This window comes from Giraffa tippelskirchi, chromosome 8 (assembly GCF_054371585.1).
Source record: "Giraffa tippelskirchi isolate mGirTip1 chromosome 8, T2T-mGirTip1v1.2.pri, whole genome shotgun sequence".
Lineage (NCBI taxonomy): Eukaryota > Metazoa > Chordata > Mammalia > Artiodactyla > Giraffidae > Giraffa > Giraffa tippelskirchi.
In genome coordinates, this window is record NC_137282.1 from 141,290,765 (window position 1) to 141,434,943 (window position 144,179).

Consider the following 144,179-nt stretch of genomic DNA (forward strand, 5'->3'; position numbering starts at 1 on the left):
TCTGTCCAAGACTGGTAATCTGAGGCACTTGCATTACTGGGAGTAGGAGACCAAATTAGAAAATGAATTAGTTAGAACATTGAACAGGAATAAAATGCTTGTGGCTATAATAATTTGCCACTATGGATAAGTAGTGGACAGTGGCAGAGAAATTAAGAGAGAATATGATGTGAAGGATAAATTATATGACTTGGTGATACTTGGCAAGGCAAATAAATTGGCAAACTTTTGTCCTGAACAAATTTATTTTGTGGAAAAAATAGTTTTCCACCAGAATAGGATTCCTAAAAAAATAGAAATTTCACATAGGGTCAAGATTTTCAACAGATAAAATATTGTCAGATTTTTAAATGTAATTCTCCACTGAACCATAATCAACAGTGGCTTTTTTTTTTTTCTGAAAACAGATTTTTTTTTTTCAGATTGGTTCATTTACACCAGTTGTGGTCAGTGGGCTCTGCTCCCTCCCTTCCCCCACCTGTTTCCTTCCCTTTCCTACCAGAACCATTGGCAATACCTGGGTCAATTTTTGGCTGTCACATTAGGGGTTTCTTCTGACATCTAGTTGGTAGAGCCAGGGATGATGGTAGACATCCTACAATGTGCAGAACAGCCCTCACTCCCACAGTCACAGATAATTATCTGGTACAAATGTCAGTAGTGTAGAGATTGAAAACGCACTTTACTTATGCTGTGCTGCTTCTAAAAAGTCTAGACTCATACTTTATATGCATACTCATCTTTTAATATGGTTATATATGGTTTGGTTTTGTTTCACTACCCAAACAAAACAAAACAAGACAGTTGCATACATTCACCACTTTCTTGTTGAATCCACTCAATGAACTCAAGTTCAAGATCTTCATTTTCATCTCTTGCCTTATGCAGTGTCTTTCAAAATTTCATGAGTGTTTGATCATCACAACTTCTTAACTTTCAACAATTTGACTTTACAAGTCATAAATAGTGGTGACTGCCACAAACATTTTTCAGGAAAACGCCTCAAATTTATGCAGTAATTCTACTTTTCATTCCTTTGATACTATCAGATGGCTTCATTTAGTTATCACACTTTTAACAAGAGTTGTTTAACTCTTCCTGACATTTTCACAATTCAATTAGACATAAAGACAAAACATAAAATATGTGTATGTATGAATACATATATGTTTATTTAACAAGTATATATTAAACCTGCAGAAGCACATGTAACCTCTAAGAGCTCTGAGACATATTTGACTTCTCCCAGGTGGTGGAAGTGGCAAAGACCCACCTGCCAATGCAGGAGACACAGAGATTCAGGTTCCATCCCTGAGGCAGGAAGATCCCCTGGAGGAGGGCATGGCAGCCCACTCCAGTATTCTTGCCTGGAGAATCCCATGGACAGAGGAGCCTGCAGGGTTATGGTCCATAGAGTTGCAAAGAGCTGGACACGACTGAAGTGACATAGTATGCACCCCAGTAGGTCAGATTTGCTAAACAAATTCTGGCACAAGTACTTTTGTTTTGTTTTAAGAAAAATATGGTTTTCTGGATTTGGAAATGCAGAAAAGGTAGAAGAGCATTGGGATCATGGTTTTAATCTCCTTGAAACTCTTCAAAAGTTTCCCATTACATTTAGCATAAATTCAAATTTGTAACATCACCTACAAGCTTTTAAGCACTCGGTTCCTGTGATTTTTCTAGTGGAATCTTTCAATCTCCATCCTCCATCTCTGTGCTTCAGTGAACTGCTTTTATTTTTATTTTTTCTGGTTTCATGGAGAAGGACATCTCTTTTAAGCTTCTACACATGTTGTTACCTTTACCTAAAATATGCCTCCCTTTGCCCCCAGATGTACACACACCTCCTCTTCCTCTACCTCATATCCACATAACCTTTTAGCTCACATCTTAAATGTCATTCTTCAGGAACTTCTGACACTCTAACATAATTATGCTTTGTTCTAGAACTCCACACTTTTCCTCTGACATTTCTGACTCCAATGTAAAATTACTCCTCTTGTGGTTGGGTTTTGTCCATCACTTTCATTAAATTTTATGCTCTTAGAAGGCAGGAGCTTCTTTGGTTGCTCAGGGGTAAAGAATCGCCTGTCAATCTTTCTGAGACATCTTTTAGGTCTAACTTTCTTCCTTTTTTGGTTTTCTTAGGATGTATTATTTTTACATGGTTGAAATGATTTTGAAATCACCTTCCCAAATTAGAATTTTTTTTTCTTATGGCAGAAAGTGAAGAACTAAAGAGCCTCTTGATAAAAGTGAAAGAGGAGAGTGAAAAATTTGGCTTAAAACTCAACATTCAGAAAACTAAGATCATGGCACCTGGTCCCACCACTTCATGGCAAATAGTTGGGGAAAAAATGGAAACAGTGAGAGACTTTATATTTTTGGGCTCCAAAATCACTGCAGATGGTGACTGCAGCCAGGAAATTAAAAGATGCATGTTCCTTGGAAGAAAAGCCCTGACCAACCTAGACAGCATATTAAAAATCAGAGAGATTACTTTGCAGAAAAAGGGCCATCTAGTCAAAGCTATGGTTTTTCCAGTAGTCATGTATGGATGTGAGAGTTGGACTATAAAGAAAACTGAGCACCAAAGAATTGATGCTTTTGAACTGTGATGTTGGAAAAGACTCTTGAGAGTCCCTTGGACTGCAAGGAGATCAAACCAGTCCATCCTAAAGGAAATCAGTCCTGAATATTCATTGGAAGGACTGATGCTGAAGCTGAAACTCCAATCCTTTGGCCACCTGATTAGAAGAACTGACTCATTTGAAAAGACCCTGATGTTGGGAAAGATTGAAAGCAGGAGGATAAGGGAACAACAGAGAATGAGATGGTTGGATGGCATCACCGACTTGATGGACATGAGTTTGAGCAAGCTCTGGGAGTTAGTGATGGACAGGGAAGCCTGGTGTGCTGCAGTCCATGGGGTCGCAAAGAGTCAGACACGACTGAGTGACTGAAATGACTGACTTAACATACTGATGTTACTATTTTTATAATGCTAGTTGTATTTAAGTAGTTTAATGTTACTTCTTTTTACAGTGGGAACATTTTACCTCACATTTCCCTTTGTTAGATCTTTTTCAGTATTGCCAAATTGTTGACATTTTATATCATTTTGTTTTTATTTTATATGTCTTTAATATCTAAGTTTCCTGAACATTTTCACATATTTATTGGCAAACCTCTGTTACAACTTTAAGAATTATCTAAAGTTTATTATCTCTTAGATCTTTATGTTTTTCTCAGTGTTTTATGGATTCTCTATGCATTATAATAAACACTTTGCTGGTATTAGATTCAGTATTTTATCTTGTTTGTAGTTTATATTTTGATTCTGTTTATTATTTTCCATGTTAGAAATTTAAACATTTATATTTAATAAAATTAATGCAAAATTGTTATTGAAAATTTGCTGTCAATCTTAAATCTGCCATTTTGTGTTATTGTAAAAATGCTTTTCCAACAGTTTTCACCTTTAAAAAAATAATAATAGTATTTACTGTGGCTGGTGGTGTTGGAATTGTCTCAAGCACTAAACACACATATTAATGAATCTCAGACTCTACCCTGAGCTCAAACGTCAGCTTAAAAAAAGAGAGACTGTTATAAAATGATAAGTTCAGTAAAAAGACTGCTTATTTTGCAAAAGGGGTTTCCTTGGTGGCTGATACAGCAAAGAATGCGCCTGCAATGTGGGGGACCCAGATTCAAACTCTGGGTTGGGAAGATCCCCTGGAGAAGGGAATGGCTACCCTCTCCAGTATTCTTGTTTGGAGAATTCCATGGACAGAGCTGCTGTCCTTTAGGTTGCAAAGTGTTGGACACAACTGAGTGACTAACACTTTCACTTTCACTTCATTTTGCAAAGGAGAGAAATTGATCAACTGAGTGTAATTGTAGGTTTTTTTTTTTTTTTAATAAATGACTTTATTTGCTCCTTTCCTTCTCCTTCTTGGGACTCAACTCATAAAGCTTCAGAATCACTTTGTCTATTCCCGTTTCCCAGAGTTGGAACACTTTCTTGGGTGTTCTAAGGTATGAGCGTAGCATTCTCAGGAATTGTTTTCTTCATCTCCCCATCTATCTCAAGCTGTTCCCAAATTATTCACACTGCTCTGAATCACATTTTCTCTCCAAGTAAAAGAAGATAGTAAATATCTAAAGTATTTTGAAGACTAAGTTCCAGCCATTGTTTTAGGTGAGTTAATCCTCACACAACCCTAATACACAAATTAGTATTATTATCCCATTTATAATTGGGCAAAGCAGTGCAAGTATTTGAACTCAGGCACTCTGGCTCCAGAAATCATGCATTTAGCAATATGTTATTGTGAAATGAAATATTTCCTGCCATATGGGTGGGCAAGAAATGTCACAGCTATCTGCAATTCCAGCCCTTCAAATGTGAATTTCTGAGCCATGCTGACAAGCAGTGCCACTCTCTACACAAGAAACTGAAGGATGTCACAGTCATCAGGGATTTCAGCCCTCCAGCGTGAGTGGGAAGGCTCAAAGGGAATTTAAGAAACAGAAAAATATCTCTGTAAATATGCAGGATGCTGGCCCCAGATAGCAGAGATGCATATGAAAGGAATGACTTCAATAATCCCAGACTCTTGCATCTTCCCATACATAGAAGAACACTAAATTCCTTAACTTGATATCTGGTTTTCCTTACTTAACAATAATTTTTGGTGTTTAGACTGCCTCTCCTCTTCGTTGCAAACTTGTATATAGCCTGACTCCCTTTCCCACTTCCTTGGAACAGTTTTCTCAGGGCCACTGAGATGCTGTCTCCCAGGCTCAGAGTCCTTAACATTCCCACCAAATAAAATAACTCTCTACCTACAGGTTGTGACTAATTTTTTAGTCAACCCTATATACTTTGCAAAGATTGGTAAACACATCAGTTCAATAATGAATAATTCTTTTGGGCTATGAAAAAACAAAACAAAATAAATTTCCTCCACATCTCTGAAATCTAACAGTCCCGTGTTGTAAGAATTAAAGTCTAGGCTCATGGTTCTAATTCCTGTTGGGTCACATGGCTAGTTTTCAGAGAGATCTGCCAAGACTGTAGCATGGGACTAGAGACTGGGGGCAGAAAGGCAGCCAGGGAGATTTACTCTGTCTTCCTCACTTATTCCCTCTGCCTTTTCTCTCCTAGGGGCACCAACAGTGACTGTGTATCCTTCAAAGACCCAGCCCCTGCAGCACCATAACCTTCTGATCTGCTCTGAGAATGGTTTCTATCTGGGCCAGGTTGAAGTCAGGTGGTTCTGGAAAGGTCAGGAAGAGGAGGCTGGGGTGATCTCCACAGGCCTGATCCAGAATGGAGACTGGACTTTCCAGACCATGGAGATGTTTGAATCAGTTCCTCAGAGTGGAGAGGTCTACATCTGCCAAGTGGAGCACCCCAGCTGGACGAGCCCTATCACAGTGGAATGGAGCGAGCTTTCTGAGCTCATAAGCTCCTCACCCACCGTGGAGGGGGCTTGCTTACCTCTGAATGTCAGGTGTCTCCTCTCCCTACACCATGTGTTCATTTGCTCCTTGTTCTCCTGTCCTTCAGCTGAGGTTATTGGGGGAGCCGTGTGGTATCCTGTGATAGAAATCCTCTAATAGTTTATCCTGTGATAGTTTCTCCAAGTACCTGTGCTCCTAGGGGAGGCAATTCTGCCTGACAAGGAGAAAAGAGGTGTCACCAATCTGAAGCTCCATGAAATCTCAAGTCATGGTCACTGCATGGCCCTGGGCACCCATCCCTTGCCTTAGATTGGGCTTGTATTCTTTATACTGTTGCTCTGAGTTCATTGTTTGAAGGGCACATCCTCTCTAATGTAGGGATTTTTCCTGACTTGAGAGGAGTCCAACCTTACTCTGTCACCTAAGAGAAGATACTTAATTTCATTCAATCCCTGACTTCTCATCCATCACGACATTGAAGTCATGTGGCCTCATGTCAGGGCTGTGATATTGAGGTGAGTCAGTGCCTGAACCTTGTAGCTACTTAGTGTGATTTTTACATTTTTTCTCTAGCGGTGATCAGTTATTTTAGTTCTTCCAGCTGCCCTCCCTCATTCCTGAAGCTCTCAGTCTCAGAGTCTCAATTAGCAAAGTTGGATTTCAGATAAAAATCACTAAAACTAGCTTCTTTTCTCAGGGGCATAGTCTGACTCTGCTCAGAGTAAGATGATGAGTGGAACTGGGCACTTCATTCTGGGTCTGCTCTTCCTTGCCGTGGGGCTGTTCACCCACTTCAGGAATCAGAAAGGTAAGGAGCCTGTTTGCAGCAGAGACCTCACTCACAGACTTCTTTTTGAAAAGAAGAAAGATGGCTTTGCTCAGTTCTCTGTCTCAATGACACTGTATAAAGCCTTTATTTCCCCTATTGATTTCTGGATTTCCTGGAAATTTCCTTGATTACTTATAGTTGAAACATAAGAGGTTATGACCTGTAGAGATAAGGGGAAGGTTAACATGCTTGGTGATCTGCGGTGGAGATCCTGGGACAAATGCAGGAAGAGACCCAGGGTGATGAAATTATACTGGATTTGTATGACAAAAGCTTCATGGGTCACACGTTCTCAGTGTCACTCTCCTTTCTGCCCTGGCATTATGTGGTGTGCCTTGTGGTGTAGAGAAATTTCAGATGGGGCTCTGGGTCTGAGGACATTGAATCTGGTAACAGAATTGCCTCCATATCTTGTAAACATGTATATCTTCCCTTCTGTTTCCCAGAACACTCTGGACTTCAGCCAACAGGTAATGCCCTTTACTCTTCTTTTAGAGATAGATCTGGTCTCTGGCTCAGTGGTAAAAAATCTGCCTGCCAAAGCAGGAGACGCAAGAGACGCAGGTTTGATCCCTGAGTTGGGAAGATCCCTTGAAATACGAAATGGCAACCCATTCCAGTATTCTTGCCTGGAAAATTTCATGGACAGAAGAGCCTGGGGGCTATAGTCCCTGGGGTTGGAAAGAGTCAGACATGACTGAGCATGTGTGAAGGCACGAGTGCACACGTGTGCATGCCCATGCACACACACACACACACACTTGGTCTCCTAGAATTGATCATAGAGATGACAAGACAGGAGGCAGACATGATAAGAAAGATTTTGAATTCTAAACTTTTTCTTGCCACTTAATAAAAGGTCAACTCTCTCAAGTAGCTTTGGCTCAGGGAGACTTAGGAATTTTTTCCCCTTTCTTACAGTACTGCTTTAACATGAGACCCTTTGGAGGAGGGGGAAAGAAGCTGCTTGTAAAATTAGTAAAGCAATGCTCTCCTTTGTCTCCTGCAGGACTCCTAAACTGAAGTGAATATAAGGACACTCATAAGAAGAAAAACCATCTGTCTCAGCTGCTCTGCAGCATCAAAGCGTTACCTGCACTTTTAATCCACAAGGAGATTCCGCAGGTTTGCTCCTGCAGAAAATACATTTCTTGGTAGCTTCCTCAGCCCCTGCCCCTTGGCCTGGAAATTTCCAGTGCTGAAGGCAATACTTTATCTTCATTCTTTCCTGGTCCCTTTTGTATTCAACCCTAAGAGCCTCCCTTGAATCTGAATACCTTTTACCAACATTTCTTTACATAGTTTTTCTCAAATAAACATAGAATGAGAAGCATCTGCTTTCAAGGAAAAAAAGTAGAAAAAAGTGGGAGTGGGAATTTCCCTCTCTATCCATCTTTAGCTCTTTTTGGGAGAGCTAATAATAAAATTGACCCAAGACAGATTAACAGGAGAAAAAGAAACTAATTTTAACTCATGTGCATGGAGGTCTCACAGAAACGGGATATAAGAAGTGGCCAGAGCAGGTGGCTTTTATGCTTTTTAGACAAAGAAACAAATTTGTGAGTAATTGACAGGACAAACAAACTTAGGGTTGGGGCGCTGCAATAGTGAAGAATCTAATCGGAGTTTGGGCTTGAGGTAGTAAATTAAAGAAGCAATAACGTTTGTTTATACAGACTTCTTGGTCTGAATTCCTGTCTCTGGTGCTAAGTGCGTCTTACCTCCAGAAGTAGGGTGTCCATCTGAACCGATTGTTGTCATTTCAGAGGGCTCTGAAGGGTTCTGGTACCGTAGTCTTTTATGACTCAGTGCAGAGAAGAATTCAGCGAGAGAGCGAAGTGGTAGATAAGAAGAGATCTACTAGAATAGGACACCTGTGAGGTTTACAAGCGGATGAGCCAGACATGCCCAGACCGACCCAAGAACTTCCTGAGCTACAATTTTATAATCAAAGGAAAAGTGGGGAGGAGGAGAAGACCTTCTTTGTCTTTCTTGAGTAGACATGTTGTTTTCATCATTAGCTCCTCCTCCAGAGAGTTTTCTTGTCCCTAGGTGGTCAAGCTGGTCTACAATGGAAAGATTTTTATGTGTGCAGAGAGCATGTCCTAGGGATCATTAACTTCCTGAGCTCACTGGGCAGGTTGTGTGTCTTATGCCACCACTGTTTTATTGTTTGGGAGCATGTCTTAGGCTACTGTTGCATGGTTTTGCTGCTAAGCAAGCCTGCTTGGTTTTGTGGTTAAGCGAACCTGCTTTCTCAAGTCATCATTAACTTACAGGGGTCTCCCATATTTTTTACTTACAATTCCCTAGTGGGGTTAACTATTTAATCATCTATTTTGTCCCCATCACATCTTTTGCATGAGAGATTATTTCCTGCTTTTAGGGAGACAGAAAAAAGTGTCAGAATGTCTCTCTTGTGTTAGCCACTTCATAAGTAACATTAATTCAAAATAATCAATATATCATTGTGCCATATTTGGGGACAGACTTCCCTGAGCCCCAACAAGAGGATTTCATCAAGCTTCAATCATAGTTTTAATTTTTATTCCTGAATTTCAGTCATGTGTGGGTCTGGTAGATTTCTTTGCTTCATTTCTGTTTTATCTTGAGTTTTCTGTATTCTGTAATTAGGAATATTTAGTTGAGATAATAGCCAAGTTTTTGGAAGTGAAGTAATACACTTCTAAATAATCCATAGCTTATCAAAGAATAAATTAAATAGGGAATTACAAAACTATTGAAATCTTAAAATAGACCAACCAAAGCAATCTCCAGAGGGAAAGCTCCAGAGGGAAATTTATAGATTTAAAATATAAATATATATTTATATGAAAATAAAAACATATAAAATTCAGAGATCTCAGCTTTTAACTGAAGAATCTAGGAAAACTAAATTTAACTGAAAAAATAGAAGAAATGAAACAATAAAGAGAAAATTAATGTAATTGAAACTAAATACATGATAAAGAAAATGAACAGAACTAGAAGGTCTCCTTTCTTTCTTTCATTTTTTAAATAAATCACCTATAAGGCTGCTAAAAATAGGGGAAAAATCTAAATTACGAATTATTAATATCCAGAATGCAAAAATATTCCTAAAGAGCCTTCATACACTAAAAAATTACTCAGTTCAGTTCAGTCGCGCAGTCGTGTCCAACTCTCTGCGACCCCATGAACCGCAGCACGCCAGGCCTCCCTGTCCATTACCAACTCCCGGAGTCCACCCAAACCCATGTCAATTGAGTTGGTGATGCCATCCAACCATCTCATCCTCTGTTGTCCCCTTCTCCTCCTGCCCTCAAACTTTCCCAGCATCAGGGTCTGTTCAAATGAGTCAGCTCTTTGTATCAGGTGGCCAAAGGATTGGAGTTTCAACTTCAACATCAGTCCTACCAATGAACACCCAAGACTGGCCTCTTTTAGGATGGACTGGTTGGATCTCCTTGCAGTCCAAGGGACTCTCAAGAGTCTACTCCAACACCACAGTTCAAAAGCATCAATTCTTCTGCGCTCAACTTTCTTTATAGTCCAACTCTCACATCCATTCATGACCACTGGAAAAACCGTAGCCTTGACTAGATGGACCTTTGTTGACAAAGTAACGTTTCTGCTTTAATATGCTGTCTAGATTGGTCATAACTTTCCTTCCAAGAAGCAAGTGTCTTTTAATTTCATGGCTGCAATCACCATCTGCAGTGATTTTGGAGCCCCGAAAAATAAAGTCAGCCACTGTTTGCACCGTTTCCCCATCTATTTGCCATGAAGTGATGGGACCGGATGCCATGATCTTAGTTTTCTGAACGTTGAGCTTTAAGCCAACTTTTTCACTCTCCTCTTTCACTTTCATCAAGAGGCTCTTTAGTTCTTCTTCACTTTCTGCCATAAGGGTGGTGTCATCTGCATATCTGAGGTTATTGATATTTCTCCCAGCAATCTTGATTTCAGCTTGTGCTTCCTCCAGCCCAGCGTTTCTCATGATGTACTCTGCATATAAGTTAAATAAGCAGGGTGACAATACACAGCCTTGACATACTCCTTTTCCTATTTGAAACCAGTCTGTTGTTCCATGTCTGGGACAATATAAAGAATTTTATGCCAGTGGATTTGATATTTTAGGTGAAATTCACTGAAAAACATTACATTTTATGATCTATTTCTGTGTAACAAATAACCCCAAACTTAGTGACTTAAAACTAGAGCTATTTGCTGATTGTTCTCTGTTCAGGGAGTCGACTGGGATTAGTGGGTGGTTTTCACAGAAGGTCTCTCGCATGGCTGCAATCAGACAGTGACTGGGGCTGGGGTCCTCTGGAGGCTCTTCTGGAACACTGGACACACTCTCTCTCTGCATGAAGTCCCATGTGGCCCCATCAGCAATGAAGACAAACGTCTTATCTGATGGCTCAGGAATCCCAAGAAAGGAAAGTCAAACTTAGCCTCAAAATTTGTGTGGAGTCATTTCTATCACATTCTAATGATCTAAGGGAGTACAGGTCGGTCCAGATTTATGGGGAAGGGATATATAATCTATATTTTCATGAGATAAATGCCAAAGAATTTGTAGTCTTCTTTAATCTACCACATGAAAGTGCGTTAGCCACTTAGTTGTGTCTGACTCTTTGTGACCCCATGGACTGTAACCTACCAGGCTCCTTGGTCCATGGGATTCCCCAGGCAAGAATACTGGAGCGGGTTGCCATTTCCTTCTCCAGGGGATCTTCCCAATCCTTTGATCAAATCCAGGTCTCCCACACTGCAGGCAGATTCTTTATCTTCTGAGCCACCAGGAAAGCCCATATGATTTGCCCTATATGATTTACCAAAACTGACTCAAAATAGACAATCTGTGTAGCCGTACGTCTGATATGGAAATTTAGATTATCTAGCAATTGAAATCCAAGGTCCGGTTTGCTTCAATGCTAAATTTTACTAAATTTGTTCAATCCATCTGAAATTGATTTTTATTGACATTTGAGTATGTGTCGCAGTAACTTTTCTTAAATAGACATTCAAATGATCTAGTGGCATTGATTGAAAAGACCCTCTTTCCCCCATTGCTCTGCAGTCTCACCATAGACCAGAGCATTGTGTTTATGAGAGGCTCTGTTTCTAGAATTTCTCTTTTGTTCTGTTGTGCAGTTTGTCTATACTTGAGCCAACACCACCCTAGATTAATATATAACACAACATTAACTCATAAAGCTTTCGTTATCTTGTATTTATTTCTTCCAGCTTTTTCCCTAATTTTTCAAAATTTTATTGGCCAATCTAAGACTATAACATTTACATGTGAACTTTTAATATCAGCTTGGCAGTCCTCCCACACCATCACTACCACCACCAAAACCCCAGAACACCGAAGAATAAAACTAGCAAGGAAGCAAGCAAACAAAATCCCAAAACACCAAAGAAATAAAACTAGCAAGGTATCAAGCAAACAAAATCCCTTGCCATGATGTTAGTGAGATTTTTCATTTCAGTTCAGTCTCTCAGTTGTGTCTGACTCTTTGTGATCCCATGGACTGCAGCATACCAGGCTTTCCTGTCCATCACCAACTCCCAGAACTTGCTCAAACTTGTGTCCATCGAGTTGGTGATGCCATCCAACCATCTCATCCTCTGTCATCCCCTTCTCCTCCTGCCTTCAATTTTTCCCAGCATCAGGGTCTGTTCAAATGAGTTAGTTCTTCACATCAGGTGGCCAAAGGATTGGAGTTTCAGCTTCAGCACCAGTCCTTCCAATGAATATTCAGGACTGATTTCCTTTAGGATGGACTGGTTTGATCTCCTTGCAGTCCAAGGGACTCTCAAGAGTCTGCTCCAACACCACAGTTCAAAAGCATCAATTCTTCGGCACTCAGCTTTCTTTACAGTCCAACTCTCACATCCATACATGACTACTGGAAAAACCATAGCTTTGACTAGACAGACCTTTGTTGGCAAAGTACTGTCTCTGGTTTTTAATATGCTGTCTAGATTGGTCATAGCTTTTCTTCCAAGGAGCAAGAGTTTTGTAATTTCATGGCGGCAGTCACCATCTGCAGTGATTTTGGAGCCCCCCAAAATAAAGTTTCTCACTGTTTCCATTGTTTCCTCATCTATTTCTTACTGAATATAGATTTAGAAACAACTGATCATCTTTAAAATATTTAATCTTACTGTCTCCAAACTTTATATTCTAGTCATTTATGTAGATCCATTAATTTCTCCTAATGATGATTTATAGTTTTAACTATAGAAATCTTACTCATTTTTATCAGATTTATTCCTTGATAATTGTCATCTTTTGGATGCTATCATGAATGGTATCATTTTCTTGATTCCAAGGTATGCTCCCCACCCCCCAAAAACCCTGCTACAAATAACAAGAAAGTTCATCAAGGCTGAAGAATTCAAAATCAACCAAAAAATCTACTTGGCAATGAAGGCATTAAACAAAAATTAAATATACAACGTCATTTATAATCAGATAAGCTGAGGCCCACGAAAATGTTTTCAAGAGTTTGTTTGAGGGAACATGAACTCAAATCCAGCAGTGCCAAATTAAAAGTGGTTAGGAGCACTTCATGGACACAAGTTGGGGAAAAGACTTTTATAGAACTGAGGCAGAAGGAAAGAAAGGAAATTATTTGATTGGTTATAACTTAAGCAGCTGCCTGAGCTGAAAGTGTTAAGTGGGTGTTTGTGATTGGTTGTTCTTAAATTCGTTTTCTGGGATATGAGTGCATTAACAGGCATTAGACCTGACTTGGGCTTAGGCTTGCTTATGTCGGTTACCAAGGCATTTGAGCCGCCTCAGTCTAATGGCCTCCTTGTGTAATCACTTTAACAATTTCCCCCCTTTCGGACATCCTCTCACGCATCGATATTTGTTACTAGCACACTCTCAGTCATCATTAGGGTAACTCATTTCACTGTGAAATTAAGAGGTTACAAAATCACGTTTGAAGAAGTTTTTTCTGCTGTTCATCCTACTGGTCACGTTTCTGTTTCTCAAAGCCCGATGAGATCATCCGATGTATTACTGTATTAGAGTTCCCGTGAATACCTCTAAGACCCTTGAGAGAACACAGCTCATCAGGGGGACAACTGATGACTATCAGGAGGAAAATACCGAGAGACTGAAATATGCATCTAGTTAGGGCCCTCATGAACCAAACCATTTCATACCAAATAAAATACTTTATGGGAAGAGGGATTAATCTCTTTTAGCCAAGTGGCTTAATTTTTTGTATTTGAGTTTCTACTAAACCAGAAGTATTTACTATAGCAGACTCCTATGGGCAACAAATAATTTAAGTTCTATTATCTAAAGTCACCTATTGGCTCAAAATAATCTTTATGCCAAAGAGGTATATTTTGTGATGGCATATTCTGCTATCCTTTTGAGGTCACGCTGCCTTGATTTGGCTTGCTTTTGGTTTGCTTCTCTTAGATTTTTCTCAATAGGCTGTAAAAATTTTGAAGAAAAATAGTGGAATTTATAATATATGGAATATTACTATCACTAAGCATGATATCTAAATTTGCTTGCATTTTTATTTATTGATTGATTTTCATAATAATTCAATGCGATGCAAATTAGCTTCAGTCTATGTTAAGAAAAGATAAAGTCTATGTTAAAAAAAGGTAAAGAGTCTGCCTGCAATGCAGGAGACCTGGGTTTGATCCCTGGTTTGGGAAGATCCCCTGGAGAAGGAAATGGCAACCCACTTCAGTAATCTTGCCTGGAGAATCCCATGGACACAGGAGCCTAGCAGGCTACTGTCCATGGGGTTGCAAGAGTTGGACACAACTTAGCAACAAAACCACCACCACCACATGTTAAGAAAAGGGCTTCCCAGGTGGTGCTAGTGATAAAGAATCCACCTGCCAATGCAGGAGACATAAAAGACAAAAGACATAGGTTTGATTCCTGGGTCAGGAAGATCCTCTGAAGGAGGGCATGGCAACTCATTTCAGTGTTCTTGCCTGGAGAATCCCCATGGACAGAAGAACCTGGGGGGCTACAGTCCACGGGGTTGCACGAGTTGGACACTATTGAAGCAACTTAGTACACACACATGCATGTTGAGAAAATAGATGATGCCAATCCTCAGTGTCCAATCTCATCCTTCCTTAAGTCTAAAATGCATGGTGCTGATATGCCAATCCTCTTATGTAGATGGATGTGCTTCTGTTGTGCTCACCACTCCACCACCATCTGCTCCCCACCGTCTGTGTCATCCATTATCAGAAATCTGCCTTAGGGTTTGAGATTCATTCTATTCATGATCCAAACATCTCATTGATTCAGAGGCATAAGAATCCAAACCAGACTATGAACTTGTTAAGTCATCTCTCAACAAATAAACCTTACTCTAGTGTTTTCCAGATGAGGACCAGACCATGACAACTGGATTGCTGGCAGATCCTCCAAAGGAGACTAGAGTTCTAATGAACTAGGATATTTCTGATTAACCACAAAGCCTATAAGATACATTCACCATTTAGACATTTCAGGATGAAAGGATCACCTGTATTCCCCAGCCTCCATGAAGAACTGACTCAGACACCAAAAACTTCACCTGAGACCCACTTGAAGTTTACTGTATTCAGAAAAATCACAATCACAGTTAGAAGAAACTCCAAGTAATAAGTATACAAGAGATGCCCCCATAGAACTTTCCAAAGGTTCCATAGCAGGAAAATAAAAGGATCCTATGGGGTCTATTCCAAAGGCATTACATGGTGATAATAAGAAGACAGTGGAAAATGGAGGGAAAGCCAATACAAGGAGGAGCAGTGGACAGGGAATAACTAGACATTAGAATTTGGAGATTGTGGAAGGCATCTCACTCTTAGGGTAAGTAAAGGACTGGAAGTGCTGAAGCATGCTTGTCTTCAGTGAGGTGAACAATTGGAGAATTGGCGGGTTTGTAAAGCTATTAAGGCAGAAATATCTTCATTGATCTTCTCTCTAACAAAGTCCATTACCTGTAGCAGAACACACATGGTTACTATAGAGTTTAAGATGAATATTTTGAGCTCTTATTTTCAGATTCCTTACTCTTCCTCCTTAACCCCTGACTTTGGAAAAGTCTCTTAATATTTGTGTGACCTCTCATAAATGCAACCTTTCCAACATGAACTGCTATTTCCTACCTTCCGTGAAAGAATGAAGGAGCAGGCCATGTTTCACTTTCTCTTAGATCGTCTGACACGATTTGTTTTTTTCAGAATGGAGGGGCAAAAGCAGACATTGGTCTCCAAGAGATTTCCACTTCATACAGTTACCCTAAACCCCAAAAAAGTGACGCTCTGGAAATGCTTCAAAGCTGATGTCTTATCTCAGGAAATATAAGCCAGGAAGTGTTGTAATCTTGAGGTTGGATTTCCCAGATCATTGGACTCACTATTTTAACGTGAAACAATTATTTTGGGTACTGGAGATAGTTTCCAAGACTGAAGGCATGATCTTCGGTGACATGCACGGAATGGGGTGTAGGAATGCGGGGCTTTGGAATATCAGATGATGACAATGTCTATTTCTGTCCAGTATGTTAAATCAGGAGCCATGGCTTTTGGAATGGTTTTCCCTTAAAGGCATCACATGTCCTTTTCCTCACTCTGTTTCCTCCCCTTGAATCATTCCAGAGATGTTGTCCTCTGACCACATCAGACTCACCTGCAGGTGCCTCACATAGGCCCTCGGCGTTCAACAGTGTTGGCTTTGCGCACGCCCTTGATGATGAAGATGGTCCCAGCAATGATGCCTACCAGGGCCACAATCAGGCCGAGGGCACACACCGCATTCTCTGTGGTCTCTGGGAGAGGGGCTGGAGCTTCATACTCTGGGGAAAAATAAGTCAGAGTACAGAAGGAATGCATGTGGTAGGGAGCAGCACTTAGCACAAAATATATGATATTTAGTCAAAAGAATATTTTTTTTCATCAGTTAAATGAGAGGAAGAAAGGATGATGTCAGGGAATTACAGACGAGAAGAGGGGAAAGCAGAGCAATGGGAGAAGACCAGAAACCAGAGCTGGAGCAGTTGTGAAGCAGATCCTCGGGGTCCCTAAGGACCAGATGCATGCATCTGGAACAATGAAGTAAAGAGACTGAAGGACGGTTCTCACCCCAGTGCTTGAGAAGAGGCTTATCCAAACCCCAGTGCTCCACCTTGCAGTCATAGACATCCTCAGTTGTGGGCAGGAAGGGGAGGTAGTGGAACTTGCGGAAAAAGTTGTCATTCCTGGGGAGGAAGACCGTCTCTGACACTCCATCAGTGACAGGTTTGCCATTTCGAAGCCAGGTGACACTGATCACCGGTGGGGAGAACTTGTCGATGAAGCAGATGAGTGTGTTGGGCTCTCCCAGTTCCACAGGCTTGTTTGGGAGCAGAGTCACTTCTGGAGGAACTGGGAGACAAGTGACAGAAATTAGCCTTCCCTGCTTAGCCCTGCCCCTCTGCCTCCCACTGAGGCTGACATAGAAGTTGAAACTGTCCTGAGAATCTATGCCATGGTCTCAGATATCCAGCTCTGATTCCCTCCCCCATGGAAGGGGAACCAGTACTGGGCATAACACAACCAAAGACCTCATTCCTGGCTCCCCCAGCATGGACTCAGGGCAAAGGCTTTATGAGAGACTATGGATGCCAAAGACAAGATGTGAGCACATCAAGAAAGGAAAAAACTCATGAAGTTCTTGGGCCAGTGAGGTGAGAATGTGGGGTTTGCATACGAAAAGAATAAGCCTCTGAGGGGAAAGTCTCAGTAACAAAAAACAAAGAGCTTAAGCATCTGTTTAAAGCTACAGTTCCCAAGTCTAGGAGGAGTGGAGCAGAGAGAGGTACCATTGGTGTTCGGGGTGTAGTTGGAGCGCTTCATCATGATGTCCAGGTTGGCTTTGTTCACAGCCATATTGGCCAGGGCCCCCTGAGCTTCAAAGCTGGCAAAATGTCCAAATTCTGGAAGCCGCCACACCGTCTCCTTCTTCTGCATATCCACGTGGAAAATCTCATCACCATCAAAGTCAAACATAAACTCGGCTGATTCCTCAGGCTTCAAATAGAACTCAGCCTGGATGATCACATGTTCCTCTGAAAAGACAAGAAAGGGGGTCAGGGTGGGAACCAGGAGAGGGTGATGGAGAAGCACCCGATTTGTGAGACGCACACATGTGGGCAGGGGTGGTGGAAAGAGAGGGCCAGGTGGGAATGAGGAGGGATGGAGAGTAGGGATGAGTTAGAAGACAAGGCCTGCATGGCGGACATTCGTGTTGAACAGAGCTAGGGGTGGAGAAGCAAAGGGTCAGTGTAGAGCGTGCAGGCTGAAGGAAATGAGGGCTGAAAACCTGGAGTTCCATGAAGCTTTTGTTTGATTCCATGTTACTCACTGAGAAATGATTCCCTCTTTAGAAATGCAGCAGCAGCTCTTATAAAAGAAATGTTCCCTCACACTCTTAACCTAGAAATTAAATCTCCTTAAGCCAGAATCCCAGGGCATGTCTCAGAGCACTGCAACTCTAAGAGAGAAACATTGTTTAAAAAGTTGTGTCTGAACTTGGAATCAAACGAAATCTCAGATTCTCATTCAGCTACCTAATGATCTTGAGTAGATCACTTTATCTACTTGTATGTAGGTTTTCCATTATATTGTACTGTGGTTTTGTTTCTATGCTGAGCTTGTTTTTAAGATGAAATGAGATTAGTTTTAGGTAATTTCTTAGTATATCATCAGGACTACAGCAAGTACTTTAGCATCAGAAATTGCTTTGTATTTAAGGACCAGACCCATGAAATGTATAACTGGAGATGGTGGTACCCAAATAATTAAGTGTGAGACCTTGTAGCATTGTAGAGCACTCACTTTCCTGTATCCATACCCACATCCTGCATCCCTCTGAGGGGATGATTATATTTGGATTGACTTCATCATCATTCCCTTATATCTTAAAGATCTTTAAACTAGACTGTCATTAAGGGACACATTCTATTATGGTTGACAGAGAGAATAATCTATACTAAGGGAATAACTGATTTCAAATAAGAAAGCTACAATTGAATAGTATGTAGCCTTTGTGGTGTATGCAAATGAGAGGTGGGTTTTAAACTCCAACTGTACATTGATAAACGTAGGGATTTATTTTGCATTTGCAGCTATAAACACACACACACACACACACACACACACACACACACACACACATTCTAATTTCCTCTTTTTACTCCAAGGGAAGTTATCTTTTATGGTAGGCATCCTCATATATGGCTCTTTCTGGGCAATAGAAACCTACAACTGTCATCACGAGTCTTTACTTATTTCCAGTCTATCTGCCACCTTGCCACCTTCTTTGGGGGTCACTCCAGGTGAGGAATATTTTCTCATAATAAACCCACACAATATTTGCTCTGAAGATGGGAGAGAATAACATCAGACTCTTCACTTCTTACTCGTTTTTCCATTCTCTGGGAAGTATTACTAAGCAATAGTGACCAAAGAGCCCTGTAAGTTCCACTCTAATTGGGGTTGTTACTGTTCCAAGAGGCTGCCCATTAAATGCGACTCATATCAGCATACCTGCCCTTTCCCTTTCCTTGGGTGGATGGTTGTTTTCAATGGCTTTCCTTTATAATGATCTTGAATATAATGTGTGTGCTCCAAATAGGCTGATGGGATTCATAGGCCAAAAAATTGATACCAAGGTAAAATAGCTTAGAACAGGTGCCAAGAAATTCTGATATATTTTCTGATTTAATCCTTACAAAATTACAGGGAGGTTTTAACTTTTACCAATTTTCCAGGAATGAAAAATGAAAGTACAGAAAGTTAACTTGTTAATGCCTGTCAGAAAATGTCTCCCTGCAAGTTTGGTTTATATCAAAGTCTATAGCATGAATCAGTATACAACTCAATTTTGCTCCTCTAATTTCAGCTGTACTTCTTGGCTTTACTTACTCCAATTCATGGTGAGGAGAGAACTCTTCCAATTACAGTTTATTATAATTCTAGAGTTAGACCCACAGAACACCTGTCACACATCTCTGTCATTCTAAAGGCTGTCAAGCAAATATCCACAGTTCATTTCTCTGAAGCTCTCAGAACTTATTTATCCCTAGTTTTGAACTCTCTCAACACTTACCTTTGATAGCCCCTGATCCCTGTAGGCTGATCAGGACAGTGATGAAAAGTCCTAATACTGGGACCCTGGTTATGGCCATTTTCTTCTGCGGTGTCTCGAGGAGGGTCAGTGTCTCAGTGAGAGCTCAAGGTGGATCAGAACAGACAGGAATATGAGAAAAGAGAATGTAGGGTGTCATAGAGTCTGATTGATTAAAAATTTAAAATCAGTTGAGCTGCAGCCAATCAGAAAAATCTTTTGAGATGACACTACTGTTGCTAAGGGAAAGACTTTTGCAAAGGGTCCAGGAAAGGAGAAGCTTTGTGCATCAGATGAAAAGGAACTTCTTAATTAACCTAACAAACTCACAACCAAACAAAAAGAATGAAAAACTGAGTTTTCAAGAATAATAGGCAATCATCCACAGACTCTTCCAACTCAAGCCCAGTTCTAGAAAGGGATCTACCTGAAGCACATTAGTGAGAACAGAATCAATGGGAATATCCTAAGGTGAGAGTTAATGGCAAATCATGGTTCTGTGCTGTGACAGGTGGGGAATTTATTTAAGGGACAACAGGTCATATAAAGACAAAGTACAGTGTCAGGCTATGAGGAATGCCTGAATCTTGGCAGTGCCAGGTGACAGAGCTTCACTTAAGTTGCCACTTTTTGTTTGAGGATTCTCCTCAAGTGTCTTAAACTCCAAGGTGGCCAATTCTGTCCAAGAGCTTGGGATCCCTGGCTCTTTAGTATATAGAGAATATTGGAGGAGAAACTGAGTTCCAACACACCCAAAGCTGGAGAGAGAGGGAACGCTGCACCTTGGAACATAGGTTGTGGTTACTGGAGACAGCAGACTGGAAAGAGAGATCCTATTCCTAATTCTTATTACTTAAATATCACTGGAGATTGGAGAAGACTGTTGGCACACATCTATTTTTGAAGACTCAGATAGATGAATATATACACAGGGCAGAGCTTGTTTTACCTGGAAGGCTAAAGATAATAACCTGCAGGAACGCTTTACCATTCCTTCCTCATGATGAAAGTTGTGATTCAAAGAATTTATTTTGATGCTCACTATTGAGAATACAGAAAGTTAGGTCATGGTGATGGACCTTCATGTTTTTGAAAATATAGCAAAGCAGAAAAAATGTTAAACCACCCCTAGAAATTAAGGCTGGAATCCAGATACTTCCAAGGAGGAGAAATCTGGCCTTGTCATGGCTCATGAGATGGTGAGTTCACCGCTTAAGATCTTAATATGTATACTTAGGGTGGATAGTCCATACTCTTTTCTACACTGTTGAGGCCTTACCCTGCCCTACAACTCTCCTCACAATTCATAAGAGTCAACACTCTCTCTATACATGGTTGACTGTAACTAAGAGTTTTGAACATCCTCTGATAGGGACTTCTATACCACTGGGAGGATGCACGAACAGGTCTGCCTTAAAATTGTTGACGATTGTGCTTTCTGAAGATAGTGGAATGAGCCAGATGATAGTTCTACAGAGTAAGTAGCTGCTTATCATGTGGTCTTATACTGCAGCCTCATCATCAACTCTATCCCAACCTCCTGTAATCACACTTAACCAAGAATGACTTTTCTATGCCTGCCCTTTGCTGGCTGCCATAATGCCTTGTTCTTACAAGATGCTCAATAAGTGTTTAGTAAACTCAGAGACTACACATCTTTGCATGTTTCATCTTGTAACAGCACCTTCAACCCAAGTGTTGCCCAGCAACGTATGATGTCATTTAGTCCTAAGGCACTGATTGGTTCTCCTCCTGAGATTACTAAACTGGGGACTCTTTACAACAGACTTTCAGTTCCCTTTCTATATGATGAGAAAGAAGTTTCTATTTGGACACTAATCACAGTTCCCTGTTTTTTCCTGACCTCTAACTTCCTGTGCGTTTGAGGGAATTTCTGAGGGTACCTGAATGAGGTTGTCTCTGACGTTAAAAGGTGAGGGACTTGTGTACTAGTCAGAATTCATTCAGGAAATAGAAATCCCTGAGGACATCCTACACAGAGTTATTTATTACAATTCTACTCTATTATATGGAATTATATCTTCAAACTGTTAGGAAGCCTGGGGGTGCACAGGTCAGTGCAGACCCCTAACTCTGAGAGGGAGGGGCCTGTAGGAGGCTCTGCTGACATCACGGCTCCTCTAGAACCCACGAGGAAGGAATGTCTTGGGAACCCAAGGATGCTGACAAGATTTTCGTCTGTGAACCCTTGTGTCCGCTACCTCAGAAACCCTCAGCCTGTCTGTGCTTCCCCAATCGCACGATACTAAGTTTCACTGGCAGAATGTAGGCCACATTCAGAAACCAGGGGCCAGGGAGAACCTGGGAGATGCAATATTCTTAGCTTTATTCCTTACCATATAGACAAGGGGCTTCCCAGGTGGCTCAGTGGGAAAAGAATCTGCCTGCCAATGTAGGAGATGCTAGTTCAATCCCTGGGTTGGGAAGATCCCCTAGAAAAGGAAATGGCAACCCACTCCAGTATTCTTGCCAGGATAATTCCATGGACAGAGGAGCCTGGTGGACTACAGGCCATGGGGTCGCAAAGAGGTGGACACGACTGAAGTGCTGAGCCATATGCCCTGTGCCACCCTGGGAAGATGAGAGTCTGAGTTTGATCCATTTTCTCTTTACCTCCATTTGACATCTGATGTTTCCAAGACCTGAGCTGGTACAGGCTCTCAGGGGTTCCAAGTCACTTCGTGTAGTTTTTGTAAATAAGAAATCACACACACACACACACACACACACACACACACACACACACTCATGTCAGGAGAGGAGTTGGAAACTTCAGATCCACATCTCAGAATATTTCCACAGGCTCCACTGCTATGATTTGAGCATCGAGGGCCAGTTTGTTCTTCTCAATTTCCTTATCTGTTCTAACAGATGCAGACTGAACTTGGTAATTGAGAGACTGTGAAGAAAAGATTAATTTGGGGAAGAAAAACAGTGAAGCCTGAGAGCTGCTGTCTTCAACAGCTGCCTCCTTCTGCTCAATCAATGACTGATTCACTCCTTTGGCACTGCTCCCTGTTACCTCTATATTTTGGCAAATTATTTTCTGCACCATTTCTAATTCCATACATCATATTTGCCAATTTGTGGCAAAGTGAAGTGTGAGGAATGACTTCTTAGGCCTGCTGACTGACTAGCTTAGAACGAGGAAGGTGGTAAAGAAAATGATTTAAAAAAAGTATTTTGTAGTTAGTTTTCAAGTCTGAGTGTTATGATAAATGAAAGACATTTTCAAAAAAAATGGAGGTCATGACAAGAAGGTGGCTCTTCTTCGCATTAACATAGCATGGGTGAAGCACAGCGTAAAAGGGAAAAGTTTGTTAGGTGATCACAATAGAACAAGGGAGACCGTGAGTGGATGAATGGCATCTGACACGCAGGTCATCTCAAGACTTAGATAGGATGATACATGAGAAATGGCCAGTGCTGGAAAATGTTTTATAATATCAACACCAATGTTTTTATCAAACCATGAGAGTCTTTTTTGGTGCACTCTTTCTCCCTTACCAATTAAAATACTTTAATTTTAATGGTGATGGTGGTGTAGTCTCTAAGGCTTCTCTGACTCTCGTGACCACATGGACGGTAGCCCACCAGGCTCCTCTTGTCCATGGGATTCTCCAGGCAAAAATACTGGAGTGGGTTGCCACCTCCTTTCCCAGGGGATCTTCCCAACCCAGGGATAGAACCCGGGTCTCCTGCATTGCAGGTGAAGCCTTTACTACTGAGCCACTAGGGAAGCCCAATAAGATAATAAATATCATATTAAATTTACCATTATCTTTTCTACCATTATATTTCCAATTTTTCCTGAGGAAACCGAGATTTACAGAAGTCTGGTCTTTCGGTCCATGTTCTCACTTAGAAAGTGGGAAGGTAATTTTGCAAATCATGTCTCTAACTCTGTAGCCAGTAATACGTGGAGTCAAAGAGCAAGTCCATTTGAAACACCAAAACCACACCAACCACAAATGCAAGCCTCAGGTGGGGATGACAGTTGTTTTGTCTTATACCCTATGTTTATTGGTGAATATTTTAAAGGTTCTCAGGAAGCATCGCTTTCCTTTTTTCCCCCCAAAGCATAGTAAAAACGGGCCTAGGCTTCCCTCTTGTGGTCAATAGTATTTAATTCTTTACATCAGGTTTTTTGTTTTTGTTTTTCACATTGAGCATTAAGAAGGTTTGTGAACGATCCGAGATTTTTAAAATCAGGATGTTTTAACTCGTTTTTTTCCTCATGTACATACTCGGAAATTCCAGGTGTGTTTGATCTAATTAGGTTGCTTAAAGGATCTGCAATTTAAAAACCTTGAAAATCTTTTTATACTAAGCATCACAATGAGTTTTTTGGATAACAAAACACATAATGTGCTTCTTTTAAATAATTTGGAAAAGAAAGTGGTGCTAAGTATAGTAAAGGAAAAAATAACGGTAAATCATTTTCATTCTTGTGGGTAAAATTTAATACCCTTTCTACCTATCCAGGACAAGTTTAATCTTAGGCTTATTTCCTAGCTCTTTTCAGGAAACCAAAGAAAAGAAGAATGTCAGCTAAATTTCTAGACAAAATTGACTGTGGTAAAAATGACCTCTGCTTGATAAGTTGTATCTTGGCTGGGAGGAATTTTTGACGAGCTATAATAATGTGGGAACTCATAGCTTGGGCATCTCTGAATGCAGTGATCCTTGTAATTGGCCATGCACTTACCAGAGGTCTGGAAGCTAGGCTCATGAACTTGATACAAGAGGCACTGATTCCAAATGGATGAGGACTCTACTCCAGGGGAGATGCCACTTTCACGGGTGTAAATTCTTCTCACACCTAAGCTGCCCCTTGCAGGGGGCAAGTGGGCAGAGACTAGAACCTGGTCTGCATCACGGGTTGTTCCAAGAACTTCTCCCATTGAGCAGAATTATCAGATGCTGCCTGCTTGAAATGCTTTGATCCTGTTATCCTTCTGAGTGACTCTGAGAGCTAAATGAGCCTAAATATTTGATCAAAGCTAAGAAGATCCCCTGGTCCCTCATTTTATTCATTTTTTACACATGTATGTGTATATGAGACATCATCAGTGTTATTAGAGATCCCCTTCTAATAAGTGTCTGCTGCTACATTTACACAGATAAAGGGGTTAATAATGTCCCATCTGGCTTTGATCACTCTCCGCCACTTTTATATAGTAAGACCACAGCCCTAAATGAGTCTCCTTATCAACACCACTCTGGGACTTATCAAAGTGGCAGAAAGTTTGGGGCAGATAGTGCCCCTACAGGTTCATGATTAAGTCTAATAACCAGTGGGCTTACCTTTCATGTGACATTTAATATTTGTATTTCTTTCTGATTTCTCTCAACCTATATCACATGATAACACTATGAAAATTTTTAAATAACAACATTTTTGGAATCACTATTTGAATATCCTTAAGACGTTATTTCTATTCTTTAGACATTTATGTTTTTTCTTTTTTTTTTGCATAAAGTCACTCTTGCTGTCTATCAATACTGCTTTTGAAGTCAAGAAATTCTACCACTTCTCTTTGTGAATTGCTTTGCTCCTACCTGAACGGATACCTTAGGTTTTTAACACATGTAGATGGCAGCCAACACATTTCTATCTACTCTGAAAACACTCACAGCAGAGGAAAGCACCTCTTCTTCTGGGGTTACCTTGTCTGGGATTGTCTTGATGCTCAGTGCCCAGGAAATGTAACATCACCACAGCCTCCTCCCTAGTACAGAGCTGAGACTTTCCTTAGCTCGCTTTCTAGAACCCCCATAGGAAGGATGGGCAAAGGGCCCTCCATCCCTCACATGGATTGATGCTCATCCAGACTCCGCAGATATCCCTGGGATTCTGGGGAAAGTGTCGGGGAATACAGTGAACTGGAAGTCTCCTATGAAAAAGTGAGATAAGAGTTAGCACCGTCAAAGCTTTAGGTGTGTAAAGCCCATGATCCGGAAAACCTAGTCTTGGGTAGGAGCTTTGATCCCCCTTGGGGTGGGTCCCCGACAGTGACCCTGCGTGAACGGTGGAAGCGTGCTCCATCCATATATACTTGCATTGGGCCACGCATGGCTCATGCACCGGTACACTCACCCTGCATCATTAAACCACCAGGCACTGGATGACGTGGTCCCCATGTGTCCACTCATCAGTCTGGTTTCAGTGGCACTCTCGTTGCAGTTGGGTAGCACTTCCGTCAAGCTTCTGTGAAACTGATGTCACATGTGGGGAAATAACACAACATATTCAGCTGCAGCGTGGGCTGTTTAGCCCTGGACAGAGCAGCAAAGGAACTGCTGATAATGGTCAGCAGCCAGAGACCCATACTTGCGTATGCTTAGCCTTGTAGGCTTGTCTGGAGGCCAGGAGAAAAAACCAAGAGCGATGATCAGACCCTGAATCACACTGCACAAGGAACTGGGGCTTCTGCTTTATACTGGCTCCCACTCAGAGAAGGTGGAAGGATACCGTTTCAAGCAGGAAAGGCCGTGCAGTGCTGGGCAGTGAGAAAAGGGTGGAGGGGAGCTGTGTGACTGCCAGTGACCCCCATACCCACTCAGCCTGTTCACACCCCATACCTGAAATCATAGAAATGGTCTCACCAGAGGTCCAGTACACAGCACAGAAGATCCTGGAGAAAAGGTGGGAGCCCTAGAGATATGCTTTTCTTTTTTTCTTTTGTGAAAGGTCTCTTTTGTGAAACATACATCATTGTGAGTTTCCCTGAGAGAGAGGCCTGGTTCTTTGGATCATATTCAAGCTCTGGAGGCATCTCTCACCCTTAATAATCTGCCTACGTGCTCAGCAGGCCTCAAGGGGATGGCTCTGGAAAGTTGGAGCAAGTTTGGTGCAGAAGTCAGGTCCATAAACCTATAAAACTTGTCTCTCAGATTGGCTCTGATGCGCTAGGGTACAGGCCAGGGCTGCAGGGGGCTTTGGTACTTTCCTGACAACATTTTTTTTTTTGGCCATTCCTCTTCTCTAATTAGATTTATTGCTCCTCCGTCCTATCAGTCTTACTCTTCCCTAGGGAAAAGTGCTCAAGGGACATGTGAGTCTATTTATTTCAAAATTATAAGCAATAGGAAAGACACAGACCAGGAAACAGTTCAGGTGCCCATTACAAGTGACATGTGGAAAAAATAAAGTACAGCCACACCACGCAGTGCAGTGAAGCTGTTAAAAGTAATCATGAGGCGGCAGGGGGTGGGACGGGGGTGGCAGGGCCACAAGCAGAGAGGCCCTAGAATAAGGGACTTTTGGCCTGGGATTTGCAGGTACCAGTAACTGGAGCAACAGAAGCTACAACTGAAGGCAGAAGCTGAAATTAGTTCCCAGAAGAAATAATGTCACTGGACCCTGGAGCCAAACACACAGCTGTCCATGGAGAGCTGCCTAATTGCACCAACCATTCCTGGATTTCCCCTCCCTCTTCTCCTCTGCTGAGGTAGATGTATCTTCATGATAAAAAGATCAGAATGGTTTCTCACACCTTATTTATCTGGATCAGAGAAAAAAAAAATCTAACCATCTGAGCAGCTGTAGACAGTGTTCTTCCCACATGGACATGATCCTCCTTGGTGATGTTTCCTGCTTTTATATCTTCTGATTATGTCAGCTACACACCAGTCATTATGGACCAGAAGTTAATTTCAAGCTGATTTTATTTAGACAAGAAATGAGGATTGTGGGACTGCTGCGTTCTCCCGAGAGCTCGTCACCTCCATCAGGGGATTATGGTTATCATGCTGCTCACAGAGCATGGTCAGTACAGACCACTGTCAGAAAGTGACTGGTTACAACATGAGAGTGACTCTAATGTCCTACACGGCGGCCAGCAAGAGACAGACAGTGCTGAGTACGCTTCACCCTGAAAATCTAGGTGAGGGCCAAAAAAGTCACTTATGTTTTTGAATTTGGCTATAATTTATATGAAGATATATAAAGTTGTTTATCCATTCAGTGGTTAGCAAATGTTTTCCTCTTATGAATAATGTTGTTATGAACTTGCAACAGTTTCTTTAGGTGTGTATTCAAGAGTAGAATGCAGAATTATAATGCACGTACATATTTTCAATGTTACTATGTAATTTTGACTCTGAAATGACTGTATCAACTTATATTCCTATCAACTGTATTGGCAGAAACATTGTTCCACACCCTTGCTTATGACTGCTGTGTTTTGACATTTTTTATTATTTTTTCAGGGTATTTTGGTTTGCATTCCTGTGATTAGTACTGAGGAGGTTGAATGCTTCTCATATTTACATATAATTTAGAATGCGTCTGTAGAATGTTTCCTCTTGCCTTTGCCACTTTGTTTTTCTTGCACATTATAAATTTTACAATTGTCTATTTCTACAGAGCAAACATGCTGGGAACATTGATGAGGATAGTGTTGAGGAGACCTGCTGTTTCAACAACATCCCATTTATCCAAAACCAAGCATCTTCTATCTCTCCATGTATTTGAGATTTCACTAGTCTCTGGCATCAGAGCTTTTTAGTTGTCTCCCTGTTGAGACATCATACATATTTTGGTTAAACTCATAACTATTTTATGCTTTTATTGCCATTGTAATTACTTTTAAATTTTATATGCAGTGTTCTTCTGTTAGCATAGCAGATCACAATTGTTTTTTCTTTTTATATTGCCATCATTAAACTCATACATTCTAGACATTTTAATAACTTTCTTAGGGTTTTCTATGAAGGTGTATAAAATGCTTCCCAGGTTGCAATGTTCATTATTTGTCAAAAAGAGTCTGAAATGAGGACTTCCCTGGTGGTCTAGTGGTTAAGACTCCATACTTACACTTTAGGATCAAACCAGGTTGGATTCTTGGTTGGGGAACTAAGATCCTGCATGCCATGTGGCATGGCCAAAAATAAATAAAAACCGATGCAAAAAAATCCATGCTGAACATAAAATCAAAATAAAAAAGTCTGAAATGATGTGAAATCTGCTTGGCTCATATTAATTTGTAAAGTAATATTATTTAAAAAATAAAGCTTGATTGATTTTTAAAATTGAAGAATATTTGAAAGATAGCTTCACATACCCAACTTTATATTAAATTACAGTCAGATATAGTCAATTAAACATCTTAGACATGATCGTGGAACTAGTCACCAGTTGTGTCCCTGTTCCGGTTTAAATCATTTTCATGGCCTGCAGGGCCTAGGTTTCCTTTCTCTCTGCCAATATCTAGAATACTCTCATTCTCACATGTGTCCACAAGTAGATATTTCCCTGATACTGAAAGCTCCATGTGCCTATTAGATGCTGCGCCTCCACCAACTCTGCCCTGGTGGCTCACAGCACCCAGTGCAGGATGAATCATTTCATCAGTTTTTATTTCATGAAGCATCTTCTCCATAAAGATTTTCCGAACTCCCTCATTCGTCACTGGACTATCATAATTTAGTGCCTATGTTGTCTTCTTTTAAAGCTGCAACTGGCCTTGAGAACTGAATTTATAACTTTTTCAGTGTTGCTTCTTGAACAGTGCTTGGTAATAAAACATGGTAACAATGAATGTAAGGTAAAGGAAGCAGCCTCTCTCTCAAGGAACCTTTCCTTTTTTTCTTTCGCTTCTGCTTCAATCTCTCTCTCCTCTTCCATTGCCATCCCCACCCATGTCTCCAGGGTGGTCCAGTTAAGGAATTCTAGAGCCCCAGAAGACTGGAGCATGTTCAGCAGCAGCAATTTTCCTAGCTCTGCTCCCATTTCGTACAATTTATGAAAGGAAGAGATTGGAAGTTAAGATCTGGGACATTTTAGGACCAGCTCTCAGCCCTTCCCACCTCACTCTGAAGTCTTCATGCATGCTCATTCCTTTCAGTCCTGTCCGACTCGTTGCGACGCTATGGAGTGTAGCCCACCAGACTCCTCTGTCCATGGGATTCTTCAGGCAACACTACTGGAGTAGCTTGCCATTTCCTCTCCGCACGGGATCTTCCTGACCCAGGGATGGAACCCACGTTTGTCAGCGTCTCATGCATTGCAGGCGATTTTTACCTACTGAGTCACCTCGGAAAGCCCCTGAAATCCGTTGCACGTTCATGGAAAAACATGCCATCTACTGGTCACATGCGAAACTGCAGTAGCCTGGGTGGCGGTTAGGAGGACCCAGTGTTTGAAGAACTGATGCTCAGGTTGAAGCTCCAATACTTTGGCCACCTGATGCGAAGAGCCGACTCATTGGGAAAAACCCTGATGCTGGGAAAGACTGAAGGCAAAAGGAGAAGGGGGTGGCAGAGGATGAGACTGTTAGGTATCATCATCGACTCAATGAACGTGAATTTCAGCAAACTCCGGGAGATAGTGAAGGACAGGGGAAACCTGGCGTGCTGCAGTCCATGGGTCACAAAAAGTCGGACACAACTTAATGACTGAGCAACAGCAACATGTGAAAGAAAGAAGTATGGCAGGGTACCAGGGTGCAAAGGCAGGAGGCTTGCTCAGTTAGTGTGCTTTTCTTTAAACTACCCCCGCCCCCCCAACAACATTCAGAAGGGTCTCCTATTTCCAGTTTGAGATGCCTGGCTATCTGTGTGAGTGCATTCTCTGGGATCCTGGGAAGAGTCTACAAGTATTAGCATGCATCCTATGGTCCTTTTAATTCCTGGACTGAGGCATCCAAGCTAGTTTGCTAGTCAGTTTTCATAAGCTTCACCAACTTTTCCTATGAGTTTTATTACTACAAGCTAAAACCTGCAGCAGAATCAACTGCATATGATTTTATCACTTTCAAAAAACCACGGATAGCAATATGTGATTGCTTTTACACTTCTGTAACTTTTTCACAAAAGTAAAAATTTAAATATAAAAGTACATTTTAAAATGTAAACACTTCGGAGGAGTTGGTTTGTCAGACACTCTGGATTCTAAGACAGGGATAGCTCTAACAACACAAGAAGCTCTTCAGCTTGGACTGTAGGACCTTCAGAATTAGCATGTATCTCAGTCCCCATTCCTAAATGTTTGGGTATTTTAAGCACCATGATGCAGGAGTTCCCCTGCTTTTTAATTTTTATACTGACTTCTGGAGGAAAATCTGTAAGAAGGGGAGATTCTGTTAAGAAAGCTGAATCTGGACGAGAGTCTATGGGACCAACTGCAGTGTTACAGTTACCCTATTTTTGTGGCGTGGACTTTAGAAATCACCATATTCTTCCTCTCCTTTAAATGATTCCTCTCTGGGATCTCACTTTGTCACTGATTCTTTTTCTTCCTGGGTTTTGGCCATGTGGTAATGCTACGCTTCCCTTTGATTTGAAGGAACATAGTCATGGCTATAAGCCCTGGAGGTCTTGGGAAGGGAAGTCCAATGCCATGTCCTTTCTGTCTCCTGCTGAGGCCAAGGTGATATGGATCGGGTGGAGCAGGAGGAGGATTTATACACACCAAGGAGCTTTTAGAGCTGTTTCCCAAGCATTTACAACTGCATCACCTCCATCTCTATGGACCTGAGATATCACAGAGGGGCCTCCAATAGAGTCACAGATACAGAATAACTTGCCTCTGTCCCCTCAGGATTTGGACTAATCTTCAGACTGTTTATCCCTGGGAACACAACACCCTTTTTTGGGAGCACAACCTTCCCAGAGATCAGGGTTGCTGACTAGCTTCTGTTTGGTCAGCTTCCTCCTGCATACAAAGCCCCCTAGTGGGTTCACTTCCACCCCCTACTGTCCCTGTAACAGGCAGATTGAACCCCTTATTTTAGGCTCAACTATTACCTTAAAGGGAAGGAATCATTCCCCTTTCTCAAATCTAATGATCTTTCAAATTGTGTGCAAAAAAGGGCACATTTGCAAGTGGAATAAATCCAAGAAATACTATTTTAAACAATATTTCAGAGCTTCAAGTTCCTTCCAAATAGCAGTGAGAGTCAGACATTCATGTCTGTAGTTTGTTCCAGAGCATCAAGGCTGATGGAGGAAGAAGGAACAGAAGGACTAAGTTAGCCTTCCTTAGGTGCCAACTGCACTGTGGTCATACTTATGAAGAAAGGTCATCATCCAACTCTGGGCATCAACTGCCCACCTCGTGCTTTGGGGAACATTAGACCCATGACTCAGCATTTGGGTGGGCACCTCAGAACTCTGTCAGTGCTTTAATTCAGAAAACAAACCAAGCAGACAGTAGACTGACAGACAGCTCAGCCACCGGGATATGAGAGTTGACTTTTTTTTTCCTTTTGCTGGAGAGAACTCTACATTTTAAGGCCCATTGCTAAGGGACTCCATAAAGTAATTATTGTCTTTCTTGTGAGTTCACCTGACAACTCTTGAAGTAGATTTTGTACCAGGTCCCCCAAATAGAAACTGACAGTGATCACCTGAATTTCTCTGAATTCATAGCAAGACTCCTGATGTCCTCTCACAATAATCCTTTTCCTTTTTTCTTATTTTCATTTATCTCCTTTATTGCTTTAGTTTCCCTTCTTTCCAAGACTCCATACTCCCAATAATGAAGCCTAAGACCTAAATAGGGATTTTGTTTCACAGTTATATTCTCATCCTACCCTTTTAGGATTATTTTAATGTGAGTAGTGCATATCCAAAGAAGCCTGCCCAAATTTATAGCAAACCTAGAATTTAAATCTCAGGCACCCTAAGCTCAGGGCTCCTTTTGTCATCTACTAGCTGAGAGAGTCATGAATGTGTATCATACAGGACAGCCGCGTCTTGGGGAGAAACGATCTGGAGTGAATTAGATTTTGAACAAAAGCCCTTGGGGGCAGACAGTGAACGGGTTTCTTCTGCCCTCTCGTGGTCATATCGGTGAATTACACCCTTTCCTTCTATTCCTGCCTTCTCTGAATCCTCCTTTTTCCCGCTTTCCTCAGTGTTATGAGCCTTTGTTTTGTTTTCATGCCCTTCTCTTTCAAACACCAGCATGTCCCTACACAAAATGAACAACCACAATACACAGCATAATTGACGGCACAGTTCTTATTCCAAAACTGGTGTCCCCTTGAGAAAGCATACGTAAGGGCTTTTTGTGAAGAGATGCGTAAAATTCTAAGCAGAGCTTATTTTAAGTGGTCAGTGGATACTAATGTGTCTGATCACTAACACAACACAAAGACAAGTCCTAAAGTCCTGGGAAAATCCCACCACTTCACATACCATCAAGATGATACAGAACGTGTGTAACAAATAGATTTTCACACTGCAAAATTGAGTGTGAAAAAATAAAGTTCTATTTTCCTATTACTGATCCAAAATTTTATGTCAAGCCCTATCATGTCTTAGAGCAAAGGTATCAATCTAGTAATTTCCAGAATACTGCATGGCTTTCTTGGCAATTAATAATTTAAAAGCAGCCCTCGGCCCAGGCTTATTTCAAGTCCCCAGGCAGGAGGTGGTGCCAGACTGCTGGAGAAGGCAGTCCTCATATTTACAGTGTTGACTCCCACTGTAAGTCATGGTCACACCGCCCTGGTTGTCCCTGTCCTTCCCGTATGGGTGATGATGACTGTTGTATCCATGCCATCACTCTCCTCTTGCTGTATCATCCATGCCAGCATTTGAGGCAGTAATCTTTCATCCTAAGAGTTGAATCTTCCAGGGTCCACCTCTTCTTGCTTCGAGTAGCTTTCCCTCTGCTGTTGCTCTTTGGGGCTGTTGTTGGAGAGACACGCCTGTGGCATCACTGCCATTCTGGGAACCAGAGGCAAAGTGGGGCAGCGTCCCCTCCACCCTCATTGAGAGAGAGAAATGGGATAAAGGAGTTTTCACCAAGGTTTAATTACTTTTTTTCTCCTCTTCAAACCCCTCATTCTTCACCATGAGAAAGGTCTTTTCTGCACTAAAGATTGAAGGAAAAAAATTGTTCATTAAGAAGAGCAATCTCAAGTTAGGCGGCCCAAATATGGGTGGACCTTACCAGCGGAGAGGAAGAAACTTCAGGAAAAAAAATTCACTTAAATGCTTTTGCATAGTAATGTTGCATATGCTTATATTTTACATTGAAATGAATATTTACAGTTGAATTGTCTTGGAGAACTTTTTAATTCTTAAGAAGCCATATCTTGGAGATACTGTGGGGTGTGATTCCAGACCACCACAATAAAGCGAATATTGCAATAAAGTGAGTCACACAAAGTTTTTGGCTTCCCAGAGCTTGTAAAAGTTACATTTATATTCTGCTGTAGTCTATTCAGTGTGCAATAGCATTATGTCTAAAAAGCTATGTATCTTAATTAAAAATACTTTATAACTAAAAAATGCTAGCTATCACCTGTGCCTTCTGTGAGTGGTGGGAGTAACATCAAAGCTCACTGACCACAGATCACCACCCAAATATAATAATAATAAATACTGGAAGAATAATCAAGCTGTGACATGGAGACATGAAGTGAGCAAACGCTGTTGGGAAAATGGCGCCAACAGACTTTGTTAGCTTAGGGTTGCCACAAACCTTCAATCTGTTTAAAAAATGCAATCCTGGGAAGCATGATTAAAGAAAGTATGCTTGTATCTGCAGATCCCAGCAATACTTGCATCTGATTCAAAGAATGGACTTCAGGGGAACTTAGAGGAAAATCTAAGTTAAACCAATGTGCGCGCGCGCACACACACACAGACACACACACACACAACTGAATGTGCCTATAACTTCCCTCATTACAATTTTTGTGCCTAAACATAGTATTGAAAAGCTTTTTAAATTTCTTTGGTTCAATGTCTGTAATAATTAAGCTCTTTATTACCCATCAAAGGGAGATAAAGAACCAAGGTTAAAAGAGCAATAAACTAGCACGGAGAGACCTTGGCCTGGTGCTCTGTTCCTGGAGAAGGTAGTTCCTGTCTCTGGGCCTCTGTCTTCTCATCATTAGAAGAGGGGAAGGATACTCAATATCAGTCTTGCTTCTAAATTTAAGCCTCGTGTGCACTGTTTTGTGGAGACCTGACACTGGGCGAGAGTCCTTGACGTGTGGGGAGGTAGAGGGGCTGTCTAGACAGACGGCCAGCCTGAGGTGCTGTGAGGACCTGCCAAGATGGCCCAGACAGGACGTTAGATGGGGCCTGGCTTTCTGGGAAAGTGTGAGGAGTGTAAACGCTACAGTTTGGTCTGCAGATCTGAAGAACTCATAACTAAACCCAGTCAAAGTTCACTTGCCACCCGAGTTTCACTTTTCAAAGGATTACAGCTAGGAGGTGAAGATGTGATTCTGACTGGAGTTTCATCTTCAGGGATTTGGCTTTTCCTTCAGTTTGGGGGAGGCGGCTTAACACCTCCTTCACCCAAAGCCCAGGAGACCAGGGGTCGCCTCCTCCCCCTTTGACTGTGCCTCCATTCTTGCTCCAGTCAGCACTTCAGGCTCTGACCTGTCTGTGGAACCTGCTCTGTGGATGAAGGGTACACCTGAGACCAGGTGAGGAGAAACCCCAGCAGCCCCCTGCCTTCACCCCGAAGGAAAGAGGGAGACACGTGAGTGGGCTGGAGAGTCCCTGGGGGGGGGGATGAGGATGGGGGAGTCGCCTAAGATGAGGAAGCAGGGCATGGAGACCCCTGGCAGGGACACTCTGCCACTTGTTGTAACACCCCCTACTCATATTTTATACTCACCCCACCCTATGTTTTTCAAAGTGCTGCCATAGCGTATTTGAGCCTCACAATACTGCAGTGAAGCAGGCTGGGTGAAGAAGGGGCTCTGGATTAAACCTCAGAAAACCAGGATCGTATTAGTCGTTTGTCTTGTCTGAAGCTGTGCTTGTGCCCCTGAGCCTCGCTTCCTTGTCTGTCACATGGTGATGATACAGCTGGAAAAATCTTAGGAATGATAGTCCCCTTCAGAGAGCAGAGAAAGCAGAGGTTCAAGAAATGAAGTGAGATTCTCAAGGTCATGGAGGTAAACACAAAGTCACCTGTTTCCAAGAAATCTCATGTTACTTTACTTTATAAAAATGTCACTCTATTTAAGTTTGTGTAGATAAATAGGCTTCAAACTTCATGAATTGATTTAATTCATTATTACCAGTTGATTGCTATGGTTACATGGCATTTTGAGAATTTAACTTTTGAGGTTTTTTACTGAAAAAAAAAAAAATCCTGTAACAACCCCTACTGTGTGGAAATTTGTAATTTTGTTTGGCCTGGATTTGAACAGTGCATACGTAGACCTTGAAATTTGGAATTGCTATTTACCCAGCGCCTAAGTACAAACTACCACTTATCATCTCATCTTAATAGTTACACTTTATCCAGAAAATGAAATGAAATATGGAATTTTAAGAATTTGATGAAACACATGCATACCCGATCATATCACTTGACAATATCCAAGTTTACCACATTTAATATCAATGGTGGTTTCAGGAGTCTTGGCTTACATTCAAATGGTAATACAGAGATGTCAAAAGCTTACGATTAAAATGCTTTGATTTAAAGCTTACAATGTAAGTCCAGTTATTCATTTACAAAAAAAAAAAAAAGTGTCAAAGATTTTCAGCACGCTGACAGAAGATGGTCTATGGCAGCTCTTTTCCTTGCCACTAGGATTCCCTAGTAGCTCAGTTGATAAAGAATCCACCTGCAATGCAGGAGACCCCGGTTAGATTCCTGGGTCGGGAAGATCCCCTGGAGAAGGGATAGGCTACCCACTCCAGTATTCTTAGGCTTCCCTGATGGCTCAGCTGGTACAAAATCCGCCTGCAATGCAGGAGACCTTGGTTTGATCTCTAGGTTGGGAAGATCCCCTGGAGAAGAGAAAGGCTACCCACTCCAATATTCTTGCTTGGAGAATCCCATGGACTGCAAAGAGTTGGACACGACTGAGCAGCTTTCACTTTCACGTTTTTTTCATTGACATTTGGGACCGGGTGATTCTTTGCTGTAGTGGCTTTCGTGTGCATTGTAGGATGCTTAGCAGCAATGGTGGCTAGTACTCATTATACGTCTCCCTCCCCATAGGTGTGACAACCAAAAATGTCTGCAGACATTGTCAAATGCCTTCCAAGGGCAAACTCTCCTCCCTCCCCACTGAAAACCCTGGTTTAAGGCATTTATTCTCCCTGTTTATACTATCTCACTAATCTCTTTCTGAGCGTCATTGAAGGTTAACATGCATTTCACAACTTTCTTCAAAAGCTTCCCTGGTTTGGACAGCTTTTTTTCCTAGAGTACTTTTGCCAGTTTTCTCTCTGCTTTCATCACATAAAGAGTCTAAAGGAACATAAACTTACAAACTGATTTGTAGCAAGTGTGGGTCTTTCTTAATTTGCCTCAGTGAGTGATGGTACTTGGCATGGATTTTGCAGGTTTTCTTAGCTTTTACTTGCTGGAACAACATGTTTCTGCTTTTCCCAGGAGGAGTTATGAAGTCAAGATGGTAATTTCCTTCCATCTGAGGGGACGTGACTGATCCTTTTCAAGCGGCAAACTACTACTCTTCCACGCTGTCTTCTACCCCTCAGCCTCATTTTCCATAAATATTTGACCACGCTTTCAGGTATTGTGGTTTTGTGACTGGGGTTGTATCACATTTTCTTGAGATATTTTAGATGAAAGGGGCTTCCCTGGTGGTTCAGGGATAAAGAATCTGCCAGCAATGGAGGAGATGCAGAAGACACAGGTTCCGGTCCCTGGGTTGGGAAGATCTTCTGGAGAAGGAAATGGCAACCCACTCCAGTATTCTTGCCTGGAAAAATCTCATGGACAGAGGAGCCCAGAAGGCTATAGTCCATGGGGGTCACAAAAGAGTTGGACACAACTTAGCGACTAAGCAACAACAAACATCAACAGTGCATCACTTTAGAAAGTAAACAGTCACAATACAGTAAAAATAACCTCCTGAAGCATTTGGTTCATCATCTCCATTTCAGATGAGTGTTGATTTTTCCTCCTGCTCTATAAAATCATATTGGCGTTAGTTTACGGGGGGAGAGAAGCAATAACTTATTGCTCTTGTGCAAGTTCTTATATTTGGTGCAAAGTTTTTCTTTCCATAAGATTCTTAACACAGCTGATAGACTAAATCTTAGATACCTTTCACCCTGACTGTTTCATTTTCCAAAACTAAATCTAGCATTTTAATCTTGGTAGTTTTAAAATATTTTAACTGTGTGGAAGTTATTTTTATGTTGTTGGTTACAAGAGGCATGTTGAGTTTGCCCATCTCTACCAATTAGGCTTTTTCATTTATTCATCTCTATTCATTTCTTCAAGATGATACAGAAAGATGATACTGAAAGGTTATTCAAGGTCATTTCCTTGGTCATCTTCTTCTGTATCACCATTTCCACTATTATTTTGTTTACTTTCCAAGGCATCCCCTTGTCCCGGTATTCTCCTGGTGATGGCTTCCTGGTTATGAGGCCTTCTCGCTCTTTCCTTTACATCCAGGAGACTGTAGAGATGAAGGACTTTGCAGGACAGACTGAAAGGGGAGGGGTGAGAAAAAGTAATTGAATACTGCTCCTTAATTCTGCATGCTCAGAATAGATGGACCTAGGAGACTTTTTTTAATCAAAGCATCATTGTCCCTTTAGCCCCAAAGATCTTTTCATTTCAATCAGAATTCTACCTTCAGTGCCCAAAATAGCATAAAGTACAACAGTGTAAGTAAGAGTTTGGAAATGATTGATAAATGCAGAGAAAGGGAGCCAAGCCCATTTCATCATTTGATTGTGGAAGATGTTGATGTTGGTTCCCTGTTACGTCTCCATAACTGCTGGAAACCACAGAAGCGCTTGTGTATTACAGCCACATTTAGGTACAGTTGTATTTTCTCTTGTGTTTACCCCAGGGAGGATGGTGGAGCTTCCTGGATACAGCCTGTCTGGTGTGTTTGCCTCCTTCTTCTTTATACTTCTCAGCATGAAGCAATCAGGTAGGATGCTCTTCTTCCCTTTACCATATATTCCAGTGTCTCAGAGGTCCAGTCTGGATGCCGACTTCCAAATTCAAAAGAGCTAGTGTAATATTAAGAGTGGGGATCCAGGGGTCAGAGCTCTTGTGTGCCACAAAGACCTCCTTCTCCTCCAGCTGTGTTATGTTTGGAAAGTTACTTGAATACCTTCTGCCTTAGTTTTCTCATCCTTAAGATAAGAATAACAATCTAACTGTATCTCATAGGCTCACATGGGCTTTAAGATTAAATGAAGCTGTACATGAAGAACATTGAATCAGCACCTGAAACATGGTGAATCATTCATTCTCCTGCTTCTATTCAGGATAGCTCTTTCAGGGCAAGAAAAGGGGCTGCTTCTTACCGATTAAACAGCGTAAAAATACATGGAAATAAGCTTGAAGGAGACTTTCAAGAAATGGGTTTGGAAATCTCAGTAGCTGAATTTTCTTGGTCGAAATATTTTACCTTAAAAAGGGATTGTGAAAATTCAAGGTCAGTGAGTAGCATCAGAGCCCCCAGTAAAATGCAGGATGGCAAGGTGGGAAAAAAGCATGGCACAGGACATCAGAAATCACAGGGTCCAGACAGAGGCTGCCAGGAGCTGTATGATGTGGTGAGGCTGCCCTCCTCTCTAGTGATGCACTTTCCTAAGCCGTAAAATTCACCCAGATGGCACGACTTCAGTTCTAGTGTTATGTTCAGATTTCATCAACAAAGAATACCAGCAGATATCCACCTATGTTCCATAGTGAGCACCATCAGCTTGATGCTGAGCAACAACTAAACAAGATGAAGTTCCTTCTTACGAGGTTTGGATCTGCACAGAGAAAGTGCATCTGGCCCTGGAAAATTTTAGGATGAGAAAAAAACATAATATACATGACATATGAAATTAAGAAGCATAGGAACATACAGAATTATGAAACATCTCTTCAATTTGTAGATAACAAGAGGTCAAACATGACTTAAAATTTTATTGGAAGGCTCAAACTCTTTATACTAATCACTACCCTTAACCCACAAAAAACATGCTTGCAAAAGCTGCATTTTACACAGCCCTAGTAATTGGAATATTTCAGAGAAAAACAAAACAACCCAAACTCACGTCCTTTGAGTCGGTGATGCCATCCAACCATCTCATCCTCTGTCATCCCCTTCTCCTCCTGCCCTCAATCTTTCCCAGCATCAGGGTCTTTTCCAATGAGTCAGCCCTTTGCATCAGGTGACCAAAATATTGGAGTTTCAGCTTCAACATCAGTTCTTCCAATGAACACCCAGGACTGATTTCTTTTAGGATGGACTGGTTGGATCTCCTTGCAGTCCAAGGGACTCTCAAGAGTCTTCTCCAACACCACAGTTCAAAAGCATCAATTCTTCGGCGCTCAGCTTTCTTAATAGTCCAACTCTCACATCCATACATAACTACCGGAAAAACAATAGCCTTGACTAAATGGACCTTTGTTGGCAAAGTAATGTCTCTGCTTTTTAATATGCTGTCTAGGTTGGCCATAACTTTCCTTCCAAGGAGTAAGCGTCTTTTAATTTCATGGCTGCAATCACCATCAGCAGTAATTTTAGAGCCCCCCAAAATAAAGTCAGCCACTGTTTCCACTGTTTCCCCATCTATTTGCCATGAAGTGATGGAACCGGATGCCATGATCTTAGTTTTCTGAATGTTGAGCTTTAAGCCAACTTTTTCACTCTCCTCTTGCACTTTCATCAAGAAAATCTTTAGTTCTTCTTTACTGTCTGCCATAAGGGTAGTATCATCTGCATATCTGAGCTTATTGATATTTCTCCCGGCAATCTTGATTCCAGCTTGTGCTTCATCCAGCCCGGCATTTCTCACGATGTACTCTACATATAAGTTAAATAAGCAGGGTGACAATATGCTCCTTTTCCTGTTTGGAACCAGTCTGTTGTTCCATGTCCAGTTCTAACTGTTGCTTCCTGACCTGCGTACAGGTTTCTCAAGAGGCAGGTCAGGTGGTCTGGTATTCCCATCTCTTTCAGAATTTTCCACAGTTTATTGTGATCCACACAGGACAAGACAAGAACAATTCTGAAAAGCTGAAAAATCTATTGAATAAATCTATTACCTAAAATTTAGGAAAAGTGATTACAATGTCAGTCATTAAAGTGAAACTGTTGTTGTTCAGTTGCTAAGTCATGTCTGACTCTTTTCATCCCCATGAACTGCAATACGCCAGGCTTCCCTGTCCTCCACTATCTCCCTGAATTTGCTCAAACTCATGTCCATTGAGTCAGTGATACCATCCAACTGTCTCATCCTCTGTGAAATTACTAACTATAAAATAAATCACTGTAAAATATAAAATAAACCACTAACTAATAAAGTTTTCAATTAGAAAATCAGTTTACACTTTAACTTATTTGAGAATAAAATCAGTGCAGAGATGGTAGTTTTAAAATCTTAAAGGTGAAGAAATTGAGATTGCAAATCAGTTTCTTGAGAATAATGGATTTCTCTCCAAACCACACAGCTGGTAAGTGACAGATTCAGCACGTGTCCTCAGGTTTTTGAGCTACCTGCTATTTTCAGTACACAAGATTATCTCTGTAACCACCAAACGTATGTATCATAATGTTGAGTTTCTTTAAAACATTGCAGATAAAACCTTCCTTCCTCCAGGTGCCCCTGTTTTGATAGAGTAGACATCCCAAAGCAATCGTACTGCTCCTCCAGGTGGCATTTCCCGATTCCTCTGTGTCACTCTTTTGTAGATGACTTTAGAGTGGTGGGTTCTGCCCATCCTATCCTGGCCATGGTGGGGGAAGATGCCCTCCTCACCTGTCAGCTCCTTCCCAAGAGGACCGCAATGCACATGGAGGTGAGGTGGTACCGCTCAGAGCCCGGCACTCCTGTGTTTTTGTATCGGGATGGAGATGAGGTAACGGAGATACAGATGGAGGAGTACAGAGGCCGAGTTGAGTGGATAGAAGACAGCATCACTGAGGGAAGCGTGACTCTGAAGATTCACAGCCTCCGGCCATCCGATCATGGGCAGTACTGGTGCCGTTTCAAAGACGACAATTACCTTGCAGAAACAAGCCTGCTGCTCCAAGTAGCCAGTGAGTATCTGGGGAAAGACATAGGCTCTCAGAAGGGGAAGTATATTAACTTGCATTAAGCTCATTTCCAGTTGAACAATTCTCTTTTAATCATGGAGGCAATTGCTGATGTCCAGTCTTCTGATTCATTTGGAGGCAAGTGGTTCTGTAGGCTTTAAAGTAAGCTCACTTATAAACAATTTCCCCAAGTTTAACTTACACAGTTTTGGCTATTCTTGAGGATTATTTAAAATTGATGACACATAGTCATTAGCAATTCTGCTGAGGCAAGAATTCATGCCATACGGCTTAGTGTGCAAAGGCAAGTCAGCTGCTGTGTGAGCGAGTCTAGCTGACAAGCCCAGCATCTCTGTCCTCTAAGTGTTAAGTTAGTTACTGTTAATTGCTCAGTCGTGCCCGACTCTTTGCGACCTCATGGACTACAGCCCACCAGGCTCCTCTGTCCATGAGATTCTCTGTTCTCTACTCAGCCTCAAATACACAGTCACTGAGATGTGAACTCACTGTTTGAGTAAGGCCGCCTTCAGTTAAAAAGCTAATGATGAGACTGCAGAGGTTAAGCATATTGCACGTTTATGGAAACTATGGATACTAGTGTTCAGTGAATTTGGGGCTCACAGATGATTTGGGGACATACCCATTGTGAGTGGCAAGGACCTGCATGATGCTTTTGTGTTAGGAAAGTGTTGGAAGAAAGAAATCGCACTGAAGAAAGGATCGCTCTGTGGAAAAACAAATATCTGAAAGTAATCGATCATATGGTTCCCTGGCAGGAGTAACTACTTCATGTGCTAAAGAGAAAATTGCTGTTGTCATTTAGTCACTAAGTCGTGTCTGACTCTTTTGTGACCCCATAGACTGTAGCCTGCCAGGCTCCTCTGTCCATGGGATTTCCTAGACAAGAATACTGGAGTGGGTTGCCATCTCCTTCTCCAGAGGATCTTCCCAACCTAGGGATTGAACCCATATCTCCTGTGTTGGCAGGCAGATTTACCTTTATCACTGAGCTGCCAGGGAAGCCCAGAAGAAAAAATTAGGCAAATCCATTTACCTTATCATGAAAATTGTTCTAAGGAGAATTTAACCTCTCTAGCTGATGCTGCTCTCTTCTTTGCTCCCCTACGAGGTTGATCTCCAACACCTTCTTTTTCTCAACACCTATGTGTGATTATTACTGTTATTAAGTTCAAGTTGACTTAAGATGGATGAAAAGAATCCATAAACGTCTGAGATATGGAGTGGGGAGGGCCCATACTAAGGCATTTCACTTTCAGGGACATCTGAAAAGAAGCCACGCATTTTCTAAGGCTCTGGGTGAAGAAAATCGGTCTCTGTTCTCAACAAGTGGTAGAGACAAAATTGTCATCTATGGAAAATAGAATCCCCTTTTTTGGGTTTGAGAGTTGTGTTGAATAGAGAAAGAATTTCATGATTATATAAAACTAGGATTCTCAAAAACATTTCCCATGGAATGAAATACTTAGATACAGAAAGTGCTCATGAGACTTCCCATTTTGCATACCCCGGGTTATCTATTTTCTCCCCCAGGTCACAACCACCAACAAAAGGAATGGAAAGAATATTCTCTCTGGAGAAGAGATCTCACTTTACAGTACATATTCTATTTAAATTGGAGTCAAGATATCATCCAACATGTCCAAGTGCCTGACACAATAATATTCAGATGAAAAAGGCAAAGTCTGTAGCACAAGGGAGTTCATGAGTACATTGTAACAAATCTTAGTGTGCAGGGCTAGAGACAGAAGCAAAACGTCATTATGTAACTCTTATTTTCCTGTCTGAGTCTGAATGAAAATAGTGTTCATATGCCAGAATTTAAAGATCTAGACTAAGGTATAAAGTGTATGTGAGCTCCAGTGTAAATGGGAGGAGGACTTGGGGCCACCTTTTGCTCCCCAGAGCCTTGAACTCCTACTCTCTCCCTATGAGCAAGGTCACCGGATTCCCAGCTCTGTGATTTGTGCCTCCCTGGGCTCCGGGACTCAGGGCTGTGTCTTTCTACCGCAGGTCTGGGGTCTGACCCTTACATCCACATGGGCGGATCTGTGGAAAGCGGACTCCAGCTTGTGTGCACTGCAAAAGGCTGGTTCCCAGAACCTCAGGTTTCCTGGCAAGACATCAAGGGAGAAAAGTTGCTGGCTTTCTCTCATCATAACTTCCAAGATGAAGATGGCTTGTTCTATGTAGAAAGCACTCTTGTGGTCAGGGATGCCTCTACAGAGACTGTGTCCTGCTTCATCCACAACCCCTCACTCGCCGAGGAGAAGGGCTCAGACGTCTCCATCCCAGGTCAGTGCTCTACCTCTAGGACCAAGATGCTCCCATTAGTAGGAAAGGTTGAAGGGACAGTTCTGTAGCACCTAATATTTTTTAATCAAGAAGAATATCTAATATTTAGTAATATGCATTGTGTGTGTGTGTGTTAGTTGCTCAGTCATGTCTGACTCTTTGCTACCCCATGGACTGTGGCCCGCCAAGCTCCTCTGTCCATGGAATTCTCCAGACAAGAATACTGGAGTGGGTTGCCATTTTCCTTCTCCAGGAGCTCTTCCTGACCCCGAGTCTCTTGCATTGCAGGTGGATTCTTTACCATCTGAGCCATCAGGGAAGCACAAATATGCATTAAAAACTATAAAACATTTATGGCTGAAGATATACATACACTATATAGCTATATTGTTAATGGCATTCCATTTATTTTTGGATTCTGCCTTTTCTTCTTTATTAATTTTCTTTTCTCACAAGTATGTGTTACACTGTGAAGGAAATACAACTATTCGTTCAACTGAAATGTATTTTTGCCAGTTACATTTAGGAACTTATCATCTGAAGATAATCAGAGATGGAGACAACTATTTACATAGTAATGCATCTTTTTTATAGCCTCATTTATAAATAGCAGCAAAAATAGCAGCCAGGAACCCAATACAACAGTGGAGTGTTAAGTGTCTTATGTTGCTATACATTATAACATTTATGAAAAACAGTATTTCAAATAATTTTAATGGTTGAAAATAGCTCCTGATGGACCATTTAAATGATAAAGATTATATCTATCTATCTATAAATAGACATTTCCAATCATTTAAAGATTATCGGCGTCAAGTAACTTAAAATTGCACTGAGACTTTTGGCACACCCTCTACATTTAGATATAAAGATGTAAGTACATAGCTATTTACATAAATGGTTGTAGGGAAAAAGTTAAATGGTATATGCTGCTGTTAAAAGGAGTAAAATATATATATATATATATAATTGCAAAGCATATATTAATATACCTCTCAGTTTGTAATTATGGGTGATAATTGTCTTTGTCCACATATTACAAAGGTACAAAAATATGCTCTTCATATATATGGAAAGGAGAGGGAGTGTCTAGGGGAAGGCACAGGACAGCTAGTGTGAGTTTCTAGTGTGAGGAAGCAGTGCCATCGTGATAACTGGCCCCACCCACCAGCTGCACCCTCTCACCCTGCTATTCTGTACCTGCTCTGCATCCCAAGGGGCCTGCATTTATAAAAAGAATATTATTGTTTCAATAAAATAAAATACGTTAAAGATAAGCAGAAACAAGCAGAATCATGGGGTGGTAAAATTAAGAACATTCTTGTTGTGCAGAGAAAGGGAAAAATAGCTGGACCACCAGGTGAAAAAAAAGTAATTATTTTTCTACATCTTATTTCTTTCTTATGAATCAACTGTTTCAAGAAAATGTAGACCTTGTATTTTTTGGAAGGGGGAGGAAATAGTTTCCCTCCTTTCTCTTAGAACAAATTCCTTGATATGTTATTCTCTTTTTTTTTTTTCCAGAAAAACTCCAAACAGAACTGGGTAAGCAGAGATGGTTGGTGTGTACGAGTGTTCATGAGCCTCTTCCCTCCCTCCACCCCTGAGGAAGGCGATGCTCCCTGGACAAAGCACACACAGGGAAGGCGACACCTGGTGACCCAGATGAGAAACTGGGGCGTGATCTTCCCAAGTCTCACCTTAGTGCCGGAGGGACCAGTAAAGTGCAGTCTCACGCAGGCACCTTTACACTGCATAACCTGCCACTTTCTGTGTCTGTGGGGACCCCCGTGAGCCCCAGATGGATACCTAAAATGGGCGCAGATGGAAGCTCTGCCCCACTGGGCGGGAGGAGAGGGAGTGTGTAGGGGACGGCACGGGACAGCTGGTGTGAGTTTCTGGTGTGAGTAAGCCATGCTGCCGTGATAACTGGAGGTCCTCACCCACCCACCGCCTGCACCCTCTTGCCCTGCTATGGTTTCTGCACCTGCTCTTGACCCCAGTGGGCCTGATCTCATCACTGTTGGGAGGAAGCTGTGACTTTCCTAGATGCAGCCTGGGACCCTGTGCTCAGGGTGGTCATTTTCCTCTTTTTCTTTACTTACTAGTCGGACTATAGGTATTATTTTATGGTACCTAAGATAAGTGATTTAACAATAACCAACTGATTTTTGAGCCTCTTTCAGTTTCTCCTTTGATGCCTTGTATCTTCCCCTCTTTCCTCCTTTCTGTGACCTCTTCTCTGAGCCTATAAAAACCAGTCTGCTACCTAGTTGCTCATTTTCTCCTTCCATCGATACCCTGCTGCATAAGTCACCTGCTACAGGAATATGTGTGAATGTATGTGTGGGTGCCTGTGTGCACGTTAGGTGAGTTTAAGCACACTTTTCAGCCCATACAGGAGTTTTCAAGGAAAATTAAGGTGGAGAGCACACCCCAAACTCTGCCAGAGTCTAGTGTGATACTTTGTACACCTTTGGGCCATAAAGATAAAGAGAAGGGCCTTGGGACAGTCAAAGGTAACTCCATAGACTGAGGAGATAAGATAACTCCCTAGACTGTGCCCTGATAAGCCTTACCTTCCAGCTCAAATCCCTTTCCTCCTGGGGCAGACAGAAAGCTTGGCTGGCAGAGCTTGTCAGTTACAGCTCAGAAAACCAAGCCAGTGTTGGGCAGGCTGACCCACATCTCTGTCCCTTAGGAAGATCCTCTCATTCCTCTGAGTTATTTGAATCAAAATGACACTCTCCTTGGAGACCCAGCACACAAAGTACAGTCTGATCTCCTGTTGTTTCTAAGTGGTGAAAACCTTCTGAGACCAAAGATAAATAAGCTGAAAAGACCAGAATTTCCCTTGGCTCTGCCCTCAGGAGCCTTGAGGATGAGCTGGTAATAGAGAGGAGATCAGGGAGTTCAAAGCTGCCACTGTGTTGTTAGAGCTTGTGACTTAGAGCTCAGGGGCTGCTGGCAAACCAAGATTTCTACAGAAGTCCTGAAACTGAAATCCTACTTCCTACTCTGGCAAATGTTATTGGTTGTAAAAATAATAACTAATTTTTTGAAATGATAATCACATGCCCAGCATGATGCTAAATGATTTTGGGGAATTATTTTTTTTTTCCTCCAATAATTTAAAAGGTGAATAGATTAATCATCATTTTGCAGTTGGGAAATAATCAGTTTTAGCTCTTAATTACCAATCTCTGGTAGGACAATCTAGTTTGAGGCTTGATATGTACCACAACTCATGGATAGGAGAAAAAAAAAAACCTCATATAGATAACAGAGATGAGGAAATAGTCTGCTTTATTTCTAAGACACATGGATGGAGAAATAGCAGCAAATTAACTCCTAGCTCTATTTTTCCTGACTCCTACTTTTGTGTTTAGATTTTAACAGGTACATATAAAATAGAAATAATATGTTTTAGGTAAAATTGCAAAACAAAGCAAACAACATGCTGGAAATAACAGGAAGACAAATTTTATCAAGGATAGAACAGAATAATCTGAAAGTTAGAATTATGTTTCTAGAGAAGTACTTAGAAGATTACCTTTGAAATACATAATGAGGACATTTTGCCTTTGATCATTGATTCTTCACCCAAACAAGTTGCAACATTATGCCTGGATTTTTATTATAAATTATCATTTTGTTGTTTAGTTGCTAAGTAGTGTCCAACTTTTTGCAGCCCCATGGACTGTGGCCCACCAGGCTCTTCTGTCCGTGGGATTTTCCAGGCAAGAATACTGGGCAAAATTCTAGGCAAAAACAACATTATAAGATCATTATAACATTTTTCAAGATCACCCGAGAACACTGACTAGTGTATGTTTAGAGCTCCACATATGTAGGACCTTGGGGCACTGAAATATGATGACTGGATCTCTTATAAGGTATTATAAAACAAGCTGGGGGGGTTCTTCATATTTCATTACTAAAAAGCCACCTCATTTTCATTTCCTTCCCATTATCAAGGTCTATAATGAGATTGGCTCCAATAACCTCAGGTCTTGAATCTCTTGCCTCACTCACACTGCATTGGCATCATTGTAATCCTTTTTATATGGATTATTTTGTTTGAAAGTGAGTCGCTCAGTCATGTCTGACTCTTTGCGATCCCATAGACTATACAGTCCATGGAATTCTCTAGGCCAGAATACTGGAGTGGGTAGCCGTTCCTTTCTCCAGCGGATCTTCCCAACCCAGGGATCAAACCCAGGTCTCCCAAATTGCAGGTGAATTCTTTACCAGCTGAGCCACAAGGGATGTCCAAGAATACTGGAGTGGGTAGCCTATCCCTTCTCCAGGGGATCTTCCTAACCCAGGAATTGAACCAGGGTCTCCTGCACTGCAGGAGGATTCTTTACCAACTGAGCTATCAGGGATGGTTTAGCTCCAGTCAAACCTTTTTATTTTGATAGTGACATATTTGTCTTGTACTATAAGAAGCTGAGACATACCCAGATTAAGAAGTAGTTTAAGGTCATGCAAATTTGAAATGATAAAATGTTAACTTGATTTTAATTGCAAATTATTTTCTTATGGGTCTATAAACTGAATAAGATTATAGGAAAGGGCTGCAGGTGTGGGTTTAATTAATGATAATTAATTAATTAATTCCATCTTCAGATGGAACCATGGGATGGTTCTGCCTTGCACAGGGGCAACCTCTATCCTGATACGACCAAATCTCCACCTCTGTAAAGGATAACTTTGAACCTCAGGCCCCTCTGGGATGCCCCTGTGTCCTTAACACTACCTGAGATGTTCTTGTGGATCACACTATTTGCTCCGGTTTGAATCTTCCTTTGTGTTTTGTCTGCTGTATTTAACAGCTTCCTTAAAAGTGATTGGACCTTCCCAGCCCATCCTTGTTAGAGTGGGAGAAGACATACAGTTAACCTGTTCCCTGGCCCCAAAGACTGACGCGCAGAGCATGGAGGTGCGATGGGTCCGATCCCACCGTCATCCTGCTGTTTACGTCTATATGGATGGGGCCCATGTGGCTGGAGAGCAGATGGCAGAGTATCGGGGGAGGACTGCGCTGCTGAGTGATGCTATGAGTGAGGGGAGGCTGACCCTGCAGATAAATGATGCCAGGACTTCAGATGATGGGAAGTACCAGTGCCTTTTTGAAAAAGACGGGGTCTACCAGGAGGCCGATTTGGATCTGAAGATCATAGGTAAGGATTCTAGACAGATGTTCTGAATTCAATGTCTGTTCCTACTGCTTTTAACTTGCTGGGTCCTGGAAAATTTCTCTGGCACTGGAAATTTTCTTAATGTGCATTCATTCATCAAATGTATAGTAAATTCTCCCACGAGCGGGAGCTGTCATAAATACATAACGTCCACGAACTCAAATGGACCAGACCTAATTCTTTGTGTGTAGAATTTGTATCCTTCCCAGGGTCTCCATAAAGTGGCCATACCTCTAGTGAAATGTGAGATTCTTACTCCATAATGACACAGAACTCATTATTTCAGTGTGTTACTAAAATATTGGGAAAGATATAGTTATTAGGAAACATGGTAATTTGAAGGTTAAACTGTTGGGTTGGCGAAAAAGTTCGTTCGAGTTTTTCCATCATGTCTTAACAGAAAAACCCAATGAACTTTTTGGCCAACCCAACAGATCCACCATATAAGAAAAAAAATAAAAATATTGACAGTATTGGCAGGGATGGAGGAGGGACAAAATCACTCCCCGCATGGTGATTTCCCTCCGTCTATGTTTGTGGGTGAAAACTGGTTTTTCTAAGGTTGGCAACTGCCATTAAGGACATCGCCTAACTCACAGATAATCTGTTTCTCCCAAGGGTGGTGTACTCAAATTAATAAATATGTTTAGAAAACATCCATGGGAGCACACGTTAACAAGTTTAGTGAACCCCATCATTTTCTGCCATTGGAAACATATATTTATCAGATTTTATTCTTTGAGAATATTCTCCTATCCATCTTTCTGACCATGTTGATTCATGACCTCATCAGAGTTAATTTTTGGGGTGTAGAAGAATAAAAATTGGATTTGAAATTTATTGCATCCCTTAATCTGTCCCAGAATGATTTTAGGAATACAAAACATAAAAATATGCAAACAAAAGGAGACAAAGGCTCAAGCTAGTCTCATTCCTAAGTGGCATATAAACTTCTCTTACCCCCATAAGCTTCGTTTTCTGCTCCAAGTCTCTGAACCCCTCTCTCCCCTCATAGTGAAATCACTGACTATGTAATCACTTGCAGAGACTCTCAGTTGCCTTCTTTGATCTTTATTCCCAGGTCTGGGTTCTTCCCCTCAGATCTCCATGGAGGGACTGAAGGATGGAGAAGTAAAGCTAATGTGTGCTTCAGAAGGCTGGTTCCCACAGCCCCATGTGCAATGGAGGGACGTGGAAGGGAACACAATACCATCATTTTCCCAGGACCTGACTCAAGGCAACCAGGGGCTATTCCAAGTGGAGGCATTTCTATTGGTCACAAACAGCTCTGTTGTGAATGTGACCTGCTCCATCAGCAACCCCCTTCTCGGTGAGGAGAAAAACACAACTTTTTCTACTCCAGGTTAGTGATTCCATGTGCTCCTCTCAGCTTTGTGAATTAAATACGAAGACCAACCGAGACTTACTCATTTTACTGCTTTTCTATTTTTTTTTTCTTTTCTGATGTAGTCTATTGCTATCTCTTGCAAAGCTGGTCTCCAAGACATCTAGAGATTCTACTCTTTTGAGCTTCTCCCTGAAATCCCCCACTAAAGCCATAAGGTTATGTGGTTGCATCATCAGCTACTAAATTCCAAGAATTGACTCTATCATCACTGTATCTACAATCTCTTTTCTTCCGATGCAAAAACATTGACATCACTTCCCTCTGTCCCTCCTGACAGGTTTTCTTCCAGATTAGAAATTAATTTTCCATAGCACCATTTTCATGGCTGCAGGTTCAGTACATTTATCTTTTTGCCACTCTTGTTATTCCAGTGATTGTGGTGATGATGGAGTTGGAAAAGAGAAGGGGGAGAAATGTGTGTGTTCCTGAGAGGAGCTAATTGGAAAGCTAGCATGAACCTCTAGTCTCTCCTCGGCTTCTGCAGAGCAGGGAGCAGCAGACCAACTTTCTTCTTGACAGGACCAATTCTCATCCTCCTCTGCAGCCTGGGAGCTGCTCAGATGAAAAGAATGATCCTGAAATTCTCCCAGGGTCAGGATTTAATGTGGTTCTGGGGCTTCCATTTCAGAGTCTGGGATGATTTGTTCATGGAAGATCCTGCTGATTTGGGGATTGCTTCTTCCTCTTGGAGTTGTAGGCTTGATCTGGAGGAAGAGCTGCAGAAAAGGTGAGTTAGGAGAACAGAAACAGCGTGCAGCAGGCTTTGCAGTGGGAGCCTTTTCAGCAGACACTGAAGCACAGAGGCGTCCAGCGGATATTTAGTAATTAAGGAAACATGAGAGTCCATGGCTTACATGCGTGTAATTGAGGATCAGTGTTGAACGAGATCAATTTACAGTAATAAGAGAAGCAAAAGGAATAAAAGATAATAATTTAACCTCCCAGTGCACATTCCCAGGTGATCTAGTGGAGGGAGAGGCAGAAGAAAAAGTGGCATAGACATCCTTGTTCTGATGCTGAGACTTAACTGGATTTTGTCGGCATGAACTGATTTCACTGAGATCATTAAAATACGGTGATTTACTTATTGGTTTTCCTTGCTCTGAAGGAAGGGCTTCTCATATACTGGTGATTTTGTGAGCCCTAGAAAGTTCTTCCACTTTAAATTTCTTAAGTCATCGTACCTTTTTTTCCCTGTTTGGATGTTAATCTCATGAAATTAGTATTTTAAAATATTCCTATGTTGGTTATTATCAGAATGGATTTTCTTTCTCTGCAGTGAATGAGACATTGGATTCAAAAACAGCTCACCCAGAACGAATCCTTTCTGAGGGAAACAAGCTTGCGGCCCACAGACAGTCACGCAGCCAGATGTCCTGCAACAATTTGACAGCCTCCTTCGCAAGCTGGGACAGGAGGGACTCGTCTCAGGAGGGTGGTACTGAGAGGCAGAGGTTAGGGATAGGACAGAATAGGCCTTGAGTGTTGCCAAGGACAGCGTCCTGAAGAAGTCATCTCTGTATTATCTGAGAATGTGTTCGGGCAATGGCTTGCTATGGAAATGAGTACTGGGCCATTTCCTCTCCTCTAAGCCTCCACTGCCTGAAGATATTTCTAGGGTAAGTTAGAATCTCCCTTGACTACACCTCTGGAGGCCTTTCCTTTTAGAACTTGAACAAGTGCCCTGTTTAAGGTGCATGAGTGCTCAGCTGTAAATTTTAGCACTGTGCCACCTGGGAAGCCCTATCTATACTTTCCCCCAATCTTCTTATCGAAATTCTGCACCCTCTTCTTTCTTTGATCTCCTAGTGTAAGTTCTTCTGACATCTTTCCTGCACCCAAAGGAGTCTCAGCAACACCTCCAAGGAAAACAATTACTCTGGATTCTGGGACCCAGGGTTATATTCTAAGTCCCAGTTCTTTTCTCTTTTCACCAACTACTAGAAGGGGACTCACACATTCACTCACTTACCTAATCAAGAGGATTCAACCTTACTCTGGTGTCATATCTGACCTGGAGACTTATACTTTCTGTGAACTGTCATATCCCAAGCTCTCTAATATCCTGCCTGCCGATCACAATCTGATATCTGATAACAAAAGACCTTTAGAAAAGAAAATCCAAAGGAAAATGCAACTTAGCCTAGAGGAGGAAGTGCAGGGAACAATCAAGTATCTGATTTGCATCCCTAGAAAGGTAACAATTATCCCAATGGGACTGAGAAAACAAAAAGATACAGTTAAAATAAGGAAGAGAAAATACAGCTAAATGTAAGGAGAAAAATCTGATCACTAAGATATAATCTTGAAAATGCCATAAAGTGTGTAATTTCTGCATCACACTTTTTCAGAAAGTTAATTGGTAGTGTGGAGTGAGGAAATTTTTCAGAAATACTAGTCCAAGAGGAAAATGTGTTACGTGTCATGTATATGAAAATGTCAATTTTAGTTTTAGAGTGCAAAAGCACACAATTTAAAATTAATACTTATAAAATAAACAGAAGTAATATGTACAAAACAAGGAATAAAATGCAATGGAAATAAAAAATATTTTAAATCACGGTGAATTAAAAAAGAGAAGCCACACATAGGAGAAGAAGGAATGTGAAAAAATTAAGATTTGGAAAAAGTCTTAAAATCTTCTGAGGTGAGAATGAGGAACACCTGCGAATGACAGACTGCTGCTTTCTAAGAAGGCAGACATCACGGTTTTCACTGTCTTTTGAAGATTATTCATCTGTGACATTCTGGAATTTTCTCTTTTGGATCATGGTATTTTTTTTTTCTGTATTTAAACTCAAATTTATATTTGAAGTTATGTACTGTAATATTGTAATATATAATATTATTCTTTCACAAGTATTTTCACACTTACACATAAAATTAATCATTTTAGTCATTTTAGAGTGTCTAATTCTTGTTGTTGTCTTAACTAAAAGGGAACCAAAAACCACAGTTTTCAGGGCTTTATTCAGATTCTGATTTTACAGTCTTTTGAAGAGAGAAATCTCAATGGCAGAATGCAAAACAGGAAAGATGCTATTACTAAGATGAGAAAGATACATAATTGCTGAAATGTTGTCTCAAATTTGAATTCAATTAAAATTAGGAAGGAATGTAATCAAAGTGTATTTAATTTTCCTAACCATTAAAGTTTTGTTTAAGGAAAAGAATAAAGTGTCCAAGACATTGGTATTTTTTCCATTCACAATAGGTGCAACATCATTAGTATTCAGTTCCAGAATATTTTGATCCAAAAGGAAACCCCATCGCCATTAAGCAATCATACACATTTTCCCCTCCCTCCAGCCTCTAGTCTACCTTGTTTCTATAAATTTGCCTATACTGGGTATTTCACATAAATGGAACCATAAAATACTGTGCATAGACTTTTTGTGTGTCTGTATTTCTTTCTTTTTTTTTTTTTACTTAGTGTAATGTTTTCAAAGTTCATCCACGTTGTCAAATATTCCAGTACTTCATTTCCCCTTTTTTTCATTAAAAGATTTTATTTTTTAACAGCTTTTTTCCCCCAGCTTTACAGCAAAATTGAGTGGAAGATCCAGAGTATCCCATATCCCTCCCCTCTCACCCTTTAGTTTCCTCTGTTATCAACAACTTACATTGGTGTGGTGCATATGTTATAACGTATGAACCGAAATCGATACAATACTTTCAGTTAAAGTCTAGGGTTTGTTTTTGTGTGATATATATATACATACATACATACACACACTCACACACACACATAGGCTTTCCTGGTAACTCAGAGGTGAAAGAATCTGCCTGTAATGTAGGAGCCACAGAAGATACGGGTTCAATCCCTGGGTGGGGAAGATCCCCTGGAGGAGGGCATGAAAACCCACTCCAGTATTCTTGCCTGGAGAATCCCATGGACACAGGAGCCTGACAGGCTACAGTCCATAGTGTCGCAGAGTCAGACATGACTAAAGTGACTTAGCACACACACACACACACACACGTGTGTGTGTGTGTGCGTATGACAACAGTAAAATATCCCAAACTAAACCCATTGTCCTTCCTGTTCCATACCACACTTTCAATATATTTGTACTCATTCTGTTGCTACCCCCACATATCTTCATCCACCACATCCATTTGATTATTCCTATTAATATATTCCCCACCTTTCCTTAGCCTCTGTCTTGCTTGTTATGTAAGCCCTTCTTTTTTGTAAGTAAAGTTAATATTCTGGGCTCTGGATTTATTCTTCTTAGATTCAAATACTGACTGCTTCTTAGTGGCTATGTGCTAGGGAAATTTTGCTATGGAGGTGTACCTTCCAAGAGAGACTGTTAAAGGGACTTGCCACTTAAAGATCTGCTCTAAGGGCAGAAAAATTTAAGGGATCTAAGTTGATCTCTTCTACTCTCAGAAAGAGAAATTTCATTCGATAGGAGAAGCTCGTATTTTATATTCTTATAGAAGTAAACTTTGTAATAAACAGCTGGAGAAGGCTTAGACTCATTAAAGGCAAAGGGAAAACCCTCAAAAGTAGGAAGAACTGGGTCAGAAAGGGAAAAAAAAAGCCAGTATTAACAATAACTTTTTCTTCATGAAGGCCGAGGATGTTTCTTCATTCCTTTAACAATTTTTTTTTCCTCTGAAAATATAAATTGCAACATTCATTTCTTTTTTATTCACATATAATTTTGAAATTGCTGATCAGTAAGAACTTGTTTAAAAAAAGGGAAGAGGGGCTCTTCCTTCCCAGAAGGCTTGGTCTCCTGTTGAAATGGTTTTACAGCTATTTATCAGTCTTCTCCACACCTTGGGAGAGTCCAACTTTAGGAGCTGATGGACACTAATGCCTGAAGAAAGGACAAGCTGAGCCAATAACCTATAAAAGACTTGAGGAGATTTCTGTGTGTATCTCCAAAAGTAATATTCAACTGGTACCCTTCCCTTTAAACATCACTCCCGTCATCACACCAGGGCTTCCCAGGTGGCTCAGTGGTCAAGAATTTGCTTGCCAATGCAGAAGATGCAGGAGTCATCACTTTGACCCCTGGGTCAGAAAGATCCCCTGGAGAAGGGAATGGCAACCCACTCCAGTATTCTTGCCTGGGAAATTCCATGGCAGAGGAGTCTCTTTGGCTGCAGTCCCTGTGGTGGCAAAAGAGCTGGACACGACTTAACAACTAAAGAGCAACAACAACCCTCCTCTATATTCGATAACAAAAATAGTGACAACAGAGATTTTCACTTTAAATGTAGCTTTAAACATCTTTACTTCAAAACATAATAAATACCAGAACTGAAGAAAGGCCCATGTGTTTACTTGGAGTTTCCTTGTGACAAATCATTGCTGCCCACATCGAGTACTTCCCCAAAGATAACACTAGAGGAAATTCCCCCAGACATTTTTAGCTGCCCATTTCTCTTTCTCCCTCTATCTCTCTTTGAAAGGGGGGTAGTTTATACCTAATGAGAATGACCAACTCTTCAAGAAGGACAGCTTTCTTGGACAACATACCTGTAAGAAGCCTGAGCAGAGGCAGCGGAGGTGCTGACATTCACTTCTTATAATAGAGAGTTAGCTTCTTGGGGGACACTTGTATCACAGCTACTTAAATGAGTTAGAGAGGTCTTTGGAGAAGAATCAGGACAATTCTCAAGGTGATCTGAAGTTGAGCAGATGGTCAAAGATGTGCCAGTACCCCGAAGGCTAAAATAAGGACAAAGGTTCCCACAGAAGGCAATGCCAGTAAAAGAATAGATGTGGGACCCATCAGCCATGTTATAAAAGGACACGTTCCCAGCTTCCCAGTCCAGGAAAACTCCTATCTTGTGGGGCTGCTGCCTAAGTGACAGAGAGTTTTTCTGGGAGCTGGGAACTATGACTTTTCCTTCCTCGTGTACCAAAACCCAGAAATTCTTCTCTGGACTTTCTACAAACCAGCCCTCTCTCTTTGCTGTCTCTGAGCAAACACCCAGAGCGCATCGAGTTGCAGATCCAGCTTCTGTCCCCACATTTACTTCTACCTCCCAGTATTGTCTCTCCTTGGTGAGGGACTTCTCGCCCAGAACACTGAAGATGGTTTCAGAAACGCTTCGCTCTTCGCGTGTTGAGGCATCACCATTCTGGGAAACATTATTTTTTACAGAAATGTGTTGCTTGTTCTCAGATAAGACAAGGTTGGGATGAGCTGTTTTCGGATCCAGAGTGAAAGCCACTGCAGGTAAGGAGGGGAAAATAAAGGTCATTCCACAATGGCGACTGGTTGGCTTTAGGAAAGATGCGAATTATGGGAAAAGGAGAATGGAGAAAAATGGAAGATTAGGTAAAACAACATATGTTCTATCCTATGTTCATTCACAGGAGACATGTGATGTGTAGATCATAGAAGGCCAGGAATGGATAGGACCTTGGGTAACCATGTGTTCCAGACAGGCTGAGAACACTTAACCAAGAAGTCTGTCTCATCTGAAAATCCCCAGGGTCACGTATTTCAAGTTGGGCCTTGTCTAACCTCCTGCTAACGCCAGTTGCTTTACTGCTTGCTCTTAATAATTAAGACATGTCTTATTTCCAATCACAATGTACTCACTTTCATTTAAGTTTCTTTGGGGTTATTTTTCTGGGAGATTAGGTAATAACTAAGCCATCTATAGTACTTATCTTACACTCTTCTTATACTTTTAATGGTTGGAATCCCAGTTTCTGTGGTCAGAAAGATCTGAATTTGATAATTACTCTGTTTTTAGTATTGGCAATCTTGAAGTTACTTTGCTTCTTTTGGCCCCACTTTAATCTCATGAAGGTGTACATAAGTATGATGCCTCAGCACAGAACTACTGTGAGAAGACAGTGAGATAATATGCAGATAACTTAGTACTATATTTTGTCCATGATGAACACTTGGTAAATTTTAGCTTCTGATGGTTATTAAAGTAACACGATAGTAATAGTAGCAATAGTGTTAATACTAGTAGTAATGAATCTGCTTCTGGTCAAACCAAACATCTTCAATAATTAAAATTTTTCTCATAAGAATGTGTATGTGAATGATTACAATATATTTTAATTTTTGGAGGATTAAATTAACTAGGCAATGTTTGTGGATACGGGGATATTCAGAGTGAATGGCAAGCAGTAGAAATAGAGAGTTGTGATTTGGGGAAGATTCTAAGATGGTCAGGGCCCATTTTCCACTTGCACTGTCTCAGACGAGTACACAGCAGACTTCCTTCTGACTGAACTACTCTCTTTCACATGAATAGATCTACAGTAGCACTTAAGTCTCAGACTAAACATAAATGCCTCAAGGGAATTCCTTTAATCTACCATTTTTCTTTCATGGCAATCTCTTATTCCTTCATAATGCATCACAGTTTGTACGCGCACTTTCCCATAAAGTCAGAGACCAAATTCACTTTATTTACTAGGCACTAAATAAATAGCTGTATAATTTAATGCTGAATGAATGAATGATGTCAGGACGGTAAGAAATCTGGTAACATTTCTGCATTAGATTGAAGTGAAAGCCATGAAATGAATAACCAGTTAAGTATTGTTGGGAGTTTATACAAATATTATCTCAATTGTATAGAAGAGATTAAGTGAGACAGATAATAGTAAAGTAACTCACCTGCTTTGAACTGTTCCTTCCTCCAGTCTAAAAAGGAAAAAATATCAGATGGAAGAATATGCCAAGTGCATGTCCTCTGAACTAATGAGAAGCTTCTCCCTTTATCCCCTTGTATTTTTTTGGACTCCTAGATTCAAAGTAAAATCTCCCGAGGATAGCTCCTATCTGAAAAATGCTCTGAAAATGCCCCACAAAATCCCAAAGTACCTGAAGCCCCAAGACAGTATCAGTTACTCACCAGCATATAACTCAGCTTTTCTCCAGTCTGAAATAAAACAAAGGCATTAGATTCTCCCATTTACAGGAACGTCACTTCAGAAAGTGAAAATCTGAGGGTTTACTATGGTGCAGTATATCTGTGTTTATGATCTCAATGACAATTCTGATGTACTTATCTTCTCTTACATCCCAGTTTTATTTCTCACATTTTTCACATTCCACATCTATGATAAAATATACAGGTTCATTTTTTTGGTTGGGGAGAAAGAAAAGGTAGGCTTAAGTTTTGAGAATATATTGGAAAGCCTACAATTTTGTGTGCTGCCTTGATACCCTTGAGCTTCACAGGGTTCCAAATGCCTAACTGTGAGTTCTGCTCCAGCTCAGATGGTAAAGAATCTGCCTGCAATGCAGGAGACCCAGATTCGATCCCTGGATCAGAAAGATCCTCTGGAGAAGGAAATAGCAACCAACTCCAGCATTCTTGTCTGGGAAATCCCGTGGACAGAGGAGCCTGGCTGGCTACAGTCCACAGGATCACAAAGAGGCAGACACAACTTAGCAACTAAACAATGAATGACAACCTGCTCTCACTAGATAGGCCCTCTAGCCATCAGGAAAGTCTCCCATCTCAGCTAATTTCCCTGTTGGCCAAAACAGCTGAACCCCACCTGATTTTCAACCTAATGAATTTTGCCTCCCTGTTCAGCCTGCACAATTAATTAAACAAGCCAATTGCATACTTCCACAGAAACAGGATCACCTCATCCTCTTGTTACTACAAAACCTGCCTCCCACAGACCTTGCTCTATTTGTTCCGCTCTCAAGTGCAACCTCCACGTGCTCTGGCATGGCACATGGTGTCTTTCTCTCCCAGGATGTGAATATATATGTGAGAATATATGTGTTTAAAAAACTGCTGTTATTGGTCCAGTGTTGGATATCATGTTTGACCATTTTATCCTGTGTAGGGTAGCAGGTCCCTCTCTCACTAACAAGGTAAATAGAAGGCAACCAGAAGAAAAGGGCTGATGAGAGGGTTTCCCCAACTATAACAGCCAACAGTATAACTCACCTTGCTGATATAATGCTTTCCTTCTGGCTGAAAAGGAATAATAGTCTGTGAGATGCCAGACATACAGCATACAGTAAGGATTCTATCTCCTATTTTAGAGCAGTGAAAATAGAAAACTTACCAAGCTCTTTCTCAAGTGATTCTAAAAAGGAAAAAAAAAATGGGTTTAACAGAAAATAGACTATGTTACTAAGCCTAGATTCTAAATGCTACTTCCATATATCTAGAATTAAAAAAAAATCCTTTGAGAATTATCATTATGACCATTAAAAACATTAGTTCTATGTCTATACCAGTGATTTTTCCCTCTCCAATGGACTCAATTATAATATTTTTTTCCTCAGGAAGTTCTTGAGCTCCTTGTTTTGTTGGAGGTCTTGGGGCTCTAACTCATTCATACACCTATCTCTGCATTCCCCAAAGATGCCATCCACTTGCACAGCCATGTTAAAAAATCCATAAAGTCACATATCCCCACCAAGTCTGATGCCCAGTTTTACCTTTAGCTTTTCTTTCTTTCTCCTTTTCTTCCTTGACTTTTGATAGTTTCTTCTTTCCCCGTCGTTCTTTCCAGGCCAAATACACAATAGCACCAACCGAAATCCCAAGTATCACCGAAGTCACAGCAAATGCTGCCTTCCAAGGAGAAGGCCTAGGGAAGAAGGATTCTGACACAGGATCCCCAAAACCTGATTAAAAATATACACCAAGCAAGCCTATCCCATCCCATGTGCTAAATATCCCTTCCTTGTGTGTGTGAGTGTGTTTAGACATTCAGTCATGTCTGACTCTTTGCAACTCTACGGTCTAGAGCCTCCAGGCTCCTCTGTCCATAGGATTTCTCAGGCAAGAATACTGGAGTGGACTGTCATTTCCTCCCTCCAGGAATCTTCCCGATTTTTTTACCCACTGAACCATCAGGGAAGCCCGTATCCCTTCCTTACTCCTCTCCTATCTCCCAAATGAGCAGCACGGACCTGGGATAAAAATGGTTTCCACTTGCTCTTGTCCAAAGAAGGGGTTCTTCATGGAACAGGACACTTGTGTCTTTGAGCTGTCTCTCACAATGAGGGATGCCTCAATCTGAAACAAGCCATCATCATCTTGTGTCTCATCCTCAGAGACAGATGGGATCTTCTCTCCCTTCACATCTTCCCATTGTACTTCAGGCTGAGGAAACCATCCCTTGCCTGTGCACTTCAACCTTATTCCTCCATCTTCTGGACCCACCAAGAAAACACGAGGACCAGAACCTAGACCTGGAGAGGAAAGCCATTCATCTGAGACTTGGAGAGTTTTTGTCTAGATGTCCCTCATATTTCACAGCTACACCAGTGGAGAAAGATGGACAAAGCACCATATTTCTCAGTGGATAGAGAAATATTTCTTTTCCCATGAGATCAATGGTTATCTGAAGTTCAAAATGTAAAAGAGCATTGAAGCTGATTCATTGGATCTTATACCAATGTCTGTCATATCTCCTCTACACAAGCATATCTGCAATTGGCCATAGAAGGATAATAGGGAAGGAGCAGAGTAAAATCTGTCGATGTTAAATTCTTTCAGAAAAAAATTACTATATGTATATCCCATGTCTATTTCATCCATTGCTTAAATTGAGACTTCTTATAGTCACTTCCTTAAATAATTTCCTTTCCCAAATTTTCTTTCTTCCTCTGAGTAAAGCTTACCTAAAAGATGAAGTTAACAAGGCAAAGTGAGTCCATGAAAGAGTCAAAATGTTTTAACTTTTCCATTCTCACTCCTTTCTTTTCCTTCCACTCCTCCTCCTCTTCTTCAATTCTTCATGGGCTGGGTGTACTAGTAGATTCACATAACCAACACCCTTGTTAAATATAACACTACTAGAATACTAGATGAATCCTCCATGTCTTTGAGAATGATGACTGTTCTGACTTCTAAGACTATGTATTATTTGTCTTTATAAAACTTGATATCATAAAGTATGGCTCTACCATGTCTGGCTCAGTCCTATTCAACAAACTGCTTCTAAGAGATTGGACTTGTCTTCATACCCAGAAGTCAAGAAACTAACAGGAAAGGTACTGAAAAAAACTGTCATTTGCATGAGGTTATTTCTGTAACTATGAAAGCTTTGACCTCTTTCGGGAGGGTATTAAAGTGAAATCACAGTAACATGACTCAGGAGAGTTTGTTACTTTTTCCTTCAAGACGTAATGGATTAGACTTTTCCACTAAAGTTATACACAAAGAAGAGGATAAAATGAGTGTATAGACAGTTTGACAAGTAGTATTAAATGAGAGTATTAATTTAAGGTAAACCTAACATATTCAAAGAATGAGAAAAACTTTACAACTAGAAAAACAATATGTTTGTCTTGGCAGAGAGTATAAAGATTTAGAAATGGAAATACCAAAGAAATAGACAGATAAATCATTATAACCAGGTAGATAATTTAGACTTACTCTAGTTAACCATACAAAGTTTATGGGAAGCAATGTACTGTACATTTGGTGGAGATTTTCTACACTGTTCACTATTGGTAGGGAGATAAGTGAATAGATACATTACAAAAAAGTATTTTGAACTTATCATGAAATTTTATACCAAAAATATGTTTCTACAGATGTGAGATCTAAATGTAAAAAGCAAAACAAACCAAAAAAGGATAGACATGAACTACTAAAACTACATTCAATGAGCTACATAGGAAAATCTCAAACATAATGGTGAACAAAAAACAAAACAACCACAAAAAAGCAGACATAAAAGAGTCCATGTATATGAAATTAAAAAACAAACAAAACTAAGCAGCATCTCATTCTACTCTGTCAAACCCCCATTTCCTCCAAACAGTGCATTCGGGACTGGACCACTAACACTTCCAGTTAAGCCTCTGTCCATCACAGTAGCCAACTGGGATTCTCATCTGTGAAAGTAATGGTACATTTTGCTAATTATGGTGCTTTACCTCAAAATATGTGAGGAGAGACATAGAGGGAAATAAATGATCTATTTTTATGATAGATATTTATGGAAATCATTTGTTTTTAAAGTACATCACAATAAATGCATAAACAGATTAAGAGGATTTGAGGTTAAATTCAGTGCCTAGGATGTTGACACATCCAAGGATACTTACTTGTTGCCTCTTATTCACCATCCTCCTCCCCAAATCAAAAGTAGAACAGTTACATTTCCCTTACAGTGATCTGTATTTTTCAATAATTACTCACCTATCACCTTTAGCTCCAAAACGGCTTCTTCGAAGTCAGTTCCTTTTTTAAAAAAGCACTTGTACATTCCATCATCTGAGACCCGGAGGCCGTGGATTCTCACAGCTACTCTTCCCTCAGTGATGTAGTCTTTCACCAACTCGGCTCTGCCTTTGAAATCTACTAGTTGTTCTCCCACCTGCTCCTTTCCATCCTGATACACAAGCACAGCCTCTGAGAACTGGTTGCGAAACCACCGGATCTCCATATCCTCCGCATTCATGGCTGGGTACACATGGCAGGGCAGCACCGTGTCTGCACCCAGCATGGCCACGATGGGTTCCGAGGGGCCAGTCACCGAAAAGGACTCTGTGGAATGGAGTCACAAGTGAAAAGAATATTGCAATACCCTGCCTGTGCCTTTTAGAGCACAGCATCATCACAGGTCCCAGAGACCCATGGGCATTCTCTCTCTCATTAACACAGCAATAATTCGTCACACATATTCAGGCTAAAGATGGCAGTGAACAAAACAAGGAAGATTTTCACCCTTGTGGAGCTCACAGTCAACGAGAAATTGCATATTAAACAGATGATTTTTAAATTGCAATGGTAGTAAATTCAATGAAGAAAGATGAAGGAGTGCTAGAAAATCATGAAGCTAGAGTTTTGGCAGATAGTGGGTGTCAGAAATGCATTCCACCAAAAATTGAGATCTGAATGAATTAGAAGGCAACAGAAAAGAAATTCTACCTGGTCCTTACCTTTAAAATAATAGTGATTTATCTGCCCTTGTGTATGGGCAAATGCATTAATGTATCAAAGTAAAAGTTTTGGAATTAACCTAGGTCTATAGGAGACACAGCAGAGTGGTTTAATGATTCTACTCAGAGGGTAAGAGAATCCAGGTATAGAAAATATAAAATATTCTCACCTGTGCCCCACATGCACATTTGGAAAAGCAGGATCAGAAAGAGGTCTCTTAGCAGAGAGAAGTCCATCTTTTCCAGAGTACAGTATGACACTGAGGGGGTCCTGAAAATAGCTGGAGTAAGACAAAAATGAAACCCACAAGGTAAAAAAGATTATAGCTAAGTGGCTCACAGGACTTCTAAGAAATGGCCTCCCGAAACACCCAAAGAACCCTACTGTCTCTCTCAGGGACCATTACAGAAGCCTTTGATGTTCACAAAAGAGGAACTTTGGTTTCCCTTTTCCCAGAAAACAGTCTATTTCAACAGCCATGCCCTGATGTGATAAATCAGACCATAGTCTCTCTAAACTCCTCTCTCAAGAAGAATCTTTTATCCAATGGATGATAAGACAGAGAAAAGCAGTGAGCAGCCATTGAGAGAGATGGCTTGAGCATAAACATTGCTCTGGCCTCAACAGGTTTTCTCACCATACATTCCTATATGATGAAGGAACAGATACAACTTGGCTTGTCTTCTGTCTACCCCCAGGATCTTTGACCAGATTCTCTCACTTCCCTCCCTCTTGCCCATCACCAAGAAAAGGCACCACTCACGCAGACTGTTCACACCCTCTAAGTTCTTCTTAGGGGGATGAAGGCATCCTGGAAGTTCTCACTGACACTGCCGCAGGCACCAGGAATACACGCTCTTTGTCATTCCTCCAGGTTCCCCTCTGTGGGCTGCTTACAGATGTCTCCCGTGATACTTGCTCCAAGATGCCAAGGGAACACCAGACGTTAGAAACCTTGGGTCCTCAAGGAAGCCTTAGGTTTTGTGTTTTTAGGGTTTCAGAAAACTAGAAGAAAGATGGCCCCTGCTCGGGAAACTCTCAGCAGTGCAATTCTCCCCAGTCTTGCCAACATATTCAAAACTGAAAGTCATTTGAGATAAGAAAAGAGAACTTTGACCTGGCATGAATAATAAATCCTCTAATAATTACACACTTCCAAAGAAAGGATCAAAATCCAGAAACTTCTTTTTCTCTGAGAGTGTATTTATCCAGGCTAATAAAACACAAATATTAGAACTTGACTGGCTGAGGTAAAATCTTGGTAAGGTCACTTACAAGCTCATGGTTTTGATCAAGTTACATGAGCTCTCTGTGTGCCTCAGTTTTCTCATCTGAAAATGGGTTTAATAACAGTACCTACCCTAAGCTGTCATGAGGATTACATGAATTAATATACGTAAAGCATTCAGAAGAGTGTCAGTAACTTTTACGTTCTGTTGTGTGGGTTCATAATTGATTTGTTTTGAAGAGCCTTCAATCCTACAAGTTCTAGAATAATTGCCTTTCTTGCCTAGAATGACAGACATTCTGGTTTAGAGTCTGAAAAATTTTAAAAAACTCTAAATTACATTTTTTATATTCTAGATCTAAGATTGAACTTCTCTGTATGGATTGTAAGAGACATAGTAACAAGACATAAACAAGTATAAACCAGACACGGGGCTTCCCTGATAGCTCAGCTGGTAAAGAATACGCCTGCAATTCGGGGAACTTGGGTTCGATCCCTGGGTTGGGAAGATCCGCTGGAGAAGGGAAGGGCTATCCACTCCACTATTCTGGCCTGGAGAATTCCATGGACTCGATAGTCCATAGGTTCGCAAAGGGTCAGACACAACTGAGCGAATTTCACTTTCTCTTTCACAAACCAGACATAGTCTAACAAAGTTTTAAATATGGTAATATTAATTTTAAAATAAAAATAAAGTTCAGAGAGAAATCATTCAAAGAAACGAAATGATCCCTTCAAATATTGACATTCATCATGAGCACATAACTTCCAAGGACTGCATAGTGCTAACAGCCTACTGCAGAATTAAAAAATGCAAAATCAGTTTGGAACTCAAAAAAGTTTATAACCATAATTAATCAGAAATGAAAAGAACCATTCCAGAACATATACATGAAGTTAGAGAGGTTTTAAATAATATAACAACTATGCCACATCAAATCTTTTACTTTATGACTTGGTGAGATTTAACAATTTCTCTCAGTTTTTGATTAATAGAAATCCACTTCAGACAATATGGATTAGTAGAATGACCCAGTATGACACTTACCTAACTCCTTCCTCCACTGTGCTTAGAGTGCCAAGCTTCCCCCAGATCTGCCTGTAAAGTTAATATCAAAATATCTGCTTCTTTCAAGTAATCTCTTTCAAACTTGCTTAAGTATCTAATCTCACTAGAGATTTGGATTCGCATTTCCTAAATAGGCAGGGGTTTGACATGAGTATGAATAATGCTATCATACTTTTGAACATGATTAAAATTTATGAAGTCACCGCCTCAGGAAAACCATGCAGTCTCCATGGAGGCAAACACCCTATTGGAAGAAGGTATCAGAAAAAGGAGATTAAGTTAGCCCACGATTCCTTCATTCCTAGGTGACTGATGCCAGGACAAGCATGCGTGCTCAGTCTTAAAGTCGTGTCCAACTATTTGCAACCCCATGGACTGTAGCCCCCAGGCTCCTCTGTCCCTGAGATGTTCCAGGCAAGAATATTGGAGTGGGTTGCCATTCCTCCTCCAGGGGACTTTCTCCACCCAGGGATCAAATCCAAGTCTCCTGAGTCGCCTGCATCGGCAGGAGGATACTTTACCACTGAGCCACCTAGAAGCCCATACTGCCAGAACACATCTGCTAAATCTCCAATCTTTCACTTTACTCCAAGTCAGGTAACAAAGAGTGGGAGTAAACAACTATGGGATGTAGCCCAGAAGTATTTGTACCTTTTCCCTGCCCAAAGCCCTTGTGTTCAAACTGCAACCTTCACTTTTCATATAAGAGAGGTTTTATGAGAAAAAAAAAAAAAGCTTCTGATTCCTTGCTTGTCCAAAATTTTCTTTTGCCCTTACGCTTAATGCTAGTTTTGTTACTTAGAAAATTCTAGTTTCTACTCAGGAAAGTGATGAAACAAAATTTATATTTTGAAACAGGACAAAGAAATTTAAGCACAAAATTCTCTCTGTCTGTCTGTCTGTTTGGGTCTCTTTCCTCCTCCTGTAATATGTAACGTGCTTCTGCATTGTACATTAACCAGACCTCCTCAAAGGCGAGAATGCTGGATTGACTATAAAGATAATTTTGTTTTCTTTCTTCTAATACTAGCAATGTAACTTCTTAAAAGAATAGCATTCTTTCCTGACTCTGTAAGGAATCGTGGAGACTTGCTACTTGCTTTGTACATGCTTACCTGGACTATCTCTGGAGAACTTTCATGTAAGATGTCAGTATGTCATTTTGATGACAATCTTTTGTCTTAAAAATGTGTACGGTTGTACCTTCAACTTCTAACAGGTGGGAGAGTTTTCAAAGCTTCTGAATTTGTCTCCTGAATTACAATCCTCAGTTGACTTGAATGAAATTCTTCCTTTGTTTTCTTCACTTGATCGTTAATTGAATTTCTGTTGACAAAAATGAAGACTCCATTCAACTATTTTCTAGTAATTAATATTGAATGACATGTATGATGGAATCTGATTTTTTTTTCTTTTGTACATAAGAAATTTTTCTGGACCCTGGAACTTTGAGGTTTTGTGTTTTGTTTAGTTGTTTGCTTGTAACTCTAAAATGTTACAAGAATTCATGTATAAATGACTCTTCTTCTGCAGTAGTCAGCTTTTTGTGAAGTACCCTTCCTTCTGATTCTTGCCCCTAATCTTTTCATCTTGGGAAACATTCTAGGTGAATGTTGAAGTTCTGGGTGAATTTGCTCAACCTATATTTCCTAATTTTTAAATCATTTTGATTTAAATTACCAGGTAATAACTCCTTTTTTCTAACCCAATATTTTGATCTTCAGCAGTGTCTACTCTGAGAGCTGACACCTCCATTTGTTTTCTGTTTTAAGACAATTTTTCATTCCCAAGAATGCTGTTTGTTTCTCTAATCCTTCATCTCCTATGAATGAATCCTTCCTAATATGCTTCATATTTGCATTACAAATTTTTATATACACACATTATTCTTTAGCTTTTTAAGTTAGAGAAATCTGAAAATTAGAGATAACCAAAATTATAGACAGAAACACCTTTTTTTTGCAGCACTCAGAAATACATATCCTATTATTATTTTGCTGCAATTTTTCTATTTTTTCCAAACAAGCAAGATCATATGGTTTACATTGTTTTAAAAACTGCTCTTTAAAATTAATAATGCCTTGTAGCTCTTTTCCTCTCTCTCCCTCTTCACCTTTCTCTCTCAAACACACAAATGCTGATATTATTCAATGTAATTGCCTCTAAATATCCTTCACAGATTAATTGGCTTTACTCAAATAATTCTCTATTATTGGGGAAAATGCCTAAGTATTATGTGAATTTTTTAAATTTATTTTTTCTAACTGTTGGAAATGTATATTAGTCTATCTACATCTTGAAATAGAATATATACACAAAGACGTATCATACATTTCAAAGTAAACAAAAGAAGCAAATAATATTTTCAGATAGTTCCTTTTCTCCTTCAGTTTTTGCTTCTCATTCTTTAGTATTTCCGACCTAAACCATAAGGTAGGTGTCAGACCCCAAATAAGACAGGATAGTTTTATGGAGAAGCGCTGCCCAGAGTGGTGTGAAAGAATTTGAGTGGAAGGAGATGGGCTTGTATGAGGAAAAGAGACAGCCCCAAAGAAAATCGCAGAATCTATGGTCCTATATTCGAAGGGTAATATTATGTGGCAAAAAAATTTTAAATGCACTGATACACACAATCCAGTTGAACCTCAAAAAAACATTTTGTTTAGACAAAGAAACCAAGCACAAAAGAGTGTATACTGTATGACTCTGTTTTTGGTGAAATTTAAGAGTAGGCAAGATTAAGCTATCATGATTTATATCAGAATACTGTTTTTTTTTCCCCCTTGGATAGGATTGATGGACAATGGACATGAGGAAAATTTCAAGAGACAAAAATGGTCCATTGTTCAATGAGGTGGTAGTTACATGAGTGTAAGTATTTGTGAAACCTCATTGAAATGCATGTTCTAAAGCCATGCATTCCATTGTATGCAAATTATATCTCAGTACATTTGATTTCTTAAAAAAGACAAATGTACCTCTCTATCTCCAGAGAATATTTATTTAGGATTTTGGTATTCATTTTTCCAGACTTACATATTAATATTTATGCAATTGCCTCTTTTGTCCCTGATTATCTGTAAATCTTCTGTGCCATGAAAAAAACATGAATTAAGCTTGGAAAGAGTGTGAAATGGGAAGAAAACTCTGTATGAGCATTCTGTATCTGGCACTCTTTATCACTGTGTTTTTACATCTATTCTATGTTGGAGAACCCTAAGGTTTTTTGGAAACACAGCCCTAATATTCTCAGAGCACAGAGTCCTCCGCTCCTGATGTCTTATTGTCCCCCATGCAACTCTGCACGATGTCAGCTATGGTGTGGTAGGAGGAAGCATGCTGCTATTGGGTTTATCCTCTAAATCATCTAACTTTGTGAATCAAGCATTTGGATGACCGACTGACTTGGATATTTATACAAGAAGATGATTCTCTCTCCCCAGCTAATGCGATTTCTGTCCTTTGCCGGTGCGAGCAGGGAGCCACACTGAACACTGTCGACCAAAGCAACTTTAGAGTTTCTATCATCCTATAGCTCAGCCCAGTCCAAAGTCCTCTGGGATGAACTATTACTTCCACTTTCAAAGTCAGTAGCAGTGCTGGAGGCAGGCTGAGACTTTCTCATTAAACCCATTCCAGAAGAGGCATTCAAATGCCCGTTCTTCTTGGCAGCCTTATTTGTCCTCCTTACTAAGAATATTCTCCTCATTCAGGAATGGGTTAGAAACCTGCCATTTTCATCACCTGCAGCCACACCTTTGGATGCTGACCACGAGATCAACCAGGTACAAATTGTGTCTGGAGCCAGATCGTGTAGGTGTGCTAAAGAGACCAGGAGCTTGGTCCAGAAACCCCCCTTGGCTCAACCTGGATGGTGAGAAAAACATGTGGGGATGTGCAGGTGTGTCTGTGGGACATGTGGGTCCTGAAAAAAGAAGGGCTTGAGCTCTGGGCTCATGTGGTGAGAAAACTCCCTTCCCTTTCAGGAATTAAGCTACAAGAGTATTTGTGATCAAAATAAATTAATATATGAATGAATGAATGAGTGAATGGAGGGGAGAAATAGTTTGACTGAGGAAAGTGGAAGAATTTTGTGTCTGACTTTATTTCTCAACATTGAACTCAAGGTTTTCAATTTCAAGAGAGCCCTGTCGAGGTGGTGAATCCATAGATAAGCAAGTAAGCCCACAGGACACAAGAGAACGGTTTACCGTTTCCTACACCTGCTGGGGAAACGGTTTTCAGAAAAACAAAAGAGGGAAGGAAAACAAAAAAAACAAAAAACCATGGGAACGGTTGGGAGTTGGTGGTGTTTGTCTCAAGGTCTGTGAGGGAAAACATCCGAAATCCTGTGTATACAAGTAAGTCTTTGCACATGGGATTTTTTCTCTTTTTTTCTGAGAACTTTCACTCAGCTGGCTTCTCACCACCTTCTCAGCATCCTCAGAGTGAATGTTTTGTGCTTCCAGCGTGCTCCATGTTCTGCTCTGAAGAAGATGGCAGGTTTTCCTGGCCTCTTTGCTGCTGGTGTTCTCTCTGCTCTTCTTCTCTGGGTGTCCATGTGGGGCTCCCCAGGTCAGTATTTTCCCTCATATCTTTCATTTGTTGGTTTGTTTTCAGTGGCTCTTCTTATACAGTAGGTCCACCAGTCCCAACTCTACACTCTCTCAAAGACAGTTATATCTGGGAAAATTATGGCTCTGTCTGCTGCCAACAGAAGGCTTTGACGAGTCAGGTGAAGGGTGGGAGTGATCTCCTTCACATCAACATCCTTTGAGCAGACCTCATAAAAATTACAGCTGTAATATTTATCTAAATCTTTATTGAGTGTGAGTGATCTTAGCCTGTTTAAAGTTGATGTAACTGTTTGTGAAAATATACTTTGTAATGTTTACACTGCCAAGAAAACCAAAATTTGAAAACAAAGAATTTGGACTCTAGATCCCTGAGCTGGTTATGATATGGCACAAACCATTTATTCTTTTTGGGACATGAATCCGTCTTTCAAAAAGTAAAAGGGGCCCCTCAAGATGAAAATTTCAGACTCCAGGTTGGAAGATAATCAGCCATGAGGTCTCAATAATGACATTTTCTGATACTGTCTCTTTAATTGGAGATCAAAAAATAACACAAATAAGAGAAATACATTTGAGTCTCACATTAAGAAATGCAGGTGGGTCTACCATCTCATCCCTTCCCCTACTGCTTCCTCCAATCTGTCTCTGATTTTCATGCAGTGTCCGGGTTTTCTGTGATGGGACCAGCTCAGCCCATCAAGGTCCCACTAGGGGCAGATGCCACTCTGCCCTGCCGGTTGTCCCCCGAGCAGAGTGCAGCCCACATGCAGATCCGGTGGTACCGAGACCAGCTCTCCCCGGCAGTGCTCATGTACCAGAATGGGCAGGAGCAAGATGGGGAGCAAATGCTGGAGTACCGTGGTAGGACAGAGTTGGCGGAAGACTCCATCGGCAGAGGGGCTGTGGCCCTGCTGATCCAACACGTCCGTGCCTCTGATGATGGCCAGTATTGGTGTCATTTTAATGATGGTCACATCTCCCGGGAAGCCATTGTGGAGCTGCACGTGATAGGTATGTTCACTTAGCACAAAGTCATGTATCATGGTATAAAGCAAAAGGAAAGGTGAGAATGTTTGGATCCCTAGTCTGGTGTTTCTCAGGATCTTCCATATGTCGCCTTGCAGAATGTCAGCTTCCTAAACTGTACAATGAGGACAAAACCACATGCTTGGCTTTTAAACAGCAAAGGAGGCAATCTTTCTGTAGATATTTTGGTATCCAAAAAGATCTCAAAAATTTATTAACTTGTATTAATTCAGATGGATACTGGCAACTTCAAATATTTTTTTACCCAGTCAGAAGAGAAAGACAACTTGTAGAATTAAACTCACTTTTTCTTTGATTGTCCCCATGCTTTTTTCTTCTTGGAATGACCCCAAAACTCTCTCAGTCCTAGTACAGTACAAAAGCATTAAGTTGATTTCAGAATCAACTTAATATTGATTTCAGACTCAGAGGTAAGCCTAATGCTGACTGGGAGCAGTTTTGAACTCTGAGCTTCAGTTTACTCATCAGCCTAGTGAAGGGCAATTAGACCTTCAGCCTCAGGGACTCCTGAGCCCCAAGGACCACAGGCCTCAGGGACATGTCTTCTCTCCTCAGGCTTGGGCTCTGCCCCTCACGTTCGCATGATGGGGCCTGAGGATCACGGGATCCAAGTTCTGTGCTCCTCAGGTGGCTGGTTCCCCAAACCCAGGGTGCAGTGGAGTGACATGGCGGGAGAGAAGCTACTATCCCTCTCTGAATCTCAGACTCAAGATGGAGATGGGCTCTTCCATGTGGAGGCATCTCTTGTGGTCAAGGACAGCTCTCTGGGCAATGTGACCTGCTCCATCCAGAACCCCGTCTCTGGCCAGGAAAAAGCGTCAGCCATTTTCCTTCCAGGTCAGTCAGGCACAAACCCCGAGGCAGAGCTGGGTGTGTTCCAGGCAGGGAGGAGTGAAGGAGGGCTGAAGGAAGCCCTGGAGAGAGCGCGGGGCTTCCTCCAGGTCGGTCTCTCTGTCTCTCACTGTGTCTCCACATGCCTGTGTCAGAGCCCTTCTTCCCCAGAACGTCTCCATGGAAGACAGCCCTGGCTGGGACACTCCCTGTGCTGGTGCTTCTCCTCGTCGGGATCAGCTACACTGGTTGGAGAGAACATAAAGCCAAAAACAGAGAAGTAAAGAAAAGGAAGGAAGCATCTCACGAAAAAGACGAGATGGCGAGAGAAAAGGAAGAGGCACATTCAGCCAAAAGTAAATCGGGCAGCAAGTAAAATCAGAGGTTCCTGGAAAAGCTGCAGATACTGTGTGTGCAGGGTAGATGGGGAAATAAAAAATTGTTGGAGAATCCTGAGGTAAACACAGGGTGCCCAGAATTCCACAGAACTGGGAGTCCTGTGCAAAGGAGAAAACCACATGGGAAGTCAGAAGATCTGTGGGCAGTGGTCATAAGCCTCCAATCCACATCATGCCCTTTCAAGCTTCTGTACCCCAACCTGTTTCTCTTTGCAGAAATGTCTTCTTTTATCTTCTCTTCCTTTTTATCCTTCAAGAATAAGCTCCAGAAACACCTAAGAAATCAAACTCCCAGGAAGCATGGACTTGCCTTCCTGTGTGACCCCAGGATTCTTCCCAGATAACTTTTCTTAGGGCTCGCCCTTTTATAGTTGGCAAAGATATTCGTTAATCTTTCTCACCTGCTTAGCTTTGGGATCCTTAAAGTGTAAAGTGAAAGTGAAGTCGCTTAGTCATGTCCGACTCTTTGTGACCCCGTGGACTGTAGCCTACCAGGCTCCTCCGTCCATGGGATTCTCCAGACAAGAGTACTGGAGTGGGTTGCCATTTCCTTCTCCAGGGGATCTTCCCGACCCAGGGATCGAACCCAGTTCTCCCACATTGCAGGCAGACGCTTAAACCTCTGAGCCACCAGGGAAGCCCTATGGGATCCTTAAGAGAAGGTCAAATTGAGTTCAATTAGCTACTCACTGGGCTCAGGAGCAACTAAATCTCAATTTGATGGATTTTCTATCTCTTTCTCTTTCAGGGAAGCTTGAGGAAGATCTCGGTGAGTCTTCCTTCTTCTCATGCCTCGTGTAGAATTTGTACCCCTTTTCACACCTGTTTCGGGTCTCTCATTGAATGTTGTTCCTTTCAGAACAGCGAAAGGCATTATACAATAAAGGTAAGCAACTCAGTCATGTCAATTGATGTCCTGATGTCCAACAAGTTCTCAGTTCCCTATTCTCAGAGAAAAGACTAAAGGATTCATGATGATTAGAGGAAGAGAAATTATGGAAAGGAAGACAAATTTGAGGTTGCAGATTAATGTCTCATCTAATCTTTCCTGTATTTGTTCCGTTTTAGACTGGAAGAAGGCTCTGATATATCCTGGTATGTAAACCTCTGGCCCTCGTCTTGCCAAATGCCTCTGGTATTCTGAGCATAATAAGCAGAGTCATAAATATAAACACATGTACACACACTTGAAAGTTGTGACATTTTTATTTGGTATCACTCTGTAGTATTTTGTATTTGGAGACTCAAATAACCAATTGTCTTCCAGAGCTGATAATGAAGGAGAAATAACTACTGACTAGTCAATTCCACTACATGACTAGGGTGGGACACAACAAGAATGTGAATTGTTAGCCCTTCCACTATGGAGAAGGGAAAGATGGAACTCAGAGTGACTTGGATGAGATTTGGGAAGAATAAAGAATATATTATGTCAGCACTTTTACTCTGCAAATAAAGTTTAAAAGATCAGAAAATATATTTTTTATTCAGAAAAGTATATTAACTATGATTTTACTTATTTTACATATTTGAAATAAAGAAAGTAAAATTCAATATAGAGAGAGAAGGTTTATGTATGAAAAAGTTGAAAAACAGTTTTTCAAAATATTTTAATATCTTCTGCATAAATATGTTTATCTGGAGGTAGGGGGAATTGGCTATCTTTATACTTTCTGAAATCTGTGTCTATGTATTCTGTAGGTTTATAACTCATGTGTTTCTGTTTGTGTGTGTGTGGAATATGGTGTTGGATCTCAAAAACACATTAAGTCATTCCTTGAATATATATTTATGCAAGTTTTATATGCCAGGCATGCTAGATGTTGGTGGCACAAGTCATTATCTCTGACTTTGTGGAACTTAAAGTCCACTGGGGGGAGGAAATTAGGAACCAGGCAACTATGAACAGCCTGATGAGTGCTCTGATAAGATAAGGTCAGAGGAACTCCTCCCAAGGATTAAAGCAAATTAAGCAGTTCTGTTAAGAGTTTTCTTTTATGAGATACTGAAAAATGTTCCTGTGTTTCTAAAGGAGTGAGCAAAGTACTAAGGACAACTTTTGACACTTTTAATTCCAAATCTGTCAATTACAACTGGGAAGTTGGGTTATTTTATATTTCTTGACCTCAGTATCTTTATCTCTTTAGATGAAGAGACTGGAATATATGATCTCTGATGTCCCCCTTGATTCATATATTTATAGATTCGATGCATCTGAGTGCTACACTTCTGACAGGAGGGCAGTTTAGTAAGAGACCACAGAGCTGCTCCAGCCAAGAATTATGGATGGGCCCTTATCTGCCTATTGATTCAAGACTCAATGAGAATACCCAATCTTCAAATAAAATCACAAGGCCTGTTATAAGAGAAGTGGCCACAGGCAGAAGCAGATGCAATTCTTTTTCCCACTAGGAATCTGTCTCTGGAGAAAAATATAAGCTATCCAATTACAATCTGGGTCAAAGTAATAAGGGCTTATTTAAATGCTTTGGTCATAAACTTAAACTCTAAGGAGATCATAGGCCAGAAAAACTGGGAACAGAGGGATTTAGAGGAGGAATAGAATAGAATTATATTAAAAATATATTTTATAGTTCTCATCATCAACGAGGAGGCCCACAGAGGTCTGGAGAGCACAGTGGAGTGGCATGTAGAGTATCAGACCCTACTCCTGGGGTCTCCAAACCTGGCTTAGGTTGGAGAACAGCCTCAGCTTCAGGCTGAATGATGTGGTAGTTTCTAATCTGAGAGCACAGAAAGCATACTACTTGTCCTGTAGTTTTTGGACACTACCAGAGTCTGAGGAGTTTAGAGGAGGAAGGGTATGTCACTGTGAGAAGATGATGAGTCAGGAAAGTCATCTTATCTTCTTTTCATCCCCTGGGTATACTTCCGCCCGGTTTCAATTCATGTTGCTCTTTTTCAGACTGGAGGAAGGAACAGTTTAAACGTGGTAAGTGGTTCTTTATTTATCTTTTTGACCCCCTTCTAACCTGCCCTCTCAGATCCCCTCTGAGACCCTGCTTATCCTTCCTAACATCCTCTCCAGTTGAAAAGACAGGCACTACTGTTCTGGTAAAGAGAAGGAAGGACATGAAAAGCATTCGATGTTTGCCTGAACTGACAACTGCTGCTAGGATTAGCTACTCTGGTAGTGCTTCCCCTTTCAAATACTGACAAAGCTTCCCTGTCTGTGGGGTCCACTTGGTTCTGAAACAGAAATTAACATAGCCCCTCAGCTGAGGAGACCCCACACTAAGTAAAAAGGGCTCAAAATAGCAATTCAGCTGTTCTTTGTAGAGAGGTCAGCTCACATGGAGCCTGTGACTAACTGAGGAAAATAGGACTAATTTGCAGAGAACATGGCAGGAACACCGTTCTTCAGTAAACATTTCAAGATCCCTGCACACCCTGGCACTCTGTCGAAACATTGACCATGGTAAAGATAAGACAAGTAGCATAGAATGGGTAGCAAGAACAAGCAAGAGAACACATCAAACCCCACTCCCACCCAGCTCCACCTCCCCAAACACACACACCTTCAGAGGAGAGGTGTTCTTTTCACTACTCCTTACACATTTGTTTTGTTAACTGTACAACAGTTTTCTGAAATATACAATCTTGGCTTTATCCTTTCCTTTTTATTTCTTCCAGTTCTTGTGATGGTAAATCATGAAAACGTTCATCAGAACAATTCTGACTTCAGACAGGAACCTCAGGCAGTATTACGTAATAAGCAAGGAGGTGGCAATCTTCTCACACTTGATCAGAAAGGATTCACTAAGGGGAGACATTACTGGGAGGTTGACATTAAGGACACTGATGAATGGACTCTAGGCATTTATGAGGAGCCCACAGAGAGGAGTGGGTTACTCAACGATCTACGGAAGATGAAGTTCAACGTCTTAGAGAAGAAAGGCTGTGAATACAGGGCTCTCACTTGTTCTCGCCAAGACATTTTCCGAAAAGAGTCTCTCCCGATCGAAAAGTGTCCACAAAAGATTGTGATTTTCTTGGATTATGAGGATAGTGACATTTCTTTCTATAACATGACTGATGGAACCCACATCTTCTCCTTCACCCAGGCCAACTTCTCTGGGTCAGTCTATCCTTACCTTAAACTGAAATCCATGGAGTTCTCCCCACCTGCATGATATTGAGAGACTTAGAAAAGAACCTATAAATTGTAAAGATAGTAGCCCATTTTTTGTAAACCCAAGGATTCCAGTCCTGACGGGTGTCCTCAGGACCACCAATTATGAGGCCTCTTGACTTAAGACTCCATGAATCTGCATGACCAAAGTTTCCAGCCACATCAAGCAGTGTTTCTCAAACAATTTGCTGAGAAGAATCTTTTTCCCATCTTGTGGTTTTTGTAAATGTTTTTTGCATTATATATTATATATCACAGACATAGTTTTCTGAATAAACTACTGGAAATGATGAAGTGAGTACAAAGACACATGAGTGGTAATTTTATTATTAAATATTGTATACCTAACATTTTCTATCAATTCATTGTAAATTTTGTAATACTTTATTTCTGTATTTATTTCATGAAGAATTAGTAAGAAACAGTTTACAAATATGCACTGATCTATAGATCACACTTTTGGGGCTTCCCAGGTGGCACTAGTGGTAAAGAACCCACCTGCAATGCAGGAGACTCAGACGTGGGTTTGACCCCTAAGTCAGGAAGATCCCTGGAGGAGGGCATGGCAACCCTCTCTAGTATTCTTACCTGGAGAATCCCATGGACAGAAGAGTCTGGTAGGCTACCATCCATGGTGTCACAAAGAGCTGGACATGACTGAAATGACTTAGCATACATGCACACATGGATGACACTTTAGTAGCACTGCTCAAACAAAAATTAGATGCACAACAGCACTGAACAAAAATGACAGAAGGGTTTTATTTTCAAGTGTTGAAGGAGAAAAGTTAAACTATAATTTGACGAGAAGCTAAACTATATCTTAAATGCAAGGATAATTTGATAAAGAAAAAATAAATATTAATCACAGTCCAGTTCTAACAAATGTGATGATGTCAAGATGATGGAGGTCTGGGGAAATCAGAATCAAATGAGAGCACATTGAGGTATAAACAGTGAAGGGAAAGTAAACATCTACAGGCAAAAGAATGAAGCTGCCCTCTATCTCACATCATATGTGGAACATTAACTCAAAATGGATTAAAGATATAAATGTAAGCATAGGTGTAAATCTTGGTTTAGGCACTTGGTTTAGTTTACTTAGTTATGACACCAAAAGCACAACCAAACAAAGAAAAATATAAATTTGACTTTGTTAAAAGTTTTGTGTACCAAAAGACACTATCAAAAAAGTGAAGAGGCAACTCATAGAAAGAGAGAAAATATTTACAGATTATTCATCAGAGTTTAGTATGAAGAATATATAAAGAATTCTTAATACTAAATAATAAAAAGAAAAGCAATTCAAGTTTTTAAATGAACAAATGATTTGAACAGATTTTTCTCTGAAGAAGATATGCAAATGGTCAACAAACACCTGAAAAAATGTGCAACACAATTAGTTATTTGAGAAACGTAAACCACAATGTGGGCTTCTCTGGTGGCTCAGCTGGTAAAGAATTCCCCTGCAATGCAGGAGACCTGGGCTAGATCCCTGGGTTGGGAAGATCCCCTGGAAAACGGAAGAGCTATCCACTCCAGCATTCTGGCCTAGAGAACTCCATGGACTATAGAATCCAAGGGGTTGCAAAGAGTCAGACACAACTGAGTGACTTTCGCTTTTCACTTTCTTCAAAACCACAATTTAATATCACATCATCCCCTCTAAAATGGATATTCTATGTCCTCTGCACGTTCCCCCCTCACCAAGTGGAAAATAACAAGTGTTGGAAAGAATGTGGAGAAATGTAAAATAATGCAGTCACTGTGGAAAATAGATTAGAAGTTTCTCAATAAGTTAAATGTAGAATTACCATTGTTGTTGTTCAGTCGCCCAGTTCTGTTGGACTCTCTGCGACCCCATGGACTACAGCACACCAGGACTCCTGATCCTTCACCATCTCCTGGAGTTTGCCCAAGTTCACATTCATTGCATCGGTGATGCTGTCCAGCCATCTTATCTTTTGACGCCCTCTTCTCCTTCTGCCCTCGATTTTTCCCAGCACCAGGGACTTTTCCAGTGAGTCCTCTTTTCTGATCAGATGACCAAAATATTGGAGCTTCAGCTTCAGCATCAGTCCTTTCAGTGAATATTCAGGGTTGATCTCCCTTAAGATTGACTGGTTTGATCTCCTTGCTGTCCAAGGGACTTTCAGGAATCTTCTCCAGCACCACAGTTCAAAGGCATCAATTCTTTGGCATTCTGCCTTCTTTACAGCCCATCTGTCACAACTGTACATGACCACTGGGAAGGCCATAGCCTTGACTATACAGACCTTTGTCAGCAGAGTAGTGTCTCTGCTTTTCAATACACTGTCTAGGTTCGTCATCACTTTCCTGCCAAGAAGCGATCGTCTTCTGATTTCATGACTGCAGTCACCATTCACAGTGATTTTGGAGCCCAAGAAGAGGAAATCTGTCACTACTTCCACTTGTTCCCCTTCCATTTGCCATGCAGTAATGAGGCTAGATGCCATGATCTTAGTATTTTTAATATTTAATCTTAAGCCGGCTCTTTGACTTTCCTCCTTCACCCTCATCAAGAGGCTCTTTAGTTCCTCTTCACTTTCTGCCATTAGAGTGATGTCATCTGCATATCTGAGGTCGTTGATGTTTCTCCCATCTACCTTGATTCCGGCTTGTAACTCACCCAACCCAGCATTTCTCATGATGTGCTCAGCGTATTGGTTTAACAAGCAAGGTAAGAGCTGAAGGCCCTGTCGTACTCCTTTCTCGATCTTGAACCAGTCAGTTGTTCCATACAGGGTTCTAACTATTGCTTCTTGACCTTCATACAGGTTTCTCAGGAGACAAGTAAGATGGTCTGATATTCCCATGTCTTTAGGAGCTTTCCACAGTTTGTAATGATCCACACAGTCAAAGGTTTAGCATAGTTGATGAAACAGAGATAGATGTTTTTCTGAAATTCCCTTTCTTTCTCTCTAATACAGTGAATGTTGGCAATTTGATTTCTAGTTCCTCTTCCTTTTCTGAACCCACCTTGGACATCTAGAATTTCTTGGTTCCCATAATGCTGAAGCCTAGCATGCAAGATTTTAAGCATGACCTTACTAGCATGGGAGATGAGTGCAATTGTCCGGTGGTTAACACATTCTTTGGTACTCCCCTTCTTGGGAATTGGGATGAGGATTGATCTTTTCTAGTCCTGTGGCCACTGCTGGATCTTCCAGATTTGCTAACATAATGAATGCAAAACCTTGATGGTATCCTTCTTTAGGGATGTGAATAGTTCTGCTGGAATTTCATCGCATCCACTAGCTTTATTAGCAGCAGTGCTGCTTAAAACCTCCTGGACTTCACACTCTAGAATGTCTGGCTCCAGATGACTAACTACACCATCCCAGTAATCCAGTTCATTAAGATCTTTTTTTTATACAGTTCTTCCTTGTAATCTTTCCATCTCTTCTTGATCTCTTCAGCATCTAGTAGGACTTTACCATTTTTATCCTTTATTGTGCACATCTTTGGGTGGAATGCTCCCTTGATGTTTCCAAATTTCCTAAAGAGATCTCTAGTCTTTCCCTTTTTGTTGTTTTCTTCTCTTATTAAGCACTGTTCATTGAAGAAGGACTTATTGTCTCTCCTAGCTATTCTTTGAAACTCTGTGTTTAATTGGATGTACCTTTCCCTTGCTTTTCACTTCTTCTCATTCTTCTGCTTTTTGTAAAGCTTCCTCAGACAATCACTTTGGCTTCTTGCTTTTCTTTTCTTGGGGGGATGATTTTGTTCACTGCCTCCTGTACAGTGTTACAGACCTCTGTCCATAGTTCTTTTGGCACACTGTTAACTAGATCTAGTTCCTTGAATCTGTTCATTACCTCTACTGTGAATTCACATGGGATTTAAGTCATACTTGGCTGGTCTAGTGTTTTTCCCAGTTTTCTTTAGTTTAAGCCTGAATTTTGCTATGAGAAGCTGATGATCTGAGCCACAGTCTGCTCCAGGTCTTGTTTTTGCTGACTGTATACAGCTTCTCCATCTTTGGCTACAAAGAATGTAATCAATTTGATTTCGGTATTGACCATTTGGTAATGTCCATGAATAAAGTCGTCTCTTGTGTTGTTGAAAAGGGTATTTGCTATGACTAGTGCATTCTCTTGGCAGAATTCAATTGGTCCTTGCCCTGTTTCATTTTGTTCTCCAATGCCAAATTTGTCTTTTACTCTCAGTATATCTTGACTTCCTACTTTTGCATTCTAATCCCTGATGATGAATAGAATATCTTTTCTAGGTGTTAGTTCTAGGAGGTCTTCTAGGTCTTCATGGAACTGATCAGCTTCTTTGGCATCAGTGGTAGGGGCATAGACTTGGATGACTGTGATGTTGTATGGCTTGCCTTGGAAACAAACTGAGATCATTCTGTCATTTTTGAGATTGCACCCAGGTACCGCATTTCAGATTCTTCTGTTGATTATGAGGGCTACTCCATTTCTTCTATGGAATTCTTGCCACAGTAGTAGATATAATGGTCATCTGAATTAAATTCACCCATTCTCATCCATTTTAGTTTGCTGATTCCTAGGATGTTGATGTTTATTCTTACCATCTCCTGCTTGACCCTGTCCAATTTTCCTTGATTCATGGACCTAACATTCCAGGTCCTTATACCTGTAAAATTCCACCCCATGAGAAATTAAAGTATATATTCACACACACACAAAAATGTGTACACAAGTGTTTGCAGCAGCATTTTTCATAATGGCCAAAAAAGTGAACCCAACCCAAATGTCTGTCAATGGATGAAGGGATAAACAAAATGTGGTACAACCACACAATGGCATATTTTTCTACCATAAAAGGAATATGGACCCATGTAAGGATTAGAAAGATACAAAGAAGACTCCACAGCAGAATCTAGGTTTACACTAGTAGGCAGAGTTCAAAGTTCACTGAATTTGAGAAGAATAAAGGCTAGTACTAAATTTGGACTGCAGAAGGGAAAATGGAAAGGAACATAGAATCATTGTCTGCTCTGTAACAACCCTGGCTTAAGTTTAATTGGTTTTCATAAATTGTTAAGTGAACATAAAATATCTTCCTTTTCCACTACTAGGCAGTCTCACTGGGCTTTATCTGCAGAAAGAAAATAAAAAAGCCATGTAATAATTGAACTTTGTGTATATACATGATCATTTGTGTGTGCATTCAAGTGAGGAAATGGATACCTGCAACTAGAATATTGCTTTATCGTCCTACAAAGACAAAAGTCCAGAGTCTCCTTCCCTGTTTCTGAGACAACTCCATTCTCTACCCGGCTACAGCACTTGGGAGCAAAAGACCTGGTTCACGTGACTGAAGCTCTCCATCCCAATGATATAGCCCTGAGTAGTACAGTCCCTTTCTTCTGTACTGGTATAGGGAGCACAAAGACATTTTAAGCTCTCGCAATCCAGATCAGAAAAGAGCTGGGAATTTCCTGTGGACTAACAGATGGGAATCAAACTCCCTTCTGAATTGGTGACTCAGACGATGAGTTGGTTTGTAAAATTCTTTACAAGTGGAGAAGGTGAGTTTGATTTTTGTCACTGTCATTGTTGGTGTTTATATGTGCTTGTGTTTGTGAATTTAAATGCCTAGTGTCTCTACAAAAGTATTTGAGACACAAAGGCAGAGTAGAACACAGAGTACAAGTCCTGGGGGTTGGAGCTGTTAATTTTAGGTCTGGTTAACCTGTTTTCTCATTCCCTAATTAGCCATCTCTAAATAGTTCTTACTTCACTCATCTATTCTCATTATATATTGATTATTCTTCCACCTCATTCTTCTACCTCACTTCTTTCAGCACACTTTAATTTGTGGATACTATCACTCTTACCATATTTCTCCTCTTCATGTCTGTGATACTTCTGGTAATACGCTTCCTGAATATTCTGAAACTTCTCTCACAGTGCAAACTCCTTGAGTAATTTCACTTTAATCCATCCATTTGTATATTCCCAAAGTAGTGAAAAATCACCTTGCAAAATTGAAAACCAATACTCTCATACTGAGCACCTTGCATAATAATGAAATCAAACCTTTACGATAATATATCAATGTGGAATTGTAAGTGGATATTAATATGCATGATCAAAACATTTTAATGTGTACTATTTGGAGGTTCTAAGAGTGGAGCAGAAATCCAATCTCTAGTGATTATGTCTCTAATTCATATCAAGTAGTGAAAAAGTGTATACAATGAGACTTTGAATAAATTTTGAACCTTTTTTTTCCTGAAAGATAAACAATGATTTGGCCAAGCTTACAGGTCATCAATGTCTATTTATGCACAACTGGTGAATAAGGAAAAGTTTGCCCCTAAAAGAAAAATTATGTCTTGCCATTAGTGGGGTATCATCCAAGTTACCCTAAAATATAATAGATTTATATACTTTTTCCACCTCCAGAGATATGATTATCACGGTGAACTGCTTAAAGCTTCCTCTGAGAGTAAACACTTTGTCCTCACTTACTCTGGTCCGTGACAACACACTTAGCATCCACCAAGGAAAGAAAAGAAGCGAAAAGCAAAGGTGAAAAGGCAAGATATACCCATTTGAATGCAGAGTTTCAAAGAATAGCAAAGAGAGATAAGAAAGCCTTCCTCAGCGATCAATGCAAAGAAATAGAGGAAAACAATAGAATGGAAATGACTAGAGATCTCTTCAAGAAAATTAGAGATACCAAGGGAACATTTCATGCAAAGTTGGGCACAATAAAAGACAGAAATGGTATGGACCTAACAGAAGCAGAAGATATTAAGAAGAGGTGGCAAGAATACACAGAAGAACTGTACAAAAAAGATCTTCACGACCCGGATAATCATGATGGTGTGATCACTCACCTAGAGCCAGACATCCTGGAATGTGAAGTCAAGTGGGCCTTAGGAAGCATCACTATAAACAAAGCTAGTGGAGGTGATGGAATTTCAGTTGAGCTATTTCAAATCCTCAAAGATGATGCTGTGAAAGTGCTGCACTCAATATGCCAGCAAATCTGGAAAACTCAACAGTGGCCACAGGACTGGAAAAACTCAGTTTTCATTCCAATCCCAAAGAAGCTCTATACAGTCAGCAAAAACAAGACCAGGAGTGGACTGTGGCTCAGATCATGAACTCCTTATTGCCACTCATTATCAGAGAAATTCAAATCAAAACCACAATGAGGTACAATCTCCCACCAGTCAGAATAGCTGCTATCCAAAAGTCTACAAACAATGAATGCTGGAGAGGGTGCGGAGAAAAGGGAACCCACTTACACTGTTGGTGGGAATGCAAACTAGTATATCCACTATGGAGAACAGTGTGGAGATTCCTTAAAAAACTGGAAATGGAACTGCCATATGACCCAGCAATCCCACTGCTGGGCATACACTCAAGGAAAGAGCCACGTGTACCCCAATGTTCATCGCAGCACTGTTCACAATAGCTAGGACATGGAAGCAACCTAGATGTCCATCGGCAGATGAATGGGTAAGAAAGCTGTGGTACATATGCACAATGGAATATTATTCAGCTATTAAAAAGAACACATTTGAATCAGTTCTAATGAGGTGGGTGAAACTGGAGCCTATTATACAGAGTGAAGTAAGTCAGAAAGAGAAACACCAATACAGTATATTAACACATATATATGGAATTCAGAAAGATGGTAACAATGACCCTATATGTGAGACAGCAAAAGAGACACAGATATAACGAACAGACCTTTGGACCCTGTGGGACAAAGTGAGGATGGGATGATTTGAGAGAATAGCATTGAAACATGTATATTACTATATGTGAAGTAGATCACCAATCCAAGTTTGATGCATGAAACAGGAGCCTTAAAGCCGGGGCACCTGGACAACCCTGAGGGATGAAATGGAGAGGGAGATGGGAGGGGGGTTCAGGATGGGTAACACATGTACACCCATGGCTGTTTCATGTCAATGTATGGCAAAAACCACCACAATATTGTAAAGTAATTAGCCTCCAATTAAAATAAATTAATTAAAAAAACATAACTCTCAACTTTTACATTGTAAATGAATTTTTTAGTTAACAGGGCTTTGAGGTTCAAACTGCAAGTTTTACAGATGGATTCAAAATATAACTTGTCCTCTGCAGGCTTAGGGTAAAGTACTAAGCCTTACCTTTACTCAAAGACTAATTATACATTAACTACCCTCATGATTTTTAGTGACATACAACACATTTTTGAGTGAAGTACCAGTGTCTTTATACCCATGAAGACAGTGATAAGAACCAAGAAAACTCAGTTGTGATCGAAACTCTTGAGAAGATCAGAGTTTAAAATATTTCTTTTGATAAGAAGTGGCTGGTTTGATAAGAGGATCCTTGAACAATACACTCCCTTCCACCTCACCTTGATTTGAGGGCTTAACCGGAGCTGACAGATAAGGGGTAGGAAGCATGGAGAAGTCAGCCAGCCTAAGACTGCATTTCTTAATTCTGGGTTGTACAGTATAATCAGCATCCCTGATTGTTCAGAGGTAAAGATTCCGCCTGCAATGCTAGAGATCAGGATTTAATCCCTGGGTTGGGAAGATCGCCAGAGGAGGAAATGGCAACCCACTCCAGTATTCTTGTCTGGAAAATCCTATGGCCAGAGGAGCCTGGCAGGCTGCAGTCCGTGGGGACATACAAGAGTGGGACACAACTGAGCATGGGAGAACTGGGGCACAGTATAATCACTTGAGAATACATTTTAAATTACTGATTCATAGTTCTACCTTCTCTTCCTTCCTTCCACCCCTAAGAAATTTCTATTTGATTAGTCTGAGATAGGACCTGGGCAGGATGGTTAAGCAGTAACAACTTTGGCTTAGTTTAATTGGTCTGTAATTGGTCTACATAAATTATCAAGTGAACATAAACGTTCTCCTGTTTCAGAACTAGACACTCTATGGTTGACTTGCATGAAGAGAAAAATTAAAAAATAAATCTAATCTGAGATTTATCAATTGATTTTCTGTGCATATGCAGTTGTTTGTGGATTTATTCAAATGAATAACTGCTACTGAAGTATAGTTTTATGATCATATAAGGTTCAGAGTACAGGGTCTCCTTTCCTGCTTCTGGTTAATTCCATGCTGCATCTGCAGCACTCAAGAACCAGAAACCTGATTCATACGACCAAAACTTCTCCCTGACCCAGGGATATTGCCTTGGGTCATATAATCTCTTCCCCCTCTGTGTTTGTAGAAGGGACACAAAGATATTTCACAATCCTGCCAACACAACTCAGGACCAAGCTGAGACTGTCTTTGGGCCACAAGTGACAGACGTGAAACAATTTCCTTCTTAAGATGGTGACTTATCCAATTGATCACTATAGAAAATCACCTATGATGAATGAAAGTCATAAAGGTGAGTTTTATTTTTTGATATTGCTGATATTGTTTGTGCTTTTGTGTGTGCATATGTTAGAGAGAGAGAGAGAGAGACTGTATGTCTAGCTAGTGCTTCTAACAAAAGCATTTGAGTCACAAAGATAGAGCAGACCTTAGGGTACAAGGCATGAGACTTGGATTTTCACTCCCTCAAGTCTGGTCAACCTGACTTCCATACATTCTTTTCTGTATGCATATATAACAGGAAAGATAATGTAGTTTGTTATATTGACTTCCTCAATGATGATTATATGTCACTTTTGAAATTTAACACAAATTTTTCTCATTGCCTTACTTATTATGATTTTATGCATGTATTTCATATACATAATAATTTGCTTACTTTCAAAGCAATTCTCAGTAGTGGAAAAATATGAGGACAAAGAAGTGACAGAGAATGATAGTCCTATGGGTAGGAATGGATGTAGGAAATAATGTTTTAGAAAGACACATCAATTTATATTAAAAAATGAATGGAAAGGTAGATAATATCCATGCTGTAGAAAACCAAAGAACACTGGTTGAAAAATAAAAAGCTGATTTAGCAATGTTATTGCTGCTGACCATTACCTGTGAATTTGCAGTATAGTACTAGCAGAAGAAGTATAATTATACATGATATATAAGACAATGGCAGGTGATCTCGTCACTTTTTGAGGAAGATAGGATGAAGGAGCTAAAATACCAGTAGATGGTATGACCATTTATCTAGAAGGAGAGCTGGACCAAACTTTCTGTTCAAAATGGTATCAAAAGTAATTAAGTAGATGAAATCAGTTCTCTCAGGCATTTCTCAGGCATTTGGCTGAGAAAATAGGTAGAAAATTGGTGGATCTCTAATAAGACAAATAATAATATAAACAAAAAGAAGTGAGAACATTTTATACTTCTTTTTGTGTAAAACACATCATTACACATAATGAAACTGTAAAATGACATTTCATTAAGTAAAGATGGCTACATCTTAGACTTAAATTCTTAGAATTTTTGAAATTTGTATCAATTACTTAAATATTCATTTTAAAAAAACAGCAATTAAATAATCTGAATGACATACAAGATTATATGATTAATTTCAAATGCATTTTCTGAAAAAATTTAAGCATAGAGTTTATATTTTAATGAATGAGCTTTTTCTCATAATTTTTAAAGGTTATGCTCCATTTACAGTAATTACAAAACAATGACTACATTCCCTGTGTTGTACAGTACATCCTTGTAGCCTTATGCTCAATAATTTGTACCTCTCATACCCATACCACTCTTATGTTGCCCCTCCCTCCTTTAAAACTGTATATAAAAAAGAATGAATGTTTTTTCATGTAGGCTTCCAAAGTAAAGATCAGATTCAAAGATGAAAAAGGATTTTCCCTGTTTATTGCTCATTTCTCAGATTCTTGCTTTTTGTCATAGAATTTGATTCTCTTGGATGTGATTATGTCTTACATAGTGATTTGCCTCACCAAATAAAATTTCAGATTTTATCTTTTATATATTGTTGTAAAGTACTGTTATGTACTCAAATTTAAGTTTCTAGGAAATCAATTGGAAAAGATTTTACTATTTATACAAAATTCTGTTGGATTCTTAGCCAAATTTATATCTTTAAGTAAATTATCTGCTAGCCTCTGTTAGTTTGCAGTTAGATGTTGTAAATGTTTAAGTGAAGCACTCACAACTGGAATATTTAAGTGTATCATTTTTACAGTTTCTTTCTTATTGAAGTATAGTTGATTTATAGTTTCATGTATGCAACATATTGATTTGATGTTTTTGTGTATTAACACTCCATTTAAATTATTACATAATGTTACTACATACTTTGTGCTGCACATTACATTCTAATGTAATATTTTTTTATATCTAGCAGTTTATACCTCTTAATCCTCTTCCCCTATCTGCTCTCTTCCCCCAACTTTCTTTCTACTTGTAACCACTAGCTATTCTCTGTATCTATGTCAGTTTCTCTTTTGTTGTATCGGTATATTTGTTTGTTTTCAGATTCCACATGTAATAGAAAATACACAGTATTTTTATTTCTCTGTCTGACTTATTTCATCAAGCATAATACCATCCAGATCCATCCATTTTGTTGTAAATGGCAGAATTTTATTTTTTGTGGTTGAGTAATATTCCATATACATACATTCCACACATATATATATAAAAGAATGACATTTTTCAAAATAAAAGAATATGTAGAAAATGGGATTTCTTACACAACTACCTAGAAAACGCAGTAGCATTTTATTTTGCTCTTGTGAGTGATACAGTGCCTAATGTACACATTTATTTGATTAATTTCAAAAGGGGAGGAGAATAATTGCTTGTTGTTTTTAAATGTAATCGCACTCCCTCCTTGCAGCACCAAGAGTATGATCCTCTGTACCACCTTCAAGGCTTAGGACTCCTGGGTGTGTCTGAGGCCGCACACAAAGCAGGAAACAAGGCCTAAAAGATGACCAGTTCCCACTGAGCTGGAATGTGATATGGGGTCTTAGGTGAGGCGGTAGCTTCATGATACAATGGATGGTTCAGAGTCAAAGTGAGAGTCAAAAAGGAAAAAAGAGAAATGTTTATGAAAAAGAAGGTCCAGATGGATCATCAGATTCTGAAGAAATATTAGGAGGCTGAGTATGTAGCTCACATCACAATGAAAGCAAAAATTAAGGGTTCTCCAAGTAGACAAATGGGAGAATAGTCTGATAGTATGCTGTGTGAATACTTTATCACAGACTACTGGTGTTGACATTTCACTATGTTGAATATATGTTTGAAACTTTGCTGCTGTTGTTGTTTAGTTGCTCACTCTTCGTGACCCCGTGGACTGCAGAACACAACACCTCCCTGTCCTTCACTATCTCCCGGAATTTGCTCAAACTTGTGTCCATTGAATCAGTGATGCCCTTCAACCATCTCATCCTCTGTCGTCCCCTTCTCCTGCCTTCAATCTTTCCCAGCCTCAGGGTCTTTTCTAATGAGTCAGCTCTTGGCATCAGGTGGCCAAAGTATTGGTGCTTCAGCTTCAGTATAAGTCCTTTCAATGAATATTCAGGGTTTGATCTCCTTGCAGTCCAAGGGACTCTCAAGAGTCTTCTCTAACGTCACAGTTCAAAAGCATCAATTCTTCGGCGCTCAACTTTCTTTACGGTCCAACTCTCACATCCATACATGACTACTGGAAAAACTATAGCGTTGACTACGTAGACCTTTGTCAGCAAAGTGATGTCTCTGCTTTTTAACACGCTTTTGAAAATTTACCTCCCTTAGATTCATTTACTTTCCCCATTTATAATTATATAAATTATATAAATTAACTATAACCTCTATGCACATTGAGAAGCATATCACATATTACAACTTTTGCTTCAACCATCAAATATATTTAGAAAATTCAAAAGAAAAGAAAACCTATCATATTTGTCCATGTTTGTACTCCTTTCCTTGTTCTGTCTTCCTTACTGATGTTCCAAGACTTCTTATTTTATCATTCCCTTTCAATAGCAAGACCTTTATTTAGCCATTCTTTTAGGACAGGTCTGCTGGCAAGAAATTCTCTTAGCTTACCTAAATCTGAAACTGTCTTTATTTCCCTTTCACTCCTAGAGGATGTTTTCACTGAGTATAGAATTCTGTTTGTGTTATTTTCTTTCAGCACTTTAAAAATATTCTGCCCCTTCCTCAGACTTCTATGGTTTCCGATTAGAAATCTACTATTAATACAATTCAAATTGTTTTTCTCATAAAAGTAAAGAATCATTACTCTACTTTCAAGATTTTTTTTTCTCTTTACTTTTCAGAAGTTGGATTATGATGTATCTTGGCATGGATTTGTTTAGTTTTATCTTATGTGTGATTTGCTCAGCTTATTGAATATATACATTAATGTCTTTTTCTACTCTCCTGGGACCCCAATGACATGTACATTAGATCTTTTGTTATAGCACCACAGGACTCTGAGATTTTATTGGTTTATTTCAGTCTATTTCCTCTTCATTGTTCAGTTTGGATAATTAGCATAGTATGATCTTCAAGTTCACTGACTAATTCTTCTATCATTTCCATTCTCTGCTAAGCCTATTTAGTGAGTATTTTATTTTGAATATTGTATTTTCTATTTCATAAATTTCTATGTTATCCTTTATATCTTCTATTTATTTACTAATACTATATTTTTTCATTTGTTAAAAGTGGATTTGTCATTGCTTATTTTTATGATTACCACATAAAATCCTTGACAAATATCTTTGTCATTTTGATGCTGGTATGTATTGCCTTTTTTTCATTTAAGATGATATTTTCTTGCTTCTCCAAGGTATAAAGTGTGATTTTTTTATTGTATCCTGGACATCTTGGGTCTTATGTTCTGAGGCTGTGTATTTTGTTACATCATCTATTGTAGCAAGCCTCAAATGGCACCACATGTACAGGAAAACGAAGATACCATCTCATTTTGCTAAGTAAAGGTGGAAGTAGAGGTTTCCCACTTAACATTATTTAGCACTGTAGAAGGAGAAAGGCACTTTGTTACTGCTGGATAGGGCTGAAAAACTCAGGTTCCCCTTTGGTCCTCTGCTGACAGTACCTCGCCTGGTAGAGTGAGGGCCACCTCATTACTATTTTCTGTGTATCTCCACCGACTCTGTGGCAGGGCAGGGACACTGACCTCACTGCTGCTGAGTGGGAATGAAAGTTCCAGCTCTCTGCTTTGCCCTCACTGACACCAACCAGGACAGGAAGGGGTACATTGTTAACTGAGTGAAGGTGAACCACCAGGCTACTCAGTCTTTGCTGAATAGCAGGAGTGGGATTATAGTTTTCTCTGTGGTGTTTAGCTGGAGTCAGGAAGTTATCACTTGAAAGTTTTCATCTTATTATGTTGTCCATTCCTGGTCCTGTGACCACAAAGGGCAAGCTTTTCTTGGGGGTTACTATGTCTTAGCATGCGTGTGTGTACTCAGTCGTGTCCAACTCTCTGCCACCCCAGGGACTGTAGCCTGCCAGGCTTTTGCATCCATGGGATTTTCTAGGCAAGAATACTGGAGTGGGCTTCCACTTCCTCCTCCAGGGGATCTTCCTAACCTAGGAATCCAACGTGTGTTTCCTGTGTCTCAGCAGATTCTTTACCAAAGAGTCATTTGGGTTTCCCTGGTGGTTCAGCTGGTAAAGAATCCACCTGGAGTGTGGGAGACCTGGGTTCAATCCCTAGGTTGGGCAGATCCCATGGAGAAGGGAAAGGCTACCCACTCCAGTATTCTGGCCTGGGGAATTCCATGGACTGTGTAGTTCTTGGGGTAGCAAAGAGTCAGACACGACTGAGTGACTTTCACCTACACCACCAGCATCTGGGAAGTTTTGTCTTTACCCATTGGCATTTCTGGATTGTTGGTTTCTCCAGCACCCACTCAGGGATACATTAGGAGAAAAAAAAGAGAGAGCGAGAGAGCTCACTATATGTCATTGCTGACATCTTTTATAGTCTTTTTGTATTTGATATATGTATATATATATATATATATATATATATATATATACACTGCTTGGGGCTTCAGTTATGAGGGGCATAGGGAAAAGTGTCTATTCCATTATTTCCCAGAACTAGATAATCCCCTGTTTTCTTAATTGACTGATAATATTTTTCTAATGTCTTCAACTACTTGAACAAATGTGCTCAGCAAAACACTAATAGACTTGAGTTTATTTTCCCTGTCTGGACACATTCCTTTAACTTCTTCAATTAAATAAAATTAATCTCACTTACCATTGGTTAATGGCATCTCTTACTTGACTAAGAAATGAGTTATAAAACCTTCTTTGGTGCAGCCTTATTTTCCTTTTATATTTTCATGAAGAAATATTTTCTATAATGAGATATTTAATTTTTAATTTTATAATTTTTCTTATGGTTGCTTTACCATAATTTGAAAATATTGTAATGAGTGCTAGTCTGGAAATGCCAGTACATATTGGTATCTTTTAGCAAAGCTACAGTATTGTTGCATAATCAATACATATAATTCAATAAGACAATGCATACCCTAATGTATCTCAAAATGTTTTATTCAAATTCTTTTTTCCCCTCTTTTACTTGTTTTGACATGTTTAGTGTTCCCTGGCATTAAAGCAAAGATATAAGGTAAAATTTTGCAATGCTGTGACAGTCCAGCCACTTAAAATGATAGGGAGTTATAACTGTCACTGCATTTCAGTCTTGATGAAACTATTCATCTGATATTATAGTGAAAAAAAGTTATAAACCAAATGTATATGAATAAGCATAGCTGAATTCAATGGAATGACAACAAAATTTGAGTTTTTAATTTTGTGTCACAAATACTATTCATTTTTCCATTGATGTAACAATGTGAAAGTCACTTTGAAATCACAAATCTTCCAAAAATATATTTCAGATTTGACTTGGCCTGTGGGCCATTGTCAGGCAATACCTGACATAGATCATGTTAAACTTCATAGGATACAGCAAAACGATGAGGGCATATCCAGAACTTGACCGAGAGTCCCTCATTTATTGTGAGGTGTCCACACTCAGCAATCCTTTACAACCCATAGGAGAAGCATCTTGCCAACCCTTGGCCTACCCTGAGATATTTAATTCCACATTGTTTTCTGAGTGGTTGCTGCTATCCACTGCATGATACTTAGAAATAATGAGACCCTCCAAGTCTATCTATGAAGGTTGAAACTTGGTCATAGACTTACAGGTTACTTGAAGTGTGAAATTAAATTTTATTGTAGAAACAACAATAGGATTGGTCTGGATGTTAATAAAAAAAATTCTCTGGTGTACTTTTTTAGAATTTCCCCCCAGAATAGACGACATAGACACTTTCCCTGCAATTCACCTACTCTACCTCTTAGTGACGTTCTTTATTATTGAAGTATCCTGGAGGGAATATCACAAAAATGGTAAGTTACTAAATACTTAAATAATTAAAGTCATGATATCTTAAGGGAACTGTCCACTGTCTGACAGACTTTGACATGGTTTCTGAATGGTGATGATAACAGACATGAGCAGGTTCTGAACTTCCCTTTATAAAAGCTGAACTGGAGGCAAAAGCAGGAATAGTCTCACTCCACTGTGTACTTTTGATGGGAGCTCATTCATTTAGTTCTAGACAACACTATTTAAGAAAGATTTTGACAAATTGCAATTCATCAAGTGTACCATTCACCCAAACTGCAAAGTTTCTGAAAACATTTCTTTTAAATTAACAGAATAAATAGTTGACATTTGTCAACTATTTTGATAACTTTTCATTGAGAATAAATTCTCTCTTTCAGTCTCTCCATTTCTCGCTTTCTCTCCAGAGTTATTTCAACAGTTAGCATTAGGAATAACTGCTTGAAGCTGTAAAGAGTCATATTTGAGCTCTATCTATTAGGAAATATTTTAATGATGATGCCTTTTTCATCATTGGATATATCTGCAAAAATGTTATGTATTGACTACCACTGATATAATTTTGTTGAAATATTTATTTATTTATTTATTTTTGCTGTGCTAAGTCTTCGTTGCTATACACCAGCTTTCTCTAGTTGCGGTGAGTAGGGGTACTCTTTGTTGTGGTGTACAAGCTTCTCATTGCAGTGGCTTTTCTCATCGTAGAGTACAGGCTCTAGGCACATGGATTACAGCACGTGGGCTCTAATAAAATAGTTACAGCACATGAGCTCTAAAGCACTGATTCAGTAGTTGTGGTGCATAGGCTTAGTTGTTCTGTGGCATGAGGGATCTTCCAGGATCAGGGATCAAATCCCTGCATTGGCAGATGGATTCTTAACCTCTGGACCACCAGGGAAGTCCTTGTTGAAATCTTCATGGTCATATATAGGAATTATTTTTCTTATATTAGAGAGTAGATGCCTAAATCAGGTGGAGGATTGCATTATAATATGTAAAGAAAAAATCCTATATTCTCAATCAAGATTTGCAGGGTAATGTTAAGAAAAATTTTACCACAGGGTTTTCACAATTTTTAAAGTTGCTTTTAGAAAAAAAAATCTCCTTAGCAAACAAATTATGCAATATTTTACAAATTCAAAACTTCTGAATGTGCAGAAATATTTAAGGAAATACACAGATATTTTTCAGTATAGATTCTTAGACAGCAGTAGAACTCAATGAGCATTGCTGAATGAAATCCCATGAAAATATTTTATACTAAAACAAACACACTGGCTTTAAATAAATGCTCTTAAATCAAATCAAGATAAAATTTTTAAAAACTCAATTTAAATTAATATAGTCATCACAACAGAAAAATGGACATTGGCACAAAACAGGATTCAAAATTTCACCAAATATCTTTTAAAATTCCTAATAATAAACTAAAGCAATCAATATAGTATTAGAATCTACTTCAAAGGATTGTTGTTGTTTAGTTGCTAAGTTGTGTCTGACTCTTTTGTGACCCCATGGACTGCAGTCTGCCAGGCTCCTTTGTTCATGGGATTTCCCACACAAGAACACTGGAGTGGGTTGCCATTTCCTTCTCCAGGGGATCTTCCCGACCCAGTGATCGAACCTGAGTCTCCTGATTGGCAGGTGGATTCTTTACCATTGAGCCACCAGAGAAGCTCACTTCAAAGGATAGAGCCACACAATCCAATTTAAGGAATTCAAACATCTTACCTATGAATGGCTAATCACAAATATTTCACTGAAAAATATTATAGAACAAGAAACAGGAGAGCTACTGTTCTGCGCTCTTAGGCTGATAAAAGAGATGGATTTGATTTTCTTTATGTGCCTCTTACATATATAAATTATTATAACTTTATTGGGAGAATATTCTGAGCTACAGAATCCCATAGATTCTGCATTGTCAGGCCCAGAAAGTGAAAGTCGCTCAGTCATTCCCACTCTTTGCAAGAACCCATGGACTGTAGCCAGCCAGGTTCCTCTGTCCATAGAATTCTCCAGGCAAGAATACTGGAGTGGGTGTAGCCATTCCCTTCTCCAGGGGATCTTCCCAACCAGGGGTTTGAATTTGGGTTTCCCACATTGCAGGCAGAGTGTTTTCTTTACTGTCTGATCAACCAGGAAAGCCCAGATTTGACACTCAGCCGGTCATATCTATGTGTTCGTATGTTAGTCCTTGCCATGCTTACACATCTACTGGATAAGGAGCAATTTAAATCTTCCAGTGTTTTTTGTTTTTAATTAATTATTTATTTATTTCATGTTTTGGCTGTGGTGGGTCTTTGTTGCTATATGTCAGCTTTCTTTAATTGCAGCAGGTGGGGGCTGCTCTCTAGCTGAGGTGCACAGGTTTCTCATTGCAGTGGCTTCTCTTGCTGTGCAGCAGTCTCTATGTGCGGGGACTTCAGTAGTTACAGAGCATGGGCTCAGTAGTTGTGGCTCATGGGCTCTAGAGCACAAGCTCAATAGTTGCGGTGCGTGAGCTTAGTTGCTCTGTGGCATGTGGTGTCTTCCTGGAGCAGGGATAGAACCAGTGTCCCCTACATTGGCAGGCGCATTCTTAACCACTGGATCACCAGGGAAACTCTCCATGGTACTTTTGACCTGGGTCCAGATTTGTGACAACAGAGGTGACAACAGCAGCAGAAGTGGCCTCAGAGGCTGTGGCCGTGGGAAAGAGGAGGTTCTAGTGTGTGCCGTAAGAGGGCCTGCAGTGGAGGCCCTGCAGTGGAGGCCTGCTTGCCAGTCGGTCCCCAGGACCTATTCCTGTGATATTTGCACAAATATTGACTTTGCTCTGAGTGTTGGAAGAGAAACAAATATTCATAGCAACTTTATTTATATTAGCATTAAATAATACAAATACCTTTCAATGAATAGTTAAATAAACCATTGCCACACTACCTCAGGTATAGTAGAAACTAGAAATGAAAAAAATAGAAATTCTTAGCAGAGAAAAAAGATTAGAAAAGATAGCCAAATCAAAATTTTAGAACTGAAAAATATAATATGTATAATTTAATTATTACCAAATTGATACAATAGCAGAACATAGATGACAAAGTAAAAAGACCAGAAACTGGAAGACAAATCTATATATATTTTTTTAATCTGAAGACTAAGAAAGAAAATATATTTAAACAATGAAGAGAGCTACGGAGAAACTATGAGATAATATCAAAAATTCTAACATAAAAGTCATGAGATTCCCAGAGGAGAGAGGAAGACTGAGGTATAAAACATATTTGAAGAAAAATGTCACAAGTTTTTCAAACTTGATGATTTAAATTTGCAAAATGCTAGGCAACTTACAAGCAGAATAAACTCCGTGAATAACTATATGCCTAGATACATCACAGGGGTAAAGAATCCACCTGCCAATCAATGCAGGAGACACAAGAGGTGCAGGTTTGATGCCTGGGTTGCAAAGAGCTCCTGGAGAAGGAAACAACAACCCACTTCAGTATTCTTGCCTGGAAAATTCCATGGACAGAGGAGCCTCGTGGGCTACAGTCCGTGGGGTAGCAGAGAGTCTGACACAACTGAGCAACTGAGCACGTACACATGCAGATACATCACAAACATAATTCTTGAAAACCAAAGATAAAGAACTCTTAAAAGTTTCTAGAGGAAAACAATAGAGAAGAAATTATTTAAGATCAGATGGTTTCACATCAGAAATCACAGGAGAAAGAGTGCAGTGTGGCAACAGCTTTAAAATGTGATTGAGAAAACTGTCAACACAGTAGTCTATATATATATATACTCAGTGAAAATAGTCTTCAGTGAAAAATACAAAATAAGGACAATCATGTATGGGAGAAAGGAAAGCAAGGAATTTATCAGAATGTTTGTTTAATGAGAAACTCTAAAGGAATTTCTGCAAGCTTAAAGGAAATGACCCCAGAGGGATTAATAAAGAGGAAGGGAAGGATATGGTGGATAAGGTGAAGTTTGTCTTTATCAGTTTTTATTCTGGAAATTAAAAGTTTCCTTTTTTTTTAGAAAACATGAAGAAAGAAAAAGGTATGTTATCTTCATCCATATACAAAGATTTGATTAATAACCTAGTTGATTCTAATTCTTAATTCATTTGTAAGTTGTATCAATTTATTGGAAACAAATGAGCTTATCTAATCTTTTATTAAGAGAAAGGAAGTAAAAGGACAATTTATCTCCTCCCAAATGGAAAATACATAATTGAAGAAAAATCAGACCTGATTTATATAAAAGCTATGTTCTTGGTACATTGGCATTATGTAAAATAGAATTTTGTCCATAAAAGAATTACTATTTGTTTCTCTGTAATTTTATTTGTGAATTTTTAAATTTGTTAATTACCTCAATTTTTTAATATCAATACTTGTTTTGCAGAGAAAATAAAGGAAAAGGGTGAGTTTTGACCCACTTAAAAGATATCATTACAGCAAACATCATAGCAAACAATAACAAGGAAAGGTTTCCAGTATTTTGATACTTACACAAAATAAAAGTTTTCCCCTGGCATACCAACCTATTTGAAACTCTGTTGATCCTGTTTGCAATTTGCTTCGATTTAATCTGTAGTAAATTTGTTCCTATTTGTTTTTCCATATTGTCCAAATTTTTTCTAATATTTTTTCAGAAACAATGAAGGAAGAAAAGAAGTCAGAACAAGGTGGGCCTTTTATCTTCAGAGAAATATACATTACATAACTAGAGCAATGTCAGCCCTTGACTCTGCGAGAGCAACTCTATCTACGAGTATTGTTGCGCTGTTAGAACCAAGGGCTTTGTCCGTGAGTAAATGCATTGATTCGACTTTCTGTTTTTTTATTTTTGGATGGCTTCTATTGATTTATATTTACTTCTCAGTTCAGTTCAGTTCAGTTGCTCAGTCGTGTCCAACTCTTTGCGACCCCATGAATCACAGCATGCCAGGCCTCCCTGTCCATCACCAGCTCCCGGAGTTTACCCAAACCCATGTCCATCGAGTCTGTGATGCGATCCAGCCATCTCACCCTCTGTCGTCCCCTTCTCCTCCTGCCCCCAATCCTTCTATTGAGGTAAAATTCATGTAATGTTAAGTTAACCACTGAAGTGTGCAATTCAGTGACATTTGATACATTCATGATATTGAGTAACTATCACTTCCATCTAGTTTCAAAATAATTTTATCACCCTAAAAGTAAACTTCACACTCATTAAGAAGTCACTTCTCATTCCCCCACTTCTTAGTCTCTGGCAGCCACTGACTGGTCTGCTTTCTGTCTCTGATCCCATACGCGTGGAATTATACTATATGCCACATTTTTTGTGTCTGCCTTTGTTCACTTGCATAAAGTTTTTGAGGTTCATTTATGTTGTAGCATGTATAAGTACTTCATTCCTTTTTAAGGCCAAATTCATTGTATAGGTATACCACATTTTGTTTATCCATAAATTGTTAATGGGCATTTGGACTTTTTACGCTTTTTTGATTATTGTGAATGGTATGGCTCCTGATTGCTGTTTTTCTTTAAATGCCTGTTTTCAGTTGCGGGGGCGGGTAGTATATACTTAGCAATTGCTGGGTTATATGGTATACTTTGTTTATATTGAGAATCTGTTTCCTATAAAGATGGCACCATTTTACACTACAATCAGCAATGTATTAGAGTTCCAGTGTCTCTTCTATCTCAATAACACTTGTTACTTTTTATTTTTGAAAATTATAGTCATAGTAGTGCCTGTAAAGTGGTATCTCATTAGGGTTTTGATTTGCATCTCCCAATGGAGGAAAGAAATTGAGTATCTTTTCATATGCTAGTCAGTTGTTCATCTTCCTTGGAGAAATGTCTAGTCAAGACCTTTGCTCTTTTTTTTAAATGACCTTTTTTAAATGACCTTTGCTTATTTTAAAACTGGATTCTTTTTTTTCTGTCATTGAGCAGTCAGAACTTTATTTTCTTTATATATATTTGATCCTAGGCCCTTAAAATATGTAATTTGCAAATATTTTCTCCCATTCTGTACCTTGTCTCTTCACTGTTTAATCTTTTGATGAACAGAAGTTTTCAAAATTTTTTAAATCAACTCCAATTTATCTGCTGTCCTTTCTTTTGTTGCTTGTGCATTGGTATCATTTTTAAGAATCCATTCTCAAATCCAAGGTTATGAAAATGTAACTTTATGTTTTCTTTTAAGAGTTTTATATTTTTAAACACTTGGCATTTAGGTTTGTATCATTTGGAGTACATAATATGAAGGTAGTAGAACATAATACAGTAAATAAAAGAAGTCTATATGTATGAATTAATGATTGGAGGGTTTTGATTATGTTAAAAGACTAATTTTATTTTCACTAATGTGGTTGAAATAGGAAAAAATATGAAGTGCAGTGTTTAACTTTTAAGCGTCTGACAAACTCTTTACATAGTCTTGCTATGTATTACACAGTATTACAGAGTACTGCATAGTATTTGAGGGTGCTGCTTTCCTCTAAGGCTTTATTTTTCTACTGAAAGTCTCTTTGTCTAATAATAAAATACACAGGCAAGTGCACACCCCATTTTTTCTGTTTTGACACATATTAGGTTAAATTATGAATCATTGGAGTAGGTTGGTTAAAAATAACTTTTATATGCTTCTATCTTTTTACCAGAGAGACCTGTTAATGGAAGAATAATATTACAATGAGGGGTTTCCCTGATAGCTCAGTTGGTAAAGAATAGGCCTGCAATGCAGGAGACCCAGGTTTGATTCCTGGGTTGGGAAGATCCCCTGGGGAAGGCATAGGCTACCCACTCCAGTATTCTGGCCTGGAGAATTCCATGGACTGAATAGGCCATGGGGTCCCAAAGAGTCGGAAACGACTGAGCGACTTTCACTCACTCATATTACAATGAAAGTCAAACCAAACAGTAACAAATAAAGAGGGACCAAAACAGTGTTAAATTTTATAGAAATATGCAGACAAAGCAGTGTTAAATTTTATAAAAAATAGAAATTTTTGGAAAAAAATATTTTTGGAAAAATATGATATTACTTGTACATAGTAAATAGGGTCATAAAACAGAAGAGAAAGTCCAACTCCCATAAAAACCTTTAATAATTTCTAGACATATCAATGTCAAAGGCAACGAAGAATTTAAGTGCATTGTGGAGTTGAAAATAGGGTGTAAATGGAAACAAGATTTATGGTTTTTTTCCAGTATGAGTTTTACTGCCATATAGTTTTAATAATCTAAGAACTTGGTCATCAAAGTAACAAAAGGCAACTAATACTTCACTTTTATAATAAGTGAATTGCTCTAAAGAAAAAATTTTCTTAACTGTTACTTAGGTGGTTTTCAAAATACTGGCTAGCTCTACCTCTTATAATCCTAAGGAGAATTTCACCTTTTAAAAAGCTATTTTCAGGGACAGAGGATGTCCAGTTTACTTTTAAATGGCATTACTTTTAAAAATGAATTCATTACTAAATCTCATCCATCAACTGACATATCGTTCAACAAGAAGATGACAGGTTACTTTTAAAAATGATGCTGAAGTGCCCAGAGATAATACAGAAAACAGAACAGATACTTGTATTGGGTAAAATAGTTATTTTTGATGTCAGACAATGTTAGATAAAGTTCTGACTCTGAAATAAGCTACTGTGGGGGAATTCAGCAAGAAATGTATCTTTGCTCTAACTTCACTTTACTCTTCTGCATATGTGTAATAACTTGTCTGGAGTACTTCTGATGACCAAATGTAATGCTACTTCTAAAACAAGTATCATAGAGTCTAGTACAGGGAAAGTACTTCAGTAAAAGTCAATTTTTGTAATGGTGATGATGATGGTGATGATAATAGTAATGTTACCATATCATTAAAAGGACTTTTTTGTGGGATTTTAAGTTCAGTCATGATAAACTAAAATTTCTTTTTCTACTTCATCATTTGGTAAAGAGCAATGTGACCCCTGTATATTTTACAGTACAACACCTAGAAAATAAATATAAATTTCTTCACTCTATAGAACAGGTGAAGACATTTTCGAAGGTTTTTGTGTTTCTGTTTCTTAGTGATTTTTATATTACTTCTTATTTTTCGGGTCAACTTAGGAAAGAAAATGGTAAACTTTAATGATTATTTACAAAACATGATCTTTCTGTTAAATGTTTCATAAGAATTCTTATATTACTTTTTTGTTTTTTTCAGATCAACCTAGGAAAGAAAATGGTAAACTTTAATGACTCTTTACAAAATATAATCTTCCTATTAGCTGTTTCTTAAGAATTCTTATATATTAAAATTTTTATTTTTTTCAGATCAACTTAGGAAAGAAAATGGTAAACTTCAATGCCTCTTTACAAAATATGATCTTCCTATTAGCTCTTTCATAAGCATTCTTTTTTAACTAATTTATTTATTTTAATTGAAGGCTAATTACTTTACAATATTGTAGTGGTTTATATATTACTTTTTGTTTTTTCAGATCAACTCAGGAGAGAAAATGGTAAACTTTAATGACAATTTGTAAGATATGATCTTTCTATAGTGATTTTTCTTGCATCTTCTTTTTTTCAATCCTCCTACATACTATGTATACTTTTCTCTTTTGTGAATTTTATTTATTCTTACTATATTACAAACTTCTATCACCTGTTTCTCTTTGTTCTGCTTTCACCAGCTAACTCACTTTTCCCATTCACTCTTCTCTTTATCTGATGTATTGTTATATTTTGATTGTCCCCATGATGCTAACAGTAACTCCTTCTCATGACTCTGAAATGAATGAAATTCTAATGAGAATATATTTGAAAAAGCTCTCTTGGTGCTTACTATGCCCTTGATCTGATTCTAAGAAAAATTCAAAACCTCTTCTATGCAGGACCCTGTTGAAAATGTACAATAAATTGTTCCTTGTAGAGAGTGCCACTGTTCTCTACCTTGTGATTGAAGACTCAACAGGCTGGACCAGGAGTGGAGGTTTATAGGGATACAAAAGGGATAGGGTTAGGGAGGTATAGTGATACAGAATCTTCAGTTCTCATTTAAACAGAGCTGAGTTCAAATTTTTGATCTGCCCATTAACCAACAGAAATTTCTTCATGCTACTGACCACTTTGATTCTCAGATTTTTCTTTTGTGAACAGAGGAGCACTATTTCACAATTATTTTTCTAGTATTCATTAATTACATAAAGCACTTACCAAATATTTGTCATTGGAAACATTGAATAAACTGTAGTTTCTATTGCACAGATGATTTATAGCATGACAACATTGCAGGTGATGATTATCATGACTAAAAGAATACTTCATAGAGGAATTGGATAATTTTCCTCTTGAATTTTAACTGTAAACTTATTTATCTATATTAACATGTAATATGCTTTCTTATTTTCTTTCTATTTTGAAACAAGTGTTGGAGAAAACTGAGGTTTTCTTAAAAATCATAATGAGCTTATTTAAGTCATCGTATGTCATCCTTCCAAGCAGGTTTAGGTTTTTGTTTCTCTGTAACATTAACATAGGTTTTTCATTCTTGTTTTTCAGGAAAATTGCAAAATGAAATTGGTAATTGTATTCTAGTAGTCAAATATTTGCAAGATTTTCCTCTTCTGGTAACCCCTTGCTTTCCTTTATTCTTTCCCCTTAACTCCTCATTTCATGTATCTTTTGCATTCCTCTACTGCCTCTACATATTGCAGCTATCATGTTAGGAATAATTTATCTGCTTGTCTTGATTTAACACTTAAAATCATGAGATTCAACTTTATTTTATTCATAAAAAACAATTTCAGAATAGAGCAATGGCTTGACTAATAATAGTAATAATTAAGATAAACCCCTCAGTGAAAAGCATATCTTTTTTCCTGTTTCTTCATCTCTTTGAGAGTCCCTGTCTGATGTGTACATCTCCTTTCAGATGAGAGGAAAGCTCAATTTAAGAATGGTAAGTAACTCAGAAGTTCGTTCATGGGATCAAATTCCACAAATAATAAAATACCTAACCCTTCTCTAAACCTCCTTCCTAAAAAAGTCAGGCATATTATACCCTTGTATGTGCTCACTGTAGAAGCATGAATGGAAGAGAATCTGTAAAAATGAGTTAGCTCATTTTCTTTCTTAATTGATGATATCTTTTCCTTGAGATTGAAAAAAAATTCTAATTTTGGATGGATATTTCTCAAGCGTTTGTTCCTTTCTCTTATCCCCTTACAACTCTTTTCTTTACTGTTTCAGTCTTTGTCTCACTCTTTTCAGTTCTTTATCCTTTCACCTCTGTTCTTCCTGTTACTCCTTTCTTTCTTCCTCCCCTCGTTCCTTTCAGTTTGTCTATTATTCTTTCTAAAGTTAAAGGCATGGTCACAGTATTGTGAAGAAGGGAAGGTATGGAGAAGTAAATAAGTCACTGAATACTTAGAGAATGCCAGTGATGAGAGAGGAAAAGATACAAGGACCAGGAAGGGATAATATTTTCTCATTTTGCTCACTTGCAGGCTGGCAGAAGACATCATTGTACCCTGGTAAGTACATGACCCTGAAGAAGATGATTCTAAGATATAGAATTAAGCTTTTAAAGTCTATGCGATATTGTACTACTAACTACCACATGACAAAAAAAAAATATAGAACACAATTTCTTGTCCTTAGCAAACATAGCAAGAACAATAATTTTTAAAGTATTTTTTCATCTTTTTCTCATGTGTGTCTTACAAGTTAATTAAAGCAGAAATTAAGAAATGAAAGTAAAGTATAATTTTCTCTTTTGTGGTTTTTATTCATTCTTCCTACATTACATCTTCAGTAATCTTTGTATAACAAGGTTATTCAATTTTTTCTCTAATTTTTTCTACTGAAAATTTTATATTTTTAGCTATTACCATTAGGTCTATCACACATTTTGAGTTAATTGTTTTGTGTGAGTAGAGGGAAAGATCTAAACATATTTTTTTTGTATGTGGATATCCAGCTGTGCTAGCACCAACTCTTGAGAGTATACTTTTCCTCATTGAATTGCATTTGTAACTTTTGAAAAAACATCACTTGATCATAAATTGACTTCTAGACTCAAAATTCTGTTCTGTTGTTCTAATTTAGTTTATTCTTCTCCTTTTAGTACATTTGGGGAGAAGCTTAGGTTACTGGTTTAAAATAATACTTTCTCTGCTTCAAACATTTAAAGCTCTAAGTTTCCCTCTAGGCAATACTTTTAGCTGCATTCAATAGTTTGGTAGGTAGCAATTTTGTTTTTATTCAATTTCAAGTATTTTCAAAATTGTCTTTTTGATTCACAGATTATTTATAAATATATTGATTTATATCCAAATGTTCTGTATATCTAAAATTTGCTTCTGTTTTTTATTGCTAATTTAATTTTATTTTTAAGAGGTCATCCTTTTATGGTCATTCTTTAACTAGCAATTTTAAGTATTTTTTCATGAATGACTCTTTCTTAATATAAAGTGATCTTTTTTCACAATTTCTCCAGTCTCAGTTGTTGCCTTGGGGAAGATGATTTGCTTAGTTATTTACTCAGCCCTTCCAGAAATATTCTTCATGTTGATTTCAACAACATTTTCCTCCTAATTAAGTAGGTTTCTCATACATTTTCTTCCAGTTAGTTTCATGTGTCAATCATTGTATGAAAAATACAACTATAGACTTATTTGCCAATCTCAGTTTTTTTCTAAGGTCCCCCTTTATGGTTGCTCACTTGAAGCTCCCTGGTAAAGTTGTAAAAAGTCCATCATCTTGATTTCTGCTCACTCTTAATTTTCCTAAAACACTCTATTCCATAAATAAATTGCACTATTCCCTTGTGCTGAGTGCACTTTTAATTTCATCTCTTATTTTAGGTGGCCTACAAAAGTGATGGCCATACTTGTTCTGTAAAGGCCAAGACTGTAAATATTGTAAGGTTTGTGGGTTACATGGTCCTGTCACAATTACTCAACTGTGCCCTTTTAGCGCAAAGGCAGCCACAGACAATACATACTTAGTATGGCTGTGTTGAGAAGGAAATGGCAACCCAGTTCAGTATTCTTACCTGGAGAATCCCATGGACAGAGGAGCCTGGTGGGCTGTAGTCCATGGAATAGCAAACAGTCGGACACAACACAGCAACCGAACACACACATGCACACACACAGTTGTGTTACAATAAAACTATTTAAACAAACATGGGGTGGGCCAGATTTGGCTCCCAGGCCGTACATAGTTTGCTGACTCTTGGCTAGAAAGTCACCTTTTAACTTTGAAAATTTACCCATTTTGGAAGCTTTTCATTTATTTTGATTTATGAGTGAAAAAAAGGTGAATAATTATTTAAAAATGAATAGTTTTAAATAGAACATCAATAACAGACCCAGTGAATACCCTCTTTAAATTAGCTCCTTTAGTCCTGTGTAGTGCATAAGGTATGTTTCCTAAGTAATCATAGGAAAATGTCTTAGCAACTGTTTTGTCTCCTCTTACCATGGATATCTTGGGCTTCCCAGGTGGCGCTAGTGGTAAAGAACCCACTTGTCAATGCAGGAGACATAAGAAACACAGGTTCAATCCCTGGGTTGGGAAGATCTCCTGGAGGAGGGCATGGAAACCCACTCCAGTGTTCTTGCTTGGAGAATCCCATGAACAGAGGAGTCTGGCGGGCTACAGTCCATAAAGTTGCAAAGAGCTGGACGTGACTGAAGCAACCTAACACACACACATATCATGGATGTCTCTATATGCAGTCAGTTTCACCTTTTTTTGGTCACTCCTATTACCTAAGCATTAAACCAAGACCACACACTTTTTAAGTGTTGGTTACAGTATTTTGCTTTCACTTTACAATAGCACTTTCTGCATCAAGCAATGCAATTAGCTTTGATTTTTTTAAAAAAGCAATTCCCATTATCTCCACAGTTTAACCACACTCATATAAATTATATCATCTTGGTCAGTAGTACTCCAGAATAACTCTCTTAAGTAGCTCTGAGGACTAGGTTTTTTTTCCAGTTTTCTCCATTTTTAGGGCCTTACAATTCTGGGATTGGGTGGGAAAGTGTACAGTGAGACTGAAAATGAAAAAAAAATCACATGAACTATTTTATTGTCAAATCTAGAAATGATATGGTCCCGTGCTGAACACATTTTATTGCCTGCAGTTCAGTTGCATAGTCTCAACTAAATTCAGTGAAGGTGGTGAAAGGCAAGCATTAATTTAGCTATTTGTTTAAGAAGAGGGTAACTGTTTGTTGGGAATGCCTATAGTCTGCACTATATTAAGAATAATTTAGAGGAGTTCATTCTTATAAAAATATTTAATAAGAAAAGCAGTGAAAGCTTTAGTTCAAGCAAAAGTTATAGAATACTTTTGGAATACCCATTTGAATGGGTATGATCCTTAGCAAAAGAAGCATTAGAAAGAAGAAATTACCTCTTGTACAAGGAAATTCAGGTACTAGGTCTGATAATGACTATTTATTTGCTTTTTAGACTGGAGGAAAGAATTTTTCCAGGCTGGTGAGTTATTCCCTGATGGCAGAAGAGAGACTACTCCTTACTCTCTCAGGATCAGTCTGAGGATTTATTGGAAGAGGGCAGATGAAAGAGTCCATGTGGGAATATATGAGTGTCCCACAAGCTCAAAAATATCTCAGGCTAATAATAGCAGTATGTCTGCTTCCTGATCCCTCTTTTTCAGATATTAAAATGATTATTGTCTTTGCAGTGGATGTTACTATGGATCCAGCCACTGCCCATGCTTCCCTCTTCTTGTCAGAAGGGAACAGACGTGTAACCTGGGGAGAGAAGTCTCAAGATCTGCCTGAGGACCCACAGAGATTTTGTTCTCTTCCCTGTGTGCTGGGTCATCAAGTCATCACCTCAGGGAGGTGGTACTGGGAAGTAGAGGTCGGGAGCCATGGCGCATGGGACCTAGGGATTTGTAGGCCTCATGTAATGAGAAAGGGCAGGATTTGTATCAAACCTGAGGATGGTTTCTGGGCTCTCAGGTTCTATAAGCAGGAGTATTGGGCACTCACCTCTCCAGAAACAAAACTCACTGTAAAGGCGCACCCGGCCAGAGTGTGTATTTTCCTAGAATATGAGGAGGGACGTATTTCATTTTATAATATGGTAGATAAATCTCACATTCACACCTTGTCTCAAGGAGCCTTTGGTGGGCCCTTAAAGCCTTTTTTCAGGCTTTGGCCCAGTGAGTCAGAGCATTTGACCATCTGTCCAATGCCTGGAGCAGACCAGAATCCCCTGTACTAGGAGCATCATATAAGCTGCAGGTCAGTGTGGCCTGAAGCATTTGATCATGACATGAATTCTCCTAGACCAGAAGCAAATTATTTTTTCTTATCCATATTTATGGTTTTCCTTATCCATTTATTTTCTTCATAAACAGCTTCCCCAAAGCATGGTGCAGGGTAGAAAACTGTGTGTTTCTTGTGGTATATTTAATGAAAAAAAGAGATCATAAAATATAATCATATCATTATTATAAATGTATACAAAGCACTAGTGTATGTGATTGTCCATATAGTGTTGCAATGTCTTTAAGATTACAAATTTAAAATGTCAAAGGTGAAAATAAGGGGAGAATAACGTTTTGTTTTGTATTCTTTTGCACCTTTGGGTTTTACACTAATTTATAAAGTGAAATGCAGAAAAATAAAATTAAAACCTTCAAATAAAAAATAATTGACTTGTTCTCAGTTGTCAACTTAGTGACATTCAGATGTATTCAATCTTATTCTTTAGTTTCCTGTGTGAGCATCTATATTCCATCCTTACACTTTTTACCCTCCCATTCACTCTGAGGTGTTGGTTCGTTTCTGCCTTTTCTTGCTACTATGTATAGCTTGGGAAGACAGTTTCTTAATGTACATGGAGTATGAATTATTTTTTAGAATAATCTTGTGGGTTTTAGCACTTATACAGACTCATGTAGCCACTACTACATTCAGGATAAAAGATAATTCCATTACTCCAAAAAACTATTTTGTGCTAGATTTCTGTAGTCAAACCTTTCATTAATACCTAACCTGGAAACAGTTGATCAGATTAGTGTTTCTGTATGTTTTGTATTTTACCAGAAGTTCATATAAATAGAATCATTATATTTTGTGTTTTGAGATTGGCTCCTTTCCCTTGGAATAAGGCTTTTGACATTTAACTATGGTATTAGAGGTATTAATACCTGATTCCTATTTGCTGAGTAGTATTCCAGTGAATTAATATACAGCATTTTGATCATTTAATCTCTAAAGAACTTTTATGTTGTTTCCAGTTGGGATGACTATAAATTAAGGTGGAGTCCTGCCCCAAGACCACAGAAGCAGAGCCCAGAACCAAGGTCATCTCGGAAGCTGACTGAGCCCCATTATAATCGCTGTCAAAAGCCCTCAGTAGGTGAACATCACCAGTAGGCTTCCTGACCACATATTAGGCAAAAATATACCCACCCTATATCACTTTAATGCCAACTTTGCAGCAGAAATTTTGTCTTGAAGCTATAAAAATTGGCTACTAACCCAAAAAAAGCGTCGACTTTCCACTGAGACATTAGCAGTGCCCACATTATCTCTGCTCTTTGTTCTTAATAAACTCCCTCCTTCTACAATACTCTATGTCTGGAAATTCTTTGCAAACCCATGGTTCAGACTGCCACAACAATTAAGATGCTATAAACATTTATGTGAACATTTGTGTGTGAATATCAGTTTCCACTTTTCTATGGTAAATATCTAAAAATGAAATGACTGGGTCATGTGATTAGAGCAGTTACAACTTTATAAGAAACTGCCAAACTCTTTCTAGAGTGGCCATACCATTCTGCATTCCTACTAGAAAGGACTGAGAGTTCCAATTGCCCCACATCCTTACCAGCACCTGGTATTGTTAGTTTTGATTTCTTGTTTCACTTTCTATTTATTATTTATATTTAATTCTATCCATTGTAATAAGTATGGGATGGTATTTCATTGTGTTATTATTTGAATCCATCTAATAATAATAATCTTGTGCTTATTTACTCTTTGTGTGCCTTCTGGGCATCTTTAGTCCATTTTACAAACATAGACTTTATTTTAAGAGCAACCTTAGGTTTACAGAAGAGTTTTTCAGAAAATACAGAAAATTTACCTATATCCCTTATTCCCTGAACACTCTTCCACCTAGTAACAGTTTGCATTGGTGTGGTACGTCCGTTATAACTGATGAACCAATATCAACTGGGCTCCACCCTCCACCTGTCCATTCCTACTCCCCTCCTTCTAAATCCCTAGCAACTACTGATCTTTTTACTGTCTCTATAGTTTTGCCTTTTTCTGCATGTCATATAGGAGAAATCAAATAGTTTTTCAGACTTAACTTCTTTTGCTGAGAGAAATGCATTTGAGTTACCTCCATGCCCTTTTGTGGCTTGATAGTGCATTGCTTCTAATTAATGAATAACATTCCTTGTGGCTAAGATGGTAAAGAATCTGCTTGCAACACAGGAGTCTCAAGTTCGATCCCTGGGTTGGGAAGAACCCCTGGAGAAAGGAATGACTACCCACTCTAGTATTCTCGCCTGAAGAATTCCCTGGACAGAGGAGCCTGGCAGGCTATAGTCCATGGGTCACAAAGAGTCAGACACGACTGAGTGACTATCACTTTCACATTCCGTCATAAGTGTGTTTCACAGTTTGTTTATCCATTCTCCTGGTGAAGGATATATTGGTTTCTTTCAAACAATTCTTAAGCCATAATAATCGTATTAGAAATTTTTTTAAATAGCTAAAGTCAAGTTATTTGGCAGTGGCTTTGCTTTCTGGATGTGAAACCAGCACCTAGGAACTTTCAGTTACCTGGAGAAGACCAAAACAGTACCTCACTTTCTAAAGAGGGAAGCTATCAGCTTGATTTTCTAGCTTGAACATGTATGGGTTCCATGTCCCAGATGTAGTGGGGCACAATGAGCCCATGAGGGCAGTTCTGAGGGGGAGGGTGGTAGTGGGAATACTGTTCTTGACTGAGAATGCATCTTTTGCCATATCCCTGCTGGTTTTTTACAGGGAGCCATTGAGATGTAGACTTTTCAAGACCTCGTAATACAAACAATAATTGGGCAGTTTAGGGCTTTCAATCTCTTATTACTCTCCACTGGCATCCAATTACTATTATCTTTATCTATCTATGTATGCCTATATATATACACACATAGATAGATATAGATAGATAGATATTTTGATATTAGTTTTTCCTCTCAGACTTTCTTCCAATATTCTTTGATATATTATATCTTTCAGTGCTAATATTTCAAAATTTTGTACAGCAAAACTGATCACCTATCTGAATATGTGTTTAACCTCTCTGGAATTTACATTAATCAGTGTAGAGGAAGGTGGAAAGGGCATTAAGATTTGAAAATGGTCTACATAGGGATTACTTGAAGGAAAGTCAGGCAAAGGGGAGCAAAGCTATCTCCAAGAGCTCTCTTGGAGGGAAGGGAATACAAATACCCAGGAAGCCAAAAAAGCAGTCCTTAAAAGAGATGAGTGAGTACTTGGAGGATTTAACATCTCGATTGTCTGCTATAAATATTTAAAATCATGAATCCTGACTCTCTTCATTTTAAAGTAGTTATAGCAGGGAAGGTTTTTGCATGTCTGTTTTTTAACAAAAAAATCTATTATCTCTTTTTGGCATTTAAATTGCTATTATATATATTAAAATTTTAAACTTTAAAAACAAATTTCTTTAATTATTTTTATTTCAAATTTCAAATAGAAAGAATGATCATGAGAGGTAGGGTTTGTCTTCTATTTCATGTGAAATTAAATCAAATTGAGCAGAGAAATTTACATTAAAATTTATTCCACTTAAAAACGTAGTTAATTGGTGACTTTCTGTGTTTCTGAGTAGAATGTGGTGGGTAATACTCTTAATTATAAAAAAAATGAGAAGGGTCTCATTGATAAGATGGCTCATTATGTTGACCTCGCAAACAAAGAATAAATCACAGTGATCTATCTGTGAGGCTGACCAAATTGCCCAAATGGCATCCTGTTATCTCACTAGCGTCTGTCTTCTCAAAGCTGTGAGACCACCAGATTCCAGACCTCCGGCTACATGACCATCCCTTCAGAGAATTTTTCATTGGTGGGGTATAAGAAGGACTCCATCAGAAAGGGAGGATGCTGGTTCTCCTTAAGAGCCAGTCACCCTCTCTTTTCCCTCTAATAAATTTCCCTTTTCTTGCCTCACTGGTTGGCTGGCTCTCTTTTTCTCTGCACTCGCCGTACATCTGGTGCCGAAACCTGGGAAGGATGATCTGCCGCAACTGAGTGGGCTCCTCTCACAAGCCCACCTCCTGTGGTCCCCACCCTTGGACCTTGCCTAGAAACTGAGACGAGCTCCGGGACGGGACTCTCCACTGGCTTTGCTGGACTGACATCCACACACCTGCCCACATTGCATCCACTGGTTACAAGGGCGAGTGAAATCCCATTCCCTCGAATCCTCTCTCTCTCACCTCGTTTCCAAGTCCTAGCGCTAGGCGGGAGGATCCCCACAGCCCTCAGGCCCTCGGCCTTGCGCCCCATCTGACTTTGAAATAGGGGAAGCCCATTTCAAAGCAGATTATCATTACTCTGAGAAAAGGGATGCCTTTTCTCTCAGCCCTTTCTCCTTGCTTTCTCTAGTCCTTGTTTAACCTCCTTGTTCGACCTCAATGGGAAATTCTCAATCCCAGCCCTCAAAATCTGCTCCTCTAGGATGCCTTCTCCAAAACCTAAAAGCTTTGGGCTTCCAAGGGGAGATAAGACCAAAAAGACTTATTTACTATTCTAACACTGTCTGGCGGCAATAAAGACTTGATAACAGGTCCCAATGGCCAGAAAATGGAACTCTCGATTATAATATTCTACGGGACCTCGATAACTTCTGCAACCGCAACAGCAAGTGGTTAGAAATCCCTTGTGTTCAGGCTTTCTTTGCTCTTCGCTCTCGACCCTCTCTCTGTGAATTCTGTTCTGCTTCTTAAATACTTAGCCCACTCTGGGCCACATCCTCCTAATACCATGTCTCCTGATCCCTGTTCAGACTTTTCTTCTTCTTCCTTATACCCTTCCGAACACAGCCCACCCCCTATTGCTCCCAATCCCCTTGCAGCTGCTCCAGATCCAGTTCCACAACCTGCACCTAACATCTCCTCCTCCCTCCCTTCTTCTCAAGCGCAGACCTCCGCCACCGCCGCAGCTCCCAACTGCCCTGCCCAGCCTGTGCCTGAGATAGCTCTGAGACCTCAGCCCCACCCTCCACCCTGAGGAACCCAAGCCTTTACCCCAGCCTCCCTAGATCCCCTCCCCGTACCCAGTCCTGAACAACTTTACAACAGGAAATTTCATTGCGGGACCTTGCTCCTTCCCTTGCCCCACTCCTCCCTTTACGGGAAGTAGCTGGAGCAGAACGCACTGTTTCGGTTCCCATCCCGTTCTCCCTCACCAATCTATCTCAGATTAAAAAGCATCTTGGCTCCTTCTCAGACCCTGATAATTATTTAAAAGAATTCAAGTATCTTACCCAGTCTTACTATTGTAGCTACGTGTTCCAGGAAACAAATTCAGAAGGACAATGCAGATAGTGGAGTGCAGTTTATTACACTGACGGGCCCAAGACAGAGTCTCCTCTTAGCCAAGGACTCTGACCAGTTTTTGTGAAAAGCTTATATACTCTAAGTGTACGTGCCCAAACCCACCTCCCCAAATTCCCTGAAACTAGTCTGAACAAAGGAAAAGAAAGATACAATCAAAGTTAACCTGTGATTCATATGCCTTAAGCCTAGGTAGTTAACAGTGGACAATTATCAATAGGCCTGTGGTCATACCCCAATAAGCATCATAGAATTTATGATTCTATGTGGTTACACAGATAATTAGGGTATTCTTTTAGGTGACGGAGAGTCTAGTTATGAGCCCCTGGGCTCTTCCATCCAGGGGGTCTGGTTTTCCAGTTGGTATGTCGTTTCCATAGATACTGGGCATATAGCTCAAAGTCCACAGTCTGGCCCAAGATGGAGTCCTGATTTCAAAACAGAGCCTGTTCTGTCTGTTTCCTCCTTCATTACGACTTAATCTGGCTTGATATTTACATCATACTTTCCTCCATCCTTCTCCCAGGAGAGAAGGAACGAGTATGGCAAGCCTCTCAGGCGCATGCTGATGATACACAGGACAGATGACACTAAGCCCATGGGGAGACGGCCATCCCCTTAGATGATCCCAACTGGGATTATCAGGCAGGGAGCCTGGACGAGCAGCCTATAATCACTTGGTTGCTTGCCTCATTGTGGGCCTTCAAAAGGCAGGGCCTAAAGCCGTCAACTTTGATAAGCTCCAGGAGCTAACTCAAAGACTAGACGAAAACCCAGCACAATTTCTAGCCAGGTTAACGGAAGCACTACAAAAATATACAAAATTAGACCCCACTTCAGGAGAGGGCACCATTGTCCTTAACACCCATTTTATCTCCCAGTCATCCCCAGATATCCGAAAGAAACTAAAAAAGGCAGAAGAAGGCCCTCAAACTCCTCAACAAGACCTTTTAAATTTAGCCTTTAAGATTTTCAATAACCAGGAAGAACAAGCAAAGCTAGAGAAGGCCCAACGAGATCAGGCCGAGTACCACATTTTAGCCACTTCCCTACATGGCTCCAAGCCTCCATCAACCAACAAAGAAAGGAAGCCACCTGGGCCCTGCTTCAAATGTGGCAAAGAAGGCCACTGGGCCTGCTCATGCCTAAAGCCAAGGCCCCCTACAGGTTCATGTCCCAGCTGTGGCATAAAGGGACATTGGAAGGTTGACATAACAACCCATCTTATCACTGAGACCCCATGTGGGCCCTATCAAGAATAAATGAAATAAGTAAATTAAATCATAGATTTAAACAAGTCAAAATGTTACTGGGAGAGCCAATTTTGCTCCATGTTGGATCTGCTTCTTTGACTTTAACCTTCCCATTGTTTTTGCTCACTAAAAAGATATTGTTTATACATAATGGCCTGCCTTGGGGAACCCTGCCCCTCTGCTTGAATATTAAATGAAAATGCCTTTGTTTGGGAGCCTGTCCACCGGTGGATGGCTACAGGAAGGAAGAAATGAACAACATAGTCTCCCTGAGGCTTGCCGTTCTAAGAGATATCTGCAAGATTAATGGCCTTTTTACTTCATTTCCTCACCTCCCCTCAACTCTGTTCTATAAAAGAATCTAGTATCCAGACCTTGAGAAGATGTTTATTTTGAGGCCTTTGTCTGACTAGTAAGCTATCTTCTTGATCTGCTGGCTTTCCTAATAAAGTCACATCCCTTGCCTCAACCTTGAAGGGTTCCCAGGTAGCTTAGTGGTAAAGAATCTGTCTGCCAATGTGGGAGACACAGGAGACTCGGGTTAGATCCCTGGATTGGGAAGATCCCCTGGAGAAGGAAAGGCCAATCCACTCCAGTGTTCTTTCTTGGGAAACCCCATAGACAGAGGAGCCTGATGTGTCCATGGGGTCGCAAAGAGCCGGACAAACTCAGAAACTAAGCATGGCATTTCTCTAAACATCCCAGCTATATGCTTATTGGCCTTTCATGCTGCAAGCAGAGTGAGGTTGGTCTCAATGACCAAAAGCTAACGAAGAAATACTGATTTGAACAAATGAGCTGATTCACCGGGCAGTTTATTTCCTGGGGGTCATTTGCTAACTCAGGAAAGGGCTTAGTTTGAGCAGAAGGACACTGGTATAGTCTTTGACAGACAGGTGAATCTGCAGCAATGAAGTAGAAATTAGAGGCTCACACTCTGAAGGATATTTTTTCCCATGGGACATTTATTAAGTGCTGGGGCAGTGCAGGAGGTTGGCAGGGGTAGCAGGGGAAAAGAGAAGAGTAGTATAAAATTTCCCACAATTTTGAAGTGCTTGAAAGAAAAAGTTTTCCTAGAAGGAAAAACTCTCAACAAACAGATGTTTGCCAGGTTTTGAACCATGTTTTCAAAATAACAGAACTTAAACCTGTAGGAACCTGATCATTTGCACTTATATTCTGCTTAAATATAAGGTTGGATAGACAGCATTAACATATCAAACAAATACACCTGTACTCCCAGGAATAATCCCCTGAAATTATGATAAGAATGTAAAATTTCTATTGAAATACTGATACGTAAAAATAGAAAATACTGTATCTTTCAAAAATGTATTTTCTCTAAAGAACAATGATCAGAAAACATTGAACTTCCTAAATATGAGTGGATGATTTGACATTCTTTGAGAAGGAAATTACATGGCACAGGACAAAATTTGAGGAGCAAATGGTGAATTCACGTTTGCATGTGCTGAATTCAAAGAACAAATAAAATGACCAAAATGAGATGTTCTAGAAATCATCAAATATCTGTTGGGAGCTCAAGAGGAATATAATTGGGGTAAAGGGAAGAGGTTAAGAGCTGGGATTAATAGAAAGACCCTGTAACAGGCCTACAGAGTTCCATAGATACAAAAAAAAACGAGTATTTCTTGGGAATCAAACAAGATTTGAGTGTCATAGGTTTAGTAACTACTACTGAAGACTGAATAAGGGTACACATGGTGGAAAAGATCTTTAAGAGAGAAAAATTACCTATCAAATTGGTGGTTAAAATACTCCCAGGCTGTGTTTAAGAGGTGGCTAACATAATCTGCATAAGTAATGGATCTGCTGCTGCTGCTGCTAAGTCGCTTCAGTCGTGTCCAACTCTGTGCGACCCCAGAGACGGCAGCCCACCAGGCTCCCCCGTCCCTGGGATTCTCCAGGCAAGAATACTGGAGTGGGTTGCCATTTCCTTCTCCAGTGAAGTAATGGATCTAGTGGAAAGTTAATACCTCTGGAGGCCAAGACCATACTCAACTAGGGGAAATATTATGAAAGCAAAGGGAACTGTAGACTCTGGAGAAGAGGGACATCTCTGAGTGTTTGAGATGATGAGAAAGTGCAAGAAACCATGGGAGTGTTTGTGCAGGTAAATCATAGAAATTGTCCCAGTTGCATTTTTGTTTCTCAGTTAAATATGTCTAGATTTGTCACCATTTGGTCTTTTTTTTGAGGGAGGAGCTCATACATTACCATATCTCATTAGGTTTGTATCTCATGATCACAACCTTAGTCTTAGCCCAGATTCATGCTCCTGTTACTACCAACCAGTTAATACTGACCTCCATAGATGATGTTATTTATCTCTGTGCAGAAATGATCTCCCAACATTCTGTGGGGTCCTTGCATTTTTCCCTCTACTCTTTCTGCAAGTCCCTCTCATCTGTATATTTGCTTTCTAGGTCCTTTTCAAATCTTTCCTCTAATTGCTCTCATGCACCAATTTTATCATGACCTTTGCCTCTGAAAAGTACCAATATTTTAGTTCCTTTTTATGAAACCTAGAATATTCTCTAAGCTTTCAACGCTGAAACACAGAAAAAGTTTCTACATTAAGTTCTTCTCCCAGCAGTAAGAGCAATACCACCCCTCCCCTACCTTATGGACGAAATTACAAAGGTGAAAAAATTTATAGCCCAGAGAGATATCTTTGTTAAATATTAGTTTCGGCTGAATTATTTCTGCAGTCATTCTTATCTGGAGAATAAAAACATTAGTATGCCTTTCTCATATTTTCTAAAGTCCTGTGTTCAAAGATCAACAACATACCAAGAAGTGAGAGAAGAGAAAGAGAATGACAGGGAGACAGGCTCCTGATTACACTCAGTAGAGAATTCATGGAGAGAAATGGAGATGGGAAAATCAGCAAGCTCTTGAAAAAGAAGATGCATGAATTATGCCATATGATCTACTTAAAAATGTAGGTGACAATAGAGTCATAAAAATAATATAAAGGCATATGAAATCCATTAATTCAACTGTTCATTTATTCTAAAAGCACTTAACTCGGTTACACTCTTTTCCATACTGCACAAGCAAGTATGAACTAATAAAAATGTAAAAAGCTGGATAGCAAGGAATCTGAGCATTAGGTGGGGCAAGTAAATGATTATCCTTTTATTCGATATCTGACTTAATTCTATTGTTGAAAATATATTTTGAGAGAAAAGTATGTACTCGGAGGATGTACATCATGGCATTTCCTCATGTGCCCCTGTAAGAGTTGTGCCAGGCTCAATTCCCATTCTGACACCAACAGGTTGGGCCATGGAGTTCACAACTCAAAGTAACACAGCACAAAATCACAGACACACAAAATTACAACACAATCCAAAAGTGTTTTTTATATATATATATACACACACATATATATATATGTGTATATATATATATATATATAACTTAGAAGTGCCAAAAACTGAAATGGAAGGGAAGTTACACAGAGGATTGACATACCTGAGCGAGACACAAGATAGTCTCAATCTAGGGAAGCTGAGCCAGTCATTTTTACCAATAAGATTAGGATTTAAAGTGAAGGATTTCTGAAGACTCCCCAGAATGCATTTATCAGTATTAACTTTTTTTCTGTTCTCCATAGTGAGTTAACTGTAGAGAAACCACCCCCAACTAGTCTAGTCAGCAATAGGACAAAGGTCTGTCACTGAGTAGCTTAGAAAGTTAAGTACACTTACTTGGCAGAAATTCCTGATACTTTCAATAGGACTTTTATGGTAGGACTTGGGTGTTATTTGGGGCTTAATGTTTTTCTATTTGATTTTTTTACACTGATACGGAACAACAATTTCACCAGTAGTAAGGCAGTGAATAGCAAGTAATAGGCTCATAGATTAAGAGGGATATGAAAACCATCACCTCGAGATTGTGATATCTATACATTCACAAAACTATGGCCACAATTTTCTTCAAGTTCTTGAAATTCTACAAAGCAAGGAAGAAAGAAGGATCTAGAGGAGCTTGCTCGCCTGATGTCCTTTGTGCATATAAGACCATTAAAATCTGCTTTTAATCTTTTCTGTTATTTTCAAAGTACATCCTCCAAATACCAGAGTTCTGCATTTCTCATCTACAACATGTTCGGGATACAAATTTTCACTACTCTGTCTGACAGGAGGAGGGGTTAGATGTGGGAACTTCTTGTGTTCAGTCATCCAAATTGCTCACCTGAGAGCAGGGATCATTCTCAGACATGGAATGAATGACTCCAAGGCCAAAAAAATGCATGATGCTGTTGTTAGCGTGGGGACTGACAGCCGTGAGGGTCAATGGTGTTCTCAAGCAGGGACCAAAACTGGAGGAATCAAGATGTATCTAATATACTCAGGTAATAACCCCTAGAATTTAGTTTATATCCTGAAAAGTTAGCGCAATTGGCCAACAAATGAAAGCTGGGTTGTTTCTGAGTTCTTGCCTGTAGCAACTATTAGAATCTCTAATTTAGTTTTATGGATTGATATTGTTTAAGGCATGGGAGTATCCTGGAGAAAGCAAACTCTTGACAATTGTATATATCAGAACTTTTTGCACAGACAGGTTATAAACAATTATGGGACTGTAAAATTAAGAATCAGCCACCCTCAATGTCTCAGGTAGATTTTCCACAAACTGTAAGATTAATAAGTTTAGATTGCAAAAAAAAAATCTATAGTGAAGGCATATACAGATAGATAGATAGATAGATATATTTCCTTACTCTGAAAAGGGAATAACAGAATTCCAGAAAGTTAGTACGATAATATTTTACTTAAATATCTACCTCTATGCTAGTCTCTTGAAAATAATATAATAAAAGCGGGAAGGACAGCCATCCTTCACAGAGTTTTTAAATGTGTGTGTATCTTCACATGAGCACATATATCAGCTTTAGGTTCACGCGAGACCATATTTATTACCATATGAAAGAAGAGGAGTAAAGTGCAGTCCAGAGTTCCCTTCTCTGGTGCTTCCTGTCCTTTTGCCACCCTCATATCCTTGTTGGTTACAGAACAGGGAGGAAGACAGCTGGGTGGTCTGACTGAAGCTTCAGTGTTTCAGAGGGGGCTCAAGAGAAGAGAGGAAACTGACTCTGCTTTGTTGATAATTAAGCCAGGTGAGTTAAAAGTATTTTGTTTCCTGAGAATTTAGAAGTGGAGTTCATGTGTGTGTGTGTGTGTGCATGAAGGGCCTGAGAAAGCTCAAATAGAGACATGGTGAATTTAGATAAAATGGTCTAGATTTAGTGGCTCTGATCCTCATGATTTGTCCATCTTTTATTTTTCCCTTTTCCTAGTTAGAAAACCTTAAGAGCTCCTCTAGAAGAGCAGAGTGCTCTCCAGCATTGGATACTGGGCTTTCACCCTGCTCTCTCTTGTCCTCACGACTTGTCTGGCTCTTTTCCTATGGGTCATGGATCCCTTCCATGGTCTCTGTGTCCTTCCTTCATTTCTGAATTCTCCTTCCACCATCATCTGTCCAACGGATATTTTTTTCTGTCAGGTGAGAACATTCTGAGTCCTGTTTCCACCTTGTACTTCTCTATTTTAAGTCAATCCTTTATAAACTGAAGTCCCTCATAAGACTTCTTTATACTCTTTTACTTATTTAATATTAATGTCTAAAACAGGATGTGCTTCCCTAGTGGCTCAGCAGTAAAGAATCCACCTGCAATGCAGGAGACTTGCAAGAGACATGGGTTCAAACTCTGGGTCAGGCAGATCCCCTGGAGAAGGAAATGGCAACCCACTCCAGAATTCTTGCCTGGGAAATTGCAAGGACAGAGGAATCCGGCAGGCTACAGCCTATGGGGTTGTGAAAGAGTCTAACATGACTTAGCCACTAAACAACAAAACAGGATATGAAAACCATGATAATGCAATGCATGTGAAAAGAGACCTGTAAGATTTAAAAACATAATTCTCTCCATTTTCCTTCATCAGTTCAGTTCAGTTCAGTCACTCAGTCGTGTCCGACTCTTTGCGACCCCATGAACTGCAGCATGCCAGGCCTCCCTGTCCATCACCAACTCCTGGAGTTTACCCAAGCCCATGTCCATCGAGTTGGTGATGCCATCCAACCATCTCATCCTCTGTCATCCCCTTCTCCTCCTGCCCCCAATCCTTCCCAGCATCAGGGTCTTTTCCATTGAGTCAACTCTTTGCATGAGGTGGCCAAAGTATTGGAGTTTCAGCTTCAGCCTCTGTCCTTCCAATGAATATTCAGGACTGATTTCCTTTAGGGTGGACTGGTTGGATCTCCTTGCAGTCCAAGGGACTCTCAAGAGTCTTCTCCAACACCACAGTTCAAAAGCATCAATTCTTCAGCGCTCAGCTTTCTTTATACTCCAACTCTCACATCCATACATGACCACTGGAAATACCTCAGCCTTGACTAGACGGACCTTTGTTGGCAAAGTAATGTCTCTGCTACTAAATATTAAATCTAGGTTGGTCATAACCTTCCTTCCAAGGAGTAAGCATCTTTTAATTTCATGGCTGCAATCACCATCTGCAGTGATTTTGGATCCCCAAAAAATAAAGTCTGACACTGTTTCCACTGTTTCCCTATCTATTTCCCATGAAGTGATGGGACCAGATGCCATGATCTTAGTTTTCTGAACATTGAGCTTTAAGCCAACTTTTTCACTCTCCTCTTTCACTTTCATCAAGAGGCTCTTTAGTTCTTCTTCGCTTTCTGCCATAAGGGTGGTGTCATCTGCATATCTGAGGTTATTGATATTTCTCCTGGCAATCTTGATTCCAGCTTGTGTTTCTTCCAGCCCAGCGTTTCTCATGACGTACTCTGAATAGAAGTTAAATAAGCAGGGTGACAATATACAGCCTTGACGTACTCCTTTTCCTATTTGGAACCAGTCTGTTATTCCATGTCCAGTTCTAACTGTTGCTTCCTGACCTGCATACAGGTTTCTCAAGAGGCAGGTCAGATGGTCTGGTATTCTCATCTCTTTCAGAATTTTCCACAGTTACACAGTCAAAGGCTTTGGCATAGTCAGTAAAGCAGAAATCGATGTTTTTCTGGAACTCTCTTGCTTTTTCGATGATCCAGCGGATGTTGGAAATTTGATCTCTGGTTCCTCTGCCTTTTCTAAAACCATCTTGAACATCTGGAAGTTCACAGTTCACGTATTGCTGAAGCCTGGCTTGGAGAATTTTGAGCATCACTTTACTAGCGTGTGAGATGAGTGCAATTGCTCAAATCAAAGCTTTAGTTTTTAGGCAAACAAAAGAATTGTACCAGTTAGACTCTTGCTGCTGATTTGAGAGTACTATGCTCTGTCATCCCATAAAGGAATAGATTACCTGCAGAACTGGCCATGCTGTATCACAAAAATTTGCCAGCTATTTTGTAAACATTTTCCTTTCTTTCCTTGATTTTATGTTTTGAAGAACAAAATTTAAAAATTTTAAGATCCAATTTATAAATTATTTTTGATTCATCTTTTATATATTCTAAGAAATACTTGCCTAAAGTGTTGAAAATTTCCCCCGTGTGCTTTTCTAGAACATCTATAACTTGTCTTATATTCAACTCTATTAATATTTGATTTTTTTAATATTATGAAGTTAGAGTTGCTGGTTATTTTTTTCCAAGTGGATACTCAGTTGTTCCAATGCCATTCGTTGAAAAATTATTCTTTCTCCCATTGAATGTCTTTGGCATTTTTATTGCTAATTATTTAAGCATATAAATATGGATGGATTCCTGTATGTCTCATTCAAGTTCATTAGTCTATATATCTCTCCTAATGCTAATTACATACTTCTGAGTTAATGTACCTTTATTGAAATTAAAAATATGTATATAAACTCTCACTTTTTTCTTCATTTTAATATTGTTTTGACTAATCTAGGCCCTTCAGTATCAGTTTGTGAATTTCCACAAAGGAAAAGGCAGCTAAATTTTTCATGGGGATGAGGTTGGTGCTATAGATGATTTTAGGAAGAATAGGCAATTAATAATAATGAGTCTTGTAAATTAAAAAAAAAAAAAAGAATTTCTCTCCCTTCATGCTTTCTTTAATTTTTCCTAACAATAATCTGCAGTTTTCACAGAAGATATCCTGCATATCTCTTCTTATGTATAGTCTTAAGTATTTTACACTTTTGTTAATACAAATGCATTTTCTATATTTAATTTGTCATCTGTCTATTGCTAATACATAAAGCTAAATTGATATTTGTATATTAACAGTATTCTGTAACCTTGCTAAATACTCTTATTAGTTGCAGATGCTTTGTAGATTCCTTAGAAATTTTACATGTATATTCTACACATTATCTGCAAATAGAGATAGTTTTACTTTTTAAATTTCTGATTTTAAATGTTCTTTTCCTTTTTACTGCAATGGTTAGTACCTCAAGTAAATTATTGATGAAAGTGGTGAGAATGGGTTCCTTTTCCTGTTTTTCAATCTTGGAGGAAAACATTCGATATTTCAACATTAAGTACAATGTAAGCTTTAGGAGGTTTTCATGAATGTCATTGATCAAGTTGAGGAGATTCCCCCCATTACTATTACAATGGTATTTTAATTTTTATAAACCATGAACAGATGGTATATTTTGTCAAATGCTTTTTTAAAAGTCCTTGAAATGATTATCTGTTTTTTCCCTTTATTTCGTTAACATGATGAGTTGCACTGGTTGCTTTAAGAATATTGAACAGTCTTGCATTGTGGGGATAAATTCTGCTGACCCCAGTCTTCTCATATATTTTGGATTTGGAGTTGCAATTTCTTTGTAAAGGATTTCTTTTATTTTTGCTTATGAGTGCTGTGATGTGAAACTTATTTTCTGTGTAATATCTTTGCCTGGTTTTGCTTTCAGATATATACTGATCTCCTGAAACAAATTGATAAATGTTTCCTCATTTACTATTTTCTGCAAGAGTTTGTAAAAGACTTATTATTTCTTCTTTAAATAGTCAGAAGAATTCACCAGTGAAATCACTGTTCTGAACTTTTTTTGAGGAAAGGTTTTGATAAATTCTATTTCTTTAATAGACTTAGGGATAATGCTATTTTATGTTTCTCTTGCATCACCTCTAGTAGGTTGTATTTTCAAGGAATTTTTTAAAATTTAATCAAGGTTGTCCAATATGCCCTATAAGTTGATAAATCTTCTCTCATTATCCTTTTAATATATACAGAATTTATGATGACAGCTCCACATTTATTCCTAATGTTGGTGATTTGCAATATCTCTTGATCTGTATTATTCTTGATCTGATGGATGAATATTTTATCAATTTTGCTGCTCTCTGCAAAGACCCAGATTTTGACTTTTAAAATTTTTTCTCAATTATTTGTTTCTTTTATTTTGTAGATTTTTGTTGTTTTGTGGAAACTGACAAGTTGCTAAAAAAGCATTCAAAATAGTGTAAGTATTGCCTTTCTTCTAGTTATATTCTGCACTCAATTTGCCTCTAGAATATGTTCTGCAGTGCATTGGGGTAATTCTTGATATGGTTGGATGCATGACTACACTTTTATATATATTTTTACTTACCTCCTCTGATTTTTGTACTTTGTCTTCCCTTTTATGTTTTCTTTGGATTATTCGAATAGTTTCAGGATAGGATATTGTTTTATCTTTTGACTTTTTAGCTCTAACACTTTACATCGTTCTTGTATTTTATATTTATTCAAAATATAGAAACAGCAACATCATAGGTCCTTTTAACTCCCCTACCTTCTGTAATTTATGAGAAACACACATCAATATTCAATTTTTTATAAAATAGACATTTATGTCTTTAAAAGAAAATAAGAGGAAAGTTAATTATTTTATATATCTAGATATTTACTCTGGTGACTCATCTGCATGCAATGCATGAGACCCAGCTTCAATCGCTGGGTCAGGAAGATCCCCTGGAGAAAGGAATGGCTACCCACTTCAGTATTCTTGCCTAGAGAATTCCATGTAAGCAGAGGAGCCTGGCAAGCTATAGTCCATGGGGTTACAAAGAGTTGGACACGATTGAGTGACCAACATTTACTTGCACATATATACATAGATATTTATCACTTCTGATGTTGTTTATTCTTTTCTGACGCTCTGATTTTCCTTCTGGAATTATTTCCCTTGTGAATTACTTAAACATAAGATTTGAAATCATAAAACCACTGGAAGGAAACAGGATCTCAAAGCAATATCTTCACTCTTATGTTCATTGCTGCATTATACACTAACAAAGACATTGAAAAACCTAATTGTACATCAACAGACAAGTATATAAGGAGAATATGTATAGGATACAATGATATACTATTCAGCCTTAAGAAAGAATAAAATATTACCGTTTGTGACAAGACAAATGAGCCTGGAAGACATTTTGCTAAATGTAATAAGCCAGACATATAAAGATAAATATTGCATGATCTGATTTATATGTGGACTCAAAAAAAAAAAAAATCCAAACACAGAAACAGGGTAGAATATTGCTCTACCAGGAACTGGAGCAAGAAGAAAAGGGAGAAATTTTTTTAAAAAAGAAAGAAAACGAGAGTAGAATGATTGTTCCCAGGGATTGAAAAGAGGGAACAGTAGGTATTATTTTTTAATAGGTACAGAGTTTCAGTGTTGGAAGATGGTTGTTCATGATGGTTGCACAATATGAATATATTTAACACCACCAAATTCTACACTGGAAAATGGTTAAGATAATACATTTTGTTATGTGTATTTCATCAAAGTAAGAAAACTGGGAAATTGAATGAATTTAACAAAAATTAGAAAGTAAATGGTTTTAATATTTTTCCTTTTTATGCAGAAAGAGGTCATGAGACAGTCACAACGGAAACCGGTTCCAGGCAAGAAATAACCCAATAAATTTTGCTCACATTTCATTGGCAAGAACTCATGATATAATCAAATGAAGTAGCAATGGAGATAGATAATATTCTTTGTCTGGGATGTTGATTTTACCAGCCGTGTGTCAAAAGAAGCAGGAGCCAAGTGCATTGTGTGGCCTGTGACCTAATTTTCACTTACATGATATGTGAAGCAATTATTCTAGAATGTTTCCATTTTTTGTGTTACAGTAATATAATCATTAGAACTATAACATCCTCTTTCTAATGCCATTTCTTCAACTTATTTTTTAATTTCAAGGGGATTCAATTAAGGAATATAACAAATTAATACATATACTGGGCTTTATCTGACTACTGCTAAAATAGTTTTGGGCAGAGAGGTGCCTTTATTCTGCTGTTTTTCTATCTCTTTATAAGCATCTTTCTTGCGTAAGTGTAGGTCTTTATTTTATTCTGGAAATGTAGAAGCCTCAATGGAAAATCAATGCCTGTTATATATACATCTTTATCCCAGAGGAAGTGCTAGTCTATCTCCTAATATGGTATCATTTTCAAGTTTAGTTGTTTTAACAGCAAATGGTGTATTCTAGTAAAACTGTATTTACTCTGTTTGGTGAGATGGTCTTTGAACTTCATGGTTCCAAAATGTGTATCAGTTAGGGCTCCAGAGAAAACTATAGAAGTGTATAAAATTTTTATCCTTCTCCCTTCTTGATATTGTGCCCTCATATTGATTTGCTTCTTTCTCAATTATTTTATTCATGAATGTGAAGAAGTCAAAGGTAATTCCTATAAATGTATTTCACTGTTTACCTTGAATTATCTCATTTGTGACTTACACCTTTTTCTTCACACCCAAAGATTATGATTTGTTCTTAAAACTTATCTTTCCACCTGAAAGCTTCATCAGTTATTCGTCATCCCCTCTTATTGACTCTTTAATTTGTCAGGTTGTTGTAATTTATGCAGATATTCCTTTTGAGTCAAGGAAATTTTATTAATCACATACCTCTGAAGTGCTGACATTTTCCACATGGCTAATGTGAATGTTTTATTCACAGTATATATATTCAGATCATTTGACTTAGATTTAATCTGCTGCCATTAAAGATTTGTCTCCTTTCCTTTCATGGAATTTCATTAAGAAGAATTTAATTTATGCATTACGTAGAAATTCACAAAACACAGTTTCATGCATTTATCAGTTGAAAATTTTATAAATAGAGTAACACAGAAAAATTACCCTGTAATATATTACAATGCAGTAATTCAATATTCTCTAATTTAGTAATTGTGGCAATTTTATACCACATACCCTTTGCAATATAAAATTAAGTATATGCAGTAGTTAAAAGCAAAATAAAACTTATAAATCTCAATGAACTGAATAATAAAAGCCTAACTAGTGACAAAAGAGTTCAGGACCATTTTAAAAAGGTGAACATGAGAAGAAATATTCCTGACAATTTTTCTCAACACAGTACATTCATTCATTTCCTGCCAATTTTCCTTTGGGGGAGAATATGCTAAGGACAGGACTACTCTGGTGGCTCAGCAGTGAAGAATCCACCTGCAATGCAGGAGCCACAGGAGACGAGTGTTCAGTCCCTGGGTTGGGAAGATCCCCTGGAGAACACTGCAACCCATTCCAGTATCCTTGTCTGGAGAATTCCATAGTCAGAGGAGCCTGGTGGGTCGCAAAGAGTTGAACATGACTGACATAACAAGTAATGTATGTAAAGAGGAGTTCTATAGCACAAGGAGTGTTCAATCATAGTATATCTCTTAATTCTCAATTTTTCATGTGTAATGCATGGGCAACTATTACTGTAAGTTTTTTAAAAACATATTTCTTATACACAAATACAGTTCTTAGAAGTTGATAATGATAGTTTTCAATGGAAAATTTTAATTCAAAGAGAATTCAACTCAAGAATATACTGATTTATCATATATATAATCTTTATGTGACTATCGCCACAGATAGAGTCGTGGGCTGATGGACAGCTTTATACTGTTCTTTTCATCTATTTCCAAGTATCTCTCTTATGAATAAGTATGTTTTTTCATTTTATTCTGAAAGATGTAGGAGGTAAAATACAAGACCAATGATTGATATATCTTGTATCCCATAGAAATAGAATAGCATTTCAGTCTACTTCCTTGTGTGGTGTATTTGCAATTTTGTTCATTTTTCAATAAGGGGTAAAAGGAAGTAAAACACACACACAGTTTTTCTCTGATTGGTGAGATGGTTTTCAAACTTGTAGCACCAATTCTCAGAAACGTGTGCCAGTTAGGATCGCAGTGAGAACTGTAACAGTCTTTGAAAGTTCTGTCTTCCTTTCTTCCTGACATTGTGCCCTCATTTTGAATTAATAGTTTCTTTCTTGCTTTTATTTTCTCAATAAATATGAAGAAGAAAGTGGCAAATCACATTAATATATTTCCCTGTGTACATAATCAACATATTATCTTTTTGTATTTTCTCTAAACCCCTTAAATCATCATTCTCATTGGACTTACATATATTTACTTTATTTTCTCCAACCTTATCTTTGCCCTGACGGTTGCCATCATCATTTGCTATTCAAATACTCCACGTTGTTTCTTCTTTGATTTGTCTTTTTGCTGCAGTCTATGCAGATATTCCTTTCGAGGCAGCCAATTTATTGAACATATACATCTAACGTACTGGCACTTCCCATAATGCAGATGGGAAAGTTTGGTCCAAGATATGTCAGGTCATTTGATTTAAACCATTACAGTTATGTTTCACTGCCATGTAGCACTTCATTTCCTTCTTTTCATATGATTTTATTAAAAAGAATATTAGTTAGGCATTTATCAAAAACAGAAACTTACAAAACACAGGTTATGTATGTATCAGTTGGTTAAATTGTGAATTGAGGTGCTCAGGTAAATTTCTCTGCAATATCTCCAGAAGCAGTGCTTCAAGATCCTCTCGTCTAGTATTTATTGTGGAAAACAGATTGTATAGTAAATAGAGTCAATACAGTGCATGTAAATTGAAAATGAGTGTACTCATGAAATCATAGAAATTGAATAATAAAACCCTAAGTAATGTCTAAAAGGAAAAGGAACATTTTAAAAGACAACTATGAGAACTATTATTCCTAAAATTTTCTCACAGATCACTAAATTCACTAATTTAACAACATTTTCATTTCAGGGAATATACCCTCAGGGTAAAACTGGCCCTATATCACAGCATGTGTGTGTGTGTGTGTCTGTGTGCGCATCATTGTCCTCATGTTTTATTATTATGTATAAATTTTGCATTAAATTTGAATTTTTTCACATTCTCCAAGATATTTACATTGATCTCTCCATTTTCATTTCAGAACAACGTTGGACATCATATGGTAAATTGTCTGAAATCCTGTAAACCTCCTCCCCACTGCAGTAGAATGACTGTTCTCCTGTTGCCTTAACATTCCCTGCTTTTTCATCTGATGTCAGTCACCTGTTCACACTTCTCCTGAGAGTCTACCTTTACTTTCTCAATTAATATCTTACAGACTTTTCCCAGATTAAGTTTCTATTCTTACAACTTCCCTCTTTCTGTATTTTCCATATTCCTTTCTTTTCATTCCAAAGTGCTCTTTCCCTATGACAGTAGCTTTTTCTGTTTTCCAAGCATTTGCTATGATTTCACTCAGAAGGCGATGAGAAAAGGGCATTAGTCTGATAGGGACATCATTTCCATTTTGTACCTTTTCCTGGAACACATCCAATATTAGGACTCCTGTCACAGAGGCCAGGTGCGTGGGCCAGTTTTTATACCACCGATGCTTTTGTAATCTAAGAGATGAGAGAAGACTCTCACTTGGTGATTTCGGTTTGTCTATCTAAAAAGGCATGTGTAAATTCTGATATTGTGCATTGGTCAAAGATGAATTTGAGCCTCATTATTCCACTGGTATAGAGTGTATTATCCCACCATTCCAAAGTATATAAATATTTGGACCTTCCAGGTGGCTCAGTGTTAAAAATATACCTGCTAATGCAGGACATTCAGGTTCAGTCCCTGGGTGGAGAAGATACCATGGAGAAGGAAATGGCAACCCACTCCAGCATTCTTGCCTAGGAAACTCCGCAGACAGAGGAGGCTGGTGGACTACAGTCCATGGGGTTGCTAAGGAGTCCAACATGACTCAGCGACTAAACAGCAACAATAACATCTAGAATATATAAAGAACACTTACAAATATAACGCAATCAGAACTTTAACAGGTTCTATGTATTTGTATTTTTAAATAATTTCTATTTCAAAGGAAATTCCATTTTATATTGATTTAATATTTCAGTGAAGCTGTATGTAATGCACAGATTATTGGGCAATGGTGGCTTTGATCTACTCTTTCTCTTTGCAAGTACCTCTTTTTGGTTATGAATGTTTGTTTTCCATTTATTCTGAAAAAGGTGAAAAGCCCAATACGAACCAATGATTGGCATATCCCATATCCTTTAACCCAGAGGGGGTGCTATCATACTGCCTTGCAGTCTATAATTTTCTCTTTATTCCTTTGTCATCAGGAGGTGCATCATGTACAGAAGTGCAATAAATCTTTCTTTGATTGATGAGATGGTCTTTGAACATTGCAGTCTGTATTCTCAGGATATAACTCTCAGAAACAACTTTGGAAGTATTTGAAAGTTTTGTCCTCCTTCTTTCTGACATCATGACTAATTTTGAATAAATTGTTTATTTCTTATTTTTTTATTGATAAACGTGAAGGGGAGCAAGGTAAGTCCTATAAGTGTGTTTCCCTGTGTATGTAAACATGGTTTCATCTGTTACTTGTGCATTTCACTTCAACTTCTAGAGATCATTTATCTCAACTCTAAGTTGTGAATATTTTTCATGATTTATTTTCTGAATCTTATCTTTGCAACTAAGGCTTTCATCTTCGCTTGCTATTAAATTATTTTCCTAATATTATTATTTGATTTGTCCTGTTATTATAATGAATGCAGGCTTTGCTTTTCAGTCAAGTAAATTTTACTAATACTAGTCCTCTGTAGCCATTAGGCTTTTCAAAGTGGCTGAAGTGAAAGTTTTGTCCAAGATATACCTTAGTCACTTGATGTAGACCCACTTAACAGTCATTTGGTAGGCTGCAGTCCACGGGGTCGTGAAGAGTTGGACATGACTGAGTGACTTCACTTTCACTTTTCACTTTCATGCATTGGAGAAGGAAATGGCAACCCACTCCAGTGTTATTGCCTGAAGAATCCCAGGGACGGGGGAGCCTGGTGGGCTGCCATCTATGGGGTCGCACAGAGTCGGACATGACTGACGCGACTTAGCAGCAGCAGAGCAGCACAGTCATTATTTTATTTTTCTTCTCGAGGAACTTAAGAGAAATTTTATTTAGGAAGAGAGAAATTCACATACACAGTGTTATGTATCCCTAGTTGATGAAAATATTTTTAATGGTGGAGCCCAGGAGATACATTCTGTAGTACCACTAGAAGTAGTGGCAGAGCCTCCATTTCAGTGGTAGAGCCTTCAATTCAGTGTTTGTGGCCACTTTATATCACTTAGATGTAATAACCAAAATGAATGTACATACTAACTAAAAGGCAAAGTACTTATCACATCATACAACCTGAATGATAAAAACCTAGCTATATCAAATAGGATAAGGAACTTTTTAAAGGGTACCACGAGAACTGAAATGTCTTAAAAGTTCTATCAAATCAGAATACCCATTCATTTCATGTCCATTTTCATTTTGAGAAAAACACTCTTTGGAAAAATTTGAGCTCTCAGCCACAGGACACGTGTATATTATGGGAGTGTGTGTATGTTCATGCAGTGGTATGTACATGTGTGTATTTGTGTGCACATCCATGTGGGTTCACTTTGAAACATAAATTTTTCATTGCATTCCCATTTTTATGTTATATTTACTTTGATCTCTTTATTTTCTCTTTCAGAAAAACCTGCAATGACATTAGGTAAATTTTCAAAAAACCTGTTGCTCCCAACTCCGTTAAAATGATGTTTTCTCATTGCATTAACATTTTCTGCCTTTTAATCTGTATCTACTATTGGCCTGCTCTTTCCTGAATGTCTACATTTCCCTCCCAATTAAATGATTATGCACTTCTTTCTTAAGTGACCTAAAGTTAGTGTCATTTTAGTTTCCCAAACTTTGTTTATTTTCCATTCCTTCTTTTTAAATTCCAAACCATTCTTTACCTGTAAGTAAGTAAGTGAAGTCGCTCAGTCATGTCCGACTCTTTGCGACCCCATGGACTGTAGCCTACCACGCTCCTCCGTCCATGGGATTTTCAAGGCAAGAGTACTGGAGTGGGTTGCCATTTGGGCTTTTCCAGACACTTGCAGTCATTTCACTGAGTAGTTGGTGAGACAAAGGGCGTTAGTCTGATAGGTATGTTTTGTTTTCCCTTCTGAAACACATCCAAAGATAGGATGTCCATCACCTATATCAGATTCAAGGGACTTTTTCTATGGGAATGATACTTACCAAACATTTAGAGATGAGAGATGATGTCTATCGTGTGAGTAATGTTTTTCCATGTATTGTCATTCAGACATGAGTAAACATCAATCATTAGTTAATTTGAATTTGAAGCTCATTTATCCAGTTTTCTTAACCATATTGTCCAAGCATTTTCAGGTATACAAATAATTTTACATGATTCTCCTGGAAAATAGTACTACTGTCTGAAGTTTGGAAGCATTATGACTCCAGTTTGGTTCTCGATCCTCAGGATTGCTTTGGCAATTCTGGGTCTTCTGTCGTTTCATAGAAATTTCATATATATTACTTGTTATAGTTCTGTGAAATATGTCAGAGGTAATTTTTAGGGATCCCATTAAATTTTTTATTGCTTTGGGTATTAGTATGGACATTTTAGCAGTATTATTAGTTATAATGCAAGAACATGAAATATCTTTCCATTTCTTTGAATTGTTTTCAATCAGGAATATAATTTTTAGTGTTTAATGTATTTTGGATAGTGGTGTATTAAACTGTATTATAGATTTCAATGGAATTCACTTCAAAAATTTATCTATTTAATGAACATATGACAACTGTTACAGATAGAGTTTAAAGATATAGACTTTGCCATAGACATTGCTATCCTTTAATTTCCCTGTTGAAAGACAAATAGCTTATTTTATCTTACAAACTGAATCAGGTTAGTTCAGTTCAGTCACTCAGTGGTGTCTGACTCTTTGCAAACCCATTAATTGCTGCACACCAGGCTTCCCTGTCCATCACTAACTCCCAGAGCTTACTCAAACTGATGTCCATTGAGTCGGTGATGCCATCCAACCATCTCATCCTCTGTCTTCCCCTTCTTCTCCCGTCTTCTATCTTTCCCATCATCAGGGTCTCTTCCAATGAGTCAGTTCTTTGCATCCGGTGGCCAAAGGATTGGAGTTTCAGCTTCAGCATCAGTCATTCCAATGAATATTCAGGACTGATTTCCTTTAGGATAGACTGGTTGGATCTCCTTGCTGTTCAAGAGACTCTCAAGAGTCTTCTCCAACACCACAGTTCAAAAGCATCAATTCTTTGGTGCTCAGCTTTATTCATGGTCCAGCTCTCACATCCATACATGACTGCTGGAGAAACCATAGCTTCGACTCAAACGTTTGTCAGCAAAGTGTTGTCTCTGCTTTTTAATACAGTGTCCAGGTTTGTCACAGCTTTTCTTCCAAGGAGCAAGCATCTTTTAATTTCATGACTGCAGTCTTCATCTGCAGTGATTTTGGAGCCCAAGAAAATAAAGTCTCTCACTGTTTCCATTTTTTCCCATTTATTTGCCATGAAGTGATGTTACTGGATACTATGTTCTTAGTTTTCTAATGTTGAGTTTTAAGCCAACTTTTACACTCTCCTCTTTCACGTTCATCAAGAGGCTCTGTAGTTCTTCACTTTCTGCCATAAGGGTGGTGTCATCTACATATCTGAGGTTATTCATATTTCTCCTGGCAATCTTGATTCCACCTTGTGCTTCATCCATCCCAGCATTTCACATGATGTACTCTGCATGTAAGTTAAATAAGCAGGGTGACAATATACAGCCTTTACGTACTCCTTTCCCGAATCGGAACCAGTCTGTTGCTCCATGTCCAATTCTTACTGTTGCTTCTTGACCTGCATACAGATTTCTCAGGAGGCAGGTGAGGTGGTCTGGTATTCTCATCTCTAAGAATTTTCCACATTAAGATGGACACCATAAAGAACAGAAATGGTATGGACCTAACAGAAGCACAAACTGAATAATGAAAGCCTAATTCATGACAAAAGAGGCTATGAACTATTTAAAAAGATTACTTCTAGAATTAAAATTCCTAAAATTCTTTCTCAATGTAGTAAAATGACTTACTTTATTCCCCTCTCGATTTCTAGAGCATATCCTTGAGCAAAGTGAGGGTTTGGTCATTTGAGTGTGTTAAATGTGTGTGTGTGTCTGTGCTCCTGTGTATATTTATGTTCCATATGTGTCTTACTGTTCTTGTATTTGTATGTATTAGACTAAGGATAACTTTAATTTTTGCAAGAATATTTTAAATAAAGTGAATGGTCTTTGTTTTTTTAAATAATTACATAGATCTTCTCATTTTATTTTTCAGGGGATCTTCGAAAATTATTTGGTAAATTTTTCTGACACTCTCTACCCCAGAAACCTATAAATAATTGTAACATTGCTTGCCTTTCTCTTTGTATTTCATTCATTGACTCATCTTTCTCCCTTCATTTACCAATATTTTATATAGACTACAACCATTGTAATATTTTCTATTTGTTTTTACATGATTCGACCCCTTCTTATTTCTTGGTTTCATTGGAAACTTTATATTTCTGTAAACATTAGCTTTAAAAAAATTTGTATGTCTCCAGAGTCTTAATTTGATTTTGATTTTTGTAAAATTGAGTTATGTTAGGCTGATCACCACATCGCTTTCATCCTGTGCGTGTTCTCATGCAAATAACCACTGATGTAGAATCTCTATGACCTTTCAAGTTCAAGGGACAATATCCATACAATTGATATTGACCTAAAACTTAAGGGCGGAGAAGGCAGTGGTACCCCACTCCAGTACTCTTGCCTGGAAAATCCCATGGACGGAGGAACCTCGTAGGCTATAGTCCATGGGGTCGCTAAGAGTCGGACACGACTGAGCGACTTCACTTTCACTTTTCCCTTTCATGCACTGGAGAAGGAAATGGCAACCCACTCCAATATTCTTGCCTGGAGAATCCCAGGGACGGCGGAGCCTGGTGGGCTGCTGTCTATGGGGTCGCACAGAGTCGGACATGACTGAAGCGACTTAGCAGTAAAACTTAAGGGAAAAGAAAACTCCAAATTTGCTAAGTAAAGCTTCTCCACCTTCTGGTCCTCCAAGGACTATAAATTCTGATGTCATTCATTGGTCAAGTGTGAGCTCTAAGCTACTCTCCAATAAACCTTGATCTTATTAACCACTTGTTCTGAGGTTAATCAATGTTTTACCTAATATTGTGTTTTCTTTCAAAATCACTAGTTTTTGAAAACTGCATTTTTTCTTGTTTAAGAATTTCCCAGAAGGAAATTAAAGAGCTTTAAAGAAGACTCATTCATAACATAGATCTCATTAATGAAATGTTGTGCTAATGAAAAAAAAATAGTGATTTTTCCTTGGAAACTTTTAAGAGTTTTTCAGAAAACATGAATTCATATACTAAGCTTTTACCACCTGTATCCTCTTGATACTTTTCGTTTACATTTTTGTTTCAGTGAAATTGAACTTAACAAGATACCTCTTTATATTTCGTAGGCAGCTGAATGTGCCTAGTTCTCCGTTAACCTAATGTATAGGAAGAGTGCCTTTATTGTTCGTTTCCTCATCACTTTTTAAATATATCTCTAGTATGTCTGCTAATGGTATTAATATTTTTTTTTTACTTTTATATAGTTAGAAGGACTAACACAATACTAAAGATTGATGTTGCTTAACCTGGGGAAACTCCTAACCTGCCTCTTCTTATGGGGCTGTTTCCCGTTGTATATCCATTTGGGAAATGAGTGTATGAACTTTAAATTACATGATTTTTCATTAGTGAGATGGACATGAACCATATGGTTTGGATTGTCATAAATGTCTGTCAGTTTGAATCTAGGAGAAAACCAAGGAAGCATTAACAAAATATTCGACCTCCTCCTTCTCTTTCAGCCATTTTCTTCTTATTTTAAATGTATAGTTGTTTCCTTTATTATATTCCATTAATAAATTGAAGATGGAAAAAGGCATGTCTCACAGCATATTTCACTGTGAACCTAAGCATACTCTCATGGGTTTCTCATAACTTTGTCTCCAGCACTCAATTATCATCTTCCTCAACAGCATCATGCATGTGACTTACATCATGCATGTGCATACGGTTTGTCTTGTTATTGTCTTTCCAAATGAAGTCTGCCTTCTGCCTTTGTTATTTAATTTCCACCATTACTACTTCTGTGATTTCTTTTCTTGATACAATCTAGGCAGACATTTCTTTAGGGTCAACTAAATTTTACTAGTTATACATTTCAAAATTCTGCATTTTTAAGATTCTGATGTATGAATTTCCTCCAATATATAGTCAATCATTTGCTCTACAACCACTTTCACAGTCATTTAGTACTTAAATCTCTTCTTTCATGTGATTCCATCATGAAGTACTTCGCTTAGGTACTATTTAAAATAGAAATTCATATTATGAAAGTTTATGTATTCATCAGTTGATAAAAATGTGAATAGAATTATCCAGGAAACAAATCCTGCATTTCCTTTGCAACACTGGCCAAAGATGTTAAGTCAATATTCCTGTCTTCAAAAGCATCTTAGGTATTATAATAATGACGTGGACACCATCTATTATGTAACAACCCTAAGAATTTACTAGAGCTAATAACCCTAATGATAAATAATTATTAATAATAAATAATATATTTAATAAATAATAAATAAAGCTAATAATCCTAATAATAAATCACTTGTTATGACAAAATAGCAAAAAAGCTAAGGAATATATATATTTATAATTTTATTAAGTTAGTTTTTGGCTGTGCTGCATCTTCATCGTTGTGCAGGCTTTTCTCTAGTTGTAGAGAGCAGAGACTACTCTCCACTTGTGGTGTCTGGGCTTTCATTGCAGTGACTCCCTCTGTTGCGGGCAGACCACAAGCTCTAGAGTGCACAGGCTTCAGTAGTGGTGGCACGTGGGCTCAGTAGTTGTGGTTCCCGAATTCCAGAGCACAGGCTCAAGAGTTGTGACACATGGTCTTAGCTGCTCTGTGGTATGTGGGATCTTCCTGGGCCGGGGATCGAACCCATGTCTCCTGCATTGGCAAGCAGATTCTTTACCACGGAGAAACTAGGCACTAGGGATGCCCAAGAATATTTTTCAAATATAAACTTCAAAACTATTCTTATAATAGCTTTTTCTTAAGATATTTTTTAAACTCCTTTTCCTTTATTGACAATGTGAGATGTCATCCCCTATATATGTGGTGTGTGTCTGTGTATCTGCATTAAGATAGTTATAAATTTATATATAAATTTTGTAATAAATTTTGTTTCTTGGTTTTCCATTTTCATGATATTGACCTTAAACTTTTCGTTTTTTTTTTTTTGAAGAACCTCAGAAAACAAACAGTAAGTATTTCAAAAACTTGTTATTTACAAATCCTTGTTACATGACTAAATTGCTTGCAGCCTTATCTTTCCAGACTTAATGCTTTTCCTTGTCTTGCCCTTCTCCTGGATGTGTACCTTTACAGTTGCAGATTTTATTTATAGACTTCCCCATAGAAAGTTCTCTCCATTTATTTTCTCACCCAGAATATATTTCAATTTCTTCCTTTTTATTCTGTATCATTTATTTCCTATTAACGTTGTCTTTATTTTTTCTATTTTTTTTGGTGGTTTCTTAAAGGCTCACTGAAAAGTTGATGAGATGAAGAGCATTAGGTTAGGAGTTCACTTTCTGTGTCTCCCAGGACACCTCCCTAGATGGCACTTCTATCACATTCCAATTTCACCGATTCACATTTAAGCACATGAGACTTTCCCAAACCTGCAGAGTTGAGAGAAACTGCCTACAGAGTGCAGTTGCTTTGTCCCTTCAAAGCCTGTGTATATTCTGATATTCTCCCTTCATCCATAAACTTGAGGCACATTCTTCCACTGAGCTTGTGTATCTTATGCAAACACTCCTGAATTTAAGGTTTCCAATATTATATTTGTATCTCAGGAAATGTTCACTTGTTTGTATTCTCTTTCAAGTCTCAATTTTTGATGTAAAAGATAACAAAACCATTGTCCTGGGAATTCACTGAGAATTTTTTTCTAAAAGTGGATAAAATTTTTAATAATTTTGGTATCCTTTAATGACAGTTTTCAGTGACAATTTTTATTTCAAAGAAAATTCAACTCAGTAATATCAAATAAATGTATTTGACAGGAGTTAAATGACTACTCCTACAGGTAGATTTGTGGACAGAGGTACTTGGTCCCTCTTCATGTCTTTTCAAGTACCTCTCTTGCAAATGAGTTTTCGTTGTTGTCTGCATATTCTTAAAAAGGACAATGGAGTAAGGCAAGACCAATTATTGATATGACTTTTATCACTGATGGCAAGCTATGCTGTCTCTTTGTATGGTCTCATTTTCAATCTTATTCTTTTTGGAACCCGGTCATATATGGAAGTATAACATGAAAAAAGTAAAAAGTGCAAGTGTTAGTCGCTCATCATGTCCTACTCTTTGTGACCCCATGGACCGTAGCCCACCAGACTCCTCTGTCCATGGAATTCTCCAGGCAAGAATACTGGAGTGGATAACCGTTCCCTTCTCCAGGAGATCTTACCAACCCAGGGATGGAACATAGGTCTCTTGCGTTGCAGGCAGATTCTTTACCATCTGAACCACCAAGAAAGACTGTATTTCCCTCTAAGTGGTGAAATGGCCTTTGAATCTCATGATTCTGATATTCAGAAATGTGTATTGGTTGGGCCCCACAGAAAAAGACGGCAGTGTTTGAAAAATTTGTCCTCCTCCATTTCTGACATGTTACTTCTTTTGGGGTGAAATTTGTATTTGGCCTTTGACTGTCTGTTTTTGTCTTTTGTCTTTTATCTGTTAGGCAAAAAAAGGGAAGATCTTGTTAATGTATTGAGTCGTAGTTTCATCTGTCATTGAACGTTTGTCTTCAATGCTCAATCATTATCTTCCTCAAAGTCAGGATACTAATATTCTTCTATAATTTGTCTCATCTTTTTGTCTTTTCAATGGTTGTGTGACATATTCATTTGTTACTCAATTTCCCACATTTTGTGATTTGTCCTGTTGTTGCAAAATCTGCAAACATTTCCTTTATCCAGATAATGCTAGTAAACACGTAGGTGGGAATTATTGTCATTTTCAGTGTGGCTGTTGTGTAATGCCTTAGCTTAAGTCACTTTCATGCCCTTAAGTTATAACTCCCTTCACTGGCATTGAATATTTTCAATTTTTTACCGTCACTGGATTTAAATCAGATGTGTTTCATTCAAGAGTGGTTCAAAATAGAAATTACAAAATACAAGTAGGTATGTTCATTTGTGACATAAATGTGAATAGAAACATCCAGTACATTCCAGAAGAATTTTTTTATAATCCTGTAATTAAGTATTTGTATATAGTTTTTGAGAAAAGCTACCATGATATCTTGACATATGTGCTAGCATCCACATACCTTATATTTTACAAACTGATAATGAAAATCTAACTAATATCAAAACTGTTTACAAGCTTTTTAAAAGGTAAATTCCAAAAACATTCTTAAAATTATCTCTCAGTGTTGTTAAATGACTCAGTTTATGCCACTCTCTGTTTCTAGAATATATCATTGAGTGAAAGAGAGGATTTGTTCGCTGAAAATGTGTGAGCTTCTTTGTATATGTGTGTGTGTGTGTGTGTGTGTGTGTGAGAATATATGGTTGTGTGTGTATATGCATATTCCATGTTTTGTGTGAGTGTGAATGTGAATACTAAAATATTTATACTTTCAAATTAGTCAGTAAGATTAATTTATCTTTGCTTCTTTTCATATTTACCTAGACTCTTCATTTTATTTTTTAGATGGTCATGGAAAAGTATTTGGTAAGTGTTTCTAACTTCCTTTACCACATCATCCTTTAAAAGATTGCTCACATTCCCTGCCTTTCTTTCCATATACCATTGACCAGCTCATCTTTCCCCTCTCCCATCTCCAGTCTTTTGGATATGGACTGTCCCCATATTAATTTCTTTCATCTTTTTTTCTTTATTCCATCCCTTCTCATTACTGGCTTTTCCTTACATATCTTTTCTTCTCTCTAAACATTAGGTCTTTCTTTTCTTTTCTTTTCTTACTTTTCTGCCTCTAGAGAATTGCCTTGCTTTTTGTTATATTTGTAGGAATCAGCGATATCAGGCTGATCACCACATCCTTTCAATTTTAAACGTATTTTCTTGCAAGTGACCATAGATGCAGAATCTCTGTGACGTTTCAAATTCAAGGGACAGTTAACTATGCAGCTGACTCTGAGCTAAAACTTAAGTGGGCAGATAACTCCACATTTGCTGAGTAAATTTTCTCTACCTTCTGCTCTTTCAGAGACTAGAGTTTCAGATGTCATTCCTTGGCCAATGTGAGCTCTAAGCCAAACCTCACATTCACATTGACCACATGATCTAATTGTTCTAGGTATAGATATGCTTTACCAAATATTGTATGGTCTTTTTTTTAATTTCAAAATTATTAGGTCTGAAAACTGTAAATTTTCTCAGTGTGTTTAGGAGAACTTCATCTGTTAACAAAAAGTCACCTGGTAGCATATCATTTATTAATGAAATGTTATGTTAGTGAATTAATTATTATTAGTTATTTTCCTCAGAAATTTAAAAGAGTTGCTCAAAAAGCATTAATTAAAAGCCTAAAGTTTTGCCTCATATATCCACTTGATGTTTTCACTCACATTTTGTTTCAGAGAAAGTAAAATCTACCATTAAATCTCTTTACAGTTTGTAGGAGGCCAGAAGTGGTTCATGCTACAAAACCCATATGCACAGCGGGGTCTTTATTTTATGTTCCCTCATTATTTTTTTAAACATATCACTTGTATATCTGCCCATGTAAGTTTTTTTACTTCATAAAGTTGGTAGAGATTAAGTAAGACCAATGATTATCAATTCTTTTATTCCAAAGGTAGTTCTATACTACTAAACCTTTGCATGGTGTCATTTTCAACCTTATTCTCTTTTGCACCTGGGTGTACATGAAAGAACAACAATGTTCCCTTCGAACTGGTGAGATGGCCTTTGAATCTGATGACTCCAATTTTCAGAAATGTGTGTCTGTTAAGACTCCACAGAAAACTGTGGCAGTGTTCAAACATTTTGTATTCTCCCCTTCTACCCTCATTTTGAGAGAATTGTTCATTAGTTCCTTTGACTTTATCAGGAAATATTAGGCAAGAAAATTCCAGGCCTCCACAAACCCAATGTTTGATATTTCTTAACCCAGAGAAATTTCTAATCTACCTACAATATGTTCCTGTTTCCAACATAACACCTTAAAAGTCCATTAGTTCTTATAAATGAGCTGGACTTTGAACTTTATGTTTTGAAGTCTCATAAATGCAATTCTTTTTGAAAGAGAAAACTAAGGAAGTGCTTCAAATTTTTGACCTCTTCCTTCTTGGACATTGTCCTTTTAATGGAACATATTGGAGCTTCTCCTTTGGTTGATCAATTAGTGTGAGAAAGAAAAAGGCGTTCTCATAATGTATTTCACTGTGAACCTAAGAATGGTTTCATTTGTTTCTCGTAACTTTGTTTTCAACACTCAGTTACCAACTTCCCCAACACCATCCTACACATAACTTACAAGATTTACCTTGTTATTGAGTCTTTCCAAATGAACATTGCCTTTTGCAACTGTTACTCAATTTCCACCCTTAATCTTTCTATGATTTCTATGTGATACAGTCTAGGCAGACATGGTTTTGTGTCAACTAAATGTTAGCAATAATAAATTTCAAAGTTTTGCCTTTTACAAGCTTCTGTAGTGTGAGTTTTCTCCAGTAAAGCTTAGTTGTTTGATTTACAAACACTCTCCCTGTCATTTAGTATTGTAATACCTTCTTTTTTCATTATTTCATTGAGACCTGCTTCATTTAAGCATTTGCTAAAATAGAAATTTGCATTACTAGATTTTATGTATTCCTCAGTTAACAAAAGTGTGAATAGAGTTATACCAGAAACAAATCTTACATTTTCTCTATAACACTGGCTCAAAATGTTACATAATGGCTTTTTAATAAGTTTTAGGTATTGCAGTAATGACATTCAGTTAAGTTCAGTCGCTCAGTCGTTTCCGACTCTGCGTCCCCATGAATCGCAGCACGCCAGGCCTCCCTGTCCATCACCAACTCCCGGAGCTTACCCAAACCCATGTCCATTGAGTTGGTGATGCCATCCAACCATCTCATCCTCTGTCGTCCCGTTCTCCTCCTGCCCCCAATCCTTCCAAGCATTAGGGTCTTTTCCAATGAGTCAACTCTTCGCATGAGGTGGCCAAAGTATTGGAGTTTCAGCTTCAACATCAGTCCTTCCAATGAACACCCAGGACTGATCTCCTTTAGGATGGATTTGTTGGCTCTCCTTGCAGTCCAAGGGACTCTCAAGAGTCTTCTCCACCAGCACAGTTCAAAAGCATCAATTCTTCGGTGCTCAGCTTTCTTCACCATCCAACTCTCACATCCATACATGACCACTGGAAAAACCATAGCCTTGACTAGACGGACTTTTGTTGGCAAACTAATGTCTCTGCTTTTAAATATGCTATCTAGGTTGGACATAACCTTCCTTCCAAGGAATAAGCGTCTTTTAATTTCATGGCTGCAATCACCATCTGCAGTGATTTTGGAGTCCAAAAAAATAAGTCTGACACTGTTTCCACTGTTCCCCCATCTGTTTGCCATGAAGTGATGGGACCAGATGCCATGATCTTAGTTTTCTGAACGTTGAGCTTTAAGCCAACTTTTTCACTCTCCTTTTTCATGTTCATCAAGAGGCTCTTTAGTTCTTCACTTTCTGTCATAAGGGTGGTGTCATCTGCATATCTGAGGTTATTGATATTTCTGCCGGCAATCTTGATTCCAGCTTGTGTTTCTTCCAGCCCAGTGTTTCTCATGATGTACTCTGCATAGAAGTTAAATAAGCAGGGTGACAATATACAGCCTTGACATACTCCTTTTCTTATTTGGAACCAGTCTGTTGTTCCATGTTCAGTTCTAGCTGTTGTTTCCTAACCTGCATTCAGGTTTCTCAAGAGACAGATCAGATGGTCTGGTATTCCCATCTCTTTCAGAATTTTCCACAGTTTATTGTGATCTACACAGTCAAAGGCTTTGGCATAGTCAATAAAGCAGAAATAGATGTTTTTCTAGAACTCTCTTGCTTTTTCGATGATCCAGTGGATGTTGGCAATTTGATCTCTGGTTCCTCTGCCTTTTCTAAAACCAGCTTGAACATCTGGAAGTTCACGGTTCACGTATTGCTGAAGCCTGGCTTGGAGAATTTTGAGCATTACTTTACTAGCATGTGAGATGAGTGCAATTGTGCACTTGTTTGAGCATTCTTTGGCATTGCCTTTCTTTGGGATTGGAATGAAAACTGACCTTTTCCAGTCCTGTGGCCACTGCTGAGTTTTCCAGATTTGCTGGCATATCGAGTGCAGCACTTTCACAGCATCATCTTTGAGGATTTGAAATAGCTCAGCTGGAATTCCATCCCCTCCACTAGCTTTGTTTGTAGCGATGCTTTCTAAGGCCCACTGACTTCACATTCCAGGTTGTCTGGCTCTAGGTGAGTGATCACACCATCATGATTATCTGGGTCATGAAGATCTTTTTTGTACAATTCTTCTGTGTATTCTTGCCACCTCTTCTTAATACCTTCTGCTGTTAGGTCCATACCATTTCTGTCCTTTATTAAGCCCATCTTCGCATGAAATGTTTCCTTGGTATCTCTAATTTTCTTGAAGAGATCTCTAGTCTTTCCCATTCTGTTGTTTTCCTCGATTTCTTTGCATTGATCGCTGAGGAAGTCTTTCTTATCTCTCCTTGCTATTCTTTGGAACTCTGCATTCAGATGGGAATGTCTTTCCTTTTCTCCTTTGCTTTTCACTTCTCTTCTTTTCCCAGCTATTTGTAAGGCCTCCTCAGACAGCCATTTTGCTTTTTTTGCATTTCTTTTCCATGGGGATGGTCTTGATCCCTGTCTCCTGTACAATGTCACGAACCTCCGTCCATAGTTCATCAGGCATTCTGTCTATCAGATCTAGTCCCTTAAATCTATTTGTCACTTCCACTGTATAATCATAAGGGATTTGATTTAGGTCATACTTGAATGGTCTAGTGGTTTTCCCTATTTTCTTCAATTTAAGTCTGAATTTGGCAATAAGGAGTTCATGATCTGAGCCACAGTCTGCTCCTGGTCTTGTTTTTGCTGACTGTATAGAGCTTCTCCATCTTTGGCTGCAAAGAATATAATCAATCTGATTTCGGTGTTGACCATCGGGTGATGTCCACATGTAGAGTCTTCTCTTGTGTTGTTGGAAGAGGGTGCTTGCTATGACCAGTGCATTCTCTTGGCAAAACTCTATTGGCCTTTGCCCTGCTTCATTCTGTATTCCAAGGCCAAATTTGCCTGTTATGCCAGGTATTTCCTGACTTCCTACTTTTGTATTCCAGTCCCCTATAATAAAAAGGACATCTTTTTGGGGTGTTAGTTCTAAAAGGTCTTGTAGGTCTTCATAGAACCATTCAAGTTCAGCTTCTTCAGCATTACTGGTCGGGGCATAGACTTGGATTACCGTGATATTGAATTGTTTGCCTTGGAAATGAAAGTAATGTCATTAACCCTATCCTTTAAGTAAAGCCAAAAACGTAGAACTTATAAACTGAGTAATTATAGCACTACTACTGGAAAAGGTAAAATAGGAAAACAACATGTTTCAAAGGTAAACTTCAGAATTATCATTTCAATGTTTTTACCCCGTTAAAACACTACTTTTAATTTTCACCACTGTAATTCTTTGGAAGAATAGTCCCTTGCCAAAATGACCCTTCATCCACATTGTGTGTGTATTTGTTTCTTTGCACTCAAACCAAAATAAATTTAAACATGTATTTTGTAATACAATTTGTTTCTTGGTGTTCCATTCCCTTCACACTGACCTTAAAATTTCACTTTATTTTTCTATAGAAATTCACGAACAAAGTGGTAAGTGTTCTAAAACTTCTCAAAAACTTCTTTAACATGACTGATTTCTTGAGGCCCCATCTCTTAATCCAGATGCTTTCTTTGTATTGTGCTTGTCCTGGATGCTTGTCTTAGTGTCTCCAAATTTAATTACAGTCTTCCCCACAGAGTCTCTCCATTCAGTTCCCCCATCTAAAATCCATTTCTAATGTTCTGTTTTCCAATCTGTATCATTTTTTCCCATAAACATTAACCTTTTTCTGTTTTC

At 39.0% G+C, this 144,179-nt stretch overlaps 5 protein-coding genes across 6 annotated transcripts; 3 read left to right on the forward strand and 2 right to left on the reverse strand.

Annotated features, from left to right (window-relative positions):
- Positions 1-14,869: 14,869 nt before the first annotated feature.
- Positions 14,870-19,569, reverse strand: LOC145519095 (HLA class II histocompatibility antigen, DR alpha chain). Its single transcript, XM_081524335.1, has 5 exons — positions 19,434-19,569; positions 17,146-17,391; positions 16,427-16,708; positions 15,975-16,140; positions 14,870-15,283 (listed from the first exon to the last, which is right to left on the reverse strand). Exons 1-4 carry the CDS (start codon positions 19,510-19,512, stop codon positions 15,986-15,988), a joined length of 762 nt encoding a protein of 253 aa, XP_081380461.1. The 5' UTR covers positions 19,513-19,569; the 3' UTR covers positions 14,870-15,283; positions 15,975-15,985.
- An 18,678-nt stretch (positions 19,570-38,247) lies between these two features.
- On the forward strand, positions 38,248-52,979 carry BTNL2 (butyrophilin like 2). The gene is made up of 9 exons (XM_081517409.1): positions 38,248-38,326; positions 41,093-41,440; positions 43,469-43,750; positions 45,275-45,295; positions 48,589-48,936; positions 50,036-50,317; positions 50,991-51,089; positions 52,178-52,234; positions 52,975-52,979. Exons 1-9 carry the CDS (start codon positions 38,248-38,250, stop codon positions 52,977-52,979), a joined length of 1,521 nt encoding a protein of 506 aa, XP_081373535.1.
- A 2,609-nt stretch (positions 52,980-55,588) lies between these two features.
- LOC145516493 (butyrophilin subfamily 1 member A1-like) lies at positions 55,589-63,506 on the reverse strand. The gene is made up of 9 exons (XM_081517725.1): positions 63,402-63,506; positions 62,489-62,836; positions 60,247-60,528; positions 59,770-59,937; positions 59,391-59,411; positions 59,270-59,296; positions 58,214-58,240; positions 57,976-58,002; positions 55,589-56,559 (listed from the first exon to the last, which is right to left on the reverse strand). The coding sequence occupies exons 1-9, from the start codon at positions 63,466-63,468 to the stop codon at positions 55,907-55,909; spliced, it is 1,620 nt and encodes a 539-aa protein (XP_081373851.1). The 5' UTR covers positions 63,469-63,506; the 3' UTR covers positions 55,589-55,906.
- Positions 63,507-69,980: 6,474 nt separating this feature from the next.
- On the forward strand, positions 69,981-76,840 carry LOC145516482 (butyrophilin-like protein 1). Of its 2 annotated transcripts, XM_081517717.1 has the most exons (9): positions 69,981-70,104; positions 70,767-71,117; positions 71,709-71,990; positions 72,140-72,340; positions 73,131-73,151; positions 73,242-73,268; positions 73,451-73,477; positions 75,309-75,335; positions 76,037-76,840. In XM_081517717.1, the coding sequence occupies exons 1-9, from the start codon at positions 70,026-70,028 to the stop codon at positions 76,534-76,536; spliced, it is 1,515 nt and encodes a 504-aa protein (XP_081373843.1). In that variant the 5' UTR covers positions 69,981-70,025; the 3' UTR covers positions 76,537-76,840. The 2 variants fall into 2 exon arrangements, with proteins under 2 accessions (XP_081373843.1, XP_081373844.1); XM_081517718.1 differs by lacking the exon at positions 73,242-73,268.
- Positions 76,841-96,885: 20,045 nt separating this feature from the next.
- Positions 96,886-107,094, forward strand: LOC145519021 (butyrophilin subfamily 1 member A1-like). Its single transcript, XM_081524268.1, has 9 exons — positions 96,886-96,901; positions 101,042-101,062; positions 101,152-101,172; positions 101,319-101,339; positions 102,382-102,402; positions 102,755-102,781; positions 103,329-103,355; positions 106,312-106,338; positions 106,547-107,094. Exons 1-9 carry the CDS (start codon positions 96,886-96,888, stop codon positions 107,092-107,094), a joined length of 729 nt encoding a protein of 242 aa, XP_081380394.1.
- The last annotated feature ends 37,085 nt before the right edge of the window (positions 107,095-144,179 follow it).

Excerpts from the sequence above, each read along its gene's own strand:
- LOC145519095 (XM_081524335.1), bottom strand. The coding sequence starts at position 19,512 with ATGGCCATAACCAGGGTCCCAGTATTAGGACTTTTCATCACTGTCCTG. Across the intron at positions 16,709-17,145 it reads CTACACCCCGAACACCAATG|TTCCTCCAGAAGTGACTCTG; the intron begins GTACCTCTCTCT and ends CTTGTCTCCCAG. Across the intron at positions 16,141-16,426 it reads GCCTCTTCTCAAGCACTGGG|AGTATGAAGCTCCAGCCCCT; the intron begins GTGAGAACCGTC and ends ATTTTTCCCCAG.
- BTNL2 (XM_081517409.1), top strand. The coding sequence starts at position 38,248 with ATGGTGGAGCTTCCTGGATACAGCCTGTCTGGTGTGTTTGCCTCCTTC. Across the intron at positions 38,327-41,092 it reads TCTCAGCATGAAGCAATCAG|ATGACTTTAGAGTGGTGGGT; the intron begins GTAGGATGCTCT and ends ACTCTTTTGTAG. Across the intron at positions 50,318-50,990 it reads CACAACTTTTTCTACTCCAG|AGTCTGGGATGATTTGTTCA; the intron begins GTTAGTGATTCC and ends CTTCCATTTCAG.
- LOC145516493 (XM_081517725.1), bottom strand. The coding sequence starts at position 63,468 with ATGGACTTCTCTCTGCTAAGAGACCTCTTTCTGATCCTGCTTTTCCAA. Across the intron at positions 59,297-59,390 it reads ATCACTTGAGAAAGAGCTTG|CCAGAAGGAAAGCATTATAT; the intron begins GTAAGTTTTCTA and ends ATTCCTTTTCAG. Across the intron at positions 58,241-59,269 it reads GAAAGCATTATATCAGCAAG|ACTGGAGAAAAGCTGAGTTA; the intron begins GTGAGTTATACT and ends GTTTTATTTCAG.
- LOC145516482 (XM_081517717.1), top strand. The coding sequence starts at position 70,026 with ATGGCAGGTTTTCCTGGCCTCTTTGCTGCTGGTGTTCTCTCTGCTCTT. Across the intron at positions 71,991-72,139 it reads GTCAGCCATTTTCCTTCCAG|AGCCCTTCTTCCCCAGAACG; the intron begins GTCAGTCAGGCA and ends TGCCTGTGTCAG. Across the intron at positions 73,478-75,308 it reads GAAGGCTCTGATATATCCTG|ACTGGAGGAAGGAACAGTTT; the intron begins GTATGTAAACCT and ends GCTCTTTTTCAG.
- LOC145519021 (XM_081524268.1), top strand. Across the intron at positions 101,173-101,318 it reads TCAACTTAGGAAAGAAAATG|ATCAACTCAGGAGAGAAAAT; the intron begins GTAAACTTCAAT and ends TTGTTTTTTCAG. Across the intron at positions 102,782-103,328 it reads GAAAGCTCAATTTAAGAATG|GCTGGCAGAAGACATCATTG; the intron begins GTAAGTAACTCA and ends GCTCACTTGCAG.